This window comes from Emys orbicularis, chromosome 3 (assembly GCF_028017835.1).
Source record: "Emys orbicularis isolate rEmyOrb1 chromosome 3, rEmyOrb1.hap1, whole genome shotgun sequence".
NCBI classification, from domain to species: Eukaryota; Metazoa; Chordata; order Testudines; family Emydidae; genus Emys; species Emys orbicularis.
In genome coordinates this window covers 215104306-215248484 of record NC_088685.1, presented here as the reverse complement: position 1 = coordinate 215248484, position 144179 = coordinate 215104306, and the positions used below count along the sequence as shown (strand labels likewise).

Below are 144179 nucleotides of genomic sequence, written 5' to 3'. Positions count from 1 at the left end.
AAACCTTATGTTTGGTACCAGAGTGAAAATGTATCAAACCCGTGTACTAATTGTATTACTCTAGGGTCTGGAAGCAGGTGCATTGCATGAAACAGATGTTAGATGACTGGAGGCTGCTGAGATAAGAGATCTTCAGAAGGTGTGAAGTGGGATGATTTTAAGACAAATGAGGAAGTTAGAAAGAGAGTAGGAAGTGAAATCAGGGCACGTGACTGGCTACAATCAAAAAGATTACAATGGTGAGGACACTGCAGAAGACAAGCAGATGATAGGATGCCAAAGAAAATAATGGAAACACAACCAAGGTCAGTCCAACCTACAGACCAACCAGCTAGGTGATGGGACATCATATGCAGACACATGACCAGGCTGGGCTTAATGGAGGAACAAGTCAAATGAATGGGAATGCTGTACTGCTCCCCGTGTCTGCAAAGATGCTCTGGGATGAAAAGGGACTGGCTTTGTTCCGTGTCTGTTCAGCACCTAGTACCAAAGGGTCCTGATCTGTGACATGGGCTCCCAGGAACTATTGCAATAATCAAAAATAGGAAGAATAATTCTCTTTATGTTACTTTTGAAGAGTTCTTGTTGGCAGTAGGGCTGCCCCACTTCAGAGAACGAAATTTTGTTAATCAAGGTATGTAACCAAATGAAATGCCTCCTTTAGGGCCTCTATCACTGACATTGCTGTTAGGGTAGATTTACATTTGCAGCAAGAGAGCACATTTATCATCTGTGCATTTGTACACTCTGCAGAGATAAGCCTGTCATCGATGAGTAGGAGGGTTTTTGGTTAATGAGCACAACTGCTGCCTCTAGAGCTTGAGTATGACAGGAAAGTGGGTGTCAAGTACTAGCAGGGAATTTATTGAATTCTCAAGAGATCACAGTGAGTTTTATTTAAACTTCTCTGAGAGTGTCTTGGTTTTCTAGCAGATGTAGGGGCTGGCCAAGGTTCCTGGCCCCCAACATGTGTCTACTGAAAGCTTCATCTGAATTATAAATCCGTATATATCATTTACATATTTGCTTAAGTAGAAGTTAAGCATATTACCAATGAAGCTATGTGAAACACTTTTGTGATCAATGAATGTCCTTACAATCCAGGACTCTTTTCCATTAGCCTCTCATTCCAGCTAAATCAACAGAGATAGAATGTAAGCGGTTTGGGGCAGTGACTGTCTCTCTGTTGTGTGTTTGTACAGCACCTAGCACAATGGGGCAAAGGCCTCTAAACACGACCGCAACCCAAACAATAATAACAATAGTAAGAATCCCAGCATAGTCCAATCATAAGTTATACCCCCATGGACACACATCTTTGTCTGCAAAATGTGCACAGTTTGTTGCTAATTCTTTCGGTGCAAGTTAGTGGCAAGCCCCTTTCTCACACATGCTTTTCCTTAAAGGGATGGTGTTAGAAGTTTGTCATTAAGCTGTATACAACATTTTATCTTGAAAGTTCAAAATCTTTCTTCTGCACCACTGCATGACCGCTCTACTATATTGCAAAGAAGTCATACTAGCCAAGATTGCACTGCTAAAACCACACACCACGACAACTGCCTACCCATAAGACATGTTATTTGATGACACAGTTTAGAATTTGTCCTGTGACCTTGCCCTTTGCAATATGACATGTGATGCTGCAGAGGTTTTATCTAGAGATGATCCATATCTGCCCTCTGCTCACCACGATTTAGCTGTGAATGTCCAGCAATGCTTATGGGTTTTTCCAAGGGGAAGCTTTGAGACTTCTTGGAGTTGCAAATGGAGTTGCGAATTGTCCCCCTCTTTCCCCTGCACGACAGTGGGACTCCAATTCTGAATGGGGGTCTGTGACACTCTGACACCCCAATATTCACCACTGTCATGTAATTAGGATGTTTTGTACAAAGTATGTCTTGTGAGATATCATTCTAAAAGTCTTGATCTGATAGACATTAATATCTCGTTGGATTGTATGTGTTATCATGGTATGTGAAGTTATGAAGTTTGGCTATGTAGGTATTACTGAAACATGTGAGGTTGAAAGCACCCACAAGCGGCCTTTCAGGTACAACAGTAAACAGGCCAAACAATGTTAATGGCTTATTGAGGAAATGCACACAAGCACAAGGATTACCCCAGGAACTGTGTGCAATAGAAGTCTCTCAGAGATAGCACTACACAATGGGAACTGTTTGACCCAGGTCAGAGCAAAAGAGCTTTCCAGCAAGTGGGAAGAAGATATAAAAGGGGGGAAATGACATCATGGGGGGACCTCACTCTCCCTGCAACAGCACACCTGGAAACACCTGAGGGGCAAAGACTGAACTGTGGGAAGTGATGGTCCCAGGCTAGAAGGATTTTTAGCCTGTGTATGAAAACCTGGGAAAACCAAGACAGCTTGTGCCTTAAGAATCTGCCAGCCTGTTTATCACTCAGGGTGAGAAATTGCTAATTTATATCCTACCTATCTAGTGTGTTAAGCTCAGTTTGCGGTTTTTGTTTATTTACTAAGGTAATCTGCTTTGATCTATCATTTATAGTCACTTAAAATCTATTCTTTGTAGTTAATAAACTTGTTTTTGTTTTCTATACACCAGTTTGTGCAATTCATAACTGGGGGGGCGAAAAGCTGTGCATATCTCCCTCCACATTGAGGGAGGGGGCGATTTTCATGAGCTTATGCTGTACAGTTCTCTGTGCAGCACAAGACAAGACAATTTGGGGTTTACTTTCCAGGGGGGGAGTGCACTTGAGTGCTGAGCAATCCCCGAGCTGAATCTTCCCAGGCAGAGCTGATCTCAGTGTCTGTGTCTTTCTGCAGCTGGGTGTGGCCCTACCTGTGTGTGCTAGAAGAGACTTGAGGGCCTGGCTCAGCAGGACAGGGTGAGGGAGCCCAGGCTGGTGGAACAGGCAGGCTCAGTGAGACCCCAGTACATCGAGTGGCACCCCAGAGGGGGAGCAACCCGTCACAGGGTCTTTGGGCTCAAGATAGATAACAAGTAAGAGCAGTGTCTTCCTGAAGCAGGAAAGGTTTGACAGGACCCAGGCACGGATTTCAGAGGTGTCACAGAGCCAAGTGCTGCCGATCCACCTTTACCCATGGATTGTAGGCTTCATACATAGTAGGGCTGATCAGAAAATGAGCTTTATTTTAACATGCAAAATTTCAATGAAAATGAGAAAAAATAGTGTTTAAACAAAGTTTTCCATGGAAAAGTTTGACTTTTGGGCAAAAAAAAAAAAAATCAAAAACTGCAAAATTTCAGTTAAAACCAAAATATTTCAATGCTGAAATGCTGCTGCAATGCCTCGTGGGAATTCTAGTTTGAAAGCCTCACGTTCTAGTCTCCTTTGTAAACTGGGGTCCCCAGCTGGACTATATCTGCCATTAGGCAACACGGTCTCCTCTTATAGTAGGGAAGGCAGTTGGTTCATGGGACATACAGTCGCTTGGGAGCCTAGCACCGAGAGAAGACTGAGGATGATGAAACTGAACTACAAATCACATGCGGCACTGCAGTGGATATCTGAATAGAAATATTTCAGTTTTTGGACATTTTGTTATTTGATGAAAAAAATCAAAATTTTGCTCTGACACAAACCCAAAAACCAGATTTGTGGAACATTTCTGAGCAGCCCTAATGCATAGTTATAGACTGGGCAAGAGTGCCCCTAAGGGAACTCCAAAAATTCCTCTTAAGGACCTGGAACCATTCCTGACAAGAGATGCAGAGGAAAGTGAGGATACGAGCCACAGTGATGGTGGACAGTCTGACCTAATGGTCAAAGCCCAGACTAGAGTTGGGGTCATGGTCAGGAGTCACGCCAAGGGTCAAACTGGAGTCATGCCAGGTCAAAAGCAGAGTTGGAATAGAAACCACAGCAAGCGTCAAGGAAGAATTTAATCAGAAAAATGTGAATGATAATTGGGAATCATTTAAGAACACCTCACCAGATGCCCAAATAGAAGCTATTTTACCTCTATATTTGGCACTGGTGCGACCACTTCTGGAATCCTGTATCCAGTTCTGATGTCCACAATTCAGGAAGGATGTTGATAAATTGGAGAGGGATCAGAGAAGAGCCACAAGAATGATCAAAGGATTAGAAAACCTGCCTTGTAGTGATAGATTCAAGGAGCTCCATCTATTTAGCTTAACAAAGGGAAAGTTAAGAGGTGACTTGATTACAGTCTGTCAGTACCTACTTGGGGAACAAATATTTAATAAAGCTCTTTAATCGAACAGAGAAAGGTCTAACATGATCCAATGGCTGGAAGTTGAAGCTAGACAAATTCAGACTGGAAATAAGGCACAAATTTAACAGTGAGAATAATTAACCATTGGACTTAATTTGCCAATGGTGATGGTGGATTCTCCATCCCTGACAATTTTGACATCAAGATTGGATGCTTTTTATAAACGCTCTGCTCTGGGCGTTCCTTGGGAGCAGGCCTCTGGCCTGTGTGCTACAGGAGATCAGACTGGATGGTCACAATGGTTCATTCTGGGCTTAGAATCTATGAATCTATGAGTGAGATTCACCATCATGGCTGCCACCTCCCCTGTCTCCTTGGATTCTGGACCTTTTTCATCCTAATCCTGAGAGATGCCCTGGCCAGGCCAGGCCAGGCCAGAGAGAGGGAGCCAGATGACACCGCCACCTCCCCCGGCTCTGGCTAAATCCCGAATACTTCCGGTCAGTCAGAAATCATTTTGTAGTTGGAAAATCCACTGTGGGGGACATTGTCATGCAAGTCTGCGGGGCCATTAATTGCCTCCTGCTACGCAGGACTGTGGCTCTTGGCAATGTGCCGCACATAGCGGATGGATTTGCTGCTATGGGATTCCCGACCTGTCTTGTCTCCCTCTCCTTTTCCTGCTGGGACTCCCGGGCTTTTCTCCTCTCCACTCTTTTCTTCTTCAGGCTGCCCTCAATGTTCATCCTCCAGGCCCTGTGCTGACTGTCCGATGCAACATTGGCTTGCAGGATCTCACTGAACATGTCATCCCAAATCCTCTCTTTCTTCTCCTTATCTGGCTGGGGTGTTCTGTGGGTGTGGAAGGGGAACCCCTCAAAGCCACAACAACAGCAGCTGCAGATAAAACACGCAAAGGTACCATTGTCAGAACAGTCACAACAGAAAGCAAAACTTATTCAGAACTCCCTTCCCTTGCTCCCCTAAAGTGTTAAACAAGACATGCTGATTGACACTTCAGCTCTGGAGTGCTTGTGCATGGCCCCAAGCATGGTAAGCATGACCCAGCAGAAGTGACAGAAATGAGGAGGAAATCGGTTACTTGCATGATACTATGAGTATAGGGCAACAGCACTGAATTCTGGCACCATTTTCCACAGGCGGTGGTGAGCATAGCTGCTATCTCACTCCTGCAGGTAACAAAGGCAGAGAGAGCACAGTTGCTGCTGGCGTCCCAAAGCCACCTGGACCATTAGCCTGCTAAAGCTACTACTGACCGGAGTGGGAAAACGTCCTACCATGGAGGAAGAAATAAGGCAGCCATCCTTAGGCAGACCTTCGGGAGAGGATTGCAGAGTGCCTCCAGGAAAGTTTCATTGAGATCTTTCAGGAGGATTCAAGAGACATCCCTGTGTGCATAAACAACCTGCTCTGCATGGCCCCTCTGCCTAGCTACAGGAGAATGAAAATCAGATGACAACACTACCTCTCTTTGTTGTACGGCTACCTCTTCTCAGATGAGTGAATTAAGGAAAAGTCGATAGCTGTGTCCTGTTAGGTTGGGGAAGCCATCAGTATATCCCTATAATGGGAAATACATTTACGCACTTACCCGAGGTTCCTGCTCCTGCACTAGGCTTGCCTGTGCTTGACAGCCGGGATTGAGTGGACTGTGGTGGAGTCTCAAAACAAGTCCGGACTCACATCATATCATAGAACCCCCCCACCTCCCAGTCACATCCCCCATCTTCCTCCTCCACCTGCTCCTCATCCTCACTGTTCACACCAGGGGCCTGTGACTCGGGCTCCTCACTGGTGTGGGGGGAGCTGGTGGGGTCTCCACCAAGTATGGCATGCAGCTCATGGTAAAAGCAGCAGGTCTGTGGCTCGGCACCGGATCGACTGTTGGCCTCCCTGGACTTCTAATATGCCTGTCACAGCTCCTTGGCTTTCACACGGCACTGCTGCTGGTCCCTGTCGTACCCCTTCTCCTGCACCCCCTGGGCAAGCTGCTTGTAGATGTCGACATCTCTGTGGCTGGCCTGTAGCTGTGCCTGCACAGCCTCTTCTCCCTCCAGGCCCAGGAGATGCAATATCTCCTGTCTGCTCCAGCCGGAGCACATCTGGAGCCAACATGGCCAGCTGGGCAGTTGCACACAACAATGGAGAGCAGCTAGGTTCGCTTGCCAGGCTGGACAATCTGGAAAAGGCATTTCAAACATTTGCAGGACTTTAAAGGTGCCGGAGGGCTTCCAGTCTCTGTGACCCCTGGGCAGTAGAGTTCATAACTCAGACCAGAGCGGTCAGTTCCGGGCATTGTGGGACAGCTGCTGGAGGACTGTTATGGTCCCATTAGGTAATACAGTGTCTGCACTCGCCCTGCATCAACCTCCGTACATCAACCATGGCTCAATGCCGCGTGGGGAGGCGGTGTTACTATGTCGGCATAAAGGGTGGGAGACAAAGTTCAGTGTAGACACATGCACAACTAGGTTGATGCCAGGCGGCTTACGTTGACTTAGCTTTGTAGTGTAGACCAGGCCTAAGTTATCAGCAATTGTATATAACTGTTACGATTATATAAGTAAGGCCAGGTCAGCAGCCCAGGTCATTCTTAACTGAGGCCATCAAAGATACCTCAACCGATGATCGTCCTTCCTGTACAGCTCATTTGCATGCTACAATTCTATTGGTCGTAATGGGTCAGGGGCATAAGAGTTGTCACTGGTAGGCTGCTTGCGCCAACCATCATTCTCCGTAAATGCTCTGTGCCCCTGAGCTGGCTTGGGCACCAGTGTTTGAAAGGCCCCGCACTGGGCTTCCGAGTGCCAGAAAGATAAGCATGTACTTAAGTGCTTTGCTAAATCAGGGCCTAGATGATTTTCAGACTTCACTGTAAGTGACTCACTTTTATTATCTTTTTTTAACTTTTCTAAGCAGCAAATGCAGGTAATCTACACCGGAACTAACAGCCAGCAAAATCACCCTCCAAAGCAAACCCTTTGTGGTAGGAGTCACCTTGTATTACTTCGTGGGTTTGTTACACATATAAAATTCCTTGGCTTAGCGAGACGTGTAAGTTAGTGTTTTGACTTTCTAGCTAGGCAGGCCTTACTGATATGCCATATTAGGCTGCTGGTATGGACAAAAGTGTTTAACATCTGTGTTTTTCTAAGAATGTTTATTTACGTATGTAAGAATTGGATATAATGGCAGACCAAGAAACGGGGAATAGGCCAATGCTGTCCTCAGGTTTCATGCACAAGTCAACATTTGCACAGTAGACCGCAGTGAGGTGTTGAAACGCAAGTAGTTAACTGGTGATAAGAATTCAACATTTGTAGGTTTGTTAAACATTGGACATCTTTCTTTGCATTCCATTTTGTTCTAGTGAAAACTTTCATCTTGATTGTGACTGAGGGGAACAAAAGCTTCAAAGCATACTGATTTATTTCCATTTTTAAGAAAGGCAATAGATAAAATGAATGGATGAGATTACAACTTGATTTTTACAAAGATATTAACCTTTTTTGTTCTTAATAGTGAATACCAATGCAGTACTTCCACACTAGATAGCTTTTCTTCCTATTTACATGACTGTGTTTCACTATTGCCGATAATCTATTCAATGTGCTGCTGAGATTGCTTGCAACAGGGGGTTGCATCATATTTTAAAGTCTGACTCAAAATAAAAAAAAGCTAAAGGCAGTATATTATTTAAGTGGAAATTCATACAGATCAGTTGTAGAAATAAACACTGTGCCGAGCATTGTACATTCTAAAGATTTACTATTCACTAAATCCATGTAATGTATAACGCCAAACAAGTGTGATTAATCACTTAGATATTCTGGGACCTACTTTTCTTTTCAATTGCTCCTTAAACTCACTTCCTTTTTATAGTAGCTCCTTCTGCACTTTTGCTCCAGCCAGGGTGACTGGCTATAGGGGACTGATTCTCCAGTACCCTGTCCCATCTGCAGTCGTTCACGTCCGTGCAAAGTGGGTGTAGCACAATCCCAAATCAGCATGGGAGCATCTGACAGCCACCTTGCAGTGGGGTAAATAACTGCACAAGGTACAGGGCAACGGAGGGTCAGGCCCAGGGTCTCGGAAGGTCTGTCTACGTTGCCAGTGTAAGCCCAGGCTCAGACTCAGGTTCAAGCCCAAACCCACTTTCTGTTTGACTCGGGTCAGTGAGCCCTCTGGACGCATTCCCTAGGACCCGCCCGGGGTGTATGTCCAAGCCTGAGTCCACTGGCACTTGGCTCCAAACTCTATCATTTTGCACTGTGGGCCTAGCTCAGGCTCAGGTCCCCAGACTCGGGTCCTGAGCATCCACCAATGCTATCCCACAATTCCCTGGACCATTGTAGCTTGGCCTTTCTATCCCAAGACTAGCCAATCGACTCCAAGGAAACGGAAGTAACCCTCCTGGTTCCAGAACAGCTGTTTGGCATTTAACCCTTCCATTTTCTTCTGACCACTGAACTGGAAACGAAGTGAACCGTCTCCTTCTTCGTGGTCAAAGCTAATGCAGAAGTCCTTCACCGAGCACTGCAACCCGGACGCAGGACCACGGTCAGATCCTGGCAGATCTGTGTTGAGGCGAGCAAGAAATGACCATGCCTACCAAGAAATAGGGGAGAAGTTGGCAGCCCTGGGGTTTCAACAGACCAGTGACCAGTGCAGGGAGCAGCTCAAGAGGGACTATCAAAAAGCCAGGGATGAGAATGGCATCTCTGGAGCCCTCCATCATTCTGAGCTTTTTACGAGGACTTTGACCAGGTGCTGGGAATTATGCCAACCACTGAGCCCCCCAGTGGTTCGTGACTGCCTGGTCAGCTGGGATGGCAGCCTTTTCATAGGTGCGCCAGCCCTGGAGCACCCACGGAAAAAAATGGTGGGTGCTTAGCACCCACCAGCAGCCCCCATGATCAGCGCATCCCTCTCCCCTCAGTGCCTCCTGCCCACCACGGACCAGCTGTTCCGCGGCATGCAGGAGGCACTGGGGGGGAGGGGAAGGGGGCAGGAGTGAGGGTGGAGCGTGCTCAGGGGATGGGGTGGAATGGGGTGGGAAGAGGCAGGGCAGGAGAGGGGCCTTGGGAAAGGGGTGGAGTGGGGGCGGGCTCTGGGGCGGAGCCTGGGGGAGCACCCCTTCCCAGCACATTAGAAAGTTGGCGCCTCTGGACCTTCTGACCCCAAAATTGAAGATAGCACTGAAGGGGAGCCAGCAGGCGCCAGGTCAGGCTTGTGAAGTGACTCTGGTGCTCGTGCTGGTCCCCGAGGAGACTCTGGCGCCGGAACAGCTAGAACATGTCCTAGTCCATCCTGGGAGGAGCTGTTTGATGACATCCCCCTACCCCCGGGAGGAGTAGCCTGCCAGACAACTGCCAGCAGAAGCAGAAGAAGCAGGCTTAGCCCCATAGCCCGGTAAGTTTCTGCCTCCATGCATGTTGTCATTAATATAGGAATGGGAGGGATTTCCAGCTCCTGTCCCAGTGCGATTATTATGACCAGCTGCCGGCAGTGGCGTGTATCTGCTAATGGTGGAAATCATGCCAATGCCTCGGCGTCTCCCACCCTCATGTGAAATTCAAAAGAGAGACCGGGAAGCGCAAATGACAGTTAATCAAGAAGTTATCATTCATTTTTTTACTAGATACGAACACACTGTTACTTTTAACACCCCACAACATCTTTGTAAGAGCTTGGCATTGCTTTCCCTGACACTACGCTCCACCACACAACAGCCCTGCCAGGGCACACTGAGCCACCTTTAAAGTGGAAACGGTACCAGGGCAGGGCAGGAAATGTAGTGCGGGGGTGATGCATTTATTGTCCAAAATACAGCAGGAAGTTATGTGCAGTCCAGAAATGTGCCAGGGGCGTGGAGGGTGCTTGGCAGTTGTTTGTTACAGCAGTATGCCTGCGGGGTGGAGGGGGATACCAGAGGGGGGTGTTATGTGTGCAGTCCATATGAGCCATACAGTAGTAAGAGTCCATGTTGTCTGGAGGTTGCCCGTGTAGAGTCCATGGATAGGTGTAGTCTATGCAGGCTGGATCGTAAGCCAGGGCTGCATCTGGGTAACTACATGAATGCAGACAGCTTTCAGCAGCTTACAAGCAGGCAGTAATCTGTGTGGAAGCTAGCACAGCATCCTCTTGATTTCCCCCCCAGTCTCAGGTGCTGATAGATACAAACTTTTCCCCTAGTAGGAACTCCAGATGGGTACTCCCCTTTTGGGGCAGGGTGTACTTTCTGGGTCCTCCTCTGTAGGTCACCAGCTCACTGCATTTGTACATCAGCTGCTCAGTCATTATAAGCTTGAAAACCTTGTTAGCATACCTGGCTGGCTTGCCTCCGGTAGCTTGGAATGGAATATCCTGTTGCCATTCAGGAACCTCCAGAATGCTGAATGCCCACAAGGGTTGTGAACCCATAAATAGTAAACCACAACAAGAGGAATCAGTTTCCTCTCCCCTCCTCCTGCCCTCCTCCCTCCCCCGCAGACTAAAATGGTGTGCAATTTTTAAAGATACATCATTAAATGAATTTTGTGAATTTCACCTTACCATCATGTGCAAAGGCTTTATGCACTGCTTAACTCTCTGTGGTGGCCAAGCAACATCTGGGAACTAAAATGTTGGTCTCTGAATACACAGAAGTTCACTTACATAAAGTATCAATTTTGGGGGGGGGGGGGCCTTAAGATTCCAAAGGCACTTCTGCTGCTGATGTAGTGAAGATTTTCTGAATTACTGAGACAAGATTGTACTGTTTCATTTCTCTTTTCGGACCCATCTACATCTGCAGACCAGCCACGGGCCAGCAGGAGTCTGGGGAACCAGGGGTCGCACTGTCACGATGTGGTCGAAAAGGAAGCATGTCCACGATGACCGTATGGTGAACATTCTAGACAGGGCCAGCCAGCAGCCGCAGTACCAGAAGGGGAAGGATGGACATCAAGCTGAAAGGCAGAAGGAGGCTGCAAATCGTGAGGAGATCCTGGCAGTGCAGTTCCTGGAGCAGGAATATCCCTCCAGGGGCAGGCAGAGCGCAGTAGAAGGACCTCTTTGAGAGGCGGCTTGCACCTATGAGAGTGGAGCTCCTGCAGACCAATTGGACAATTCCCTGGTTGGATGCAGCTGCAAAAAGCCAAATATCATTCTGGGGTGTGTTACCAGGAGTGTCATCTGTAAGATGCAGGAGATAACTGTACCACTCAGCACCGGGGAGACTCAGCTGGAGTACTGAGCAGCACACTTTAGGAATGATGTGGACAAATTGGAGAGTCTAGAGAAAAAAGTCTGAGGGGTAGACGGGGGCGATAACAGTCTTAACTATGGTGAAGTGCTGACGGATGGTGATCGGTTGTTCGCATGTGCACTGAAAGGGGGACAAGAAGCAAGGAGCTCAATGCGCAGCAAAGGAGATTTAGGTTGGATATTAGGAAAACTTTCCAACTCTGTTTTGGCTATATCTCCAAGGGAGGCTGTGGAATCCCCATCACTGGAAGTTTTTTAAAAACGTGTTGGACAAACACCTGGCAGGGATGGTCTAGGTTTACATGGTCCAAGGACTGGACTTAATGACTTCTCAAGATCCCTTCCTGCCCTGCATTTCTATGATTCTACTAATTAACATTTTAAAACACCTTTATTTGAATGTCAGTGTTGTATATTATTGTACTTTCCTCAAACATTCTTAAATCCAAAACCAGGAAAACATATATATTCTACATGACTCTCTTTTAAACGCCTATTGATCTAACTGACCTAGAAGTCAGCTATTTCCAGGGACCTTTCATTTTTTCCCACTCCCTATTTTGCATAAGAAGCATCAGTTCCTTTATTCTTACGTTAAATCGTTTGCCTGCTATTGTTGCCTCGTTGACAATACCTGACTTTATCCCTCGGCTCGCTCTCCAAACTTGCTGACCTGAGGGTTGTTTGCTGGAACATAGTGCTACTGTCCCAGGAGACATGAAGAGGAATCTGCAAATTGAACAGAGCTTATGTAGCTGATACCTTGGAGGCTTGTTCTCAGAAATACCCAGCTCTCTTGGGGATCATGAAAACAAAGCAGCATGCAGAATAGGCATCTGTGCGTGAATTTTCTCAGTGTACCTAGAGTCCATTGCTGTCACATTTCCATTGTTCAATGCCCATTTCTCTTTTCAGTTGTCAATATTAGCACCAGAAAGGACTTCTGACTTCATGGGAACCAAGAAGAGAGGGGATGAGTCACCGGTTAAACCCATAAGCACTGTCATGGCAATGCTTTTAGAGGCAGCACAGTGGCTCTGATCTTTAAGGGTTCAATCCTGCAAAGTACCAATCAACCTCAATTTCTGTTGAGAGAATTCAGCCTCATTGCTCTGGAGATGCTCAGTACCTTGTAGGATCAGGGCCAGAGGAAAATGTTTGCTCAACTTGCAGATGAAAGAAATGTAAATCAGGAGTGAATTTACCCTAATGGCTTTGAGTCTCTTGGAAACTGGCTTGTTTTGATACATGCTTTTTAATTTCTAAAATACCTAATCTCATTATTAATGAGTAGAAGGCCAAAATACACTTGTGAAATCTGGGAACATGTCAGAGCCTTTGGAGTCAATATAAAACCAACGTGAGGACAAGGCCGTCTATTGTTTGTTTCGTCTCCCTCTCGTGCTCTCATGTACTCGGCATGTGTACGTGCATCTTTCCTCAAGAAAATTAAGGCAAAAAATAAATAGTTTGAACATAACATGTTCTTTTCATGCTGCCTTCTATGAATTAATTTTTTTAATTTTTTCAGCAACTACTGCTGTTTTTAAATGTTCTTTGGTATGAAATAAATGTAATCTTCAGATTAATTTGATTGGTATTCATAACATTATTTGTTGAAGTAATTTTTAATTCCAGAGGCACTCCATTTTAATAATCACTAGTGTCAAATATTTTAATGAAAAATCATTATGTACCTATTTGTGGTATAATTATCCCTGCAGGGTGTATGCTTCCCTTGGTAATAAAATGAAACTTGGAGAAGAACTAAGATCTTCACACATTTACTTCAAAAAAGAAAAGGATATTAAACAATTGGAGAGGATATGGAGAAGAGCCACAAAAATGATTGAAGGGCTGGAAAAATGCCCTACTGTGAGATTTACGGAGCTCCGTCTAATTAATGTATAAAAGGATCAAGAGGTGACTTGGTTATGGTGTAAAATACCTTCACTGAGAGGAAGTACCAGGTATTGAGGGCTCTCTAATCTAGCAGAGTGTTATGCTCTGATGCACCCTAGAGTAGCAATCCAAAACCACATGGAAAACAAAATAAAACAAAAATGAAGCAAGACATGCAGGTCGGCTGTCAATCCAAACATATAAATAGCCCTGAACCATCATCACACAGAGACAGGCAGAACAAGAACCAATGGCTGGAAGCTGAAGCCAGACAAACTCCAATTTCAAATAAGGCTTAATTTTTTTAGGAGTGAAGGTGATTAGCCACTGGCACAAACTACCCAGGGAAGTGGTGGATTCTCCATCTCTTGAATTCTTCAGATCAAGACTGGCTGCCTTTCTGGAAGATCTGCGTGAGGGTCTGTTTACACTGCAGCTGAGAGCATGCTCCCCAGCGTGGACAGACAGACACGCAGCTAGCTCTGCGCGAGCGAGCACACTAAAACAGCAGTGTGGCCGTGGTGGCGTAGGCGGTGGCTCGTTCTCGCTGCCTGGGTATGTGCCCAGGGGGTCAGGTGGGATTGGACTCTGGTGACTAGCCCGAGCCGCAATGGCCACACTGCTACATTTAGCACACTCACTGAATCAGAGCTAGCATGTGCTGTCTACCCACATTGGGAAACACACTTCCAGCTGCTGGGTGGATGTGCCTTCGTCAAACACACGTTATTAGCTCACTACAGAGGAACTGGATGAAATTCTCTGACCTGTGATATACAGGGGATCAGGCTAGATGAACCTGATGTCCTCTGGCTTTTAAATCTATGGAAAAAATCATGCTGCACAAGGATTTCTCGCCCATGGCTGAAATGCAACCACCTTGTGGGTGGGACAGCTGATTAAGAACCACATGGCAGCATTGCACAGGGATTGCTCAACCAGCCCTGAAACACAGCTGCCTCTGTGTTGCGTTAGTACTCCGTGCTCAAGGCAATTCCCCATTTACTTCAATGGAAGAGTTTCTTGGCCAAGGACATTGGGCCTTATGAGTCAAATTTTGCACTTTGTGGCAGTGGTGTAAATCCAGATTAACGCCAACATATTTACACCAGTGTAACTGGGAGCAGAATTTGGTCCTGGATGACTCCACATTCCAATCAGTCATGAGACAAGAACGTTTGCAGAGCTTGGCACAGTGGGCATGTGCACAGTAGCAGCATCCGCTGGGGCGATAAATGGGCTCCAGCACTGAGGGAGAATCAGTGACGCGGTGGTTCCCAGCCTGCCATGGGGTTATGGGTGTGGTACGGCGGTGTCTAATAATGACACCCAGCCTGTAGCAAAAAACAGCCAGCAGCAATTCTAGGCCCGGGATAGCAGGGATGGGCAAACTGCCAGCCTCCTGCCCCCACTCATGACACTCTCCCTGGGCTGATGCCAGAGGCCTCAGGCTCCTTTTAAACTGCCAGTTTTTCTTCATGCAGAGGGCCTGCCCTTTGCACACACGCAGCACAGCGGATCCAGTGAGGTGTCCCCACCAAATGTGAGTCCCCCTGGGGGACAGAGAAAGGAAACCAGCAGGGAGGGATGGAAGGGAAAATGGGAGAGGAAAAGTGGGGGAACGGGAAGGAAGGAGCAAGACAGAAGGGACACTTAGGTGTAAGGGAGAGCAAGAAGGTGGAAGAAACTGGGGAGGGAAGCGAAGAGGGATGATGTGGGACACACAACAGGAGAGGAGGAGAGGACTGGGTAGCAAAAAGAAAAAAAACAGGATTAAGAACAAAACCAATGAAAAATGTCTATCAAAGCTCAACCGAAATGACACAGGAAATAAGGAAAAGAGAAGAGAGGGAACGACTCTGTAATTCCCAGGGGAAAGGGGCAGGTAAAGAAACGAATCGCCAGACACAGTCTCTTCAGAGGTGCAGGCCTGCGGGTAAGGGATTTCCCCTTCCCTGAAGAATCCTCCTGTGCTGCCTGCTCCCTCCTGGAGGGTAAGTAGCTAGAGGGAAGCAGCAGTCAGTGCTGAGAAGACGGCTGGAAGGACCAGACTGATCACACAGACAGGGCTCTGTACCACCAAGCCATACTGCAAACCTGGGACATCCCAAAGAAAAACAATACCCACGTGGTGGAGGGAGCATTTGGCTTCCCAGTCATAGCCCTGTGAAAAACTAGAGCAGGCTGGTTCAGCAAAGCCCAACCAGAGGTGGACATGCTAAGCAGATACCGTGTACTGCACATACGAGATGGGCCCTTCATTCTGTTTGCAGGGTAACAGCAGAACGGACTGTAATCCCGTATGCTGATGCTCTAGGGGCAACATCGGCAGAGGTGCCGGTGTCATCTTGGGCCCCAGGGCTAGGTGTACAGCTGAAGAGCAGCTCAGCTCAGAAGCTTTCCGAAGGCTCACATTATTCAGCACAAGGGAAGAGAGTTTCAGTACAGCTATGTGTGAGGGAGAAACACTAGTGTTGTGGATGTAAGGGGAACATTTGTGTTTGAGAGCACAGGTATAGCAAATATTGAAGAGAATTAATTAGGTTGTATTACATTATAGCTGTGTTGTTACTAAAATGTGAAGCTGCTCATAAACGCTCAATATTCAGTAATGCACAACTTTTGTGATGAAACATATAGGAACTTCCAGACTGGATCAGACCCAGGTTCCATCTAGTCCACTATCATGTTTCTGATAGTGGCCAGTACCAGATGTTTTTCACGAAGGTGCAAGAAACCCAGGGGTAGGAAGAAGTTGGGTAATCTGCCTCCCATGAAGGTCTCATCCCTTATAAAATATGTTAGCATTAACTATAACTCTGGATAGTCTTTTGATCCATATAAAGTTGCTTTGAATCTTGCTAAATTATTGGCCTCAACAACATCCTGTGACAGTGAGTTCCGCAGTCCAATTACACATTATGTAAAAAAGTAATTTCCTTTGATCAGACACCTTTTAATTTCATTGAATGTCTCCTTGTTCCTGTATTACAACACAGGGAGAACAGAAGCTCCTGATCTGCCTTCTCTAGACCAACCACTATTTTATATACTTTTATCAAGTCCCCTCTTATTTGTTGCCTTTCTCAGATAAAAATTCTTATTGCGTTTTTCTGAACTTATTTAATTCTGCAATATCCTATTTGATATGAGGTGACCAATATTGCACATAATATTCCAGATGAGGGCATACCATTGATTTATATAAGGGCATTATAAAAATGTCCATATTATTCTTCACCCTGTTCCTTATACATCCTAACATCATGTTTTCATTATCAATATTGAATGTAATCTGCTATCATGTTGTTCCTTCATCTAGGTTGGCCAGGTCCTTCTGAACTCCCTCATTGACTCCTTTGGGCTTGACTAACCTAAATAGACTTTGTGTCACATGGAAATTTTGCTGCTTCACTGATCCCCCTCCCAAATTGTTAATAAAAGTACAAATCAACACTGTATATAATACAAAGCCTTGAGACCCCCTCTATTAACCTTTGGTTATGATGAACTTTGGAGATTGATTCCTACTCTTTGTTTCCTGTCTCTTAGCTACCACTAACAGTGAGAGCGATGGTCCTTGGGAGGGAGGAATAACCCAGGGTTGTGAGTTTAATCCTTGAGGGGGCCACCTAGGGATCTGGAGCAAAAATCAGTACTTGGTCCTACTAGTGAAGGCAGGGGGCTGGACTCAATGACCTTTCAGGGTCCCTTCCAGTTCTATGAGATAGGTATAGCTCCATAAATCTGTGGGATTAGGTTGTGGCTTAATTAGTCTATGGCTTTAGCCTAGTCATGTGACCTAGTTTAAGGTACTTCCACACTACATCTTTTTATGGGGCAACAGACAGCTGTACCCGAACTCTCTTAATTTGTACTGTAGATGCCCCTGCAATCTACCCCCAATGTCATGAGCCAGCAGTTCTGATTAAATTATTTATAATAACAAAAGTCATAACTAACACCAGGTTTGTGTGAGACAGGAGTAAATGATGGTCTAACATGAGGCAGAGCTCAGGCAGCCAGGGATGATGAAGAGAGATGTATAGAAGTTAGGGGGGAGGGGTTATACTCTTGCAGCTGAGAACAAGGCTCAGCATCCAACATGTGCTTGGAAGGCTTCCCGGTAGGGCTCAATTGCTCTCGTACCCCCCTTGTAGCCCCACTAAAGTGGCACTAAGTGCAAATGAGCTATGTGATCTCAAGTGTGCAATTGGTTTGATTATAAATCCCTTTCACTCAAGCAAAACTCCTCCTTACTGGAAGTAACTGGTTGATTGCGTAAGGAATGTTGAATATGCCACAGTATACTTGAAAGCTGGGGGGAATGTTCCAGTTTAGCATTTTCTAACAAGGAGCTGATGAATATTAATAAATGAAGCCTCACAGCCCCTAAGTAAAGTGTAACTCTTTATTAACAGGGAAGTAGTATGTATCATCTCTGTTCTGCAAACTGCACTATGGAGACATAATGACTTACTAAAGGTCACACAGGAAGTGTATGGCAGAGCCTAGAATAAAATTTTGGGGTGAAATACTTGGAAGTCAATGAGAATTTTGCCACTGACTTTTATGGGGCAGGATTTCATCCAGTTGTCCTAACCGCCATTCTTGTGGCTTTAACCAAAATACCATCCTTCCCTTCTTTTTCTCCCCTCTTCCCCAAAAATGTATTGTGATCATGAATAGTATAATCATGGGAAAATAGACAAAGCAATTCAAATATTTTTTTCTAAAATGTACACAATCACATGTAGGAGTCAACATCTGTAACTCATACTATGCCTAGCAGATTAATGTTAGCAATAATACTGAACACTTAATACATTTAATTTATTAAGTGATTGACATTTAAAAAGTTGAATGCAATAAATCTAGAGATAATAAGCAAAGAGATTTTAATAATGATTTGAGCTTTCACCACTCTGAATGACTTAGCTTTACAATAAGTAATATATACAGCATCAAAATAAGACATAATATTCTTTTTGATTTTACATGTATTTTTCTCCAGTGAAATGTTTTGATTTACCTTTACCTGCATGCTAATAGTGCATGAAACACGTTTGGCTGGATTATGTTGTAAAGGAAGCTGTGGTCTTCAGTCCTCAACTGCAAAAGTGCACTTCTGAGATGCTTACCACAAAATAACATTATGATTGTACATGCAAATCATATTGTAAATTAAGATTTTCATGGTTAAATAAAAACTGTCAATATGAAAGTTTTTTCAGCTTATTAATATTAGAGCTGTTACATAAAACACTAACTCCAGAATTGTCTCATTAAAGTCCACAGTGTGCACATTATTGTGGGAAACTAACTACAAAAAAGCTGCATAAATATTTTATTGTTTTCAAATATATAATATGCATTTGTTAAGGTTTCTAGAGGGGAAGTTAAGAATCCCTGGGAAGTGAAATAGGGAATTTCTGCAGAAATTGTCAAGGTAGAAGGCAGTGTTAATAGGAGTCCCTGGATTCCTGACCCCAAGGACCTTAAAACTAGTACTGAAATGTATGTTCTGACCACCAACCGTTCTCTCTATTCTCTCTGACTACTTAGAAAGTGAAGCGTTTGAGTGAATTGTGACTTACTCCAAACTTAACTCACAAAGGGATTGTGGTAACGACTGAAAGCTGATAGAAGTCTGTATTCAAGCTTTCGATTTGATCTTCCTTTGCCTTTAAACTGAAATATCTTTGGAGCTTGTTTATAAAAGTGTTTGAAGTTTTTTAATGTATATTTTTAGAACTGCGTTACGCAAAATATTCAAGGAAGGTAAAATTAGGCAGTTTACCATCCTTTCTCCCCGTCCCAGATAAGTTTCCTCAAATAAATATAGATTGCTGAATGTTTTAGTTTAAAATAGTGACGTTATTTAAGAAGAGAATGTCATGGGCAAAGCGAAAACACACGTCTCTCTAGCATCTTGCGCCGGCTTGGGAGCCTCCAGAAGTGTTTGGTTTAGTCAGGCTCCAGATCCGTGGAGCTGGATCGGGTTTTAGAAAAGAGCCGCACCCCGCCCGCAATGGCGGGGCTCACGGGGCTCGGAGCGGAGAACGCTTTGAGGATGAGTTCAGCTGTTTACAGGTCACACCGCTTTTCCCCGGCTGCCATAGCCGGGAGGCACGGGGGCATTTCAGGCTTGCTGCAGCAGGAGCGTGCGGAGGACAGCCCGTAATCATCCGACCCTTTGCTCTTGTCTTGGTTGGCCATGAAGATTCATTGTCGACTGAAGCGCCCGTGAGACTTGTGCAAGGGAACCCTTGCCAGGCAGAGGAGATCGCAGCTCGGTCTTTCGCATCTGATGGGGGCCTGAGATGAGTCAGTCCCATGGGGTCAGCTCCTAGCCCTTGTCGAGAAGCGCCGTGAAGACGAAAGGCAGCTGGAGTGTAGAACTCGAGAGCAGACACCCAGTCAGCAGGAAATCTAGACAGACCAATACCTGGGAGTGGCTGCACCAGCCTGTGCTACGAGGATCACACGCGCTTCTCCTGTCCAGAAGAGAGGTGAGCTCCTCTCTCTCGCAGACGGGTGGCTGCAGAAATACAGGGTCGGACTGTCCGCTGACTCTCTCCTTCGGGCTCACATTTGGCCCCCGTGCCTCTTACGAGCTTGTGTGGGAGGAGGCATAAGAACCATCAGTCCCGCAGAGGTGAGAAAACTTGGTTTCGGAGCCTGACATGTACCCACGTTAGAAGCACGATCGCTACAGGGCAGGGCCGTTTGTTGTGCATGTAGAAAAAACAAACCCTAGTGGATGAACTAGACGCGTTGCGACTCGGGGTTTGGCCAGGGGCGGGAGCTGGGCTTGGCTGCGGTGTCGGGTCGGCGCTCTCCCCAGCGCCTGGAGACGCAGCCAGGCGCTCCGGCGGCGGCTAGCCTTGCCCTGGCTGGAGGGGATTTCAGAGGCATGCGGCGCTGGTCCGCAGGCAGGTGAGTGGAGATGGCTCCGGCGGGCCGGGAGCAGCGCTCGGGGCCGGCGGGCGGAGGAGCCCAGCGGGGTCAGGCTAGTCCGCCGGGTAGGTTGTGTGCAGCCAGCGCCCGGGGAGGGGAGGAGAGGGGACGCGTCCCGTCCAGCTGCACCCTCCAGGGCGAACGGCTGGGAGCTCGCCACGGCGCTCGGCAGTTCGGATTGGCGGGGCCGCTCCAATTGTTCTATGGCAGATTCGGGGAGCGGAGCGGAGCGGAGCGGAGGATCCCTTCCCACGCCCCCTCTCCCGGCCCCGGTGTCTCGCCGCCCCGGGTGCGCAGCAGGTTGTCTGACACCCACTCGGCTTTCATGGCCCGGCTTCGCGCAGTCTGGGTTTTCCCGTGTCAAAGGCACGTCCGCGGAGCTCGCGGTTCCCCGGCGGCTTCGTTCAGCCTTCGCAACGCGACACACCGGCGATGGTTTCCTGCGGGAAACTCCAGCGCCGGCGAGCTCGGGGCAGGATGGAGGGGGGCCGAGGCAGGGGGGCAGGGCACCCCCGCCGGCTGGCAGCCGCCCCGCTCTGCCCCGCACCGGAGCGGAGCTGCACCGCCGCCGAGCTCTGTCCCGCCCGGTGTATTTCCCCGGCCGCCGCCGGTCGTTACGGGAGCGCATTCTCCGCGGGCCCTTTAGCGGCTAGAGGGCGAAGGGATTGTCCCGGCGCAAGGAACCAGAGACCCGCAGGGAGCGAGGGATGCGTGGCCCACTTCGCCGGCCCTCTCCGGGCGCTGCGGCGAGCTTTCTGGGACCACTGCGTCCCTCCTGCCACGCTCGCAGTCTGGACAGTCTGACCTGTTCACATGGACGGGTCGGGATTGTCCACACCGCCAGCCGGCACAGAGCCCTCCGCAGGTACCATCTAATCCCTCCACACGGCGGGGTCTGGCTCTGGCCTGTCCACACGGCTGGCACGGGCCCGTCTACACTGAACGGTGTAACCCGTCCACACAGTGCGCACAGACCCGTCCACACAGACCGGGCTAAACCTCCACACCCTCGGGTCTGGCGTGTTCACACAGACTGGTCTAATCCCTCCACACGGCGGGGTCTGGCCTGTCCACACGGCTGGCACAGACTCCTGCACAGGGACCGGTCTAAGCCGCCCACATGGCCGGGTCTGGGCTGTCCACACAGAGGGCTTCGACCTGTCCACGGGGCCGAGTCTGGCCCCTCGCAGGGGCAGTCCAGCTCCCAGGCCTCCCTGCGCCAGCGGGTCCCGCTGGTCTGTACGGGGCTTACCGCCCAGGAGCCGGGCTGGGCAGGGCTGCTGGCTGTGGGGCGGGCGGGCTCTTGGGGCTCGCCTCGAGGAGCTGTGAGCGATCCCCGCCTCCTGTGGACACGGTCCTCTCCCAGCCGCCGATGGGGGGTGCTGGCCAATGAGGGGCAGGGAGGTCTATGTATCTTGGGGCGCTGGGCAGTTGTGGTGCTGGAGCTGGGGGGGACTCTGCACATAGGGGTTTGTGGGGGTGTCTCTGGGTGGGAGGGCTGCACAGAGGGGCTCGGTGGGGGTCTCTGGGCGGGGGGTGCTGCACTAAGGGTGTCTCTGGGCGCGGGGCTGCACACGGGGTTTGTGGGGGTATCTCTGGGCGAGGGGGCTGGCTGAGGGGCTCGGTGCGGGTGTCTCTGGGCTGGGGGGCTCGGTGCGGGTGTCGCTGGGCGGGGGGGGCGGCGCTGAGGGGCTCGGTGCGGGTGTCGCTGGGCGGGGGGCGGCGCTGAGGGGCTCGGTGCGGGTGTCTCTGAGCGGGGGGCGGCGCTGAGGGGCTCGGTGCGGGTGTCTCTGGGCGGGGGGGGGCGGCGCTGAGGGGCTCGGTGCGGGTGTCGCTGGGCTGGGGGGCGGCGCTGAGGGGCTCGGTGCGGGTGTCGCTGGGCTGGGGGGCGGCGCTGAGGGGCTCGGTGCGGGTGTCGCTGGGCGGGGGGGGCGGCGCTGAGGGGCTCGGTGCGGGTGTCGCTGGGCGGGGGGCGGCGCTGAGGGGCTCGGTGCGGGTGTCTCTGGGCGGGGGGGCGCTGAGGGGCTCGGTGCGGGTGTCTCTGGGCGGGGGGGGGTGGCGCTGAGGGGCTCGGTGCGGGTGTCTCTGGGCGGGGGGCGGCGCGGAGGGGCTCGGTGCGGGTGTCTCTGGGCGGGGGGGCGGCGCTGAGGGGTTCTGTGCTGAGGGGCTCGGTGCGGGTGTCGCTGGGCGGGGCGGGGGGCGGCGCTGAGGGGCTCGGTGCGGGTGTCTCTGGGCGGGGGGGCGGCGCTGAGGGGCTCGGTGCGGGTGTCTCTGGGCTGGGGGGGCGCTGAGGGGCTCGGTGCGGGTGTCGCTGGGCGGGGGGGGCGGTGCTGAGGGGCTCGGTGCGGGTGTCGCTGGGCGGGGGGGGGGCGGCGCTGAGGGGCTCGGTGCGGGTGTCGCTGGGCTGGGGGGCGGCGCTGAGGGGCTCGGTGCGGGTGTCTCTGGGCGGGGGGGGGCGCTGAGGGGCTCGGTGCGGGTGTCGCTGGGCGGGGGGGGCAGCGCTGAGGGGCTCGGTGCGGGTGTTGCTGGGCTGGGGGGCGGCGCTGAGGGGCTCGGTGCGGGTGTCGCTGGGCTGGGGGGCGGCGCTGAGGGGCTCGGTGCGGGTGTCGCTGGGCGGGGGGGGCAGCGCTGAGGGGCTCGGTGCGGGTGTCGCTGGGCGGGGGGGGCGGCGCTGAGGGGCTCGGTGCGGGTGTCTCTGGGCTGGGGGGCGGCGCTGAGGGGCTCGGTGAGGGTGTCTCTGGGCGGGGGGGCGCTGAGGGGCTCGGTGCGGGTGTCGCTGGGCGGGGGGACGGCGCTGAGGGGCTCGGTGCGGGTGTCGCTGGGCGGGGGGACGGCGCTGAGGGGCTCGGTGCGGGTGTCTCTGGGCTGGGGGGCGGCGCTGAGGGGCTCGGTGCGGGTGTCTCTGAGCGGGGGGCGGCGCTGAGGGGCTCGGTGCGGGTGTCGCTGGGCGGGGGGACGGCGCTGAGGGGCTCGGTGCGGGTGTCGCTGGGCAGGGGGACGGCGCTGAGGGGCTCGGTGCGGGTGTCGCTGGGCGGGGGGACGGCGCTGAGGGGCTCGGTGCGGGTGTCTCTGGGCTGGGGGGCGGCGCTGAGGGGCTCGGTGCGGGTGTCGCTGGGCGGGGCGGGGGGACGGCGCTGAGGGGCTCGGTGCGGGTGTCTCTGGGCTGGGCGGCGGTGCTGAGGGGCTCGGTGCGGGTGTCGCTGGGCGGGGCGGGGGGCGGCGCTGAGGGGCTCGGTGCGGGTGTCTCTGGGCGGGGGGGGCGGCGCTGAGGGGCTCGGTGCGGGTGTCTCTGGGCTGGGGGACGGCGCTGACGGGCTCGGTGCTGAGGGGCTCGGTGCGGGTGTCGCTGGGCGGGGGGGGCGGCGCTGAGGGGCTCGGTGCGGGTGTCGCTGGGCGGGGGGGGCGCTGAGGGGCTCGGTGCGGGTGTCTCTGGGCGGGGGGGGCTGAGGGGCTCGGTGCGGGTGTCGCTGGGCGGGGGGGGGCGGCGCTGAGGGGCTCGGTGCGGGTGTCTCTGGGCGGGGGGGGCCGCTGAGGGGCTCGGTGCGGGTGTCTCTGGGCGGGTGGCGCGGCGCTGAGGGGCTCGGTGCGGGTGTCTCTGGGCGGGGGGGGCTGAGGGGCTCGGTGCGGGTGTCGCTGGGCGGGGGGGGCGGCGCTGAGGGGCTCGGTGCGGGTGTCGCTGGGCGGGGGGGGGGCGCTGAGGGGCTCGGTGCGGGTGTCTCTGGGCTGGGGGGCGGCGCTGAGGGGCTCGGTGCGGGTGTCTCTGGGCGGGGGGGGGCTGAGGGGCTCGGTGCGGGTGTCGCTGGGCGGGGGGGGGGGGCGGCGCTGAGGGGCTCGGTGCGGGTGTCTCTGGGCGGGGGGGCTGAGGGGCTCGGTGCGGGTGTCTCTGGGCGGGGGGGGCCGCTGAGGGGCTCGGTGCGGGTGTCTCTGGGCGGGGGGCGGCGCTGAGGGGCTCGGTGCGGGTGTCTCTGGGCTGGGGGGCGGCGCTGAGGGGCTCGGTGCGGGTGTCTCTGGGCGGGGGGGGCCGCTGAGGGGCTCGGTGCGGGTGTCTCTGGGCGGGTGGCGCGGCCCGCCCCGAGGGGAAAAGGCGCGCGGGCAGCAGGGCCAGGCGGGCCCGTGTGCGCCTGGCTGCCGGTTTGTAAACAGTGGCCTCACGCGGGGCGGAGCGGGCCCGCCCCCGCCGCGCCCGGATTGGAGGCATGGCGGCCGCGGGCGCTGCGTGCGGGGCGGGAGCGCCCTCCCCGGCCGGCGGCACGGGCAGTGTGCACTGCGAGCGCAGCCGAGCGGGCGCACGGCCGGGTCCCGCGGGGCAGGGCGCGTGTGGCAGCGGCCGGTTGGCCCCCGGGGGGGCGGTTTTGTTTCTCAGGCGAGGAGGCGGGCGCCGAAAAGGTGAGTGAGGCGGGACGGGGCCTCCGGGGCTGCCCCCGCGGCTCCTTTGTGTGGCCGCGGTCCCCCGCCGGCTCGCTCGCCTGCCTCCCTTTGTTGGGCTGGGCGGGGGACCCTCCTTCCTATGTGCCCCCGCGGGGGCGGGCGGGCCGGGACCCGGCCGCGGGGGGCCGGTCAGAGCCTGGGGGCGGCCCTGGGCTTCTGCTCTGCCCCGCTGTGCTTCGCTTCGGTTCGGGTTCTGCTTCTGCGTCGCTCCCGCCGGTTCCTGCTTGTCGCCACCGGCCGGGATCGCCCCAGCGCGGCAGCAGGAAGTCTGCGGTCCCGGAGCGTTTTTCCTGGGCGAGTTTGCAGTATAATGTACAACTCCCACCCCCCAAAAAAAAATAATAATAAAAAGATGAGTCTGGAGTCTGTTGTTTTAGGAAGTCCGGCGCGGGATTCGCGGAGACATTGTGTACTAAAGGCTGTAGTTGTGGGTTTGGGCTCTGTGTGTGTGTGTATGTGTTAGTGTGGTTGTCTCGGGGTATTTTTCACAAAGCGTTATTGCTTTGTTTGGGTGGGGAAGTTGCAGTGTTTTTCAAGCTGACGTTTTTAGTACTCCCCTCTCCCTTGAAGTTTGTAGTAGGAAGGAGGATTTGTTGAGTTAGCATTAAAAGGGTAAGGAGGGGGGTGAAGGAGAGCCAGTCCTGTGCAATCTACAAACTCTATTGTGACGCACTTACTACAACTGATTGCTGCTGCCAAACCTCCTCCAGACTTGCTGTGATCAGCACATTAGATAGAACAATGGGGCTGGAACAGGGAACATGGCCAGGAGGCTCTGCACAATCACTGCAAATACTCCTCACTCTTGCATTTCAGCACAGTATCCGATCCTTTTATTTAATCACTTGAGGAAATCAGAGCTTATTGCTCTTTTTTTTTTAATTAACTGAATCAAAGCTTCATACAGATTTGGAGCATAATGGCCTGGCTGATAAATTCCACTTTAAAACTAAATTCCTTTTGTTTGGACAAAGGCTTTTCACGGTTTATACTTTTGATGCAGGTATCCTAGGAAGGGTGGAAACAGTGGACAGGAAACTACCCATAGAACTGATAGCACTTGATTGTATTTGGGGTATGGGGAAAGAAGTGAGTAGGTTAAAAGCAAGAAGAATGTACGCTGAAAGGCATATGCAATACCACTAGAATTCTAACAATATAAGTAAGGACATTGAGAATTTATTGGAAAACCTATTAGATATTATTACAGTATTATAATAAAGCCTGGAGAGCTTACTCATAATGTCTTCCTATTTCTTTGCAGGAAAAAAAGACCAAATGGCAAAGCAATCTTCTGATCTAAATTCAGAGTGCAACAGAGAAGGTGGACAGTTTCAGTCAATTGAAAGGCCAAGTCAGCCTCAGCATCTTAGACCTGGGGCCCCTACCTCTATACAAACACAGTATCAAGGTAATCATTCAGGTGAGGGGGACTTCGCCCAGCAGCCCTCAGGGAGCTCTTCGCCCAGCAGCCCTCAGGGACCATTTGCACCACCCAGTAGCCCCAGTCCATTTGCTACCAGATCCCCACTTTTCATCTTTGTAAGAAGATCCTCACTGCTGTCTAGATCCTCCAGTGGGTATTTCTCTTTCGACACAGACAGGAGTCCTGCGCCTATGAGTTGCGACAAGTCCACGCAGACTCCAAGTCCCCCTTGTCAAGCCTTTAATCATTATCTAAGTGCAATGGGTAAGCAAGATCATGGTAAGAAACCTTTTAGCTCATGGTTTATGTTTTTCAATAGGTTCTGAATACCCCTGTGGACATTGTATTGCTTTCAGCATCTCAATGTTAATATTGAGGCAGCCAAATTTTTCAATAAGAACAAAATACTGTATATTATACAGTGACATCAGGCTGAGCTATTAAACAACAAAAGTAAAATTGAAAACTGCCTTATATTTTATGAACTGATTGGGTAAGATTTGAATTCAGTGAACATTTCCTAACGAATTGGAAAGTGGTCCAAGTATCCCTCTTGCCTTTGATTTTCACAGCACATGGAATGTGTTCTGGTAAATTTAAATATTTTGGATTGTTTAAGTCTGATACAAAGTCTATAAGGGGACAGTTCTTTTTATTTGAAATAACTTGTGACCTTACCATGGAGATTTGTCTGTCCAACTAAGGAAGTTGCAATGGAGAGAGGAGATAAAATGTAGAGGCCATATTGCTTCGTATAATAAACATAATCTTGGTAGCAAACACTGGAATATAGCACTAAGATTGGAGAGAAGTTTCCATTACTACAAATTCTTAGCTGTTTCCTGAAGATCCGGTTAATCAGAATACTGGGAGGAAAAGATGTTTACAAACCAGCTCTCTTCAGTTTCTGTTGTCTCTTATTTTCTGGAGTTTTAAAGTTGTCTGTAGATATCCATCTTGGGCTGAAATTTCTGAACTGGCATTTTTTTTACACATGTTATGCAGGGAATCTGTACAGTTTTTAAAAATATATTTTAAGTTTTCTGATTTTTGATTTCAAATAGGTTTATGAAATGTTATTTTGATATACTTTGCAGCTTCATGCTTAGGTAATACTTTAATACACCATCTCTTCCTAAAAACACATGTAAGATGACCACACTATTTGACTAACAGAGTTAGTATACTTGCATAGTAATTATGAAATACTTGTCTAAAATTTAAGATTTTTAGTTGTAATGTACATGGATGAGTCTGGAGGCTTAAAGGGTCTTTGTGTATGCCTGTCTGGAAAGTGCCCATCAGTAGGATGTCTGAACAGGTGTCCCATTTGGCTGAGTCTTCTAAGACACTCTGCAACATTTCCTTGGCAGATAGTGAATTTGATGTTTGCCACAGAAGTCTGTAAAAGGCGGGTGGTAGGGTATGAGACTCTGAGTTATCTATGTTTGGAGTCAGAGTAGCAGCCGTGTTAGTCTGTATCCGCAAAAAGAACAGGAGTACTTGTGGCACCTTAGAGACTAACAAATTTATTAGAGCATAAGCTTTCGTGGGCTACAAAAGTGGGTTGTAGCCCACGAAAGCTTATGCTCTAATAAATTTGTTAGTCTCTAAGGTGCCACAAGTACTCCTGTTCTTTATGTTAGGAGTGGAGAGAAGACTACTAGAGGTGTATTTTCCCAAGTGAGGAACTTTCCGTGCCTTTGTAGGAGTCCAGAGGACCATCTCTCTTCCCCCTCATCTTTCAAAGTTTCTTTCTAGAGTCCACCTTCTGGTTAGGAAAGAGTGGCTAGGACTACTTTCAGAGTGGTAGCTGTTTAATGTACTGTGTATATATACCTGCTACTGTATTTTCCACTCCATTCATCAGATGCAAGTGGGTTTTAGCCCACGAAAGCTTATGCCCAAATAAATTTGTTAGTCTCTAAGGTGCCACAAGGACTCCATGTTGTTAGGACTACTTTGGATCCTGTGGTACTCCTCCTTAATCCATTGTAGGGGTTGTTCTTGACTGCCTGTTACTTATGACAAGGCATGTGGGGGTGAGATTTTTTTCCCCGAAGCCAACTGCAGTGGTCTCCAAAATGGGGTTTGTGCCGCTTCGGCAGTTAGGTGGCTTTTTTTTTTTTTTTGCTTGGGGCGGCAGGGGGTGCGTGCTCAAAAAGGTTTTACTGATAGGAGTGTGCGATCAAAAAAGTTTGGATACCACTGAACTAGAGGACTCAGCTCCTTGCTTCCCATCAAAATTAATGGAGGTTTTGTAACTAAGTGTCTTGGACAGCTTTGAAAATCTTACCTGTAATGTGTGTTTTGTTTTTTTTTTTTAAATGTGTCTTAAGGACCAGTTTGAGATTATGAAACAATTCTTGTGACTTTAGGTAACGTTTGAATCCACATCTCCAGAGGTGAAAAAAAGACAATTGTAGTAAGCAACTTGCAACATCTGTCCCACTTTCCTTATATTACAGATGAAGGTAGAGAGGTTAAAGTAAGCTACAAAGAGTCAGTTTTCTAAGGAACCAATACTAAAGTCTGTATGCCCAAATCTCAGTAGAAATGGGGAACATCTAGTCCTGGGAATGGTTTAATTATTCATATTGATAATGCTTTTTGGTGAATAACAAACTCTAACTTAAGCTTTCCATGATTAAAACATTTTGGTAGTTGTGGTTACAGCTGCAAAGTACTTACTATACTATTCCCTTAGGAAAGATTTTCTGGCATTATTGCAGTAATTGCAGCTTAATGCAAGTTTCACAATCTTACTGAGAGAGCATACGTGGTATCACTAGACAAAAGGAACTAGTTTAAACATTGCTTATAGCACATGTAAAGCTATAGTTTAGCAGTGAACAACATTCTTTATGTTCAAGAAAGAAACTCAAGTCCTGTCTGTAATTTCAGAGAAGTAAATTTTTTTCAACCCATGTAAAATGTGCTTTGAAAACTTTGTAAATGATGATTGTGCTGAAATTTTCTCATACTATTGTTACAATGGGCACCATCCTAAACATTAAATTGTCAGAAACCGAGTAGAAACTGCTGAGGGAATTTAAATAGGAACCCTGGACATTTTCAAACACCACTAGAATAGAAATGTGAAGTCGTAAAGACATTTTATTCTACCCCAGGGACTGTGCTTTCCAAGGAAGGACTTACTGGTTGGTTTTACAGTTTGTATTGAGACTTGTTGTAGAGAGAAGAGATCATAATCTCTGAAATGTGGCCATGAGGGCTTGAACCTGCAGTCCTTGTAAAGACAAAAATCCCACTGGACTCAATAGGAATTTTACTCTTATGGGAACTGTAGAATTGAGCCCTTAACATTTGGAATGCCTGACTTTTATGAAACTTTGAAAATGAGATGAACTTAATACAGTGGCATCTAGGTGAAAGTGGGGTGGATTGATTTAAATCAAAGCAATTTCAATCTGATAGTGAAATCATGATTTAAATCAAGTAGAAAGCCTCACTTTAATTCATCAATTTAATCAACTTTTCCATTTGTACTTCAGTTATCTTCAAAAGAAAGATGCACTTTCATTGGTTGATACAGCCATTAAAACATGTTGATTTACAACTGAATAGAGCCTTTACACTAGATTTGGTACATCATTTTGTTTCCTAGGAGCTTACGCTATAACTATATATATTTATTTATTTAAGCAATTACTTAGCTTAATATTTTCAGATTCTTATTAATTGTAAATTTTTAGTATGTAGGAAAATGGTGAATGATATATTGCTTATTTACTACTACATTGTGTCATATTTATAAAGCTTGACTTCAAAAATTGGAAGTGTTTCACATGATTTTTTTAATATAGAAAAGCAGCCTTTAACTCAGTTTTTGGTAGAGGCTCATGTTCAGTATATTTTGTATTTAATTTTTAAAGAGATTATAGTAAGTTTAGGCCTTGACACATTTTGTATTAAGTTCAGATTTAATTTTAAACAGGTTTACATTTAAAAAGAAAAACTCAATATAATTTAAATAACAAAATTTAAAAAAAAAAACTGTTTTTTTTAATTCATCCCCCAAATCATTGTTTTTTATTCACCCAGGGGGGAAATAGTTTCATAGATTCCAAGGCCAGAAGGGACCGTTGCGATTATCTATCCTGTATAATACAGGACATTGAACTTCCCCAAAATAATTCTTGGAGCAAATCTTTTAGAAACCTATCCAGTCTTGATTAAAAAAAAATCAGTTGTGGAGAATCCACCATGACCCTTGCTAAGTTGTTCTAATGGTTAATTACTCAATGTTAAAAATCGAACACCTTATTTCTAGTCTAAATTTGTGTAACTTGAACTTCCAGCCCACTATTAAATATTTTTGTTCCCTATGTAGATACTTATAGACTGTGATTAAGTCACCTCTTAACCTTCTCTTTGTTAAGCTAAATAGATTGAGCTCCTTGAGTCTATAGCCTATATGGCACATTTTCTAATTCTTTAATCATTCTGATGGCTCTTCTCAGAACCCTCTCCAAATTATCAACATCCTTCTTGAATTGAATTAAATATATTCTTGACTATCAGGCCAGTGGCCAGAATCAGGTATACTTTATAAATGTAAAATTTTATAAACTGTTTCTTTTATAAAGTAACTTCATATTTCTGTAATATTTATAAAATGGATTTTATGACAGGAAATGAAATACAGGTTAAGGGTCCAATGAATGGCCATAACAATATGGGTCACCCCTTGGGTGGTTTGTGATATGTATATGTTCACAAGCAAAAAAAAATTAAGGTTGAAAGTGAGTTTCAGTGGAGTCCAGCTAGCGCCTGAAAATAGTACTTCTTTTTTTTATAGCACTTACGCTCCTTTTAAAAACAAACTCAAGCCCCACCAATGTTCGAATGACTGAGCAGTAAAAGGAACCAGGCAGCTAATCCTTCATTGCTCACCATTGCTGAATACCTACCTAACTTTAGCTTTGCTCTGTTGCCTTGGCAATATGCTGTTGGATGTATGTTGTTGGTTTTATATATTGTATGTATCAAGGGTTTTGAACGGGGTACCCAGGGTCCTTTAGGGTACACTAAATTGTAAAAATGTTTGTGTGAATTCTCTTTTTGGCATTATAAAATGTCCTGATTGTATAGTGCGGGTTTATGTAAGTGTTCGTAGACTTTGTAAGGCACCAGTCCTGCAAAGACATAAGCACGTGTTTTTAATGTTGAACACACAAATAGTCGCATTGAAGTCGATGGGATTACTCACGCTGAGTAAAATGAAGCATGTACATAACTCTTGGAGAACTGTGACCTAAAATTATATTTTTCACTGCAGTATACAGCACCAACATTATTGTCCTTAAGTGAGTTATGATGTATGTGTTGGTGTCAGCGGCATGTTGGGAATTGATCCCTGGAATAGGAAAGAGAAGGTTATAATTCCTAGCAATTTATTTGGAAGTTTCTGTATATTTTTCAGGGGCACTTCTAAGGGTAGATGTGCCTTTTTCCTGTATATTTCAATGTGGGGTTTATGTTATTAAAGCTGTTTGTCATGTAATTCTTCACCAAGATAAAAGTACTTAGAACAACAACAGAAATCACACTAGAACATGCTACTCCTCAGCAAGGCCAATAAAACAAATTAGGAATTTTTAGGCCAACCCAGTTTGGAGATGAGTTGAAGGAAAGTAAGCTTTTCCTGCCATTGGCTTACTTCAAATATTTTTAAGGGTGAGGTTCTGTGGTGTCTCTTAGAGCCATGATGCGGAACTTGCAACTCTGGCAGAGTGTGAGGCTGAGGTGGGTTTAAGGTCAACTTTACACTTCCTAGACTCTGGGCTGCTGCAGAGGCTGGAATGACTTTCAGGGGGACAGATCTGAGAGTTGCTCTAATTTTCAGTGTACCCACCACAAGCTACTAACATTCTCCTCCACAGCGTGTGCCACCTGAAAATCCCCACAGTTGGTGCAGGCTCTTCTCCCACCCCTAATATGCCCCCTCCTGTCCCCAACACCCCTCCTATGCCAGAGCTTGCTGGCGGTTCTCAGAAAGTAATTTATCGCTATCTTCCTCAGTTTATGCACCTGGGAAATTCTCCACCAGCCAGTTCCGGAGCGCCTGCAGAGCCCCTTTACCTGGTGAACAGGGACCAGAGCGGGAGTGAGGTTCACATCCCATAGTTTCAAATTTTTTTCTGTTGATTTCTTCCCCTCTCCCTCCACAATGTTCTTATGGGTATCTAAGAGAGCATCATATAAGTGAGAGTGACACAAAGTGAATGGTTATGCTAGATACCTACACTTCCCAGGTGGTTTTAGGCACTTCATTTTAAGCCCAGTGTGTCAATAATTTTATAAGGAAGAGACGTGTCTGACGGTAATAGATACCGTCTCACACTTTTTTCTGTTCATATCTTTGTTGGGGGGTAATAAACTTACAAGCAAGGGTGTGATGTACAAAGCAAACTAATTCAGAAGATAACTGTGATATTATTGCTTTACGTTTTCTTCATTGTTGGACATTCTGTGTATTGGCAAACACAGTACGATTCTAATACAGACTGACAGAGTTCCAGTGATAGACTGGGTCTGCTCCACCAGTTACAGCCAGAACAGGCTCAACATTTTGAGAGTCCAACATCTAGCCAACTGCCCAAGCAATGAAACAAAATTTTGTGCACAGTCGAAAATTGCAGTTAAATCTAATAGTAGCAAGGTCAGGCCCCTTACGTTGTGTTAAAAAGATTTTTTATTTTTTTTCACATCTGCCAAGAGTGCAGTTTGGTATAACACATGCTTGTATTCTGGCTGAAGTTTATTAATACAGCAGTCATCCCTGTTTGCTGCCATGTTACTCTATTGTTATGATTACCCTACCATACTTCCAAACATTTCTTCAATCTAAAACGTTCCACACCTTGATTTGCTGTGAATGGTGGAAAGAGATTAGACAGCCTGTTATCCCAAATGGACAGACCTTCAAGTTCTTTAACAGGTGGTCTCAGTATGGCTTTATCCATTTTTAGTGACTCATGTACAACTGAGATTATGGGGAGGAATCGAGATCTAAAGAGTATGTGTGTAATGGAGAAGCTTGGCAAGGAATGCAAAGGGGACCTCAAACTCCCCACCCCTCACAGGGAAGAAATTATTATGAGGGATATGTTTGCAACCTTAAATTTAAGATGATTAGCATTGCTATTATGTCCTGTGTGAAGGGGAATATGAACCCTTAAAATTGTAAGACAAAGACCAAGACATTATTTTTCATTTAAAACTTTCAAAAGTATTCCTGAAACGAGAGATCTATAGTGGTCTTTAGGAAGCAAAAGCCTCTGAGGGAAAACAGTTGTGAGGTTACAAGCTGTAACCAAGTCATGGCATAAAGACAGTTAATAAGGGTTTTATGCAAAAAGGTTGTGTATTCCAGAGAGTGAATAATGAAGATACAGCCATGACTTTATCTAGCTGTGTCAGGACAATGAAATAATTCTGTGAAGATGATAAAAGGTTGGAGTGGGTGGGGAAAGGAATACTTGGATTATATAACTTAATAAAGTGTTTAGGTAATGGGGGAACAGGAGGGAAATCAGGTTTTATTTGGACTTCATAGATATGAAATTAAATCTTTTTTTGTAAATGACAAATTCAGATGAAAGGTGTCACCAGCTGTTCAGTTCATTTCCTCTGAAGCATCTGGCATTGGCCACTGTTGGCAGACAGGCTATTGGGCTAGATGGACCATTGGTCTGACCCAGTATGGCCGTTCTTATGTTCACTGTTTTGGGGCTATATTCTCTATGGTTCCATGCACTTCCTCTGAAGAAATGGCACTCCTTAAGGATACTACAGTCTTGACATGCTATCAGAGACCAGACTACTCTCAACAGGGATGTGGTACAGGTAATCCTGTCTGTCTGTACTTTAAATCTTAGAGCCAGCTTTTGCTGTCTGACTTTTTATATCCTGTTAAAGCATATAGAATCCTAGAATATCAGGGTTGGAAGGAACCTCAGAAGGTCATCTAGTCCAACCCGCTGCTCAAAGCAGGACCAATCCCCAGACAGATTTTTTCCCCCAGATCCCTAAATGGCCCCCTCAAGGGTTGAACTCTCAACCCTGGGTTTAGCAGGCCAATGCTCGAACCACTGAGCTCTATCCCTCCCCCATGCTTAAGCTACTTTTTTTCCCTCTTACTGTGAATGCATTTTTCTTTTCTGTAATATAAACTGGACTGGGTTTTGACTAAGATTTGGGAAAGGTTCCATGCTGGCGATCTTGAAGGAAGTGGAACTTTTGAGGTTGAAGAAAAGTAACTATGTACAGGGTCAAGAGCATGGAGAAGGCTGTGGTCTGATTCCAGAATAAGGAAAGAGAAGGGCTAGTGGGTTCCATGTGGGAACACACAGGATAAAATGACCTGAGAGTACAAGACATTACATAAAGTTGTTTTTGTGCTCACATGTGAGTATTTTAAACCAGTTTTCAGGTCATATTAGTCCATATTAGGGACTAATCATTCTGCTTATATTTTAAATGAAAAAGTATCTTGTTTTTGAAAAACAAGTGACTGTGTAAGCAAGGGAATCTTTGATTAGTTACAGGGTTTCTAGTGTGTTCTCTAAAACCGTATGGATTATATAAATGTGAGCAGGGCTTTGGAGCGGAGCCCGGAGCTGGAGTGCGGAGCAGCTCCAGAGCAGTGGAGCTGCTGGTTTTTGCCTGGAGCTGGAGAGGAGCCGGAGCGCAGCTCCAAAGCCCTGAATGTGAGTGTTGTGAATATTGTATTTGAAATTAGTTTCTCCTATGTTATTTCAAATTTGGTATGTTTTCCTCCCAACCAGAAGAGGCTAGAGAAGAGGTCTGGAATTTTGATAACTCCTGAATGAAACTGTTCTGCTTGCTCTCTCTAGCAGAGGACGCAGCAACCTGTATCTGAAAATAAGAAAAACAGATACTGTAACACTTGTATAACCTCTAGATTTCGTTGTTTGTTGGGGGGGAGGGGGTTAGGGAGTTTTGTATAATGCAGCCAACATGACGGAGAACTGAAGTTGTGATAGAAAACTTAAAAGCAAAAAAAGGCCAGTGTATCATGAAACAAACATCTGCTCCTCCCCTAATTAAATCAAAGGGTTCACAGTTGTGAAAAGTATTTATGTATGGGAGGATTGAGAGATTATCTGGGTATTTGTCTCATCCTTAATGCTTCTGTACAGTGTGTGTACTAAATCATTACAAAACAGCATAGCTACAGCATGTTATGATTCACGGCATGTTTTCCAGTAGAGAGAGAGTCGCAGAGGTGCAGTCCAGTTAGCCTAAATAGTCAGGTTTATGGTTTGTGGGGCTGGAGGAGGAATGCGCTGTGCTCCTGGCCTCCAGCTATTCACAGTTCTACCTCTTCTCCATCCTCTGAATTCCCTACCTTCCCTAGGCCATCACACATGGCCTAGCTCGCTGCACCTCACTTAGTATTTCACCTACCACATGCTCCCGTAGCTCGCCCTCCATGTTTCTTTAAATACCCTTGTTTTCTCCCTGAACTTTTTGTAAAGCTGTGGCTACTCTCCTCTGCACCATCCACTCCACCCCATCATGGATTTTTGGATACTCTCCTCCCTAGCTCCTGCCCATATTTCTCTCTTCTACCACCTCTTCCTGTCTTTTCCCAGCCTCCCCCCATTTACTCACCCCTTTGCATTTGTCAGGCAGCTTCCTCTTTGCTGCTTGGGTACCAGCAAGGGGAGCATTACGAGCACTTCAGAGCAGGTCTACCTGCTCTTAGTTCTGTGGCTCCCAGCGGCCAGGAATGGAGCATGCTTTGTTGCTTTGTGAGGATGGCACTTGGGCTGTCCATTTGGCATGTAGGAGCTGTGAGGGGTTGGAGCATGCTCAGTGCAGGTGGAATCTTTGGAGAATTTAGCTGCCAACTAACAAGTCTCTACTGGGCATGTGCGCATGAGATTTTTCAGAGGTTTATAACTTTGGCCAAATTTGAATTGTATTTCATGGGGATAGCCCAAGGAATATCCCTGACACCAGGGCAGCCTCTTCCCCCATACCAAATTTAAATTCCCTCCTACAGAGTGTGAAAGTGCTAGAGCTTCTCAGCAAAACAGTTGTAAGAATTATTTTAACATGAGCAAAACAACATATATTTCCCTAAGCTCATTCTTGGAAACAGCAGAGCCATTTAGCTGAAACTTTATTTTAAAAAAAAAAAAAAATCATCAGCCTGAGCAGATGCAGCGTGAAATACTTCAGCCTGAGCAGTTAAAGATTGGCAAAACTATAAGCAACTGAAAACCGGTCCCATAATGGAAAGTGTGAGGCAACCTTACCTAATGGCACTGTTACCTGTGCTGACAATAATATATTATGGACGTGCTGTTTACAGATCCATGATTGTTCCCTCTATAGTTTTGCTGCACAGAACCTAATGTTTCATAGGAATGAGTTATTGCTGTAAAACTTTTTCTGTCTGTAGATATATTTAGATTTTTCAGAAGTATAGGATAAAACTTCCTGCCTGGCAAGCCATTCAAAATGCCCTACTTAAAATTAGAAAAATGTATTCACCGCAAACTTCAACGTGGAATACTCTGTAAACTCAAAATTCAGGCATACAGTAGGTTGCTTTTCGCATTTAAAATTCATATAATAAATATAAATTAACAGTCTTTGGCTGATTAGATTGGATTTCCTCCAGCTTCAAAGCAATTAAATGTTAAATTATTAAGCAGTTAGTACTTTAAATTTGAAGTGCGGAGTGCTTAACTGAGTTCCAGAACTGTAGGAGCTGTGGGGTAGATTTGTGTATCTGTCCACTTATATGGTCTCCATTACCGTAGTGTCGGAGCACCTCCCAACTACTTAAAATTTGCAGGGCTTTGGAGCTGTGCTCCGTCTCCGCTCCAGCTCCAGGCAAAAACCTGCAGCTCCACTACTCCGGAGTTGCTCCGCACTCCAGCTCCGGGCTCCACTCCAAAGCCCTGAAAATTAGGAACAAGATTTTCTTCCTTCCCAGCTGTAGGAGCAGAAGCTTGATTAGTTTTATAGGGTGTCTGTGAGAGTGGGTATGTTTGGGTGTCTGAAGAACTTACTGAGGGAAAGCAAGTTAGAAGTGAATTTTCTCATATATGGTCAGTTCACTTGTCATGACCTGGAGTGGGCTATTGGGCTGACTGGCTATTCAGGACCATAGAGGCAGCCAGTTGGCCATAATCCTTGGTGCCAGAAGAAACTCCCCATATGCAAGTCTGGTGACTGATTCACAGCTCCACCAAGCTGCTCTGTTTCCATAGTAGCAGCCTCTTGAGCTCCATATTCTTCAGCAGATCCTTGGACCCCTCCTCACCCTTAATCTCTTCTTGGAGGGTCTCTCCAAAAACTCAGCACCAGTCCTTAGAACTGAGCCTGCAGTACTCTCCTGTGAGTTCCAGAAGTAGAATTGTCATGGGCTATTCTGTAGTATAGCTTAAAATTTGACAGCTCTTAAAGCGTGTCAGATTTTCATGTAATTCATGGCATTTGCTTTAATATCATCTGTACATATAGAGCCACAGTGATCATCCTTTCTCTTTAAAGGGCAATTGTTTCATTATGCGCTATTTTTTTAAACCTAGAAAATAGCACCCAGTACCCTGTGAAATGTTGCAGGCATGAATTATTAAATATGTAATACTTCGATCAGCACCTTCTTGTTGCAGTAGTTGTTTATCACATTTCCTCCCAGTGAACTCTTTCCAAAGTGGATAGTGTCACATGCCATCCCTTTGAGAGAACAGCTTGTGTTTTTGCTCATTCGTCTAGCTTCAATTCGGTGTATCCTGTGGTTTAATGCATTCCCAAAGACGAGAGAGAGAGAAATCCAAGAGATACCTAGGCATTCCAATAGGGCATCCTTGGCTGTCTCAGGTTCATAGCCAAAGACCTAGCAAGGTCTTTCTCATTTTGGAGACATTCCTGTTTGTGTAACTCTAGTCTCTCATTGGGAGATAGAACCATGGACCTGCCCTTTGAGATGAGGGTTTCAGAGTTGCAGACAGTAATGGTTAACTCATCTTATACCTTCTTTTTCCCCCTTCTGAAGACAAGGTGCTTTTTGGCAACATCCCAGTTTTTTTGACCAGTATTAATTTGGCCTTGCATCTCAAACGGCTCCCTACTCTGTTTCTTTGTCTATAGCTATCCTGGGGAACTCAAGTTATATGCCTTGTATGTGAAAAGAGCTCTTAGGTACTAGTTAGGCTAAAGTAGACCATTTTGCTGACTGTTTATTTAGCAGAGTTCTTCAGCTCGCAAGGACCTAATTGTTAACTACCCTTCTACAGTGGAGACTTCAGGAATCAGATAATGGGGTTACTTATCCCCCAGCCACACTGACGCTTCCGACTCCCTACTACTTTGGAGCCCAGTTGCATATTGGGCTTCTGAAGATAAGGATCTGAAGGATAGTTAGACGCAGGGTGACTTATTTATCCCTTCAGCCAGTGAAATGTATGTCTCTGAGCACACTTAGGTGAGCCTGAACTGCCAACCGTTGCTTCAAATTTTTTTCCAATGCTGCATGGCTAAGAACGCAACTCCAACGCTGCTGTTGTGTGGAGGGAATGCGTTTGGGAAGCAGGACTTACTTAGGATAGGTAACTCCTTATTAGCAGATTAAAAAGTTAGATTCTGCTTTCATTAGCCACAGGCCAGGCTAACTCTGAATTCACTGCATACGCACAAGTGGGGGGAGGACTGATGGGAGGATGGGAAGTGTTTTATATAGCTGTTTTTGAATGTCTTTAATGGGGACGTGGTTCCTGTTTTTGTTTTGTGTATTTGTACATGCACCTCGCTGTTCAGATTGACTCATTTATTAAATTTGAAATAAATACACTTTGGTTAAAAAGTAAGGGCACACATCTTTACAGGTTCAACAGAACTTCCTAGTCTATACATTGCATGTCTAACACAGGCTAGTTTCATATTGATATTCGTGTTTGCACACACAGCTACAAGACCAAAAACAAACAACAACAAAAGATAAGAGCAGGAACAAGACTGCAGATATGTTTTTTAAATATTCATGTATCTGGCTGAGAGTTTTCAAAGGGTTAAGTTAGCAAGTTAATGGAAGTACTTTTTTTTAGCTTTGTTGCCTGGGATCTGATAAATGTGAATGGACAATATACTCTGAGAGCTTAAGCATTAAGGCACTGGCTGTGTTTCATAAGATTTATTATTTGTAGTGTTACGTTCTACCAGTTGTTTTTAAACACTGTCCTAAATTAAGGTGACTGCTTGGGATTGTAATGCACATGTTGCATCAGGCAAAGGGAATCTTAATAGATTTTCCAAAATGTTAATGGCAAAACTTTTCTCTCCTTTCCTCGGTAACTTTCATTTAATTTCCCAGACGCTAGAGCAGTGGTGTCAAACCTCTTCAGCCTGAGGGCCAAACACATTATTTTAGAAAGGTCAAGGAGCCACAGTCAATACTTTGTGGCATGTTTTCTTCCCTGTTCTGCTCCGACTGCACTATTCGTGCCCCCACAAGTTCCCCTGCTGGGATTATCTCCATATGTGGGAAGTCTCCAGTGACAGTGACTGTAAAGCTGGTATAGTCAGTTCCTGCATTTCCCTTGGTTGGAGCACGATACACTCTAGCTACCTGTACATAGCTGGTGGACATCCCTTAGTAGACCATTGAGTTGGCATGACTTAAAGCAGCCCTACTTTGGGCTGGAACAGAGAATTGGGAACCGGTAACTGGCTATTGGTTCTTAGTTTCTCCTCTTCTGGGCTGCCCTGGGTGGTTGTGTGGGGTAAGGGAGCCATCCTTTGCTAGGTGCACTCCCTTGGGCTGGGGCTCAGGCAGAGGCAGCCGAGCTGTTAGCAGAATTCTCACAGCCAGAGCTACTTTCTCCTTCCCCTTGTGATGTAGTAGCCAGCCAGCAGGTGAGCTGTTGAGTAGCTGTGGCAAAGAAGGGAAACCAGCTGCTCAGCGTGCTCCTGGTCTAGTGGTGGGAGGCATTTGGGGTGGTACCCCTAACTGCATCTCCATAGTGTTTTAAATCAGCTCTCACTCAAACTTAAAAATGGAATGACTCAAGGGACACGTTTCCAATTATAGTCAAATGTTATAGTTTCTTTGTAACACAGTCCCCCTCCAAGAGCACAGCTGTCCCAGATCCATAAGATCTGGGCTGTGCCTGGGAACCAGTCCCTTAGGAGTGATCCCTTTATTGTGCGGGACCCCAAGGAACCACACAATTCCGCAATGGCAGGCCCATAGCCTCCCTGACCCCAAAACTGGGCGTTTGGGCACAAGCTGTCCCTGTTTCTCTCCCTGCAGCCTGTCCAGCCGATCCAGACTCCTGCATGAGACTTTTTCTGCCCCTTCAGGGCACAATGCTCACAGTAAGTGTTTGCAGCAACATTGCAGCCTTCTCAAAACAAGGTAATAATTTATTAGTCACCTGGCGTACAGAACCTGACCGTGCCGAGGCTAGCGTAGAGAAGCAAAGGCTAAGCCAGAGGTCAGACTGGCTATGAGCCATGCTGCTGTAGCAACCGTCTTTGATTCCTGTCTGTCTCCCTTTCTTTGTTTTAGTCCCATGTGAGAGCTCCCCTGTTCCTCTGAGAGCTCCATTCTTAACACAGCCACATCACCTGACACCTTTCCCTTTTGTTCTCCAGCTCAGGACTTGCTCTGCTTCTCTGCAGAGAGGTGGAGGGAAATCTTTCTCTTGGCTGTTGTTTGCTAAGTGTGAATGTCTTGGTCTTTGGGGTTTCCATTGTCTCTTCCGGATCCTCCATTCAGATATGTCAACTTTATTCAGCTTGGTTGGAAATGAGTTATTAACAGTCTGCTATGTGAGTCAAACACCTCATCTCTTCCTGATACACACCAGGTATGTCTATACGCTGCTATAGTGTGTTAAGTGTAGATGCTACCCGTGCCGACAGGGGGTTCTCCCATCAGTGTAGGTAATCCACCTCCCTGAGAGGCGATTGCTAGGTCAGTGGAAGAATTTTTCTGTCAACCTAGCACCATCTACACTGGGGTTTAGGTCAGTGTAGCTACGTCTCTCAGGGGTGTTGATTTTTCAAGCTATATGGATGTAATTTCCTTGTGGAGAGCAGCCCTCAGTACATAGTAATGCAAAGCCCCGAGGGAAATAAAGGCATGCATAGGAATCCTAAAAATACAAACATTCCCACATTCATCACAACAACTTAGAGCTGTGAGGGCCACATGTTGGACATCACTGGACGAGTGGCCTGTATTAATGGGGGTGAAGAAGGGGCTGATAGAAGAAAACCCTACTATGTGGTTTCTTTACTCAGCTAAGGTTCCTTCTTAACCACCTCTCAGCGCTTATTTAAAAATTGCAAAAATAAATGTCTATAAAATGTTAGTTTGCTACCTAATAGTTTTCTCCTGAGTTGAAAATAGCCTGTATCTGTTGCAGTGAAACTGAGTGTTATGTAAAAACAAAACAAAAAGACTAAGATTGAGGAAGAAGAGCCTGAAAATGGCATGTGTCGATTGCGGGGAGAACGCAAGGTAAACTGTAAACAGATATGACGTGGTGCAGTTAATATTGTTTCATCTGTGCTTTCTAACCGAAGCTGATGCCTTATGGAAAACTGAGAAATACTATATATTTTTTTGTCTCCTTTTGCATAAGTACACTTGGTAATAAACAAGATTTCTGTTTCTCTAACTGGTGTGCTCCTGCTGCTTATTCCTCACCTGAAGTCCTAGGCATTTTCTGGTCTGATCCTTTCTCATCACAGCAATGACCTTTCATGTCCGGAATCACTTACATGCAGAATAAGCAGGCGCATGAGAGTTCTTAAATGATTGTCTTGTTTGCATTTGTGTGCATGAAGTTTGATCGGTTGTTTTTTTAAAAACGGACACTAAAAAAGATCAGACATAGAAGTGTGAACAGTGTTCCTCCAAGTGTCTCCATAAGTTATCTGTTGGAAAACAAGAATTGTTATCCAAATCCTGGGCCAGTGCTTACATGGCAGTAAGGGACCCAATAGCTTTGCAGCTATGGGCCTTAGGGCTTGTCTAAGCACGGAAGCGATACCAGCATGAGATAGTGTGAATTAAAATGATGTTGTTACACCAGTTAATTCCCCTGCGGACACTGTTATTCCAGTATGGTGATGCCTGCCTTTGAGGGGTTTTTTTTGTTGTTGCTTTGGAAGCGGTTTCCTCTAAGTCAAAAAAGCCGCTCTTATCCTGGAGTCAGAGTGCCCATACGATTGCATTATATTAGTATAACTGGAAAAATCTCCTGTGTAGATGAGCACTTAGAGTAGAAGTGCTCAATACCAGCTTCAGAAAGTTGCACAGCTAAACATTTTGCAGAAAATAGAATATCTTGTATGTGTTGGTGGGTGATCAGATGAATGTCCAATTTCTGAATATTGTAAGTAGGGACAATACTTTCATGAGTCTGGGTTTTTGTTTTTTTGTGTTTTTGATGCTGGGATGCTAGTTTCTTGGGGAATAGGTTACTTTTTTCTCCCCTCCCCCCCCCCCCCCCCCACCAATGGATGCACTCTGTGATTTAGAGTACTGAAGTGTGTCATGATATGACTAGTACTGCTCCTGTGTGATGATGGTGAAAGTTATTCGGTGGCTAGCAAGTGTTAAATTAATGTTGAGAGTTTATCTCTGCCTGCTTGCGTGGCTAATTATGACTTGACACTTCTGATTTAGTGATTTGGCAGCACCACAGAAAGTCCTTTCTGAAAACCTCAGATTGATTTCACTCTCAGCCACCTAACCATGATACTAATTTCTTGAATTGCTGAGCTTTTATCATTTGAAGCCTATATAAAGGCTCTTAACACATCCTTTAGGGGAGAACGTTGGAACAGAGGGATGTATATTCTTTCTCCCATTAACTTTTTACTATTCCATTAATGCCCCCTTTTTAAAGTGGTTCTAGAACTAAAATGGTATTTTTGGTTTTTCTTTCCCTAACCTCCACCCCCTTTCTCCCACTCCACTTTCTTTTAATGTGGTTGTTATGTAGTTGGTTAAAAACTTAGTTACATGAGGGTATCTGAACTACATGTTTTAACACTGGGCTGAAAAGTTGATTTTTCTTTAGCATTGAGAAACTACATTGGTTTAGTTGTAACTTCTTCTGGGGAAGACAACTGCCTAGGCCAGTTGGGCTCATGTAAGTTGGTTTTTATTCTCCTTCACATCCTCCTTTCAGTTGTTTTCCCAGTTCCAGAATGTTCCCATCAAATATCATGAGGACTTTGCTAAATGAAATTCAGCAGCTAACAAAATGAATAAAATTGTGCCTGATAAAACCTTCACAAGGAGGGTTGATTGGTACTAGTCTGTCACTACTAGAACATGAAAACAAAATATATATCTGAGCAAGCAAATACTAGTTTGGCTCAAAAATAATTTTTCCAGCAAGACCGGAGCCAGACACTTACTTAGATGATTGTTCCCCCTCCCCCATTTTATTACTGCCTTACTAATCCTTTGAATATTTTGAGATTGGAAGCTGTGTATATTCCCTTGTGATTCCTTTTAGTTTTTTTAGCCAAGTTTGTGAAATATTCGGTTAAAAAAGTGTTGTCATGCTTGTTTAGAGTCTGAGCGTATATTTCCAGTTAATATATCCTATGTCACTGTGATGCTCTAACCAAGGCACCGAGAGCACTCTCTGCCTCAGCGCGGGAGAGCTGTGCTGGAGGTTAGACTGTGTCAGGTCCCTGCCACACCAGCAATCTCCAGTTCCAGAGTTCCCCAGAGACTTCTCTGTGCAGCATCCACTGCCTCTCACTGGACACTTTCTGAAATTAAGTTTGCTGCCTGCAAAGAGGCGCAGTGTATGCACTAGCCTGGCTCCCTGAGGCTACACACTCTACATTAAAACACAGCACTGAGATGATTTATAGTAAAACCAAGAGTATGTTTATTAATAAAGAACATAGATTTAAGTGATACTAAGCAGAGATAACAGAAAATCATTAAAAGCAAAACAAAACATGCTTTCTAAAACTTAATTCTAGCAAGTTGTCTTTGCCTAAAATAGCTTCTCACTTACATCAAGCTACCAGCATCTCCAGCCCTCTAGGAGGAAAGAGGATCCAATGTTTACAGACTCAAAGGTTGCTGTTCCCTTTGTCCCCTACATGATGGATAACCAGAATGTCTTTTTGCTCCCCTTATATTTCCCAGAGACCGTTGTCTTTGCCTCAGGAGCCAAGAAAACCACCTGGGGGTTCATACTGCCTGGCGAGCTTACCAAGCTGTTTCCTCCACTGCTTGATTGCTTGGGTTACCTCATATGTAAATGTACTTTCATTGTGTATGGCTTACAAAGCTTGCCCCAGATAAGTAAATTCACAGTCCTTTGTCTAAGGCAGGCTTCTCTAGCCTCTGCCTCCCAAACATATTTTAAGAACATATTTCCAGCACACAACTCTTTATACACATCCCGTACTGCATCACTCAGTGATGTTCATGACCAGTGTCTCACCAGTTTTTGTACTATCTTACTCAGTGCACTTTTATAGTACAATAATATTGTATACAATCAGTTAATTCAGTTGCTTATTCTTTGGGGTTCAGATCACCTGTTCTCTGTCCTGGGGTGTCTGGACCCAGATTGTGACAATCAGCATAGATCTGTTTTCCAACATGGCATGGACCAAATTCTGTTAAAAGCTGATCATTTCTCTCACTAATGTGTTTCAGAATTGCAGTTTTATGTTCACTTTGAATTCTGTTTCTTAAAATGAGTAACAAAGCTGTCAACTATATATATATATTTTTTAAAATGTAAAAGTTATGTACACTTTTAGCAGCCAATGCTCCTCTTCCACCCCCCCCCCCCCATTGGATCTAATTTTTCTGTTAAAATGCTTGATAAAAGGAAGAAGTTAAAATTCTGTAACTAAGAGGAATAGTTCTTTAGTTTGTGCAATAATAATATATTCCCAGATATAAATAAATATCCCTCCCCAAACCCCTACAATGTACTTTAACTTCTAGGTTGACAAAAATGAGATTTTTCTTTTATTGGACATTTCAGTACTATTTGACCAAGAAACCTAAAAGCCTAAAACTGTTGTCTTGATGGAATAAAAGAGAAAGTTGTAGAGGTGTCCTGCAACAGGCAGAGAAACTAATTAAATGTGGTTCTACTCAGCAAAGTGACTGGGGAAAATGGCACCATAATCAGTAGATCGGGGTCGGCAACCTTTCAGAAGTGTACCGAGTCTTCATTTATTCACTCTAATTTAAGGTTTCGCGTGCCAGTCATACATTTTAACGTTTTTTAGAAGGTCTCTTTCTATAAGTCTATAATATATAACTAAACTGTTGTATGTAAAGTAAATAAGGCTTTTAAAATGTTTAAGAAGCTTCATTTAAAATTAAATTAAAATGCAGAGCCCCCCGGACCGGTGGCCAGGACCCGGGCAGTGTGAGTGCCACTGAAAATCAGCTCGCGTGCCACCTTCAGCACACGTGCCATAGGTTGCCTACCCCTGCAGTAGATGGTCACTCTGTGTGTATTGAGTTCCTTGTGATCACTTTAGTGATGCTATGTTTTTGCTGCTCCAAACTACCGATAGGCTTGTAGAAACAACACAGCTATGGGAGAGTGAGTTGGTTTTTGTTTTGTCTCACACAACACCCACAGAACCGCTAACAAACTGCAGAGCCAATTCTGCCCCCGATACACCTTGATTCTGTTCCCAGAAAACAGGGCTGCACAGGTGTATCAGGAAACAAAATTGGGCCTGTGCTATCTTTTACTAGTATCTAATGGCTGAGCCAGAAAGATCCCAACTTGATTTTGAGATTCCATTTCAATTTGCAGGACTCATCAAAAAATGTTTGTTTTTCCTTGTAAGCAAAGTACATTTGGATTGGGAATCTTTAAAATACTAAAAATTATAATCCCATGATGCTGTTTTCACAGCATCCCTGTGTCAGATTTGAACCACATTTTTAGAATTTAGGAGGAGAGTGCTCTTTGAGCATTTGAAGATTTTTCTTCATTGCTTACACATTTGGGCGGTTCAGAATAATAGGGATTTTTTTATATTATATTTTGAGTTTTAAAACAGGCTGCTGCCAACCATGTTTTTGGGAAACCAGTTTCTCTTTTAAAACAGTGCCATTGTCATATGGTGTAATGCATGATTTACAGGACGGGAGAGCCTCTGATTATCGCTCACAACTAGGGTACCTCTCTCCCAAACTGGCAGCTGCACTTCCGAGAGGGTAGAGCTCTGCAGGCATGGGATATCTAGGCAGGCGGCTCAGGTCCTTCTGGTGTCTTGGAAGCCATCTGTCAGAAGGCCCTGAAATTTCAAATGAAGGAAGTTTGTGGTGCATTCAGGCCCCAGTCAACTCCTGTTTTTTATTCTTCCCCTTCCACGCACATGGAGAGACTGCTTGCCTGCCTCCTGATGTAAAGGCCAGCTCCATCCACATACATTTGGCAGCTATTTTAGCCTGTCATGAACTGATTCAAAGGAGACCAGTGCGCAGTGATATGGGAGGTGAGGCTCTCAAAATAAGCCAATTAGAGGCTTAGAAGATCCTTGTTGTCAGGTTGAGGCAGTGTTTGACATTTGAAACCTCATGTTAAACAGCCCCCAGTGTTAGGGGAGAATGAGGTCACCCTGACAAAGCTGATGAAAGTTTCTTTTGAGCCATTCAGTTCCTGTGAGCTTAATTATCTTGCATGGAAGGTTGCTTTCTTTCTGGGAGTCCTTTCAGCTCACAGCAGGAATGAGCTTCAGCTTGTCGTGACCGATCCAGTTTACACCAGGTTTAAGGTGGTGTTGTGGAATCATTGAACAGTCCTCCCCACAGTGGTCTGAGAGTTCCACTCCATTGAGTTTGTCCTCCTGCCAACGTTTGTCATGCCTTCTGTTCCCCTCCCCATGAGGCCCTTCGCCATGTGCTCAGTGTCAAAAGGTCTGTGGGGCTCAGAGTTTCATTTGGGGCAGACTAAAGCCCTTAGGAAGTCCACTCAACTTCTTGCTGTTTTTCACACCAATCAGTGTGGGCAGTGCTGTTATAGTGTCTGACTTCTTGTTATAGCTTGGCCGGCCAGAAGCTAGAAGACTATAAGAACGTAAAAATGGCCATACTGGGTCAGATCAATGGCCTGTGTAGCTTAATAGCCTGTTTTCTGACCGTGTTCAGTGCCAGATGTTTCAGAGGGAACGAACAGAACATGCCAGTTATCCAGTGAGCCATCCCCTGTCGTCCAGTCCCAGCTTCTGGCAATCAGAAGTTTAAGGAGCCTCAGAACATCGGGTTGATCCCTGATCATCTTGGCTAATAGCCATTGATGGACCTATCATCCATGAACTTACCTGATTCTTTGTTGAACCCAGTTATACTTTTGGCCTTCACAATATCCCCTGGCAGTGAATTCCACAGGTTAACTGCACTTCTTTAAGAAGTGCTTCTTTGTTTGTTTTAAACCCTGCTACTTGTTTCATTGGGTGACCCCTGGTTCTTGTAGGAAGGGTTAAATAAACTTCCTTAGTCACATTCTCTAAACCATTCATGATTTTATAGACTTTTATCATTTTCCCCCCTTAATCGTCTCTTTTCCAAGCTTATCAGTCCCAGCCTTTTTACTCTCCTTGGATGGTAGCTGTTCCTTAACCCCAATCATTTGTATTGACCTTCTCTGTACTTTTCTCATTTCTAATGTCTCTTTTTTGAGATGGGGTGACCAGAAGTGCATGCAGTATTCAAGGTGTGGGGGTACCATGGATTTATACCAGTGATATTCAAACTTCAGTGGTTCAGAAGCCAAATTTGTGATCAGCATTATCCAAAAGAGCCACAGCCGTGTGAATTCATTGTTTTATTTACTATAGTACTATATAGTCCTATTTAAACAGTCTGAGGGGAAATATTTAGTGTGTATTTTTTTCTCACAGCAAAATGACTGACAAAGTATTTTATCAACTACAATTGGTTAATAACATAGTAAAAGCCTCCTGATTAGTTAATAACTTAGATGGGTTAATAATTAAATCACACAGTGTTTTAATATTGTGCTGCAAAGAGCTGCAGGAGACACATTAAAGAGCATCTTGTGGCTTGCGAGCCTCAGTCTCAGTATCACTATATATACAGTGGTATTATGATCTCTTCCGTCTTAGTCCCTATCCCTTTCCTAATGATTCCTCACGTTCTGTTAGCGTCTTTGACTGCCGCTGCACACAGAGCAGATGTTTTCAGAGAACTATCCGTAATGACTCCAAGAACTTTCTTGAGTGGTAACAGCTAATAAAGACCCCAATCATTTGTATGCATAGTTGGAATTATGCATTACTCTGCCTTTATCAACATTGAATTTCATCTGCCATTTTGTTGCCCAGTCACCCAGTTTTGTGAGATCCCTTTGTAACTCTTATTTTGTGAGCTTTACCTTCTGTTCAACAAAAGGAACTGGCTGAAATGTTTAGAGGGCAGTAGTTTTACCTTTGTGGGTGGCATGCAAAGGTTAATATGAGTCTTACCACTGCCCTCAGATCAAAATTATAAGAGCTACGGCAGATCCACCTGTGTCAAACTAGAAAGCTAAGACCAAAGAGTGAGAACTCTGATTGCCTGGTATCTTCAGAGAAGCAGAATTGCAGGTAAATAATTTTCTCTTGCTGTCTTATGCAGCTTCCAGTGATTGTATTCTTAGGTGTTTCATTGTTAAACTGTATTCACAAAAATTTAGTCCACAAACTTTTGACAGAATAAGTTTAATAGATTTTTTTTCCCTATTGTACTTTAATTTCAACAGGTGACTTTTGGAAATGTCAAAGTACTCTTTATTTTTGTTCTAATGCAGCTTCCAGGTGGGAGTCTCCCTCAATACGTGAAGACATGCAGCCGGAAATATGGATTGCACAGGAACTGCGGCGTATTGGAGATGAGTTTAATGCTTCCTATTGCCCAAGAAGGGTAACTTTATTTTATTTTTTAATTTTCTGTTTCCTTACATGCAAACTTTGAAAGGGAAAGGTTTATAATAATTTCTGGAAATATGTCTTGTTGCAAATGTTTCATGTTCCCAAATGTACAGAGATGTGCATAACATAAATGTTGGTGTATATGTGGGTAATACTTACCTTACGGAAGCACTAGTCATGACTCCATAGTGAAGGTTATTTTGAATTTTTCACTTAAAACTGGGATTCAGCCTCTTCTCTGTGATATATACAGTGTATCCATCTTCCCCTAATTTAAAGTACCCAGAGCCATCAAAATGCTTTCAAACATGTTTAAGTGCTTTGCTGGATCAAGACCATAATCTGCGAGTACAAATGTTGTGTGTGGGAGGGGGAGGGGGACGTTTAGTTTTTTCAGGTAGACCTGCAGATTTAGTTTGAGTTAAAACTCATTAAAACTGGGCCTTTTAAGACACTTGCTCCGGTGACTCTTGCTTTTCTTTTACTTATTTATCTAAAACACCACTGCTCCCACCCCCCCCAAACTATGCACATACCCGCAGGCTGAGAATCTCTCAGACAGAGGCTCCAAGGTCGCCCCAAACGCTGCTCCTCATTCCCCAGGCACATTCTTGCTGCTCCTCTGCTGTTATGAGGGGTGGGCAGCCATATGTGGGATGCCTGTGGGGCAGACAGCTAGGGTGTGGGGACATGGGCGGTGAGTGGAGATGTAGGAACTGGGGTGGAAAGTTCTGGGTCAGTCGGTTACCTCAGTGCTGAGGTGGCAGTCCTTGGACTTTCGCCACTGCTCCCTTGGCACTCCAGCACAGCCCTGCTCTGACCTAGGCACCCTCTACAGACATGTGCTTCCCTGCACACAACTCTGCTCCTCTCCTGCAGTGTGTTTGAAACTTTTCTTATCTTATTTTTCAGTCTTAAAATATACTGGTACCATTTTTAAAATAGCACATACAATTGTAATGCTGTAAAATTCTGTCTCTATGACTGAGGCAAAGTGGATAGAATTGAAATTACAAATCAGTCCTAAAACTAAGCTAACAATTGGTTTTTAGAAGGAATTAAGTCAGTGATCGACTTGGCTTTACAATATTAATTCTACACTGCTTGCATGTTTATACGTGCAATTTCTAGCCATTAACTTGTCCTTTCACTTTTTTGAGAGGAGAACTACACTAAGCACAAGTGTCACTAGGTCATAGTTATAAAGTTTAAGGCCAGCAGGGACCACCAGATCATTAATCTGACCTGTATATCACAGATCACTAACACCGCCCAGTTACCCCCGTGCTAAACCCAACAAACATAATTAGACCAAAGTGTTACAGCCCTCAGCAGACTAACCTGCTGTGTGCCACAGGCCGAGACCCGCGGAGACAGGTGCACCGGTACCCAAGGTCCCTATCGATTAAGTGAGAGATGAGATGTTAACTGCTTGGATTTTTAACTGACTTCCATGAATGGTAAGTCAGTGACACAAGATTATTCCTTTTTTTTTTTTTTTTTTTTTTTTTTTTTAAAGAGAATCCATACTTTTATTTTGGGGGCTTTCAACTGTCTCAATCTCAGTGCAACCTGTTCTTCTCTCAGGCTGCTTCTTGACCCCCTGGGCCCTGTTCACTGTTCTACTCTTCTGTGTCATCTAGTTCTCTGTACACCCTTATTTCTCTCCCGATGTTGCTAGTACTTGGTGTGAGGTACTGAGTTAAGCAGCATATACCACAGCTGCATTAACATAGTCTGAAGAAAAATCTTTTCCTAAGTACACCTCTACCCTGATATAACGCTGTCCTCGGGAGCCAAAAAACCTTACCGCGTTATAGGTGAAACCGCGTTATATCGAACTTGCTTTGATCCACCAGAGCGCGCAGCCCCGCCCACCCCAGAGCACTGCTTTACCGCGTTATATCAGTGTTATATCGGGGTAGAGGTGTACTTTAATTTGTTTTTTGTTTTTTTTAGTTAATGGAACAAGCTGATGGAAAAGACTTGCTTGCTTGCTTGTTACCTGGATTATCCTATCCCTGTTGGGGGTGGGAGATTCCCTTTCCCCAAGTCAATTTTACATGCTATAGCAGCATAGAAGAGCTAATGGAGTCCTAGATCCACCCACTGGAGAATTCTGCCTGACCCAACGGATGTTACATGTGATATTCTGTGATGTGTTGTCTGGTTCTCTCATTTTTCTTTTTCTTTGAGGTTTATGCGCTGGTGGAATGTGTTTTGAAGTCATTACTGTTGACTTCTTTTCACTATAGGTTTTCTACATCTCATTGGATATAGTGCTACATTATATAATCTCTCCTTTGATTATGGTTAGAATCAGATCTTGAACAACAGCATTCACAGGATGCATTCATGCTATATTGTTTGTCATCCTATCTTCTGGCCTTTTTTTGATAACCAGGAGATATATTACAGCTATATGCATTTATTTAAGCAATTGTATAGTTTAACATATATTTATTGAGGTTAATTTTTACATTTATGTTCAAAAATTTACTAGATTTTTACGCATAATTTGTGTTAAATTGCAGTTGAATGGAAATTGGAATTAAATTAAAACTGCGCAGAACCCTGCATTCTAAAATTGCTAAAGTAGTTACAACTAATAAAAATGTGCTGCATATGTAAGGTGGGGGGAGTAAGTTAATCAAAACATAGTTTAATCAGCTAGTTTCAAATGCAAAACAAGTAGTATCTGTGGAGAGTGAATGGAACTGATAGTTTCTGGTTACTGTGTCCTTCGAGGTTTCAGAACTAGTAGATCTTATCCTCTCGCACCTTGGTTTTTATTCAGAGATTTGAAGAGGAAAATAAGCTTTCCTGCTTTTTCAACTCCCAGTTGGTTTCTCAACTTTGAACTAGTCATTGAACTGAACTAGGAGAGTAGAATGAAATGATGAAAATAGTCTCTGACAAAAGTTGATTCAGCACTAACAAACGCTGGTTTAGCACTTTAAACGAACTCTGCTTAGCCAGTGGTTTCTACCAGTTCACTTTATATTAAAAAAAAATAAAAATTGGTGGCAAATATGTAGTGCTTGAATGTTGTTCCAATTTATTGTTAATTATTTTAAAAGATATAGGTTGTCATAATTGCAAATTTAATTTGAAATAGGTTTTCAAACAAAGAAAAAATATACTAAAATTTTGATTTAAAAAATGGGTTTTTTATTTAAATTTTTTTTATCCACCCTGGTTGAATCTCTTTGTGTAATAAGTTGAACATGGTAACAGTTTGACAAGTCACCTGACACCAAAGATAAAACACTTATTAATCCATAGGGCTTCTAGAGGGTAATGGATAGTGTTATTGCTCTGTGTAAAGATAGTATAATTATCCTGTGGTATTTCAACTAGACCCATTCTCAATCATGTGCTAACTGCATTTTGAAGAAACAGCAGTACATTGTTTGGGTTATTGCAAAAGTTTTTCTCCTAGAGGGGCTTGTGTTCAAATGTGTGTGAAGTCACAAGATTTTAATAGACTTGAGCACATTTTAATACCCATTGGCAGTCTGTTCAAGAGAAAATCAGAATTGAAATAAAAAGGTTGTGGCAGGTACTGAAGATTTATATAATTAATTTATATAATGTTCATTTTCAGTCCCATTTTTTTTATACATCCTAACAATCGGTTTGTTCTTTTGACTGTTGCTGTACCATGGGCACGTGTCTTTTCTTAAGCTGACCACAGTAATGCTCTGGCCTCTTTCCTGAATGGTTAGTTTAAATTGGTTAGTTAAATTCTAAATAAACAGTTAGTACTTGTAGTTCAAATTATTCCTTCAGTTGGTTAACGCTGAAATTAATCTGCTGCTGTTTTCCTCATTCACCTGCAAGTGGTAACGGAGATGGCTGTGATCACTCTGCTTTTAGAGATTGAGATGTTTGGTCGTTATATCACAAATTTTAAGATGTGCTTTTATCCAAGGTTTGAAAAAATTACCAATTCTGAGGTAAAAGGAGTGAAAAATCAATAAAGCATTCCCTCCCCAAATCTATGAAATGGCAGTATTCAAGATGTGAGTGTACCATGGATTTATAGAAAGGCAATATAATATTTTCTGTCTTATTAGCTATCCCTTTCTTAAGGACTCCCAACATTCTGTTCGCTTTTTTGACTGCCGCTGCACATTGAGTGGATGTTTTCAGAGAACTATCCACGATGACTCCAACATCTTTCTTGAGTGGTAACCGCTAACTTAGACCCCATCATTTTATATGTATAGTTGAGATTGTTTTCCAATGTGCATCACTTTGCATTTATCAACATTGAATTTCATCAGCCATTTTGTTGCCCAGTCACCCAGTTTTGAGAAGTCCTTTTGTAACTCTTCGCAGTCTTCCTGGGACTTAACAATCTTGACTAGTTTTGTATCATCTGCAAATTTTGCCACCTCACTGTTTACCCCTTTTTCCAGATCGTCTATGAATATGTTGAATAGGACCGGTCCCAGTACAGACCCCTGGGGGACACCACTAGTTACCTCTCTCCATTCTTAAAACTGACCATTTATTCCAAGAGCAAGTAGTAAATTTCCTGCCTTTTCTTTTCTTTTATGTGGGAGCCTTTACTACAGAGAATAAAATAGGTGTTACCAGTCATCTGCAGGGTACTCAGTGGAGTTCTTTCTTCCCCGTTGATTAGTAGATTTGTACCTTCTCCTTCCATCAGGATGAAAGGACAGCCATGACCAGGGCTTTTTGCAGCACTTGCTGGAGATCCAAACAATCCAGCTCATTCCAAAATACCAGCTACATTTTTAGGAATTTACTCCTTTCTATTGTATACAGGCTCTCCGTGGTCAGTAGGGGCACAATTAGTGTTAGATCGCAAGCGGCTCAATTCTTCTGTCATCTACGTTCACTCAAAACAGAAAGCACTTGGTCCATCACAGCTGCTGTTTGACCTTAGGAGACTTCCTCAGTGCTCATCAAGGATTCCTGCAATTTGCAACAGATCCTCAGCATCTTCTGTGTTCCATTTTTCTCTTTGGCCTAACACTAGCACTGAGAGGTTGTTCAGAGATCATGATGGTGGTGCCTGCAGCTATCCATTACGACATCTCCCCATTCTTTACCTGGATAATTGGCAGCTTGGGGCTTTTAATGAGTGAGTTAGCTTTGTTAGCAGTTCTAGCAGTAGTGTTTCCTCTGTCTCAACAAGACAGACTTGATAAACCAAAACAAAAGCGGGCTCATCTGGGGGCTCCTTTGGATATCGTCATCAGGCTCAGGGAGATGCAGATCCAGTTAATGGAAGTCATGACCTGGCTCTCAGAACTGTTGCCAAAGGCCAGAAGGTTCTCCTGTGAACTTCCCTAACTCAGTTCTCCTCCACTCAGCAGAGCTTCATGTGTCTGTTCTTCTCAGAAGTCCTCTTGGTGGTGGCAGCTCTCCAGGGAATTTATTGAAAGGTATGCCCTTGCAAGAGTCACATCCTCACCACCGACGTCAGTCTCAAGCTGGGGAGCAGCTCTCCTATCCAGAAACGCCCAGGAAATGTGGCCCAGACAGGACCACATCAAGGTCCTTGACTTCTGAGCAGCGAGCCTAGCCTTGTTCCAGTTCAAGGACATGGTATCTGACTGACTCTGCTGTGGTAACCTCTGATCTGTAACTAAAGGGGAGAACTTCAGCCAGAGAGGAGAGGGTTCTCTTAGAAGGGGTGGAGAAGGATGTCAGAACTTAGCAGCCATGCAGCTAGCAGGCTGTACAGGAGATGTACAGGTAGACTGGTGAGTCGCTAAGGCATTCGTTATAGTGCGCAGTCCCTGAACAGGACAGCCATCCTCACGTTGCTCAATCTGGGGGAGGATTGAAGTGCATCTCCTTTGCCTGTCAACAGAATCCCAAGCCGAAAAGTCTCAGCATGCAGAGAAGGCATGTTTCAGCAATCTGTGATCCTAGGGCTCATGTTGCTGGATTCTGCCCCTTAGGGTATCTCTACACTGCAGTTAAACACTTGTAGCTGGCCTTTCTCAGCTAACTCGGGCTTGGGCTGCCGGACTGTCTACACTGCAGTTTTATAGCCCAAGCCCAGTCTGCTGACACGGGCCAGCCATGGGTAGAGACCCTTAGTGACCAGAATTTTCAGGTTAGCAGAACTGATTTGGTAAAGTCTGCATAGGTTGTCCCTCCTTGGCATCTCAATGCTGTATTTTTCACTAGGAACCTCTGGCCTCTGCATTTTCATTTTGGTTCTCAGCACAAGTGGTTTTTCTAGGGGCTCTTACCTGTGCGTGGAGAGCAGGTGAGCTGGCAGCCCTCTCCTGCCACTACCTCTCTGGTTTCCACAGCGATAAAGTATCTGATGGGTTCTCAGTTTTTGATTCCCCATTATTAATCAGTCTCCTTTCCTTCAGTCCTTAGCTGGCATCAGATAAGGAAAGGGTTTGATGTTCCCCTAGTGATTTAAGCTATACCTACATAGAATCAAGGAGTTTGGGGTCACAGAAAAAGGCAGTATGTCACCATCCTAGGTGGATTTCCATATGTATTAAGGAATCATGTGCAGAGGAGTCTCCCATGCCTCGTAGGCATTAGAGCTCACTCCTTGTATCGAGAACACCACCTGAGCACAGAGTAAATCTGCCTCATAGAGAATGATCTTTTGGTAATGCATACAAATCTTCATACGCCATTCTTGTGTGGATGTCAGAACTTCCTCACATCCAACTTTCAAGCACAGGGTCTTGAGTGCTGTCGTGCAGGGATCCTCTGTCTATGCCTCCGGTTAGCTTGGTCTTGGCATTGGGTATTGCTAGATGGTGTCTAGTTTTTAGAGTGCTAGAGGCTTCCAGTCATAAAGGACAATCTGATCTTACCTGTAAGCAGCCTGAAATCCTATTTTCTGCATTGTTCTCATTTTAGATTATGATTAGGAGATTGCTCCCTGCAAGGGAAGTTGACTGTTTAGCAAAGGTGGGTTGCTAACTGAAGAGATACAGAGATCTGCTATAGCAACGGAGGAGGAGCAACCTAGAAGCCAAAGTGGTGTAGCCCTTTCTAGAAGGAAAATTTATAGGCAAGGCCAAAATTCCCATTTTAACAACCCTCACCAGTGAACAGGAGTTTTCAGAGCATAGAAGAGACTAGAGTCTAGTTATATTCACTCTGCAGCTGTTGATTCTCATGCACTTTTTTGTTTTCAAGGCCTAGATACTACTTCTGTCTTAAGATACTACTTTTAAAACTTATGTTTTGTTTTCCTCCTTGTCAGTTCCTTACAGTTGCCAACTTTAATGCTTTATACAAGTTAAAGGAAATTTAAGACACTAGTTGTAAACTTTTGTGTGATGTGTGGGTGTATGCAGTGTTGTATTCATGCTGGTCCTCAGATTTTAGAGACGAGGTGGGTGAGGTAATTGAACCAGCTTTTGTTGATGAAAGAGACAAGCTTGCAAACTACACAGAGCTCTTCAGGTTTGTGTGAGTGTAGTTACTAGTAATTTTTCTTGGTCCATTTTAAAATGGAGATGAGTAAAATTGGTTCATGTTTTCATTTCTATAATTCTTTATTTAAAGTGTGGTCTGTATGAGCCTTGGAGATGGCGTGTGGTGCACTCTGCATAAACTTTAGTGCTGCGTCTCATCAAATTGGGGGCTTTCAGAGCACATGAATAATGTGTTTGCTCATAGTTCCCTAAACTTATTGGCGCTGACATCAGTGGACTATCTCCTCCTAAATATTGCCACAGTTGTTGTTTTGCATGTTGCAGCCTTTTTTGTTACTGTAGGAAGAAATGTAATTGTTTTTCAGTGGTTGAGTCATTAAGCCCTTTGTTTTCTTTAAGGAGGAGTATCTGGGAAATTACAACTTAAACATGAGGCTTGTGCATAAAGTGCTCAACTCAGTCTCCATTGCCAGTTGAAAGCCAGCATAGAATGTTTTATAGATTTAAAAGTTTTATATATATGTTCTAATACCATAGCAAATGGGTCTGATATTGACAATAACCATTGAACAGGGCTGATTGCAATATTGGCTCTCAAATAAAAAAAAATCTGTGTGCTTTTTTTGTTGCTGGGGGAACGACAAAACTCCATCACCAGACATGGCAATACCACAGATTTCGACTGCAGTTTAATTTGTCATTGAATTGTTTTGGAGGGATGATCGAATGTTTTTATTTTGTATAAAATTGAGGGATATTAAACATCCGTAATGATGCAAAAAGTATGAAGTTATGTAGTGAGGTTAGAAAGGGAACTGAGTGAACGATCAGTGCAAAAATAGCACTCAGAAGTGTAAATGGTCAGACAGGTGAGTGCAGCAATGCACAGTGGCTCAGCACTTTATTCCTTGTATTTTCTGTTAGGCAAAATGCTGTTCACATTGACTGTACGTGTATAGTCCCTTTTGTCCACTGACTGTGATTGCCATCTGTCAGTATGCTGCAGAGTGGAGAAGCAAAGTGCAGGACCCCCCCTCCCTCCCCCCCCCAACCTGTTGGGTGATGGATGGGTGGGTGAGATCACTGTCTTGCTTTGCTTGGTTGGGGAAGGGCAGTAAAAGTGAATGTGCCCCCTTCTGTGAGGAGAGAGTTGGGGGGAGGAAGAGAAGCGAGGCGTTCCCCTTCTAAGTAGATAGGCATGTCGGGGAGAGTTATCCCCGGCTGGAGCTTCAAATGTACCATGTAATCCATTTGTTTCCTCCTTACCCTCTGTCCATAGCTTCATTTCAAGCTATTCTTTTATACTTCGTAGCTGGCGGGGTGGGGGGACCACCAGAGAACCGCTAGCCAAGATCATATGGAAGACTGAACCCTGCTGGGAAACCATGAACTTCTCTGGGTGAGGTCAAGTGGGATGTGTTTGGTATTTTGCTCCTAGCTAATAGGTTTAGTCCTCTGGTGAATGTTCAGAGTCCTAGTCCATGTTTCGTTGAGTTTGATGTGCTGCAGTGAAAGGCAAGCAGTTTGTGTTCTCATTGGAACTGGCTCTCCCCAAACCTCATCCCCCCACCCCTGTCAGAGAACAGTCTGGATGTGCTGACCTTCAGGGCATGTCTACACTCACCATTTAAAGCGCAAAAAGTCCCTTTCTTGCACAAAAACCGTGGGAGCGTCTACACTTGGCCAATGACTTTTTGCAGTGAAATTCAGAAGTTTCACCGCAAACAGGAAACCACCTCCACAAGAGCCATACAGCTCTTAACGCTGATCCTTTTGTGGTGATGTGCAAGTGAAGACACATTCTTCCTGTTTTACAGAGCTTTTAGCCTCCGCAAGATATCCCATAGTGCCTAGGTGACCACTCTGGCCAGCAGCTCTGCTGCTCTGACGCCAGGTAAACAGAGGTCCACCCCTCCTCTGTAAACCCCAGGGAACTTTGAAACTCCCCTTCCGGGTTTCTTGGCAAGTGCTCACTTATCTGGCCAGGTGACAATGGCTGCTCCCGGGAGCAAACGATCCCCTGCTTGGAGCAATGCTGAGCTACTGGAGCTGATCGGTGTTTGGGGACAGGAGGCTGGGCAGGGACCCAGCATGCCCCGTGATCACTCCCCTCCCCCTTCCCTCAAGACCTATCCTCAAAATGGAGAGAGCTGCACTGTGGGATAGCTGCCTTCAGTGCTCAGCAATGGAAGTGCTGCAGATGTGATCACAATCTGACTCCTGTGGAAGTGAGTGAGTACACAAACCATCACTTTTATTTTACCAGTTCCCTATACCGGTGAAACTGACAGCGCAAACATTCCTGCAAGTGTAGACATAGCCTCAGTATGCTATGGGAAGCTTCTCTGTGTACTGGGGCCTGAATGGACTGAGGTGGGGAGCGGGGGTAGGGAGTTCTGTCCTGGGTTTTGTGGGGGGCTGTTGGTGAGGTTCTGTTAGTTTCACTGAAAGGAGGTAATTGTGTGTGTGTGTGTGTGTGTGTGTGTGTGTGATTGCTGTCAGGTACCCTGCTAAAGAGGCACCTGTTATCCTGCTGGAAATTAAAATAACAGTTTGTAGTGCTTGGGGCCACACTGTGTTCAGCACTGTACAAACACAGAACAAAAAGCTGATCCCTACCCCAAGGGGCTAAAAATACGAAGGGGCCTTGTGTGGTATGTTTTTCTTGAGAGTACTGATTCCAGGAGAGAGAGAGAGAGAACGCATGTGGTTCTCAGCCAGGGGTACGCATACCCCTGAGGTTTGTCATACGGCTTCCAGGGGGGAAATCAACTCATCTAAAGATTTGCCTAGTTTACAACACGCAACATAAAAAGCATTAGCTAAGTCAATACAAACTAAAATTTCATACAGACGATGCTTTGTTTATACTGCTCGATAGACTGGACACTGAAATGTAAGTATGATATTTATATTCCAATTGATTTATTTGAGAAGGTCAGCAATTTTTCAGTAATAATGTGCAGTGACACTTGTATTTTTATGTCTGATTTTATAAGCAAATAGATCTTAAGTGAGTTGTACCTTGGGGGTAGGGAAGATAAATCAGGTTCCTGAAAGAGAGAGAGTAATCTGGAAAGGTTGAGAGCCACTGGTATAAGGCAACTGGGAGTTGTACCGAGGGCTGCCCCTAGGAGGGTGTAGGGCCCAGGCCCTGCCCCCACTCCACCCCACCTCTTCCTGCCCCTGACCTCTCAGACCGCCCTGGACCCCGCATCCCAAGTTGAAAATTTGTATTTTAAAACCATTCCTACCTGTAACTACAGGTAATGCCTTATAGTATTAAAAGTGAAAGAATTCTAGAAATCTAATTGCCATTTGAGCTGTTCCTTGTTTGCACTTCAGTCCGCTTGAAGGGTGAAACTACTCTGGTCAGTTTCACTTTCTGCTTTGCAAGCACAATGCTGCTGCCTTCTCATCTCCAGCCTTGGAGAAGAATTTTCTTATTTCTTTTAAACTTAAAATATCAAAACTAAATTTTGGCCCTACTTTTAGAGGTTCCTTAAATCAGTAGTGACCAAACACTTGGACAATGAATGGGTAAAGAGCTGTACATCTCCACAGTGTTGGTGCTTGAAGATAACCTCCCTTATTTGAGTGATTGGAATTGGGATGCTGGCTGCTGAGACCAGCTCTACCGGTACTGGCAAACCCTGCTAGTGTAGATGCAGCTGATACAGGCAAAACAATACTTTTTGCTGGTATAGTTTATAATGGGTTGGTGGGCAAAATAAAGCTTTGCTAGCGAAAGCACTTTTATGATAACTGCGTCTACCCCAGGGCTTTGCCAGCACAGAAATGTTATGCACCAAAAAAAACAATCCCCATCCTAACTGACACTGTTCTATAGGCAAAAGTATCTAGTGTAGACCGGACCTTAGTCAGTGGAATCCTGTAGTAAATCCCTGCCTGTGAAATGCTCTGGCTGACAGGAGGTGCTCTTTCTGGCTTGTTTGTCGTCTCCCATGTACTCAGACCTGTATTATAAATCTGCATGTCTCTCCTTTTGTCTTAAACCCTGGTTTTTCTGTCTGCCTAATCTGCTGCTGAACTGCGTGAAGTTGCTCAGCTAGAGGCTCAGTGCAGCATTTCTTCTGACCGTGTAGTCTGTTGGACATCTATCACAAAGTGGAGGAGAATAGACCTGGCGGGCAGGCAGGCTGCAGGCCTGCAAATCCTGCTGTTCAGTCCGTTGCAATGGGCATTCTTGTCTGGCTGCATTTGGCCACCAGAGTTCTGAAGGTGCTAATCTTGTGGCACGGGGATAAGTAGATGGACTAGAGAGTCCGACTCTATTATTTCAGTGTCAGCGGGGCAAGGGGGGAAATCTCCTCTTGCACTCTAGGTTGGAAACTATGTAAATGTAATGACTATTCATTATGTCATACGACTAGATAGAGCCACGAGAAAAACATCTCATCTTTGTGTCAAGGGCATAATTTCTGCTATTCTCCAGGGCATGTGCAGACATGAATTTCCTGCACTAAATATAAAGTGTATCTTCTCATTTTACAAGAGTACAGCACAGAGAGAGAAAGGTATTGAAGCTTATGTTTCTGTTCAGAATAAGTCTTCACTTTTTTAGGTGGTTGTGCCTGGCTATTAAGATTGTTTTGGCTCTACATGACCGTTTTAGAACAAATAACTCCTCTCCTGAAGTAAATTGTCTGTCTCTTCACTGCTGTTGCCCTGCTCTTGTTTTTGTGAATGATGCAGTTGTTCTGCCTTAGGTAGCGTATGCAAGGAGACCAGCAGTCTACACTAAAATTCACATTATTACTACAGCTGAGATCTGGCGAATACACTTGTGTGTGTCGCGCACTCTTTTCTATCATGGCTTGCGATCGAAGCAATTCAGAATTCCATGGAAAGAGGATAGTATTAAACCCTAGTTGCTTCAAAAGAAATAGTTATGACTCATCTCATCTTTGTTAGGTCCTGTACTGCTCACGATGTAAAGACATAAGGGTTCCCACAAGGTGAGTCACATGAGCTCAGGGTGCCAGGTGGAAAGTCAGTGACAGTACAAAGCAGATGCGAGCATCCAGTGTAGAATAGAATCAGAATAGAGCATAGCTATGCCAAGTCTGTGCATTTATTACCAATCCCTTAACCATGTCCTGGACTGGACTTTTTAAAAGTAGTCTTATGCCCCTCCCCCTGCCCTTTCTTACTGTATTTAGCCTGATTATTTTAACCTTAGAAATAGGCTAATAGTTTAGGACAGTGATGTCAACAGATTCTGTAAAAGATCAACCCAACAGACTCAAGCGCTAAGGGTAGCCCAACAGAAGGGTATAAAAGGTAATGGGGCCCTCAGGATTAAATACCATTCCCCAGCCAGCGTTCTGTCCTCCTGTCCATATCTCCTTGGGGCCCAGCCATGCTGTCCACTCCCATGCCTCCACTTGCAACCTGCTGCTTCCTTGTGTGTCTCTCAGCTTTTCATTCCCAGCTCTCAGGCTGTCTGGTCTTGCCACTGCTTCCAGCCTGCTGTTCCTGCTCTTGCACAAGTTGGGGCTTCCCACCCAAGTCTGATTGCTTCTGAGATCAGGATTGTACCTCCTTTTTCCTGGTCTCTAGGGATTTTGGAGCTCTGCACTAGCTGATGTTGGACTGGATAACACAGTGGCCTCTGCTGGTTAGTTCCATTTCCACCATCTCATCTGGGGTGGGAGGAAGTATCCAGTGATGAGCCAGCAGGGTCACTTCAGTATGACCTGATCATTGCTGTTAATATGACTCGACCCAGTAGGAGGGAAACCCCTCCCAATGCCTCCTCTTGGCTACAGGCCTGTGCTTAAATTTCTGACTATCCATTTTCCTGATGTTTTTCTTTCTATATCCTTAACTTTTCTCCCTCAGCCCCTCCCCCCAATAGTTGGCTATCTGCCACCCTAAACGTTCTGTTGAATGAGCTCATGAACAGAGGTTGGGAATCCTGCAATGATGTCAGCTTCAGCGTGATGTTCTGTTTGCCAGCATGTTACTTTGCTTAGCCTAGGAGAGCAAAATATTGTGATTTGACCAGCTGCAAATGACTGCATGTTAAAGAAAAGAACAAGGAATGAAAGGCGTTGGCATAATAACTTTTAAAAAAATGACAGGTCACTTCCCTCGTTAGGAATCCTCTTAGAGCAGCCACTGTTTCTGTGCCTAGGTATTGCTGCTCATGTGGTCTGTAAGGTCATACATTGCTTGTAGCCCATCTGAGAGAGTGCCAGAGCTTAGCAGTCTCTGTGAATACAGTTACCAATGGTGGATGTGGAGATGGAAACTGAGCAGAATGCATAGCTAAGCGTAACAACGGGCACTCACAACAGGGCTTTGAAGGAGCAGCTTGCTATCAAGGTCTGTGTTTGTTTCCTACACACCCGCTTCCCTGGATTGAACTCCTGTGGATTGTTTTCATTTGGGTATTTTGGCATAAGTGGAATGAAATTTCAGACTCTTGCCTGGATAATTCTTTCATGTCAGTTAGATTAAGGTGGGGAAGTGAATCCTTGGAAAACTGCATTTTCTAAGGGTTAATATTATTCTGGTTAGTTATGCTGATAGTCTATACGCATGTAAGTGGGATTGAACCCTTTCACTGCTGGGTTACTGCCTCTGACCTCACCCCATCCATCACAGTCCCTCTGCTACCAGTCTCTTCTCCATCATTCTTATTCTCTTGAACATGCCAATCCCCTATGGTTCCCTTCCTTCTCCAGCCCCTGCCACCTTCTTTGGGATTAAGATGTAGAAACACCACCACCACCCCTTCCTTTGCATCCAACTAACTTTTAAGTCTGTGGAACTCCCTCCCCCAATGTCATTTCAAGTTAAAACTGCATTAGGTGATCTCCCGCACCCTGATAAAGGTTTTCGGTAAAATGTCTGCATTTTGGCCATTCCTATTTGGGTTTAATGTTAGAAACCTTACCCTATAGCAATATTAGCCAACTGAGAGAGCCATTGGAGTGAGTTCTCTCCTAAAACAGCTCACTGGTTCGCTGGTAGTGGCTTCTGTAGTTATCTGTCCAAGGTAAACTGGTTAAAGAGAAGAGGGTCACCTGTTTCTCCTCTCTGTGGGATGTGCTCATAGCTAGCAGGTGTTTCTTCTTTGCTTACACACGTTTCCCTTGACTGAATTATAACTTTCTTTATTCACAATATTTTCATCTTACTCAGCCTTATTACTTGATACACTTTAATTATTCTGCAGTCCACTACAATTTACTTGTATTCCGGGGGGTGTCTCTTGTTTCTGCTGTTGGTGTTGGAACTTATTTTCTAACATTGGGGTTGGCAGAAGAGGCCAACGGTACAGTTATCCCTGGTGACCGCGAAGACCGCACGTGCCACTAAGGCCGTTGTGGTCCCAGCACAGATCGCGGTGCCAGTGGCTCCGACGCCGAAAGGCCCGTCGAGCCCCGGGATAGGCGCGTCGAGTGAGGAGGAAGGGCTGGAGGAACTGTTGGAACAGCCCTCCACCCCGGACACATTTGAGGCAGCAAAGGACCTCATTGAATTGTCCGCTGAAGGCACCCTCCGCGCTAAGGACATTCCGCCGAGACTGCCATCCAAAGGCAAGCCGGCGATGATGCGCCCATCACGGTCGCCATCTCGGCACTGTTCGCGGCGCCGATCCCGGTCGAGCTCCGCCTCGGTGGACTCCCGGCTTCCCTCCGCGCAGCGGGCCGCACAACCATCGGGCCCCAACAGGCGCGAGGCACCGGCCCAGCAGCCCTGCTCGAGCAGACACCGGGACGTTTCGGTTGCGCGATCCCGGAGACCGTCCTCCCGCAGCCGTTCCCGGTCCCGGGGCCACCGGTACCGATCCAGGTCCAGATCGGCACGGCGCTACTCCCGGTCCCGGTCACGAAGGCACCGCTCTCCGACCCCGGACCGGCACCGCCCCACGGCACCGCCGTGGCCCTCTAGATCACCGTCCATAGTTTCGGAGGTGGACTCGGGCCATTCCAGCAAATATGCCCACAGAGCGCAGGCCAGTAGGGAGCACGAAGCCTCTTGGCAACCACAGTGGGGCCACCCAGGGCAATGGCCATTCTGGACTCCTTGGGCCTACCACCAACAAGGCCCCCCGTCCAGGACCTCGAGATCGGGCCCCTCAGGACACCGGTCCCGCTCCCCACGGTGGCGCCCACCCTCCCGCAAAGAGGCCACGGTCTCCAGGCCGCCAGAAAGGGAAAGGGCTGACTCGGCACCGAGCCCGGCACTGTCCCAGGCCCACGTCAGGGAACGCACTCCGGAGGAGCACCCTGCTGATGAGGAGTTGCAGGAGGAAGAGGACGCACAAAAGGCCATGACCACCTCCTCCTCACCAGACGAAGCCGTGGCGGGCACAACAGTGTCCGGTCCTCCCCCGATTGACCATCGGGCACACCAGGACCTGCTCCGCCGAGTAGCCCTCAATTTGGGGTTGCAGGCAGAGGAAACTGTCGAGCAGGAAGACCCTATGGTCGACATTCTAAGCCCGGAGGGCCCCTCCAGGATCGCGCTCCCGCTCATAAAAACGGTCCAATCTAATTATAAGACTGTATGGCAAACACCAGCCTCCACGGCGCCTACTGCAAAGGGCGTAGAGAGGAAATACTTCGCCCCATCCAAGGGGTTTGATTTCCTATTCTCCCATCCAACCCCATGTTCGCTGGTCGTCTCCGCGGTCAACGAACGGGAGCGACATGGCCAACAGGCCCCGGCCCCCAAGGCCAAGGAGGCAAAACGCTTGGACTTATTTGGGAGAAAGGTCTACTCGTCCGGAGGCCTCCAGCTGCGGATCGCGAACCAACAAGCGATCCTGAACAGGCACAATTTCAACTCCTGGGCATCGGTGTCCAAGTTCAAGGAAGCCTTGCCTCAGGGCTCGCAACCCGAGTTTGCGGCCATAGTAGATGAAGGGAAGGCGGTAGCCAAAACCTCCTTACAGGCCTCACTTGACTCCGCTGACGCAGCCGCTAGGACAGTCACGTCAGGAGTGGTAATGAGACGCTCGGCATGGCTGCAGGCTTCCGGCCTTCCCCCAGAGGTGCAAAACACCCTCCAAGACCTTCCGTTCGAGGGTTCAGGCTTGTTTTCGGACCAAACGGACGCCAGACTACATAGCCTCAATGACTCTCGAGCTACCCTCAAGTTGTTGGGGATGCACACCCCAGTGACGCAGAGGAAGCCCTTCAAGCCCCAACCTCCGCAGAGGCAGTACCACCCTCGTCCTAGACAGGAACCGTACCGCAGGAGGGGCAGGGATAACAGGCGTAGACGCAACAACACGCCTAACCAAGGCCAAAATCAGGGCCAAAACAAACCGCAGCCGGGAAACAAACAAGGGTTTTGAAGCTGCGATCGAGGACAGTGTACCAACCTCTATTCCGGATCCCCCCCTGTGTTTCAGGGACCGCCTGTCCCACTTTTACCGTGCTTGGTCACGTATCACATCGGACCGCTGGGTCCTACGCACGGTAGAGGCAGGCTACACCCTTCAGTTCTCCTCGCCCCCTTCCTCCCACCCACCACCCCCGTCCCTCTTCAGGGACCCCTCTCACGAGCAACTCCTCTTGCAGGAGGTGCAGACCCTCCTCACAGTAGGAGCGGTGGAAGAGGTTCCTCCGGACCTCAAGGGGAAAGGGTTCTATTCAAGATACTTCCTCATTCCCAAAGCGAAAGGGGGCCTCCGTCCTATTCTGGACCTACGCAAGCTAAACAAATACTTGCTCAAACCACGTTTCCGTATGGTCTCCCTTGGTACCATCATTCCATCCCTGGATCCGGGGGATTGGTACGCTGCCCTCGATATGAAAGATGCCTACTTTCACATCGCCATCCGCCCGGCCCACCGGCGGTTCCTACGCTTCACTATCAACCAGCGCCATTTCCAATTTACAGTTTTGCCCTTCGGCCTGGCAACAGCCCCGCGCGTATTCACGAAATGCATGTCCGTGGTAGCAGCTTTTCTTCGAAAAAGAAGGATGCGCGTCTACCCATACTTGGACGACTGGCTCCTAGCGGGCCGGTCGGAGGCCGAGGTTCGCTCCCATGTGGCATTGACGCTACAGGTGTTCCACGAACTCGGTCTACTGGTCAATGTACCCAAGTCATCACTGGTCCCCACACAGAGGCTGGACTTCATAGGGGCAGTCCTGGACTCAGTGGCGGCACGGGCGAGTCTTCCCGTATCGAGGTTCCTGGCCATTCAGAAGGCCGTGAGCTCCATCCAGCAATTCCCCACAACCACGGCCAGATGTTGCTTACAACTCTTGGGGCACATGGCGGCCTGCACCCACGTAGTCGGACACGCCCGCCTCAGACTCAGGCCGCTGCAGTTGTGGCTGGCCCAAGCATATCGCCCCAACAGAGACCCCTTAGACCTGGTCGTGACGATCCCGGCTCGGGTGTCGAACGCCCTCCGTTGGTGGCTCGATCGGCAGCAGGTTTGCGCGGGGGTCCCTTTCGCCGCCCCGCAGCCCGTTCTGACGTTAGTAACACGCGTCGGACCTGGGTTGGGGGGCGCACCTGGGGGACCTGCGCACTCAGGGCTTGTGGTCCAGGGAAGAAAAGTTGCTTCATATCAACCTGAAGGAGCTAAGGGCGGTTCGGTTCGCCTCGCCTGCCAGACCTTTCACGCTACCATAAGAGGCCACAGCGCGTCGGTTCTGACGGACAACACTACCGCCATGTTCTACATAAACAAGCAGGGCGGGTCCCGGTCCTCTCCCCTCTGTCACGAGGCACTCCGCCTCTGGGACTTCTGCATAGCCCATTCAGTCCACCTACTAGCGACATATCTCCCGGGGGTCCAAAACGGGTTAGCGGACCGCCTCAGCCGGTCCTATCTCATGCACGAGAGGATGTTGAGGCAGGACGTCCTGCGTTCAATCTTCCGGAGGTGGGGATTTCCCCAGGTGGATCTCTTCGCCACCGAGGACAACAGCCAATGCCCCCAGTTTTGTTCATTCCAGAACCGCAGTCCGGGCTCATTGGCAGATGCCTTCGCAATCCCGTGGGGCGGGAGCCTGAGGTATGCCTTCCCCCCCATTCCCGCTCATCCACAGGGTCCTCCTCAAAACCCGCAGGGACAAGGCGACAGTCATCCTTATCGCCCCGGCGTGGCCACGTCAGCACTGGTTCACGTCCCTGTTGGAACTGTCCGTCACCACTCCGATAACCCTCCCCCTCCATCACGACCTCATCACGCAAGACCGAGGTCACCTACTCCACCCGAACCTACCGTCGCTATATCTCGCGGCGTGGTTTCTCTCTGGCTAAACGATATGGAGCACGGGTGCTCTCAAGAGGTCCAGCAAGTTCTCCTTGGTAGTAGAAAGCCCTCCACAAGAGCGACCTACCTTGCCAAATGGAAACGGTTCTCCCACTGGTGTGAGCCTCACCACATCCAGCCTCTGCAGGCCTCAATCCCATCAATTCTAGACTACTTGCTACACCTCAAGCATCAAGGGCTCGCCCCCGCCTCAATTACGGTGCATCTGGCTGCCATATCGGCGTTCCACCCTGGGGAGTTGGGGGTTTCGGTGTTCTCCAACCCCACAGTAGTCCGATTCCTCAAGGGGTTGGAGAGGGTGTTTCCCTACTCGCGCCCACCGGTCCCTGCGTGGAACCTCAACCTGGTCCTCACTAAGCTCATGGGGCCGCCCTTTGAACCCCTAGCCTCTTGCTCCCTCCTGCACCTCTCATGGAAGGTAGCGTTTCTCGTGGCCATCACATCGGCTAGGAGGGTATCGGAATTGAGAGCCCTCACTTCGGAGCCTCCTTACACAGTTTTTTATAAGGATAAGGTGCAACTGAGGCCGCACCCTAAATTCCTTCCAAAAGTGGTCACGCATTTTGATATGGGGCAGGACATTTGTTTACCGGTGTTCTTCCCCAAGCCCCATACGGACCCAAGCCACCGCAGCCTGCATACCCTTGATGTCCGTCGGGCCTTGGCGTTTTATCTAGACCGCACCAGGCCATTCCGCAAATCGACTCAGCTGTTTATTGCCGTTGCGGAGCGAATGAGAGGCCAACCTATTTCGACGCAACGCTTGTCGGCATGGATTGTGCTTTGCATACGCACGTGCTACGAGCTCGCCAACGTACCAGCCCCGGAGATCAGGGCTCACTCAACTAGGGCCCAAGCGTCCTCGACGGCCTTCTTGGCACAGGTTCCGCTCCAGGAAATCTGCAAAGCAGCCACCTGGTCGTCGGTGCATACGTTCACAGCCCACTACGCGATCCATCATCAGACCAGAGAGGATGCGGTTGTCGGCAGGGCTGTGCTTCAATCAGTTATTCCTTGATTCCTACCCTCCTCCAATGGTAAGCTTGTGAGTCACCTAATGTGTAATGGACGTGAACAATCACTCGAAGAAGAAAAAACGGTTACTTACCTTCTGTAACTGTTGTTCTTCGAGATGTGTTGTTCACGTCCATTACACTTCCCACCCTCCTTCCCCTCTGTCGGAGTCACCGGCAAGAAGGAACCGAGGGAGGGTCGGGCCGGTAGGGATATATATACGCTAGAGCGGGGCGCCGCTCTGGCGGGAGGGGAGACCCTGCAGGCCCGACGGGAGCCGCTGAGGGAAAAGTTTCCGACGTTCGTGCACGCAGCGTGCGCACACCTAATGTGTAATGGACGTGAACAACACATCTCGAAGAACAACAGTTACAGAAGGTAAGTAACCGTTTTTTCCTCTGGCAGGGAGTGTTGGGTGATCCCTACATCTAAAAGTTTTCTGCCACCACTAACCAAATGAACCTGAATGCATCACCTCGGCCTGTCTACAGAGAGGCCTAAGGTCTCTCCCATAGCTGAGACTCCATCGTTGCAGTACAAATGATCCCTGTGGCTTTATGTAATCTTGTCCTTACGGGTGGCCTGAAGAGAAGGAAATAAAATAGGTTTGTGCCTTTTTAAAATTTTATTTCATGACATCTTTACACATTACAGACTTATTTTAGAAAACGTTTTGTTTTGCCTTTGAAATACTACAAAAATTGGGTTTTTGTCTTGCTCATGTCTTGAGGACGCAGAAATGTAGATTGAAAGCTTCTTCAGCCCTTACTTTGAGACATGGTATTGGGGGTGGGGGGAGCTAGATAGTTAGATTCAACTTTTGTTTAAGTTTGATATCTGTTTCACTCAAATAAAGAACAAAACTGGACAGTTTGAACAAAACTAATTTCCTCTCTGAGTTAAGCAGGTTTCACCAACAGCCTTCTTTATAAATCATGAGGAGGAGGAAGAACACAGATCTAAGAGTTTTTCCTTTACAGATAAACTTCAAACGTATCCTCCGTTAATAACGGACAAACACAAGCCCTGTTTGGCATTTGCCAGTTCTGGTTAACGGTCCAGATATTCAACTTCCTGTTCCATAGGGGTCAATTCACTAGGCTGTACTCTAGGAAACTTACTCTTTCTTTTGAGCAGATGTTAAAAAGCTCACTTGTATTTATTGCCCCAATTGAAAATAAAACCTTAAGTTTATTTCAGTAAACTTATGACAAGTCAATATTGAAACTGGAGCAAAATCAATTCTGTGTGTAAAAGATAAAAAACGCATGCTGTGGTTCAGTGTCTCTGCAGGCATTGCATACAGAAAACTGATTTCCTCCCAGCTTGTTACGGTGATACAGAGAGGAAATGCCCTGGCCTTATCGCAATTCCATTATGGCAAGCAACTTCTCAAGAGCCAGGGTAGCAGCTTGGAGAAAACTGCACCAGCTGCTGTGGAGTTTCTTCTCTGTATGGGGAGATGCTGACTGCCTTGTGTGACTAATTACCATTAACCTGTCTCAAACCAGTGCTGATGTAACTGGCCGGAGGCTTCCAGCCAAACAATTACTTACCCTGCCTGTCAGGCAGAGAGAGGGGGAAGTGTTCATTTTAAAAGGCAGTGCCTGTCATTTCACAGCATTTTTGGCTTCATGTGCAGATATTATTATTAAGGAAATCACTAGCACAGTTTTCAGTTCCTAACAATGAAGCAATTAATCTGATTTTATTGAGAGAGTTGGTTTGTGTTTTATTTTTATATATGTTTAGTCATCCTGGAACAATGTCTTCCAAATTGTGGTCATATGTAATAGAAGCGAAAAACAAATCGGGCTGTGTGTGTGTGTGTTTGTATTCGTGTTCCATGCCAGCTATTTCATTCCTGTCCCATCAGCTGCTTACTTGCCTGATTTGCCACATGTAAAACTTGCCAATAGTTCAATGTAGTCAAAACCTAACACAGTAGAACCTCAGAATTACAAACTGGCCAGTCAACCATGCAGCTCGTTTGAACCAGAAGTACGCAATCAGGCGCAGCAGCAGAGACACACAAAAATCAGCACAGTCCTGTGTTAAACATAAACTACTAAAACATCAAGGGAAAGGGGTGTGTGTTTTTTTAAAGATTTGACAAGAAAACTGTTTCTGTGCTTGTTTCGTTTAAATTAAGATGGTGAAAAGCAACATTTTTCTTCTGCACAGTTAAGTTTCAAAGCTGTATTAAGTCAATGTAAACTTTTGAAAGAACAACCATAATGTTTTGTTCAGAGTTACAAACATTTCAGAGTTACAAACAACCTCCGTTCCTGTTCGTAACTCTCAGGTTCTACTGTATAACAAACATGCAGTTTTTTATCCCCCCCCCCCCCCATTTTACATTTTCCCCTTTCAGCTGAAAAGAGCAAAGTTGTTTTCAGATGTCTCTTCACATGTTATATAGACCAAACAGTGTTTACACAGGTGGAGTCATTTGAGAACAATTGGAGGTTCATTAGTTCTGGCACATTGCCCTTAGCTTTATTTAGCTTCTTAGCATGAATTACACCAAATCACTGGTTTTCTTAAATAAATTACAGCTACCAGATTTTACCCGTTGGGAATCTGAAACATTTTTCAGAGTCAACAATTTGGACTATGGCACAATTATACTCTGAGAATACCTTGTTGGTTTTTCCCAATTGTTTTGTTTTCATCTGTACCAAATTGCATAAATTACATGCTATTGTTTTATATATAGCCAATCTTAGAATCAACTCAGTGTATTAAACATGTACCAAGTTTAAATATAATGATCGTTGCTATGGTTCTAAAATCAGTGGTCCACAAACTTTTTATGTTGCGTTCCCCTTACCCTTAATGAAATCTGTCAGCGCCCCAGCAGGAACAGGGCCGTGAGCGAGGTTGGGGGCCGAGAGCCATTGTTGGAGCAGGGCTGTGTGGCTCTCCCTCCGGGGGCTGCCCCAGGCCCTGCTGCACCCCACCCTTTCCTCTGTGCCCCCCCGTTTGGGGACCACTGTTCTAAATGAATGTATGCATTCTTACTGTGTTTCTGAAATAGTGAGGAGGAGTCCCTTTCATCTGGTGTCGGTACAGCAGGTGCAAAGTTAATGTTCCACTATATCCCACTTAACAAAATGGAAGTTATATCTGACCACAGTTTTAAAACAAAAATACCCAATTATCTTGTTAACTCCTCAATGTTCTCTTTGAGTTCTCTATTAAACCATGATTAACTCGCTTTTGAAATCCCTACAATGGTTTGAGAAGAATTTATTGAATTACCAAAGGAAACAATGACCTAGCTTGCTCCTCTTTTAAAAAAAAAAAAAAAAAAAAAATTCTCTTTGCTGTTGGTATTATCCAGCATCATTCTGTTAATTTCAAAATGTTCTTTCACAGCATTTCCCAAACTTTTTTGGCCACGGAACACTTTTTAGCCTGTTACGGAACACTTATAATATATTATTTTGTAGTCGTTTGGTTTTCAAATAAAAAAATTGCGTTATTTATGCTCAAATTTATTTTATTTTATTTTATAAAACAAAGCAAAAATACAAATTTAAAATAACGAACAATTTCTAACTGGAAAGCGCGTATAAAGTAGTACAAAAATCAAGTGCAAGAGTCAAAATTAAAAACAGTGTTCTACTTAAAAAAACCTGTTTTTATATATACACAAACACCTAACAAATTAGATTTTTACTAGGAAAATCTATTTTTATAAACAGAAATACACATTTGGATGTAATGGGATTGGTGTTTCTGCATTTTTCTATCACAAATTCGCTTAATATTAGGAATAATGCTGGAAAGTTGAATCCTCATGTCAGGCACAGCATCAAGTCTATTCCTATGTTTGGGTTTTGTTGCAATATAATATGGAAATCCCGCGCCATGGTATTCAATACGAGATCTATCAATAACCGGAATAAGAGTTTTATGTTAAATTATAGTCATTCAAAAAGAGTTGTAAACTATGCTTCAAATATGCCAAATTTAAAATTAAAAAAAATGTAAAGACCCTTTTCTTAATTAGGATTCTTTCACGGACCACCTATTCACATTGTGCAGCACACCAGTGTTCCGCGGAACACAGTTTGGGAAATGCTGTTCTATCACAATCGGTTAGTGTGTAAGCTGGTCATAGGTACTTCTGGAAAGGAGACTTCAGGAATGAAAAAATAAACGTCTTTTCTGTTGCAGGGTTTCTTGGATAATCCAGCAGTAAACCACCAAATTGTTTTGCGCCTGTTACGTTATATCATCCGCCTCATTTGGAGACTGCAGTAATGGATACGTACAGACATTCTGAGATTGTCCAGTTATCACCAGAATCCAGAAAAACAAGCAGCAGGAGTATCCTTTCCATACCTTGTATATGCAATTAACAAATCCTCCTCTTCCTAAAGGACATCCGAGACATTGGGAGGAGCAGTAGGACTCCGTGTTTGTGAAAAATATGCACATAGACTGTCTCATTTTGTCTGCTATCAGAAGACAGAGGGTTTTTAAATGGGAATTCACTGTGAACACGTCACGATGGATTTTGGAAATGGATATATAAAAGCTTTGTGAAGCAGGACTTTATGTGAGAGTGGTGTTTACGCTGGTTTTTCTTGAACTTTTAAAAGACTGATTTGGAAAGAAAATGATCAAACATTATTGAATGATTTTCATACTCCATTTTCTGGAAACCTGTAGACTAATCTCTGATATATTCTGCAATGGAGTTAACTGAGCCAGCTAACTTGCAGAGCTGCCTTAGTTTGTTATAAAATAACTGTGTACAGATGTTATTCTCCCCCCCCCCCCCCCCCAGCAAGGAGGGGTCAGATTCATGCTTTCCCTCCATTCCTAGCCCCTTTCATGCAAAAAGGGGCAAACTCATGAATTGAAGCTAGTTGAAGAATGGTAGAAGGATTTGCATCAGAACTTCAGTTACCCTGCAAATCTCTACTGCCACCCTAAATTCAACTGTATGTGTGTCACACAAACAGCATACTTCCTGCTGACTGATTTTAAACTGCAGCGAAGTGCAACTGGCGCGCTCCCCCTGAAACTTCCACCTCTTCCACCCTACCAGCAGGAATCTCAAAGTTGACCTGAAATTTGCGCTTAACTGTGAAAGTATTGTGCTTCAAAAACCATACCAAGTTGCCTTTCTAAAAGTTCTTTATATCTAATGAGTCTGGATACATTTGTGTATTATATAACATAGAATGTTGAAGGTTGGGGATAATAGAACAATAAAATATTTGTGGGGTAAAAGAGTTCCTGAAACACTGCAATTTTGCCTAAAGTTGGAGGGTTGCATAACTTCAGAAACTATTTTAAACTTCACTTAATATTTTACTGTGACTGTTGATAAACCCAATTGGTATTGCTGGTTTTTTAATGTGTTGGATTTTTGCTAGAGCTGGTTTTGTACTTAAGATCTATTCTGAGAGATGCACAGTTGAACATGTGGACTGCTGACTGAGTTACATCCGTCTTGAGGGCAACAGTACAATATTTGAATTGATTGTGGTGGTTCAAAAAATCCCACAAGTGAATAAATTAAATATCCATGGGAAGCAAAAATTAGGCCATTTTGAAAGTTCCAGCAAAACGTCCATATAATCTTTTAAAATAATACAGTGAGTGCCCTTAAAATTGTATTCCTACATCAGACATTCTGTGACTTGTTTAAAGATTAACCAAAACCAGAACTAAGTTAAATCAAGGTTCCTATACTGGAGTGACTCGCTAACTAAGTTTCAGGAGGCATCCAGCACAGAAAAAGTTTTAACTTACCTTTTCTTCAATTAGATCTTCCTTCTACAGAACTCCCTTTACTGCTTCTTAGTTCACTGAAGTTATTCCAGAAGGCATCATTCTGTGAAACCACAAATACCATGGATTGCATGACTTGTAAACTTCTGGTATTTAGAACATAACAGAATGATGCATTCTGTAACAACTTCAGTGACCCAAGAAGTGCTAAGAGGACTTCACAGAAAGAAAAACTTTATTTTTAATTTTTAAGTGTGTATATTGAATGCCTCCCTGAGCCTGTTGCGTGGGCACTGTAACCACAGATCTAGGTTTAAACTGAATTTTAATATTGGTTTTATAGTTCACCTTTACACCATGGGAAACTGCATGACAGGTGCTTTGGGGAGCGCACAGTTCCTTCAGATGGTGCAATGTATTAATGCAGAATTTACCCAAATCTGGCTTCAGAATTGTCTTCAGAATCTGGCTTCCTTTTGTATGTGATGCAGAGAGCTTGCATGATTCAATTTGTTTCTGTTTGCTACAATCTACTTCAAAATGCCGCATTTTATTTCTGGTTTCACCAGCACCATAGAAAAATATGATAGCTTTTCTTCCAAAACGTTGCAATATGTTGATCAGCGTATACTGAGTGCCATTGTATTTTTTTTGTTAGTTTTGACAAGTAAATCTGTATAACATGTACTCTCTGCACTGACCCCTGGTGCCTCTGGGGCAGGTGGAAGGGTTCCTCTAAACATGGCTCTGTTCCCCAGTTGCATTAATCCACCCCCGCGAGCAGTGAATCTGGAGGACATGTTGGCTCTGTAGGCTAAACCTTTGTCCTAGGAGTTGGCCTCAATTATCAAAGCAGTGGGTGGTTTTTGTTTTTTTGTAGAGCAATATTGGTGACTTACATTGTATCTGGAGTTTCCAGCAGTAATTCAGTAGTGCTGATGGCAGATAATCACTTCCATAACGGCATGGTTTTGGATCATACCAAAGCAGTAGGCGTAAAGGGGAATTCAGAACATCCTACATGTAGTGAATTGAGCGGGTATAAATGTATGGTCAGTAAAGAGTTCTCACTGCTACCGGATGCTAGAAGTGAGAATAAGACTGGAGGGGCCTATGAGACAATGACTTTTGTTCCATTTTGAACATTCCTCACATGTCAGAGTCACACAGCCATTAAATAGCTTAGACAAAAATCAGATTTTCCAACACTAGACGTTGCAGTCCTCTTTTGAACAGAATTGGACCCTAGCCACGTCTTGGAACGACGTTACAGTTGATCAGGTGGTTTCAGGTATGAGTCTTGAAACCCCCTCCTGAGGCCACATTGTCCACTAGTTGTCATGACAGAGTAGAGCTAGTTCTGACATTTGGAATTGAGCTATGCACCTTTCCGAACACACCAAAGACATTTCTGTTTACAGCACCCCCCACCACCACACACACACACACACACACACACGCTTCTACAATTGGCGCAGGCGTGCGCGCACACACACGCTTCTACAAGTGGAGCACTTTATTTCAGTTCTTTTAAATATAGTGCCCTTGGGAGAGTTGGCATCAGTACAACATATCTTCTCCCTCTCCATCCCACCTCTTAATAAGGCTCTGCTGGCCCAGTGCCTGGAGACTTGGGTGCTTTCTTTGTACATTTACCTCTGGCATGGTAGTGCAACAGGTTTGCCACCACACCATGGCTTCAGACTAGCTTACTATAAGCGTAATAAATGATTTAAAAAACAATTCTGTGAATTATATGAACATTAAAGAACAAGATATTGGCACCATGTGACTTGGACTTCTCTGCACTCTTGTTTATCAGGAAGTTTCCTGCAGATGTTTTTACAGTATGTATTTTAAAAAAATAACTAAAACTAATCCCATTGTTTTTGACAATTTAAAACTGGTTTTGTGCCTTGGCAACCTCTCTGCCCAGGTTAGATTTGTGGGTGGTTATTGAGTTTGTTTCTTAAATCTCAACATAACATTAAAAACAGTTATACTTTTGCTACATTGTTAGTGGATGAATTTCTTTTAATTCCATATAATCCATACTCTACCCTGCCAAAACTACTTCATGAAGAATTTTCTTTGGTTGTGGAGAAACCAGATTCAAATTTTTCCTACAAAACTTGTATGATACGGTATTATGCTTTTTCTCCTTCGATAATTGTAAATATTTGAGTATTTATTAGATTAGGGCATCATATTATTCTTATAATCTGAGCCAAATGTCTGTGTGCAATGTTTTGTTTCTTTTCTTACTATGTCATGTAAAGTTTTGTACAGCTTATAAAGTAAATTACTGTTTTTCTAAGTCTTTTTTAGAATTGAACTTGGTAAATACTGTAGATTCTTTTTTCTGTGTAATTAATGCACTCTACTGTTCCATAATGCTGTAACTTGTAGAAATGTTGTATATTTATTTTCTGCTTATTTAAGTTCCTGTAAAGTTTTTAATGAATTTTTACTGGTATATATGGAATTAGTGATTGATCAGTTTAGAGCACTGTCTTCTAATTCAGTGCAATCAATAACGTTTAGTTACTGAGTAAAATGTTCAAAAGTGCCTAAGTGACTTAGGAGCCTAAGTCCCATTTTCAAAAGAGGCTGTAAAGTACCTAAGTCAAAGTCTCACAAAGTGCAGGGGACTTGGGTTTCTGTGTACCTAAAGTCTCTCTTGAAAATTGTATCCACAATTTAATCCCCCATTTCGGCCACTTTTAACTTTCTGGACTCAATGATTCAGCACTGTATATAGAGGCAGAGATTTGAAGTAAAATATGATATGGAGATGCAAACTCAGCCAAACACCAAAGCCACATCCAGAATCTCTTTGTAGCTCAAAGCATTACTTTGTTACAAATAACTTTATCGGTCTAAGCAAAACATTATCATCCCAAGGGGTCAAGGGCAGTTTATTCAAACATATTATTAAACTGAAGTGCAGTAGTCTCAGTTAATCACTTTTTCACGATCTAGACAATGTGCCAATCCCCCACCTTCTCATTCTCCACTGCCTTCAGATTTCACCCTCCCTGTGCTCCTCCTGAGTCTGGCTGCCTCACTTCATTGCTTCAGCCAGTTGCCAGAATTAAAAATTATGCTGTAGATTTCAGTTCGATAACTTGATAGTGCTTCCCGGTAACTCAATAATAACCCTATTTGGGGATATTAAACACCTTATCCTCAGTTTACATAGTGCAGGACATGGCTGTTACCTCTTAAACAAGAAGCCCCTGCAAGTTATTTAAAGAACTACTTTCTACTTTGATTTTTAGAGTAAACTTTTGCATCCTGGTTTCAAGACCACTCATTACTGTAGCAAAACTCCTTATCAGGTACAAACATAGCACTGATCATGTACTGATTAATCACTAACTTGTTTCATAGGACCCAGCATATGTAGCATTTTTATTGCAGTTTCCCTGGCTTACTTGTGGTTTGCACTGATGAATTTTTGACAGGGTAATTGCCACTTTACTTGTGCAATACGGCTGTACATAGCTACAGATCTTTTTTAAGATGCAATCTTTTATGTTTATTATATAAAATTCATTAAACTTTCATCTATTTGTGATGAGTATTATTTTGCTCAAATTCAAAATTTTATGCTCTTCTGAGATAAGATGTATGGAATTGTAGATGGGGCTTTAATTCTCTGTCTCTGATACTTGCACATACATGGACCTGTGCAAGTACCACTCACTTTCCCAGGCATTTTAACCTTGCTTAATTTAAGCATTTTCCATCTCCTTATTCGGGATGGAGTTTGGAAGAGCACACTTTTTTTCATATCACATTTCAACCATACACTTGGAATGTCTTTGTTAAATGTTTCCATGGTGCGCTGAATTCCCACACTCTTCTCTGTACACAGACTGCTACCGTCCCTGTGACGAGAACCTCACCTGAGGAACGAGTGACGCTGCCTCTCTCAAAGGCAAGTGTGGGTTTGCATTCAGCCGTTGCTCTTCCACCCGCGCACAGGGAGTATCAAACACCCTCGTTATGTCACGTGGACTGGCCTGGAATTAAATAGCTGGTTGGGGGGATAGTTCAGTGGGGTTTGGAGCAGGCCCCTAATGAGCTTGGGGAGGGACTAGAGTGCGTCAATAACATTTGTACATGACACTCATTTTACAGGAGTTGTGAATGCCACAGAGGACAAAATTAATACAAATGGGCTCTTGTGATGAGCAAGATGGGCAGAAAAGGCGACTAAGATTCAACTGGGAAATCTGCAAGCCCATACATTGGGGGAACATAATCACATGCAGCCTAGGTAGGCATGGCCTGTATGGCAAATATAGACACAGCCCAAATCCCTGCTGAGAACTGATTCTCCTGACCAAGCCAAAGCCTGAATTTAGCTCCAGGAGTAATTCTAGATCCTATCTGCTGGATGAAGGTGTGGGTCCGAGCATCTTGCAGAGAGGCAGGACGAGAGTCTCACATTTTTTATACTGCAAGTGACCATGACTTGGATTTTATATAACAAAGGAAGAGTCGGTGATTGGTTTTCAGCAGTGGATTGTAGGGAGGAATAGGAATGTCAGAGGTGCCCTGAGGGGTTTTAGGTATGAAAGTGCAAAGCCAAAAGTGGGAGAAGGAAACTGTGGTTAGGTAGGAGCCTTTGCAGGGACGGGCATCAGGGTGATGCGAGTCCTGAGCCATACGGGCGAGGGAAGATCTTGAAAGGATGATGCTGAGCGTGGCCTTGCTGGGGAATGTGACGTGGTCAGTGGCAGGATGGAGGTAGGTAACATGCAGAGGCAGGAAGGGAGCAAGCCCGGATGCAGAGAAGATGCCGGCACGGCAAAGAGTTCCAGCAATAGGATCGGGGGCAGATGTGGAATATGGTGCACCGGAAGAACAGGATTTGGCACCAGCCAGCACGTGGGGTGACAGGAAGAAGTCAGATCCGGAAGAAAGGGCTGGGGTGGATTGTGAATGAAAAATGAGAATTTAGTAGGGGGTCATTCAGGATGGGAGGACAGAGCAGCAAGCATAGGCTGAGGGCAGGAGTGAGCTGGCAGGTTTGGAAGTCATTTGCACAGAGGCAGTCAGCCAGAGATAATGTGTAAAGGAGGTACGGGGTGGGGGCCTCAGCAGAGCCTGTGCAAAGGGGGGGCGGGAGGGAGAATCAGCTGAACGAGGAGAGCAAAAAAACCATGTAAAGGGAACTTTGATCTGACCTAAGTTGGTTTTGTGAGGGGCTCTGAGTAGATGGAGACTGGGTTTCGGCTAGCGGTGCCCTGCCAGTGGGTGGGTCCGAACCCCGAGCACTAGCTCAGTGATTTTTGGACTGCCGTACTCAAGCCCCACCTAGGCAGCTTTCGGGCACGGGAAGCTCCACTGTCCACATGCCAATGGTACATGAGGAACAGCTGGAGCCCCAGGGGACCACACAACAGATTTCCTGGCCAAAAGCCGATTCACTGTTGGGCCAGGCGGAGGCTGCGATGCCGGAGACACTTTGCAAAGCCCGAAGGGACAAGGACTGCCCTTCTCTGCAGTCAGCATGGAGGCCAGACGGAGGTGGAGAACATGGAGGCCAGACGTCAGGGTTCTACCAACCTAGGGAAGGCCAAGCTCTTGCTGTATCTGAAGGGAGGTTACTGGCCAGGGTCCTGTGAAGTCAAGCTAGAAAGGAGACAAAAGGGAATAGCAGGAGCGGCAGTAGCTAGCTCAGTCTCCCCGGCCAGGTAATGTTCCCTGGAAACTCAGGCCACAGCTGGCAGGGGGTTTATGAGCTGAATGGCCTATGCAGCACCTCAGCGTGGGTCCAAGGAGGGATATTCCACACCGATTTTGCCAAAATTGGTTGTAATGGCTATATGGTGGTGGGAAAGCAACGTGTCCTAAGCTCTTACTGCTGAGCCACGCCTCCTGTGTGCAGAAACACAGCTCTAGCACTAACCCCAGAAGCTGCAAGACCTGGTACAAAGAGCAGAGTTTGCCCTTGTACTCCAGAGTACTACACAAAGCTGAAAACGTATCCCCGGGGAGCAGTGCAGGCCCTGGAGGCAGATTGCTTTCTGGCCCTGAGCAGCGTCCGCCACCTGCTAAGAGCCCTAGTTATTTCAAGGTTTGCTCCTCACAAACCTGGCCTTTAGATATAATCTATGTGGGGTGAACCGGCCCCTGCTTGGACATCAGACCTGACTCCCTTGTCCTGCGAGGCCTCGTGGAAGCCCTGGGGATCAGCAAGGGGCAGGGGGAAGGCATAGGGAAGCGAGTCGGGCCTGTTGCTGGAAAATGCAACCAGTGTCCAGCCAGGGACATCTCTCATTCTGGGGCAGAATGTTGAAAGCTGGTTCTGGCAGGAGGCCGAGAGAGCCACGCAGGTCCTGTTCCCAGACTCAGGTGCTTGAGTGGCTGTCGGTCCTGTTCAGGGCCTGCTCCCTGGGGCTGATGGTTTGGTGACTCACCCGTCCCCCTGTACGTTAAGGGCTGTTACATTCTGCCATCCTCCACCCCTCTGAAGCGAACACTCTGTTCTGGCTAAAGTTCTCCCCTATGGTTCCAGATCCATAGTCACCGCAGGACGGTCAGAGGCCCTGCTCAGACGTCAAGGACGTTGCTGTGGTCCTGTCTGGGCTACGGTTCTTGGGTGTTGCTGAATAGGAGAGCTGCTCCCCAGCGTGAGACTGATGCGATGGCTGTGCAGAGTGACTCTTTCATAGATTCATAGATTCTAGGACTAGAAGGGACCTCGAGAGGTCATCGAGTCCAGTCCCCTGCCCGCATGGCAGGACCAAATACTGTCTAGACCATCCCTGATAGACATTTATCTAACCTACTCTTAAATATCTCAAGAGCATACCTTGCAATGAATTCCCTGGAGAGCTGTCACCACCAGCAGCAGGACTGCTGAGAAGTACAAAGGTGAAACGTGTGTGTGCGTGAGAGAGAGAAATGAGGCAGGAGGACTCATTACAAAATGACTGGAGCCCCTCCTGGCCCCTGGCAACAGTTGTGTCAGGGCGGTCATGGCTTCTGCTAGCTGGACCAGCTGATGGGGCTGTATCTCTTGGGGCTGCTTCAGGAGCTTGATGGCCTTTTCCAGCGTTTTCTGTGCTGGGACGACTGCCTTGCTAGCAGAGTCCCGGAGAACGCCCAGACACCTCATTCACTGAGCTGGACCAAGCCTGGGTTGGTTGATGACAAAGCTTCAGTAAGATACAAAATACCTAGAGCGGCTCACGAGGCCCTAGGCTGGCAGTCATCCCGGTAAGGATAAAAGTGACACAATCACCCCCATCTCCCCTTAGTTAAAAGTCCAGTGTTAAGTGGGTAGGAGGCGAAACTGATCAACTGTCTAATGCAGCAGTGCTCACTTGGAGGAGCAGAAGGGAGTTCTTTGCTATCACGTCTCAAGAGAAGTAACATTAGAAATGTGAGCAATGGGCTGAAGATCATAGAGGAGGCCATTGGTAGCATGTGAGAAATAACAGGGGCTCAAGCCCCAGGACTCAGGGAAACAGCACCATTGCTGTTACAAGGTGTTGCTAACAGGTGCAGGCTTCCACAGCGGGGACTAGACCCAGGGGAGTTAAACATCTACATGCCTCAGAGGATCTGGGCCTTCGTGTTTAAATATCTAGGAACAATGAATGTCAGCCACACCTCCAGGGTGTGTGGGGGGGACACATTAGCCTGGGAAGCAGGGACTCAGAACAGGACTTTGGGGTCGTGGTGGAGAATCAGCTGAACGTGCGCTCCCACTGCAACGCTGTGGCCAAACAGGGTAATGGGATCCTGGGAGGCAAAAACAGGGGACTCTTGAGTAGGAGGTGAGAGGTGATTTTACCTCGGTGTTTGGCACGGATGCAACCGCTGCTGCAATACTGTGCCAGTTCTGGTGTCCGCAATTTAAGAGGGATATTGATACATGGGAGAGGCACCACAAGGATGATTGAAGGATTAGAAAACCTGCCTTATCGTGACCATTCAACTCATCAAAGAGAGGGTTAAGGGGTGACTTGACCGGTCTCTCAGTATCTACACAAGGATAATAGATGGCTCTTCAGTCTAGCAGATAAAGGTACAAGATCCCAAGGCTGGAAGTGGAAGCTAGACAAATTCAACCTGGAAACAAAGCACACGTTTTTAACCCCTGGGTAACTTCTTCCACTGGTGGCGGTGAATTCTCAATCACTGGCAATTTTAAAACCAAACTGGGAGTTTTTTCTAAAAGATCAATTAGGTTGAAGCACAGTTCTTGGTACTAAAGCAGAAATAAATCCAGGGACGTTCTATGACTTGTGTTATGTGGTCAGGCTGGGTTATTACAATGGTCTCTTCTGGACTAAAAATCTATTAATCTGTGAAATCCCCCCGGCGGCTGAGCCAGATTAATGCAGGGGTAGCTTCGTCGTTGGAGACAACTGTGCTAACTGAGGGCATGGCAAAAAGAAACACCACGCGAGACTCAGGAGCTGACCTGAGCGTGTCCGGTGCTGGCTATTAAGCTGTGGAATGCTACGTCTCAGCTCAGAACGCTCTGCTGTGTGACCTCCTGCAGTGTCCAGCGTGAAACACACTCTCTTGCCAACGCCAGCCCACAATAAAGGAACCACAAGGCTTACATAAAAGGAAGAGCAGAGACCAGTGCTGTTAGTCACAGATCTGGTGAGGTGCTCCCTGGAGTGCTGGGAGGGGAAGCCGAGCCTCTGGAGTCTGAGCAGCATCCAGCCCCTGTCCCCATCTTGGGGTGCAGACCTGCAATCAGAGGCTCCCTCCTAAGAGCGGATCCTGCTGCTCAGACCCTGGGCCTGGTGCTGGCCGTTCAGACTGCCCTGTCCTCACACACACCCTCCCCTGGAACTCCACCTCAGGGTGGGAGCCTTCTGGGTGACCAGAGGAACGCAGCAGTTGGGTAGCATTTAAATAAAGAGACACTTTGCCCAGAATCTAACCCTCCCCTCAACGAGGCTGGATAAAACTGCTTTCCCCCTAGAATTCAGTCACTTTTTCACATAACTTTTGTATGGTCGAAGCACCATCATTAACATTAAGCCTCCCCTGTTGTCCCTTCTCTGGTGTACGTCTGCTGCAGTCCCATCAGTCAGCAATGGTGCATCCACAATATAGATCTATAGGCTTTCCTAGGCACGGTAATTTCACGATACATTTGTCACAGTTTCAGGGTAACTGCACCCCTATTTCCCCTCCGTGGTCCCCTGAGGGCACCCACTTAATGTTTCTGGCTCCCAGCCTTCACCTCACTTGGGCAGGGACCCACATCTCTCTCCCTTCTGACCCGGGGTTTTCACGCTGCACAGCATTGTCTTCCACTGTGCTATGCCCAGCAAGCCAGTCTGCCTAAAGGCCATTGCCTGCGTGTTGCTTCTGCGCCGAGGGCAATGGTCTGTGTATTGCCAGAAGTTACCACCCAGCTCTTTCTAAGCAAGCACACTTATTCTTCAGGGGAAAGCATTACAGAGAAAACAAAAACTAGTCAGAGTTCCTGTACACTTGCTAAAAGCTCACCTTACCTTATGGCGCCCTCGTTGGTCAAAGTCTTTCCAACCCTTCCACAAGGGCTGCCCCCACCCCGGACAGACAGTCCTGTCCATTTGCCGGATCAGACGGCTCTGTGTCAATTCAAGTTCATACCAAAAGCTCTTTCTTCTCCTAGGCTCAGGGAAACCCAGCTTGAAGCAGGATCTGCAATCCAGGCCAGGAGGTGGTGCCTCACTAGCATTGTTTGCTCTCAGTGACTCGCCTTAAATCACTCCCCCTCCCCCCATGTTTAGTTCCTGGAGGAGTGTGGTAATTCTCCCCTATGAAGTTGCAAGAATCCCTGTCCCATAGTGATACATAAACTTAGTACAATATAGTCCCCAATGCTATTGCATGCGGTTGCAGGATCTGTCACAATTTCATAGTATCACTGACAGGGCCCCATCTTGTCCCCTTATTTCACCAACAGTAGCTCAGTACCTGGCTACTACAGCAACCGGTTCTCTCGACGTACCCCAGAGAGAGAAAATACATTTGACTGAATTAACATTCTATGATGGCAGCACGGTGCTTGTCTACCTACCTGTCAAAGTTAGCTGGGCCCCACCACCAGAGAATTTGAACACCTCACCGTCATGAATATTTTTATCCTCGCAATGTCCATGTGAGGCAGGGCAGTGCTGGTATCCTCACTTCACACATGGGGAGCAGAGGCACCAAGAAACTAAGTGACTTGCCCAGGGTCACACGGAAAGTCTGTGGCAGAGCAGGGAGTTGAACCCAGGTGACATCTACACTTAAAACTAGCTGTGCTGCTGTAGTGCTTCGGGGTAGCTGCTTGCTACAGCGACGGGAGGGGTGCTCTTGTCACCGTAGGGAATCCACCTCCTGAGAGGCGTAACTAGGTAAATGGAAGAATTCTTCCATCAACCTAGTGTTGTCTACAGTGGGGGTGAGGCCGGCTTACCTCTGTCCCCCGGCGGGTGGATTTTTCACACCCCTGAGCAACATAGCTAAGTCAGTTGAAAGTTCAGACTTGGCTCGGCTAGAGCCTGAACCTCGGGACCATCTTCCTCTCTCCACTATCCCCAGGCTGCCCCCAAGAATGATGCCGAGATGTTTTCCCCACCTTGTGGGAATGGCTATTCTCAAAACGGCTACCAAACTGTACTGTTGTACCCACAGTAGAATTTAACTGACAAGGGGGGAAAAGCCATTTTATCCCATTCTGCTTGAGATTCAAGCTCCGGTTACAAGCTGCTTCAGGCATGTGCCATCGGTTTAGTTCTGGTCAGAGCGGCTTTGAAGTTCCTTGACTGTTAAAATGTGTCTATTAAATGGAGCTAATTGACAAGATGTTTTCCAGCACTTCCTAGAGCATTCGAAAACAAAAACTGCCCCTCCTAGCAGGGAGAATCCAACAGCCAACTCAAATCCAGCAGCCGTAGGCTCCTTTCTTATAAATGTGAAATAAAATCCAGCGGTTCCTCGTATTCATAACACGCAATTACCTCGTCTGTCCCCCCAGCTCCCAAGTGCACTTGCCGGGCAAGTCAACCAACGCTCAAGCTGCAGGCCACAGACTCTGCAGTTGGGAGTCCATAAAAACGAAGTGCCCATGTTACGCTACCGGGTGGAAGTGCTGCAGCCTGGGGAAGACATTAACCTTCCAGTTTATTTTATTATTGCCCTGTCCAAAACCATCCTGAGCCGCTGCCTTTCCTGACCACACCAACAGGAACGGCCCTGGCCAAAGGGAGCGCCGCTCTAACCTGAATGCCGAGCGCTAAGGAACGGGCCGTGGGCGTGCTGGCGGAACCGAGGCGTGTGCCAGGCCTGGGGTGCACAGTGAAATGTACCGCGAGCTGTACGCGGGGCCATCCTTTCGGGGAGTGAGCACCGTTCATCGCTGGCTGGGGTCTGTACAGCACCCGCACCGGTGTAGTTCCTTTAGTCACCCCGGTGCTGTTTCCTGAACCGACACTTCACTTCTAAAGGCAGGTCGTCCCACTGCAGAAGCCGCCCAGGTGTGTGCTATGGTGCTGAGAGGGAACAGCCCCCGGGGGCAGGTGAGGGTGGGTGTCATCACCCAGCTCTGGGGCTCTCTCAGCCCACCCCCAGAGGGCTCAGCTCCAGGAGACCCCATTGCAAGCACCGGTGTCAGTGCATGTTCACGCTCCCCCCCCCCCAACCCCTTCTCCCTGCTTGCAGCGCTAGTGACAACGTTGATCGGGGATCTGAACTGCGCGGCTGCATTGGTACGACCACCCGGGACCAGGACAGAGGAGTTACAGTGCTGGCGAAGTCACGCTGCCTCCCTACACACCTCGCCTTCTCCTTCTAGCCGCTGGCTGATGGCTCCCTGCTCAGAGATCCCACCAGGCTTCCCTCCAGCCTCCTGTGTGGGCCCTCTCTTCCAGCCGGCTCCTTTCGTACCTATATGACCTCTCCAGCCTTTGCCTCTCTGTCCCAGTGAGCGTTGCCAGCTCTGCCCACTGCTCCTCCAATGCCTCATCCCGGGAGTGCCACCCAACGTGCTGCAACTTGTCTGCCGCTGTCTTCCCTGGTGCTGCCCTTGCTGTCTCCATCCCGCATTTCTTCATCCCCTTGACCCACCCTCTCGCCAGCGCCCGTGTCAATGGTGGATCCTCCCCCATCTCCGAAGAGTTGCTGTTCCCCTCGACCCAAATCCATCTCCATTCTCCCAACTACTGCAGCTGCCTGGCACTAACCTCGCCCCTTTCAATTGGTTCAAAATGCTCCCACCAAAAATACCTACCTTGTTTCCGGCTCTGAGCACATCCAGTCTGTGCTCCCGCCCCCAGCTCCTCCTTGCCTTTGAATCCTTTACAACCCTTCTGCCTGCCCATGTGTTTCTGTAATAGTCATTCACTGGAGTCTTCCCCTTCCCCCATCTCCAGAGCTTCCCTCCCCGCTGTCGCTCTTTGCTATGTAGCTATCTTCTCTAAAGGGAAACTCCAGCCTAAGATCAAAAAGATTCTACTCCACCGTGGGAGGGACTTGGACCTCCTCTGCAAGTGAGGTTTCCGACGTGTCTGACCTGAGCCTCCCTTTACATTTGGTTGCCAATAGAAGGGCCGATTCTTCTCTGACCTCAGGGACTTTCCTTTGCCTGCCTCAATGAGCATAAGATTCTGTTTGCTTATACAGACCATCAACAGAGTATAAAGAAGACAGCCATTTATGAGCATAAGAATGGCCACACTGGGTCAGACCAAGGGTCCATCTAGCCCAGTGTCCTGTCTTCCGACAGGGGGCAATGCCAGGTGCCCCAGACAGAATGAACAGAACAGGGCAATTATCCAGTGATCCATCCCCTGTCGTCCAGTCCCAGCATCTGTCAGTTAGAGGCTTAGGCCACCCAGAGCATGGGGCTGAATCCCTGGCCATCTTGGCGAATAGCCATTGATGGATTTATCCTCCAGGAACTTAACCTAGTTCTTTTTTTAACCCAGTTACAGTTTTGGCCCTGACATTGAGTGCCCAGGTTGACTGTGCGTTGTGTGAAGAAATACTTCTTTATATTGGTTTTAAACCTGCTGCCTGTTAATTTCATTGGGCGATCCCTGGTTCTTGTGTTATGTGAAGGGGTAAATAACTCTTCCTTATTCGCTTTCTCTACCCCAGTCATGATTTTATAGCCCTCTATCCTATCCCCCCCTTAGTCATCTCTTTTCCAAGCTGAACAGTCCCAGTTATCTTAATCTGTCCTCATATGGCAGCTGTTCCATCCCTAATCATTTTTGTTGTCCTTCTCTGACCCTTTTCCATTTCTAACATATATTTTCTGAGATGGGGGTGAGCAGATCTGCACACAGTATTCAAGGTGTGAGCGTACCATGGATTTAGACAGTGATGATATGATATTTTCTGTCTTATCGATCCCTTTCCTAATGGTTCCTAACATTGTTGGCTTTTTTGACTCCTGCTGCACGTTGATTGGATGTTTTCAGAGAACTACCCACAATGACTCCAAGGTCTCTTTTTTGAGCAGTAACAGCTCATTTAGACCCCCCCCATTGTGTCTGTATAGTTGGGATTACATTTTCCAATGTGTATTACTTTGCATCTATCAACACTGGGTAACAAAATGACAGCTGCAAGTCAATCACCCAGTTTAGTGAGATCCCTTTGTAACTCTGCGCCGTCAGCTTTGGATTTAACTCTCTTGAATAATATTGTATCTGCAAATTTTGCCACCTCACTGTTTACCCCTTTTCCCAGCTCATTTATGTTGAATAGGACTGGGCCCAGTACAGACCCCTCGGGGACACCACTATTTCCCTCTCTCCATTCTGAAAACTGGCCATTTATTCCTACCCTTTGTTTCCTGTCTTTTAACCACTTACTGTTCCATGAGAGGAACCTTCCCTCTTGTTTTAAGGAAAAAATGCTGCTTCCCTTCTGGAATTTCCCCTTTCTCTGTTTGCAAAGTTTGAGGGTGAATCACATCTTTCCCTTTCGGTGCTGCTGACCCTCTGCCTCATGTTACCGCCAGCGCTATATTTTCTGTCAAATGCCAATTTCTGTACAAGAATTGGTCTGATGCTCACCCTGGCCTACAGAACTCTCTTGTAAAGTCCACACCACTTTTTCAATAACTCTGTTCCTTATTTTCTTGATATTAAAATACTGGTATAGATCGGGTAAAATTTTCAAAAGTGCCTGAGTGTCTTAGGAGCCTCAGTGTCATTACAGTGATTTAGCTTCCTAAGGGCAGGTTGTCAGTGGTATTTAGGCACCTAGAGCTGTGGATAGACACCTAGTGGGAGCAACAGAAGCACCTAAGCAGAGTGGGTGTTTAATCCAGTGGGACCCAGGTGCCTCTCCTGCTTAGGTTCTTTTGAAAACTCCACTAGGTGCCTAAATACCTTTGAAAATCTGCCCCTAAGTGCCTAAGCCACTTTAGAAAATAGAACTTAGGTGCTTTTGAAAATGTTACTCCAAAACAATACTATCCCGGTAAAGTTTTATACAATGGTTCTGTGGTACATACTTGAAATAGCCTCCAATTAGTAACAAGGATGCTGATGATTTAATAATTAAATCTTCTTAAAATGACTAACATTCACCTGATCTGTTGGCCAGAATGCTTGTGTAGGATGCTGTATCTCTGAGACAGTAAAATGTTAATGACCAGCTATTTTCTCAACACCAGCGTGATGGGACCTATCGAGATTGGACTGTCCCAGGCTCCCAGCTTCGCCCTGACTCTGCCCCCACTGAAATCAATGGCAGTTTTACAATCGATTTTGCGGGGAGCACAAACAGGCCAGTGCGTAGCGTGTCTGGAAATCCCATCGCTAGAGTTCAATGCAAAGCACCCTGGAGTGTCTTTCTATTGACTTCAGTGGGCACTGAATGGAGCATTGTACAATGTGTGTGTGGCTCAAATCTCTCTCTCTCGGACACAGCCTCAGTTTAGTCATGTTGTTATTTCCCTGGGCAGGACCAAACGCCTGAGATGCGGTGAAGTAAAGCAGCCTGGCATCTGCATTGAAAATGTTTTCTGTGCGAACTGGTTCAAAATGCACTCCAGTTCCAAGGCTATTCACTTTGCCTCCGTGTTTGGCCTCTACCTGTTGAAAATGAGTGAGTGAGCCTGGGTTCAAATGACCAAATCAGTGGGCTGTGTTTGATATGTAACATTTTCAATGTGTAAAAGGACTTGCCCACTCCTTGGAAACACACACCTTACAGGAAGGGCCTGGCAGCCCCACAAACATGGGCACAGCCCTTTGCCGGGTGGACAGTACTGCTGTGACACTAGGCAGTTATGGAAAGAAGTACTTTGCTAATATTTCCCACCCTGCCCCCCGTGTTTTCTCCTGTTTCCCCAGAGTTTACTGCCCAGTTCCCTAGATCTAGAGCACAGGGAATGGGCCACCGTCCCTGAAGACAGCCTGGCTCAATTTCCACTGCAAAAAATGGAAGACCGCCATCATTTGTATGGGCCATCTTACTTCCACTTGCAAAAGCTGTAACAAAAGGGCAGCCATCTTAAGTAAGGGCAGCCTGTGGCTTCAATTCCTTTAGAAACATTAGGAGACAGTGGACGTCTTTATTAGCGGCCATCTCATTTCCACAGGAAATGGCTAATGAGGGATAGTCTCTCTGAGGTAAATGGGATGACCTCTCACTGTGACACATCAGCTAATCTTATGATACAACACATTCATTTGAAATGTCTTCCTCAAACATTCCAGTCTGTGTTTTCTTCATACACGAAAGAAAGAGGAAACTCAAACACTAAAATCCCCGCGACTTTGTGAAAAACAGTTACTGTCAGACAATACTGCCAACTCCAAACTCAGTGTAAAGTCACCTAACTACATACACATCATCTTCTCACACGTCCACAACCACAGAAACCTACAAACAGCTCCCCTCCATTCCTCTCGCAAATCAACTCTACTTCAGCACAGGCACTGAAGTCCCAGACAGACAACCTCAACTCCTCCCTTGCAGAATGCCGTAAAAAATGTACGCTGCTTGGGTACGAAACAAGACAGAGGGATCTACATAACCGAAATCGATTCACACTGCTAGCGACGTGCAGCCAATGACGCCTCAATGCTGGAAAAAGCTGCAAACAACAAGCTATTGTCGTTCAACAAACACACACATTAGTCATAGCTGGTTACGGGTTGGAAGGGGAAGTAACAGCACACTCAACATCATAAACAATAGGAATTAAAATTAACCCCCCAAGAACACTGGTGTCCCTGGCCCACTTCGAGAGGCAGAACTACAATCCAGATATCTCCGGCTGCTTCTGACCTGGTGAGTGTCTGTTTATATCCAATATTATAAATGCCCAGAACTGTTTTGTAGATCTCCACCCTCCCCTGTCTTCTCTCAACAAGGCTATGTTGCCAACCCCCGGGCTACCCCCGTGCTCACATGAGAAAGGTTAAGCCAGAAGTAGACTGATGTGTGAAGTGAACTGGTGCATAATTTCAAATGAATTTGTGAACATTTTCTTACCAGTTTCTTACCACGGACCCGACCGTGATGGCGTAAGAAGAAAAGTAAGAGAGTTTCCCTACAGCCATATTTAGCATCAATAGAAAAATGACCCGAGCTCCAAAGTTAGGAGCCACCTGAGGCTGCTCTCTTTAAAGGGACTGGAAGACTGCAGGGCAGAGAACAATAGCCGTGCACCCCCACAATACCCGAATGGAGTGTCTAGGTTCTGGTGAGTCAGAGACACCGAGGACTCATTTTAGGACCACAAAGGCACTGAGAATTGCCGGGCTCTGAATGGCTTGGAATTAGTATTGTAATTAACGGAGTGAACTGAAAGTGTTAACCAGATCAGGCGAAACCCATTGTGCTTGGTATATATAAAAATGAAAAGACAAATATCTTACTTCCCTTGGCAAAACCCACAAAACAAACCAAGCACACATTACGGCCCAGACCTGAAACTACCAGGGTGACCTCATCAATTCTGCAGTGACTTGACAGTTCTGCTCACTTGACTCCTACCCAGCAGATAGCAACTAGAAAGAGTTAACAGCACCAGGCCAACTTTCTTCCTCCGCAGCAAGCCTGCCCTGGTCCCCAACCCACTCGTTCATTTCTGCTAGGAATGCTTTATGTGAGGGAATTGCTAGGGATTATGACTCGGTACATCAACAACGGGTGAATCTAAGCGTATGTGGCTTTCTTAATTTGAATGTTATATCTTCTCACAGTTAATGCTTTTCCAGAGTCACTTATGGTCCCCAATTGAGGGGTGAGGTAGCAGTAGATGTATTGGAAAAAATAAGAAGCTAAAAACAAATAAATCTACAGGTAAATTAGTAATCAAAACAGTTTCCATTGAACATCTGAGAGTGGGATTAGACTGCTAGAAACTCTGTTCAAACTGAAGAGGAAAAACCCCTCCACGTGCTACCATGGAGTTTCCAGATGTGGACAGGCTGATAAATGGTTTGCTCTTCTGAGCAGCTGCGTTTTGGTGGAGAAAACAGGGCGATAGAATTTCACTAGCCCTCCTTGGGCTTTGCTGAATCAGCACCTCCCAGCTCTGGCAGCATTCCTCCCTCGAGAAGCCTGAAGCAGCCGCACTGCTCCATTATTATCACTTCCATAACCAGGCCAGCCGCGATTATAAAAATGTGTGTGCACGCGTTTATTGGAGCAGCAAACAGCTCAGCTGTTTGGGGTTAAACCGAGGCTTCTGTAAAGAATGACTCCCTCCGAAACGGGACAAAACCATGGCCCAGTTCTGTCCTTTTGTCCTGGAAGAACACCTTCCAGTTCTGAGCACCGATTCCAGCTCCGCTTTGCAGGCTCTGCACGCCATCTGAGGCAGTCATTCGGCATATTACAGAGCACGTGACTGGGTCTGTATCCACACCCAGAGCCAAGTTAAACTACATAGAGAGGGTCTGTCAGATACTGTACTTTATTAGCTGCTATGTTGTCTCACAGTAACATGTACCTGATCTTAAAAAAATCTCCCGATGGCTTGGCTGTGAAATGGGGGAGCCCTGCCTGTCTCATGCCCTGCTCCTGAAGCCACTTGCTCAGAGACTTCACTGTAAGGATGCAGGGAAATGAGATGAATCATGAGAGTCAAATTAAGCAGGCATGTGCAGGATCAGAGCCTTTGGGAATGTCTGCCCCACAATGTAATCCCAATGTCAGTGGGACTTGAGCCCACAACCCGGGCTTGTGCGTCCACACTGAAGAGTGACCCTAGTTTAGAATTTCTGGATCCGGTTTGTCAAAGGGTGTTTTGAGTCCAAGGCCGGCAGTACTGCCTAGTGGCGATACTCCAGGCTATGTCGTCCAATGGCGAGAGTCAGTGGCCACGTTGCCTAGCGGTTACAGTCCACGGTAACGTCACCCAATATGAAGCCGGCTGCCATCCCAACACCAAAACACCAGTAATAAGCCAACACCCAAACCAGTAATGACATAAATTGCATAACACAAACGCCGAACAGTGCAAAACAGTGAAGCCAGTGCAAACAAATAAACTGCCTACCTTTGCATGGCCCCGAGCCCCCTTTCTCCTCCTCCTTTCTACCACCTATGTGGAGCTGCTGAAGGTGCGTGGAGGGCTGCGAGGGGGTGAGGACTGCCAGGAGTACATTTACCCTGTCCAAGCTGCACGGGCCACCAGACCATGGTATTGTCCAATGCATTCCTGGCCCGCAAGACATGGCACCCTGGAGGGCACTCAGAACGGGGGGCAGAAGCCTTGTGGCCATTACTGCAAGCAGCCCCTCAAACAGGTCTTTTTGCTGCAGTCCTGCTCCAGGGGCAGACTCTCCTCCCAGGCGGCAGCTCTGCCGCCTTTCCACGTGCTGAGACTCCTTTCCCCTTTGGTACTGCACCTGCTGGTTGGCCGTCTCCAGGATGTCACCCTAAGTTCGTCACAGAAACGCTTCCTCTTTGACCAGTCCATGACGATTGGAAATCCCAGGCTCCTGCTGGAGTGTGGAAGGGCCTGAAAGCAGACATGAACCAGTGCATTATTGTCTTAGTACTTCACAAAGGGTTCAGTGCATGGTCAGAGAAAAGGGCCTGTGGAATCTCAAGGCCAAAAAATGATACTTTGTTAAGCTCAGCCCTAGTATAGTCTTAGGTTAGAGGAACACTTCGGTTCCCAGCAGCTCCGTGGACACAACTGACTGATACAGAGTGAAAAGAACGCACTCCCAATGGGAAGCTGAAATTTACAAATGCAATCTGCTTACAAATGGCAGACCATTTAAAGGCGTGTAGGTGTGGGGAGGGGGCGTGCCGGTCTTTGCTGCCTAAGGTTTATCGGTCCTTTCCGGCAGCGCACGTTCTGGAGGACACAACAATCCTGGAGACTGCTGAATGGCAAACGGACATTCTAGTCCAAGCTACTGTTGGCAGGCCGGGCGTGTATGCCACAGAGGTTTCCAAGCTGATAAACACATCTACAAGTGGAGTGGGCTGGTGTCCTATACAGGAGGGCTCAGAAAATACACCCTTCCCAGAGACGTGACTACCTCTCCGGAGTTCCTACCGCGGAAAAAGTTGGCAGCTATCAGCACCCGGGATTGGGTCAAAATGCATGGGGGAAATCAGCAGGATGCTGCGTGAGCATCCACACGGATAATGGTCTCCCTACAGTTTACGATACAACCTGCTTTGACGACATCTACCCATGGTCTACATGCAAACACACGGCAATACGGCCTCTCAAAGAACTGCACAGCAGCCCCCCTCACCCCCAACACATTTCTGGACTACATACAATCCCTTTGCCATATTCTGGATATTGATTTATCTCCCAAGGCACTGCATTTTCTTCTCCCACACCATCCATTTTACTCTTTACAGGTGGCTCGTAACACTGCAGCATGGCCGATTTCTCCACAGCGGCATGCGAAAAGGGAAGGCAACATACGGTTCTTACTTTTAACGCCCCCCCCCCCCCCCCGCACATCTTTGTGAGAGTGTGTGAGTAACTACGAAAATATGAATGTTAAATGCTTGTTTAACTGTTGCTCGCGCTTCCCAGTCTCCATGTGGAATTCTATGTGGCAGTGGTGGCGGCCAAGGCATTGGCCTGTGTTCCACCAGCAGCAGATACCCGCTGCTACCTGTGGCTTGTAATAAAAATTGCTTTGGGTCATAAATCAGAAATTCCTCCCAGTCGTATATTAACAACAACAAACATGGAGGCCTGAAGTCGAGCATCTTGCTCGCCTCACACCACACATTTACCAGCATCTGGCTGGGGTCCCAGGACCAGGGGGCAGTGCGCTCGGTGAAGGACTTCTTCTTGTCGCTGGTCCTAACTCATGCAGGCGACGGTCGCTCCGTTTGCAACTCAGCGGTCAGAACACAGTGGAAGAATTAGACACCAAGCAGCTATATTTTAACCAGGAGGTTGCTTCCATTTCTGGGGGTCAGTGGGCTAGTCTTGGGATAGAAAGAACAGGAACACTCGTCGATGGGTTTGTGGCACGCTCTCAGGATACGAGTCTGGGGAAGCCAGGCCTGAGCTGCGTCCACACTGAAAAATGGTGCACTTTGGACCCAAGTTCCATTGGGACTCAGGCACGGACCCACTCCCTTTGCCATGTCCAGCGGGCTTACTGACCCAAGTCAGATAGATCTGCGTGTAGACAGAATCGGGGCTTGAGCCTGAGCCAATCACTGAGATTTCTCAATCCGGATTGGCTGTTTTTCTAAAAGCTCTGCTCTAGGAATTATTGTGGGGCCGGTCTCTGGCCTGGGCTATGCAAGAAGCCAGACTAGACGACCACAATGGGCCCTTCTGGCCTTGGAATCGATGGAAAAAATAGGCAAACCAAGTCGTCTCCTCCCTCCTGATCTGCTTGGAGGACCACAGCACTGTTCTGGGAGCGCCTCCCTCCACTGTGACCGGAAAGGCTCGGGGTGTTAAATCCTTAGCAAAGAGAATTTCACACCAAGAGACGAGTCGTGTTTCACAATACAGCCCGGGCTGTCTTGCTCTGAGGCTCTGCAATCATTTCAGGTCTTGGTGAGGTCAGGCCAGCCGGCCAGCAGGGGTTTCTGGAGCAACGTCGGGCAGGGTGGGGGGAGCCCGTGACATTTAGAAACAGGGAGAGCGGGGCCGAGACCGCACAGCTGCCTACAGAAGTGCGGCGGAGCCTGCGGCTGTCCAGACAGCTGCTCTCCAAAGAACAGGCCCTGTCGACATGCTGCTGAGAGGCTCCCCTCGTTCAGTTCTCCGCAAAGCGCTAACCGATTTCCAGTGCTTTGTCACTCAAGTTGGGGCCCCGATAATTGAGGCCACTTTTGTACGTTTTGGCCTGTGAATGAAAAAGCTGTTCGTTGCCGTCTCAAAATCTCCATCACCAAGTGCAGCTAGTGAAATAGGAACTCGGGGGAAATATCAGTAACAATCGAATTACTATCGCGAAGGCTGCCTTGTCCCATAAGGCATCTCTGCCATGGAGGCGTAGGGAAGTCTGGTATCAGCTGTTTGGAGCAGCAGCGGTGCCAGCCCCAAGCACTCAGTCAGCCTGAGTCAGGCTTCGGAAATCATGAGGCTGGCTTAACAATCATGAGATTTTAAAAAGAAACATTTCTTTGCCCGCCGGTTTTGAGTCTTTCGGGTGCACGTTTTCCAGGACGGCCAGAGAGGTCATTATTTTTTAAATGAAAGCTGAGATTCTCACATATTCACGTGAGTCCAGAGGTTGGGGATCGAAGAGAAACACCAACCGTTGTGAGGCTCACGATGCAACTGAGAGACGTGGCCAAGAAACACGTCTCCCCTTGTGGCTGTAGAGTATCCAACCATTGGCGCCGACTCCATGGGTGCTCCATGGCTGGCGCACCCACGGGAAAAAATGGTGGGTGCTGAGTACCCACCAGCAGCCCCCCAATCAGCTCCTCCCCTCCCCCCAGCGCCTCCCACCCGCCGGCGGCCCCCCCAATCAGTGCCTCTCCCTTCCTCCTAGCACCTCCCGCCCGCTGCAATCAGCTGATCCGTGGCATGCAGGAGGCGCTGGGGCGAGCAGGGGCGAGATGCGCTCAGGGAAGGTGGCGGAACGGGGCAGGAAGAGGCAGGGGTAGAGCGGAGCGGGGGTTGAGCACCCCCCCCCCCCCCGGCACATTGGAAAGTCGGCCCCTTTGTATCTAACACAATGGGGCCCCAATCCTGATCGGGGCTTCTGGGCATAACCACAATGGCACAGCGAAAGAACAGAATAACTAGTAGGGGAATTAATTATACTGTACCTCTCTCTTCTGCTGCCAGTCAGTATCTCCCACGACCAATTCACATCGGCAGTATCTCCCCCTCGGACTTCCAAACTCGGGAGTCAGGCCCTGCACAGAATGAGATTAGCTTTAAAATGAGGAGGAGATTTAAAATAGAAAACGTTCGGGCTTCTATTTATTTGCCTTCTGATTTTTAAATCTTTGGGGGGGGGTCACATTTTCCAGCTTTTCTCCCCAACCATAAGGGCTGGAAGCTTTTTTAAAGACTAGGAAAGTTGAGATTCAGATGCAATCCTCTGATTCCAGGAGCTGGGGGCTTGAAAAAACACACCAAACATTGTGACTCTCATGCTAAAATCACAAGAGTTGGCGACACGGTGTTGACTTGACCTTTGAGATCTTTGGCTTTTGTCAGTTAAAGGCCGGGCTCATTCCATGACTCTGAATGGCAACAGGGCAGCATGGTTAGTGATTACAGCACCTATCGCCAAGGTCACCTGCTGCAGAGCAAAATAGACATTTAGGGCCGGATTCTGCCCATCCAGACTCCAGCTGGGGAGCGAAGTTGAGTGGGACTAGTTGTGGCGCGAGGGAGGTACTGTTCAACACGGGTAAGGGCCCTTCCTGAGAAGACACTGAGCAACATCTTCGGATCATAGGAAGACCTCAAGAGCTCATCTCGTTTCCAGCGCTGCGGCAGGACCAAGTAAACCCAGACCAGCCCTGCCAGGGGTTTGTTCAGCCCATTCTTAAAACCCTCCAGTGACGGGGATGCCACAGCCTCCCTTGGAAGCCTGTTCCAGAGCTTCACTCCCCTGAGAGTTAGAAAGTTTCTCCTAATAGCTAACCTAAGTCTCCTGTGCTGCAGATTAAGCAGACCTTTGTTAGATGTAAACTCTGTCAGCTGATGTAACCCTTCTCCTACCTTCTACTATTGCAAATGTGTTACGTACAGGACACGGGCAAGCAACTAAACAGGGCAGTCCATGGAGAATCATTTCAGCTACGCCCTCCCCTGCTCCACTGTCTGTTTTTAATATCAGTGGCATTTTCCAAAGGAAAATCATGTGAATGCCAGAGGAGTGTGAGCTCTCTGAAAGGACGGCACTGTTGCCTGCTGCCATTTGATTACAAAACTGTTCATGTGAAATATTTAAATGAGGATTAAAACCAAAAAACCAAAACAAACCCTCCTCTGACTGTGGATGTCCCTAACCCAGCACCGAGTGTTGAGATGTGACCTACTCGTGGGGTCCCCAGAGGATGGCACCCAGGTGAGACCACACCGGTGTACATTTCCAGCATCCTGCATGAGTTGCATGAAAGGAAAAAGGGGAAATTATTTCCTATATCCTTGGTTCTTAATTAACCCCTTAGGCACATGTCAATGTTGTCAACCCCATACATTCACTGGGCCCTCAAAAGCATGAGTTTGGCTTTAAACCCTGAGAGTTAAAAAAAAAAAAAAACATTTGGGGGTATTTTTTTCTTTGCCTTCTGGATCTGAGCTTTTAAGGTGCCCCTGGGCCACGTGTTCAGGCTTTTCTCCATAACCAGTGGCTAGGCTCGTCCTCTCTTTTAAATGAAAGCCTAGATCCTCACATCATCACCTGGCTCCAGAAGCTGGGGCTTTAACAAAAATATCAAATATTGCAAAAACGAAGGATCAGATACTGAGAACTGTTGAGCAACAACACATCCCTGACATCAGTAAGCTCCTTCAAGTGCAGGGGAAGCACAGCTCCCACAGGCAAAAGCCAATTCAGGGCGATCAACACAAGATTAGCAAAAAAAGCACACCTTGGAGACAGGCACCAAGGAAAAACAGTCACAACAAAGGAACTCTTCAGATTCTGAGCAGCGGCAGGATGGTGGGTGGGCAGAAAGCCTGCAAGATGATGGATGAAGCCCTGTCCCCAGGCGAGGCAATGGGGATTTTGCTGTTGATTTCAATGGGGCCAGGATTTCACCTTTTATCTCCAGAGAAGCCGAATTCCAGGGTAAGTAATTTCCTCTTCACTAAGGATTCCCGCTCTACAGGACTCTCCTTCTTGAACAGCAAGAATCTCAAAGGAGGTCTCTTGAAAGAAGAATGGGAGGGAAACGGCATCGAGTAGCTATGCCAAGGCCAGTGAAAACAGTGTGAACAGGGAGAAAGTCCTGTTTCATAGAGCACAACGGGTCAGTCAGCAGCCAGACATGGCCTGGGGCTCGCTCTCCGATTGCTAAAATGGGCCAGTTGAAAATCAGGGCATCCCACAACGAAGCCAAACTTCTGCTGCGGCGAGGGAACATGGAACAAAGTTCTGGAGAGTCCCAAACCAGCCTGTCCCGGAGACAGAGCCCAACAACAGCTCTTTGCAAACGTGGGGAGACCAGTCAGAGCGTGCAGATGCTGTGCAGATGTGGGTAATGGAAGCTCCCCTCAGGCGGGCAGTGGTAGCAGCCTTGCTTCAAATCCGGCAGCTGTCGAAAACTAAAACGATTTCATCTTTCCGTCACCAAAAGCTGTGAAAAAAGGCAGGACAATGTTGGCAAAAATGAATTATTTTTGTTTTTGTCAAAAATTTTCACAGGAAAAAAAAAATCCCTGTGTTTCCCAGCCAGCTCCGACACAGGGCCTGAGCATGCGGCTACCCAGTGCCAGGCTGTCGGCGTCCTGCTGCTGTTCCCAGGCACGTCCAGTCCCAGGGCTGCTCTCTCAACCATGGAAAGGACAGACGGTCCAGCGGATAGGACCCCTTCACCACACGCGTCCTCTGAGCCCTTGGGCCCATCACTCCCAGTCTCCCAGCGCCTCAGTTCCCCGTCGGGACAATGGGGAGGTGCTTGGTACCATGGCAACAGGGACAGGAGAAGTACAAGAGATAGCTGGCACCTGCCTTCTTCTTGTCCTTCATTGTCCTTCTCTCTTCCAGCTCCCCTGGCCTTCGCTCGCCCCATCTCAGTCCCTGCAACCTCCACTCCAGGTCTTGCTCCGCTGTGATTTTAACCTGCCTCAGACCCTCCCTGGCTCCTGGACATACAGGGAGGTTTGGAACCCACCTCTCGCATTCCCCCTCCCCAGACAGCCGAGTCCCACACGCTGCCCGGCGGGAGGCAGGCGGCCCGACGCCTGTCTCTGGAGCGAGGCGGTGGAGACAGCCAGTCACCACACCCAGGAAACGCCCATAAGGGAGCAACGCACAGCACGGGCACATGGGTTGCCGTGACATATCCCGCTTCCACAGCCTCTACTGGCATCGTCGCCTCGGCTCTTTGGATGAGGTATGTCAGGGACATGAGGCCGGCCTGCTCGCCCGCCCCCACTGGAAGCCCCCCTCAGGGGAGACGTGGCTGATTGGCTGAGCAGGGCCCTATAAGCCAGGACTCCTGGGTTCTGTTCCTGGCTCTGCTGTGGACTTGCTATGAGACTTCGGGCTTGGAAGCTACTAACAGTGCCCCACCGTGCCTCCATGTGCAAACGGCTCCAAGCTCCCGTGAGGGGAGGTGGTGCCAGAACACGACAGACCCTCGCTAATGTGTCTCCCTCTGCTGTGCTTCCCCTGACCCGGCAGCCAGGGGGGCCAGGGCTGCTGTCTCTCATTGGGCCCATGGGGGATGTTAGACCCTCACGTGGTGCCGCCTCCATGACATACGCCAGGCTGGCCCACCCATCATCCCTACGCCTCAGACGGGAGGTATCTGGAAGCCCATTCCCAACTGGCCCTCAGGCCCTGGCTGTGACGTGTGTCCCCATGTTGCTTGCTTCCCGAGGGCCCACGAGCTGGTCTCGGGGACACGTCCGAGGGTCAGCGCGGATGCAGACGCAGCCGTCAGACCCAGCGTTCGCGGGAAGAGCCGAGCTGCTGTTCTGACAGGCTCAACCTGGACCCTTTGTCAGCTGGGCTCCTGTGTGCCCAAGGCAAGACGGGACTTGGGGCAGCTTATCACCAACGGCCCTGGCTGGCCTCTGCCACCCTGCGGAGTGGTGATGCCGAGCAGCCCACCAGGGAAGCTGTGGGCCCCCAGCCTGTGCAGAGGGGCCACAACCGTCACCAAGCTATTTGTGGCAACATTGGCAAGGGGAGGGGAGGGGAGGCTGGGGAAAGGGAACGGACAGGATGCTAACGCCTACGAGCAGCACAAGTTCCCTCTCTCTTATGGAGAGAACCCCAAGGGGAAGATGGGGAAGGGGGGAGACTCTTCACACACCAGCCCTGCAAAACAAATGAGATCTTTCTACCACACTCCTCTCCCCAGGCCCATACCCCAGGGCCCAACGATTGAGGCCCGAAGGAATTATAGCTGAGCACCTAACAGTAAATAGCTCCTCCGACCCCAGGAGTACGGCGGACGCAGGGGAGGTGTCTCTGAGTCACAGCAATTCCCAGGGCTAGGCTGGGGGCAGGCCGCTCTCACGCCGCTTCTTGCTCAGCGCTGGCCGTAACGGCATAGAATAGCCCCCCAGTCATGCAAAGCAGGCGGCTAGAAATGCAGCTGACAGTAACAAAAGAGCGACGGGGCCATGCCTGGGTCAGAGCAATGGCTGAGCTGTCTAAAGGCAGGTGGAGTGAATGGGATAAACCGATTCAACGTCACTGGTGTCCCTTTTATATTAACAACACGTGTCCTTCCTGTAACGCAGAAGGTACACTGCCTGTGCTGTGCCAGCGTCCCTGGTATTGTGTCGGTCACGCTCTTGTTTAATACTTATGCCAGGAGATAATTGGGACGCTCAACATTTCTGTGTCTTTAGTCATATGTTAATAATGACCAGCCAGTTTGAGAATGGCAGGAATTTGTTGCAAACATGCAAGAGAATGAGGTTGCCTTATTCATTTCACCACAGAAACCTAGAAGCCAAACGGTGTCCTTATCTGCAGCTGGGACTATAGGAAGCAAACAAACAAAAAAAATAGACAAAAAAAAAATCTGGGTTTTGTTTTCCTCAAAAACAAAGGGGGAAAAACCCCTCCTCTTCCTGCTTCTTAACTCCCACGGGTGCCCGGATAAACAGCCGTGAGCTGATGACCTGTGTCACATTTCTGCCTGCCCATTGTGTCTGCCGCTGAGTGCCTGAGTTACCATTGTGTTGCATTTCCCTCCCTGCAGGTTCGCTGCCTTCTGGCAAAACCCTCCCAAATCACTTGAGAAGAGTGAAAACAACCCGGCCTTTCAAAACAACAGACGGCCAATATTACTGTTTGAAAAGACGCGAGGGATCCTCCTGTTGTCAGTCAGGGACCACTATAGCACAGGGACAAGTCAGTCCTGGCACAATGGGCGCACGTCTTGCCCACTTCCTTCCTGGTACAGTACAAACGCCCCCCCAGGAAAAGAGCAGCAGAAACAAGGAGGAAAAATTAATGTTCATTTTTCAAAGACACTTATGATTTCTTCAGTAATTTTAGCCTCCACTCACGCAGCAACGCCTCCAGACAGGTCAGACGTAGTGGGGAAGTCTGTACTAGCCGAGCTTGACGGCAATAGCGGACTCATACGCCGCTATATGTGCTCTAACCACTAGAGGGGGACAAAGATTCAAATGGCGTTAGCATGGGTGACACATGCACTGGGACTATAATGAAGACGTTAGTCTGGTCTCTCACCACAGTTGGCTGGGCCGTGCGAGGAAGGCTGTAATACGACATGCAGCTTGTATTTTACAGGGGATAAACCAAAAGCAGGTAACGACTAGGAATGTGTAGGGATGGGGCTGTAAGTATATTCCTCTGTCGGCAGGGCCGTGTCAGCCAATGAGCCCATGTGGCCTGAGCCCAGAATGCAGGGCCGTGGGGCGGCTGTGTGGTGAGGACTGGGGAACAGCCGCGTCAGTGAGCAGAGCAGGGGGTGCAGCCGACTGGGTTGAGGTGCATTCCCTGCTGCAGCGATGCTGGCTGGCCTCAGGGGCGGGCTGCTGGGCTGGCTCAGTACCACTAACTGAACCGACAGGACTACAGCTCCCAGACCCTGTGGTCTACACTGCAATAAAACCCCACAGCACTGAGTCTCAGGGCCCAAATATCTGCACTGCGGTGTTACAGCCTGAGCCCCATGAGCTGGTGAAATCCTGGCCCCACTGACGTCAATGGGGAAAGGATCAGAGAGGTAGACGTGTTCGTCTGTATCCACAACAACAACGAGAGTCTTTAAGGTGCCACTGGACTCAACAGATTTATTTGGGCATAAGCTTTCATGGGTAAAAAGCCCCATTTCTTCAGATGCATGGAGTGAAAATTACAGATACAGACATAAATGGGGAAAGGATTTCACACACAGTATTTTACAGCCTCTGGCCGGATCCGAAGTTCATTCTAGTTGATGGGAAATTTCCACTGACTGGTACGGGTGTTGGATAGAGCCCAGTGAGCGCTCATCTTGAGCTGCCTTGTCTGGCTGGGCGCGAACGGTTTTTCTTTTAAGGCTGGTTCCCCAGCAGAGTGAGGTGGAGCAGGATCTGTGCTGTACATGGAGAGAGAGTTAGGCATCCCTTCATGGGCGGGGGAGCCAGCTGCCTGGATAGTCTGCTGTGGCAAACGAGGATTATTAGCAGCGAGATAATTTATACATTTCTTTGCTCTTCTCCCCACAGTCTTAGCTAGTGTTCTGGAGTAACGTTCCCGTGAGGTCGGAGGGGTCGTTGTGTTATTCTGCACTAAGCTAACAAACAGAAAGCCAGCACAGAAACACGGGATTTGTGAAAAATGGATCCTAGGACTGTTAAATCGTTGGGGGTCACTGCTTTGTTTGGAATGTGAAGGATTTACCGCTACAAATATTTCCATTGCAGCTTTTCTGATACTTTCACTTTCCTGATCAGCTTTAATCCCAATAATCTATTCTCCTCTCATAAATTCATTGTGATCAGCTTGTCTGACCTCCTGCATAACCCAGCCACAGAAACTCAGCCAGTGATTCCTGCAGCCGGTCCCTAAATTCTGGTTTATCATGGCGTAGTGGGGCCTCGTCTCCATACTAGGCCCTGTGTTGTTTAATATGATTATTAATGATCTGGAAAGTGGGAGGGGGCGGCAGGGGGAGGGAATGAGCAGTAAGGTAGCAAATTTTGCAGATGATACGAAGTTATTTAGAGCCGGAGGGAAGGTTTTCACTGCAATGGGAGACGGGCCCGGCGATCTTTCTCCAGAGGGTGAAGGAGAGCGGCTGCTGAGGGTTGTTCCAAGCTGAGGGACTTTCCTAAAGATATTTACCAAAATGTTTTCTCTTGGCTGTGAGCTACAGTTTCCTCTCTGCAGCAGCTGAATTTGACCCCTGGCTCTGAACCCCAGACTTCAAGATAATTCTCCAGGCAAGGGATTCAGAACGAATTGGGGGGAAGTTTTCTAGGTGCCTTTGTGAGACAGGCTCTATTAAACATGGCCGGAACATTACAACATAACCTGACGGCTCGGCACCATCGCAAGCAAGAGGCTGAGGCAATCCTGCAAACACCACGACTGCCCTGGAAAAGCTCTGGCATTTGATCGCCTTATGAGCGTCCTTGTAGAAAAGATTCAGTACTTGTCTATACAGCGAAATTGACTGGCTTTGTGTCAGTAACAGTCACTTTCATCCAGACTCAAGTGCCCACTGGGGTGTTATTCCAGAACAGGTGGAGGGGGACAATTATTCTGCTATAGTTATGCCGGTCAATTTCCCCACACGGACAAAGCTGTAGGAGAAAAATGGTCACCAAGCATGTATGTGGGACAGGGACTTTACACAGAGTTCATACACCACAGTGAGAGCAACATCATGAAGACAAGATTTCTAGAGGAGTCACGGAAAAATATATTCTCAGAACTCGCTCAGTGCTGGCATTGTGAGCTTGTTCTGAACAGAAGAGGTCTTGTCACAATTGAAATAAGCATCCAAACAGGTGAGGGCGAGCTGGAGAGGTACAGAAAAATGACCTGCTTCAAACCTGACCCACAAATAACTACCCACAACACTTCACTTCTCAGTAAAAATGGATTATGCTGGGGCTAGAGCATGAGAATGGAACGGGATGGAAAAGGGGTACAGAACTCTCTCCTAAAATCCAGCCATTTTAATTACATCCATCTAGCCAGGCCCAGCTGAAGATTTGCTGAGCTCACCCCCAGCAGCTAGTTGTGGGCTCTCTCCCACGGAGCAAGGAGACGGGCACTCAGTGATGTTTCCAAACATGCTCTTTCTGAGTAAGAATTTCCCTTTTCTGTTGCAGAACTCAGCATGGGCTCAGGGTTGTGGGGGCTGGAACATTTTCCATCTAGACTTTATTGGGACAGAAAATTGGAATTTTCAACTAAAGAAAAATGTTAATGGAAAATGTTCCTTGAAAATTTTCAGCAGTTCACTGGAAACCAGAAAACCCAGAAGCCAAATCCCCCCCCCCCCCCAGTTTTCTGAAGTTTTTGGCCTTCTTAAAATTTTCCACTGAAAATGTCAATGAAAACCCAACTGTTTTTGTTTGTTTTCAGCAACATTTCCCACTAAAAGAACATGCACCACCCCCTCTTCCAGCCCCCTGCAATCAGCATAAATCCTGTCCAATGGGAATCTGGGAACAGCGATCAGCAGCGCTCGGTACCCTGAAGAGCCAGCGAATAGAATTGCCCCTCACTCAACGCCTGCCTTGAGTGAGCCAGGCTGGCCCAGGAATGTGCCCAGGTGTCTGCTTGCACGGATTAACGGGGCAGTGAAAGGGGAGGAGAAGAAAACATGTCTCCATCCCATTGTATTGATCCTTCCCCACAGCCCCGTCTCTGAGTGGCATGCAAAGGCTGTGCAGAAAACCAGACAGCCCATGGAGACTCAGCTCCAATGCCAACAGAGCAATGGCTCGGTGTGCGCCTTGGGGGCACTGACGCACGCAATGGGCAATGACACTGGCCAAAGTTAGTAGGCAAGGCTGATAACATGAGGCCCAACAGAGTTTCCCGCTCAGCCTGTTGCATGGCCCTGACAGTCCTTGTCTCTGGGAAGGCTGGCTGGTTGTGGCTTATCCTTATACTTGCCCTCTGCCTTTCTATCGCTGCCTCTCAATCTCCACTGCTCCGACCTTTCATTATACTTCCCGAATAGGCAACTTTGCTGCTATTGGGCCTAATCTCACTCCCACTGACGCCAGGCTTTTCATTGGACCAGGCCCCTAAAGAGCATTTTTATCACAGGTGGAGCCTTCATTCTCAATTTCCTCTATTGTTTCAGGCCTGCCTCGGACTGAAATCTGGTGCTCGGAGCTGCAGGGTGGTGTACAAGCCTGTTCTTCAGTGCACTGCCACCCTTGGCAACCCAATTCCCTCCCTGCAACAGAACCGGTGCTTTGCTATGGAGGAAGTTTTCCATGCAATGGCTGCGTGTGCAGCGGCTGCTAGCGCTGGCCTGCAGGACGAGGAGGAGCAGAAAAGCAGAGGGAAATGCGTCCAGTTTGTTTGTAAAATGCAGTTTTGAACAGATTACTTTTGCAAAATTAATCTCTCTAGGGTTTTGTTTTGTTTTTTTTTTAAATCTGCCACTAGTGAAAGCAGCAACAGAAACAATTCAACAGCAGCAAAGGGACCCACAGGAAAACAAAACACAGGCGCCAAGCTTTTCTCAAAGAGTTTTAAAAAAATGGAAACATGGCTCAAAATAAACATCGGAATTAAGAAAAATAAACAAGGAACTGGAATTCCTAACAGCGTAAGTGAGAGGCTAGGGCCAGGGCTGCCCAGGGAGCCTCTAGGGTGCAGCTTAGGCCAGCAAAGTTGCTTATTTCATCTGGGCTCCCTCAATCCCGGTATAACGACGTCTACACTGAGGGCTTTGTCCGCGCCGCTCTGCCAGCAGACTCCGTCGTGTGGACATGGCCGAGCGCTGCAGCGAGGTCACGGCTGGTGAGACGGGTACATTTCTGATCCCCTTCTTGTAAACGCATCAGAAGGAAACCCACATGCTGAACGGACGCCCGGAACGGAGCTGTGTCCCCTTCAGCAAAGAGGAGGCCGCGGGGGGCTCTCATTAAGGGGCTCAGACAAGATGCTGCAGAGGCAGTGGAGTTTATGCAGCTGGAAGCATCAGGGGAGCAGAGCACAGAGGTTATTTCAGTGCATGGCATACGGCCAGCATTGCTCTGGGCCAAAGCAGAGGCACTGTACCTGGACTGGGCTCCTGTGGGGGGTCCACAAGTGGGGGTGGGTGCAGCTGTGGTTTGGGTGAGGCAGCACCATGCCCCTCACACAACACAGAGACTCCGCAGCAGCCTTGGCTACCGTCGCCTGCAGCTGCAGGATGTGGAGGCGAGGAGCAGGACTCGCTCGCAGAGCAGCTGCTCCCTGTTCCCCCCAGGCCTGGCCCAGCTCCGGGATACAGGTGAGTATCAGTGTGCCGTCTACCCCGGCGCCACCGAGCCAGGGGACAGTGCCAGCGGAACGACTCCCACCGCCTTCCCTGGGAGCTGCATCAGGCCCCATGCTGAGCGGTCATCTCATGCTGCCGCCTGAAACATCAGAAAAGCCGGCGGGGGGGTGGGGGAGGGGGGCGAGCTACATGGAAACCCCCCCCCCCACATTAACTCAGGTTTAGAACACAGCAAAAGAACACCGTGCTCCCATAAGCACTTCCAAGACTCAAAGGTGATTTTAGTAAGATGGTAATTGTTCTGCTGTTATCTTGATACGTTGCCCAGAAAGTCAGAGCGGTGAAGCAATTTACATCTAATTAACGACTGAAGTTCAGGGAGAGTTTCACCCAGCAGTCTCCCGACCAGGCACTTGTACAGAACGTGCTGACATGTATTCCCAGCGAAGCACAGCAAATCCCTAATCACTTGGCCCATCCAGTCTGACCCTCTGGATTGGGTTAGACGTCCCTGTATTAATCCCACTAGATTTATCAACTATAGTCTTGACTCTCTCCAGTGACTATGCATCAACTCCTTCCCTTAGGAAGTCTGCTCCAAAGCGTCCCGTTCTTACTGTGGATGTTTTTGCTAATATCTAGAATGAATTGTTCCCGTTTTAAGCCATCACTCTTTGTGTTACTATTCTTACACCCCCCAGAGTAAATTCCTTCCACCTTTGATGTTACTTCCTTGAAGGGACGCGTGTACTGTTGTGGCAATTCTTCAAAACAGACTCCAACATGAAACTGCAGAACTGGAATTAATTTGCAAACTGGACACCATCAAATTAGGCCTGAATAAAGACTGGGAGTGGATAGGTCACTACAAAAAATAATTTCTCCCTGCTGTTACTCACACCTTCTTGTCAACTGTTTGAAATGAGCCACTCTCTTTACCACTACAAAAGTGATTTTTCCTCCCTTGGTATTCTACTGTTAATTGAATTGTCTCGTTAGACTGACCCCTGCACTTGGTAAGGCAACTCCCATCTTTTCATGTCCTATGTATATATACACACCTGCTACTGTATTTTCCACATCATGCATCTGATGAGGTTCAACAAGGAGAAGTGCAGAGTCCTGCACTTAGGACGGAAGAATCCCATGCACAGCTACAGACTAGGGACCAAATAGCTAGGTAGCAGTTCTGCAGTAAAGGACCTAGGGGTCACAGTGGACGAGAAGCTGGATATGAGTCAACAGTGTGCTCTTGTTGCCAAGAAGGCTAACGGCATTTTGGGCTGTATAAGTAGGGGCATTGCCAGCAGATCGAGGGACGTGATCGTTCCCCTTTATTCGACATTGGTGAGGCCTCATCTGGAGTACTGTGTCCAGTTTTGGGCCCTACACTACAAGAAGGATGTGGAAAAATTGGAAAGAGTCCAGCGGAGGGCAACAAAAATGATTAGGGGTCTGGAGCGCATGACTTATGAGGAGAGGCTGAGGGAACTGGGATTGTTTAGTCTCCAGAAGAGAAGAATGAGGGGGGATTTGATAGCAGCCTTCAACTACCTGAAGGGGGGTTCCAAAGAGGATGGAACTCGGCTGTTCTCAATGGTGGCAGATGACAGAACAAGGAGCAATGGTCTCAAGTTGCAGTGGGGGAGGTCTAGGTTGGATATTAGGAAACACTATTTCACTAGGAGGGTGGTGAAGCACTGGAATGCGTTACCTAGGGAGGTGGTGGAGTCTCCTTCCTTGGAGGTTTTTAAGGCCCGGCTTGACAAAGCCCTGGCTGGGATGATTTAGTTGGGAATTGGTCCTGCTTTGAGCAGGGGGTTGGACTAGATGACCTCCTGAGGTCCCTTCCAACCCTGATATTCTATGATTCTATGATAGGTGGGTTATATCCCACGAAAGCTTACGCCCAAATAAATGTGTTAGTCTCGAAGGTGCCACTTGTTTTTGCTGATACAGACTAACACAGCTACCCCTCTGAAACCAGGCACTGTTACGTCTCCCCTGTGATCTCCATTAGTCTAGACTGGAGGACAGAGCCTAATTTTAGTGGAGATCCATTCCTGGGCCTGGGCAGGGGCCAGTCTCGCCCACAGTGCAACTTAAAGTAGTCTTAGAGCTGCTCCAAAGTGCACCAGCTGCAAAAGCTCTCGAAGGGCCATTCTCACAGCCAGAGATTGCTGGAGTACAGAGGCTCGCTGGTCAAGACACCATTTCTATACGGGACCTCAGGACTCCTTAGGGTGCGGAAATGTCACATTCCAGGTGCTTTGCACTGTGCAAAGTCTGGCCTTTGGAGAAATCCCCGTTACAGCGGTCAGGTGGGAGAACTGAAGGGCAGATGGACTCATCAATGGTACCTCAAGCCAGTGCTGTCCCTCCCGCCACTCTGGTGGGCACTACACTGGTCCTATGCCACTCCCTTCCTGGCTACTAGCAGGAAAGATATGGCTGGGCAAAAGAGGCCATGATGGGGGTGTCCCTGTGCCTGCCTCATCCCCACCAGTCAGAACAGCCCTGTAGGGCTCTAGGAAGTTGAATGTAAGTCTGATCTATCCTCGGGCTGCTCTAAATGTAGGTCTCACAATATAAGTGTAAATGGGGAATCATCATCGAACGGGTGTGTTTCCAGTGGGGTCCCGCAGGGATCGGCTCTTGGCCTGGTGCCATTTAACATTTTTATCAATAAGAGAAGAAAACATAAAATCCTCACTGATCCATTGTCCAGACGATTCGGGGAGAGGTAAATAACGATGCAGACGGGTCAGTGACACAGAGCGCTCTGGATCACTTGTGAAGCTGGGGGCAAGCAAGCAATGTGTGCTTTAATACAAATACATGTAAATGCATGCACCTACGAACAAAGGACTTAGGCCGACACGATAGGGGAAGCTGTGACTCTGGAGAGATTTGGGGGTCGTGGTGGATAATCAGCTGAACATGAGCTCCCAATACAATGCTGCACCCAAAGGGGCTCCTGCAATCCTGGGATGTGTAAACAGGGGAATTGCGAGTAGGAGCAGAGAGGTTATTTTATCTCTGTGTTTGGTACTGATGCAACCACTGGTGGAATCCTGTGTTCAGTTCTGGCGCCCACAATCCAAGAAGGATGTTGAAAAATTGGAGAGGGGTCAGAGAAGAGCCACGAGAATGATTAAAGGATTAGAAAACCTGCCTTAGACCTGGTCTACACTAGAACCGACGTGGGTAGAACGGCATCTCTCAGGGGTGTGAAAAATCCACAGCCCAGGGAGATATAGCTCTACCAGTGTAACCCGCTGTGTAGGTCGACAGAAGAATTCTTCCATTGATCTAGCTACCTCCTCTCAGGGAGGTGGATTACCTACCCAGACGGGAGGACCCCTCCTGTCTACGCTGAAGTGCTACAGCTGTGCCGCTCTGGTGTTTTAAGTACAGACATACCCTTATGGTGATAAAAGGGAGGTGCTCAATCTAACCTAGTCAGCTTAACAAAGATGTTTAAGGGGTGACTTGATCACAACCTATAGGTATCTACCTGAGGAACAAATATTTAATAATGGGCTCTTCAGTGTAGCAGAGAAAGGTCTAACACCATCCAATGGCTGGAAGTTGAAACTAGGCAAACTCAGCCTGGAAATAAGATGTGCATTTTAACAGTGAGCGTAATAAGCCATTGGAAGAGTTTATCAAGGGGCATGGTGGATTGTCCATCACTGGCAATTTTAAAATTGCAATTGGATGTTTTTCTCAAAGCTCTTCTCTAGGAATTATTGGGGGCAGTTCTCTGGTCTGTGCTATACAGGGGGGCAGCTGGATGATCACAGTGTCCCTTCGAGCCTTGGACACTGCATTTATGCTAGGAACTGGCTTGGGCCTCAGCTGGGCCCAGGGGAGCATAAAAAGGGCTTTAAAATCACCTTTGCTGGCTAGCCTTCCACTAAAGCAATGAGCATAGTTCAGCTGGACCACAGCATGTCTCGGTGCTGGTGGTACAGAGAAAGGCATGGAATTGCCCTTTGGCCTTCAGCATGGACCTTGGATACTATACAGACTCACTGGGTAAGAGTCTGGCCTGTGTCATGCGGGAGGCTGGACTGGATGATCACAACGGGCCCTCTTGGCCTTGAAATCGATCAGTCTGTGAAGGATTTCACAGGGTGCGGCCACATCCTGTTAAAATGGGACAGGCCCTGGGGAAAGCACATTGCTAACAGAACCTCCGTAACTAACTAGCAAACAGCCCTAGAAGCAGGGGCGGCTCTAGGCACCAGCAAAGCAAGCAGGTGCTTGGGGCAGCCCATTTGCAGGGGCGGCAGGGATCCAGCATGGGAGCTGAGAGCCAACAGGGGGCCCTGGGAGCTGTAGTTCCTTGGTTAGCTCCCTGCCTATAGAGCCAGCCCTGGAGCAGGGAAAGAACTACATTTCCCAGCATTCCCTTGGCCACTACCAACAGCAAAGAGGGGGAGGGAGGGAGGAAGCTGAGACCTCATGCTGCAGCCTGCTGTCAATGGAGAGCTGCACTGGGAAGGGTAGGGATACCATATTTTAACATTCAAAAAATAGGACACTCCACAGGGAGGGAGGGTAGCCCCACCCTGCTCCCATCCACTCCCTCCGACTGCCCCCCACAGAAAACCCAACCCATCCAACCCCCCTGCTCCCTGATCACCCCCTCCTGGGACCCCTGCCCAACTACCCCCCAGGACCCCACCCCCTATCTAAGCCCCACTGATCCTTGTCCCCTGATTGCCCCCTCCTGGGACCCCACCCCCTATCTAAGCCTCCCTTCTCCTTGTCCCCAACTGCCCCCTCCTGAGACCCCCCCCAACTTGCCCCCTAGGATCCCACCCCCTACCTGTCCCCTGACAAACCCCTGGGACTCCCATGCCTATCCAACTGCTGCCTGTCCCCTGACTGCCCCCCCCCGAACCCCTGACCCATCTAACCCCCGACCCATCTAACCTCCCCTTCTCCCTGCCCCTAACTGCCCCCCCAAACCTCCGCCCCATCCAACCCCCCCTGCTCCCTGTCCCTTGACTGCCCCAATGGAACCCCCTACCCCTTCTCCAACCCCCCAGCCCCCTTACCGTGCCACTCAGACCAGCGTGTCTGGCTTCGCGCAGCGCCAGACACGCTGCTGCATACATGCTGCCGTGCTCCCCTGCGGAGCCACAGGGCCCCCTCCCCGCCCCCCAGCACCTGCCTTCCAGATTTGAACACCTCAAAATTCAGGAGTGCTCAAGCTCAGTTTGGGCAGCTGTTACTTCATTTCTCCCAAATCAAATATACTGATCCACTGTGGGATATGCTTTGTGCAAAAGGTCTCTTGTAAGGTATCATTACAAAGCTCATAATCTACTGAGTGTGATCAGCCTATTTGTAGAAATGTACCACTCTTGTATCTAAAACTAGAAATATAAAATGTAACTCTGAGGGCCTATTGTAATTGCTGTAGAAAAAGTAGCATAAAATAGAGCAAGAAATGCTTCCCAGTGGTTATTAGGACTGGAATTGCTATTTTCAACAGCCATTGCCGTTTGTTTGTTTGTTTGTTTGTTTGTTTAAAAGGAAGACAGTGATATTGCATTGGCAAATTCCCCATAGAAAGAAAGAGTGGAACAAAAGAATAATAAAGGCACCTCAACTTTTCCTCATTTATGTAGGACAGTCTTATAATATGCATCCAGATATCCTCCAATCACACAAGCTGAAAATTGTTCCACTTTACTGCAGTTCTGTAACCATATGGGAACCAATCCTGTCTGTGTTCTGTGCACATCCAAAATTCCTGCTGAATGACCCACCCTGGGAGCGAGTTACCAGTGACCCAGGGCTGCGGTGGAAGGAGGGTGTGGGGGGGGAGCCCAGGACTGGGGTGGCAGGTGTGTGTGGGGGGCAATGGTGGGGGGGTAGGGAGGAGCCCAGGGCTGGGGCGGCAGGGGGGTGCGGAGAGCCCAGGGCTGGGGCAGCAGGGGGGTGCAGTGAGGAGCCCAGGGCTGGGACAGGGGGCAGCCAAAATTTTTTTTGCTTGGGGCGGCAAAAAACCTAGAGCCAGCCCTGCCTAGAAGATGAATGAGTCCATCCCTGGGATTTCCTCCTATCCCTCGGTTGGTGACGTCTCTCATAGGAGCCATTTTTCTGCTGCTTCAGTTGCCTGTGTTCCTCATTTTCATCTTGGCAGGTTAAGCATGTTCCTGTCTGTTGCGTGCCCTGCACTCAGAGCCATTCCCAGTGCTTTGCAGCCGGCTGTATTTCACAGAAAGTATCAACCAACCGCGCAAATGGCTTGTCGTCGTAGTCTCACTCCTACCCACCCACTTACTGCCTTTGCTTTTATTTCACCACGAATAATACATGACAGACAGCTGATAATATCAATTGTGGTTTGGAACAATATTCTCTGGCAATCACTAAAATATGACTTTGAAAATATAATGGGTTGATAAGGGGCCATTGTAAATATTTGTTAAGTTAAGCAAAAGTGCAGACTGGGAACAGATGAGATGGCACAATTGGATGATTAAAAGAACAATAGTGCCATGATGAAGTTCTCACCGAAAGGTGTCCAATTACGTTTAGTGTATTTATGTATTTTAAAGGACTCCCTCTGCTGGACTGATAGAAAGAAAACAAATGGACCAACTTGTGAGTTAACGCTGGAGCTCTGGCCCCATCACAAACTCTTGCAGGAATTAGCGCATGTGCGGTGATTTGTGCATAGCGTGTTGAACAGAAAATCAGCCATTTGGATTCGTTTCCATTGCCGTCAGTCTCACCCAAACACTCAGGTCGGCTTATTGGGTGTAAGGCGAGACCTGTCAAACAGGGCCCTTGTTTAAAACTGGTACATTTTTAGCTTTTGGTCAAATGTTTCAAATGTGCCTAAATGACTTAGGCTCCTAAGACCCATTTTCAAAGTGACATAGGTACTTGGGATCCTAAATCTCATTGAAAGTCAATGGGACGCTAGTTATGTAGGCACCTATGTGCCTCTTGAGGCTTCTAAATACCATTAAATATTCCCCCGCCCCACGCCCCCGAGACGCCTGGCTCACTTTTGAAAATGGGACATAGGTGCTTTTGGAAATGTTACTCTGGGCCTTATTCTTATGGGCCATGGCCACAGCTGCGCCATAGTGCAGGCTGAGTAATTGCTGTGTGCGTAACACGAGCTGAATACCTGCCATGTGTGAGTTTAATTTTACAAAATAAAATCAATTGAAAGAAAGGAGGGGGCGTCACGTTCCGGGGTGCACTCCAGACCCGTGAGGGGTTGTGTCACCGCCTGCCCTGTAACCCTGGTAGCCTCACCATGCTTTTGCTGCTGTAGCTCCCAACCTGGGCCACTCCCAACCAGTCTACCAGCCTGCAGGTCACACCCTGAGTGTCCGTGTGTAGCTACAGCCCTGGTCCAGCAGCTCTGACCCCAGCAGCCTGCCAACACCACACCAGCCACACTCTGGCTTCCATCAGCCTTGGTTACTACTTGCAGGGTGATCCCAACACACTGCCAGTCCTGCGCTCTCCTGGGCAGTTCAGATATTAAAGGTCCATTGCCCCTCTAAAGGGTCAATACCAACAGTGTGCTGCTCTAACTGGAGTTACCACACCGTTCAGTTTAAACACAGCACTGGATTGGTTCAGATTACAAATAAAACAAGTTTATTAACAAAACCAGATAGGATTTTAAGTGAATTCAACTATGAGAGAGAACATTAGAAATGGCTACAAGCAACTAAAGGTGAAAATACACATTTAAAAATCTAAAACTTAATCTAGGAAGTTTGGGTTCCAGGCTCTGTTTAAGCTGGCCTTTTTCACCCCCGGTCTGCTAGCAAGATGGCGGCTGACCTCTCCCCGCTCAGGACCTCTGCCAGGGGCACAAATGTACTGGTGCCTTTGTCTAGTTAGATATGAGAGAGACAGAGAGAGACAGACAGCATGAGCTTGGGGTTCTCCGCCCCTTTCAGTGAACCCTTGCGGTGGATTCTTCAGCAGGTTTTCCCTCAGATCAAAGGCCATTCAAACAGTAAAGGAGGTGACATGGGGTCTGGTGGTGAAGGATGCTCCATGCTCCTTCTTCCCATGTGGGTTTTTTTAAATGCAGATTTGCTTGGTCTCCTGCTGTCTTAGGACCCTGTTTACTACTTATATGGAAATTGAGGTAAACACACATGCCTTTGTTTTGTTTAGAACAGGCCTGTTTGACAGCCTGTGCCCTAGGCTGGGCTGTGTGGTTTTGAACATGTGCGAGCAACATCCTACAGGGGGATTTCCTAACTTGACACAGATGTTGCTGCAGACATGTCACCATGATGTGATTGACCGGCGAGTGATTAGTTTTCAAATGACACCTCACCAGGCATAGCTCGTACAAAGATTATTACAATGGTGTGTAGGGTGTGAAAACAGGGGTGCTATCGGTCACACCTGCCCCCTTACAAACCCGCTGGAGGGTTAGCCACTGGCTAACCCAGAGGCAGCAGGTCAGAGCCCTCTTTCCTGAACAGGGCATCTGCCACCATGTCTTCTTTCCCCTTTATATGAATAGTTCCCATGTCATATTTTTGGAGTATGTCGCAGTAGTTTGGATTTGCAGCCTTTAGTTTGGTGTGACCAGACTACAGGAGAAGGATCAGTAATTACCTGAACTTTCTGTTAGAAAGATAGGGCCAGAACGGCTTGACTGCCCATACAATGGCATCACATTTTTTTCTGTAGGACACTAGAATTCTGTTCAGTGGGTGTCAGTTTCTTGCTTAAGAAAACAATGGGGGTGTTTCTTGTTCTTTCCCCCGACTGCATTAGAACAGCCCCTGAACCGATGTCTAGTGCATCTGTACACAGCTCAAAGTCTGGACTGGCAAGAACAGGTTTTCAGTTTTTAAGGGAGTAGGTGAGATTTGACCACCCCTGCCCAGGATCCCAAATAAGGAACTCTGGCTGCTCCAATTTTATCTTTAGAGGCTTTTATAGTTAGATCAGCCTCTGAGATTTGACAACACAACGTCCACGTGTTTCTTGTAATCAGACCAAGAATTGCTGAGCACATCTCTATCATCATCGGCCCTTGCGAAGTCCTGTAATCCATGTAACACTTGGCTGACCAGCCTCTGAAAAGTGGTTCTTGCATTAATTAATCCAAATGGCAACATGCTGAATGTATAAAGTCCCATATCAGCAATAAAAGCAGATTTTTATGTGCATCATCATAATCTAAAGGAATTTGCCAGCACTCCTTAACTAACTCAAAAGAGCCGAGCTATTTAGCTTTGCCTAAAATATCCGGCATATCATCTAGGCTTGGGATGGAGGTTGTGGAATCTCCATCATTGGAGATTTTTAAGAACAAACACCAGTCAGGGATGGTCCTGCCATGAGTGCAGGGGACTGGAGTAGGTGAGGTCCCTTCCAGTCCTACGATTCCATGATAAGCATCTGGCACAATGACAGCACTGCGTTTCCTATAATCAACACAAAACCTTACAGTGTTGTCTTTCTTAGGGACCAAAACCACAGGTGACGCCCAAGAGCGGTCAGACTGTTGAATCACTCCCAGGTCCAGCATGCGTTGTATTTCTGTACAAATTTGCTCTTGTGCCTCGACAGAGGTGGCCGTGATCCAACAGTAATGAGCTTACCAGTCAGCAAGTGAGCTTCCTTGGCTTGCAGCACCAATAACGCCTCCGTCTTCCCAGCTGGTGTTAATGCACTGCAGATATCAATGCTTTCCAGAGACGGAGTCGGTCTGGCATTCAGCCATCAGATCAATGAGGTGGTGTGCCTCAGTTTCCCCTACTACACAGCAGATCATGTTTACCATGGCTGCCCTGCTGTGATAGGCTTTCAGGCTATTTACGTACACCAGCTGTAGGACATCATTACTATAGGGCCTCTGAACATGATATGCATCTTCCTTCACCTCTTCTATCACCTCAAAAGGTCCTTCCCAAGAATTCTACATTTTGGATGTTTTCACAGGGTTTAAGACGAACATCAAGGCCCCCATTCCAAAAGTGTGTTTTCAAGTATGCCAGTCCCCAAAGTTAGTCTGAACCATTGCCATCATGTCCTTTAACTCTCGCCTGAACCTCTGCACATATTCACTTACTGGCTCTCCCTCTGCCCCAGCATTCCCTTCCCAGGAGTCTCTGAGGTCCAGGGTCCTCCTCACTTTCCTTCCATAGAGAAGATCAAATGGGGCATCAACTGTTGGGGCACTTCTCCACAAACAAAGAGCACACAGGGTAACACGACAACTTCCATAATTCACTGAATAGCCGAGACATGAAATCTGACCCATGGTCAGATCAAATCTCTTTAGGGAAACCCTCTCTGCTAAAAATTGTGAGAAGGGATTTTGCCACAGAATCAGCCTTTATGTTAGTTACAGCAACTGCTTCGGGATTTCTAGTGGCAAATCCACCACCCCCAAGTCATATTTCTTCCCCCTGAGGGTAGGGTGTGGCATAGGGCCTACAATGTCCATTGCTACCCTATAAAATGCCTCTTGTATCACAGGCAAGGCATGTAGGGGCCTTTCTGGGGTGCTGCTGGTCTTTTCCTTTTTTGACACAATTCACAAGACCTGCAATAGTTCTTCACTCCATTCTGCATCCCTGGCCAGCAGAAATTTTTATTTAACCTCCTGCAGGTTTTCTGTGCCCACAAGCAACCAGCAAAAGGACAATCATGTGCTAGCAACATTCATTTCCCATGGCGCTGGTCAGGCACAAGCAGCGGCTTGTCGGGCTTTCCAGGGTTTCTGTTGTACAGGGAAGCTTCTATCTCCCTTCTTCAGCTGGCAGCTGACGACTGGGACAGCGTCGTCAGGAGCAGGGGTTAGTTCCTTTTATTACAGGTTACAACATTCACAGCCTTAGCATGGGCAAAATATCGCTCCCCACCAGCATTTCCAGGGGGATACTCTTTAGCACCCTCACTGTCAAGTCACCCTCTAAGCCTTCCCGTTCCAAAGGAATCTTAGCCAAAGGCATGAGGAATTTATGTTTCCCCAGCGCCAGAAGTTCTACTTCCTGGCCAGGCAGCATGTCAGCCTTTTGGGTCACGCTTCCCCTGAGCAGCCCAATCTGGGCCCCAGAGTCTCTCCACCCCAGGCATTCTTGGCCATTCACCTTGGTGGCTTTAATAAATTCCATGTCTACCCCCACAGGGCCAGACCTCACCAAATTCATCCCAGGAGCTGCAGGTACCTCTTGGGGTCCTGTGTTAAGGACAGCTGCATTAGCCTGCTCTGGATGGGTTGTGGGGTTAATTTCTCTTAGTTTAGGGTAACGATTCCTCATGTGCTCAGTGGAGTTACACTGGAAGCACCTTCTTGGACCATTTTCCTGCCCAGGGTGTCTGCGACGGGAATTTCTAGGACGGGAATGATTCTGGGGAGGTGAGTGCCTGCCCTCCCAGCCACCCCCCTCCTTCCCAGGGCTGAAATAGGGTCCCCCTTGACACCAGACTTGTGCCTCTCTGTGTGTGTCTGGCGCTCACTAGACACTGGGGCTTTACAACGGAAGCGCCCAGGATGGCGACTTCCTGTGTCGAATTTAAAGATTTATTCCATTTTCCATCTCTGACCTCCCTCGGACCAGGTGCGTCGGAAACGTTCTTGAGCGAACAGATCAAACCGCTGGTCATAGTCCTCAGCCCCCTTCCCTTTGCCCATAGGGTCACACATTTTATAGGCACACATTCTATGGCTCAGACCAGCACTTCTGCCAAGAGTTCTAGATTTCAACATGGACACCTTCGCGGTAATCTGAAACCTTGCAAGGCAGCTTTTTAAATCCAGCACATAGCAAAGCTTGTTCAATTGGCATGTCATTGAATACATTGAAAGCTTTATACGAGCGTTTTGCAATCATTATGGGGACTTCCTTGTCTTTATGTCCTTCATGAGGTATGCTTCAGTACAGTCTGTTCTCTTGTATGCAGGGCACAACGTATCCCAGCTGGCTGTTCCTTGGACGGAGGGAGCACCGGGGGACGGTGGAATCTGCCTTGCCTGTCCATTATGCACTGGGCAGAAAGCCTTTCCTTTTCAGTGCCTTGGGCTTCCACCTCTTTCAGCTCTGTGGCCTGCCAGTGTGTTGCTTCTTGCTGCTGCCTTTCAGCCTCCCTCTGCTTGGCTCCTCTCTATTGGTATTCATGTTCTTTGTCTTTCCGCTCGTTCTCCAGCCCGGCCAGCTCTCCCTTCTGCTGTGCTGACTCTCGGGTTTATGTTTTACTTTTGTTCCATTTCCCTTACCCAACACAAACAGAAAATAATAAAACTATATCCTTTCTTCGAGCTGTTCCCAGCCTTCGCACCTGAGAATCGCTTGACACGGTTCCACCCAGTGCTGAAAATGTAAATCTCCGTTAAAATAACAAGCTTTGTATTAATCCTGCGTTGACTATGCCATGGTCACGTTGCGGGGCGCAACCCAAAACAGGGAAGGGTTGGGTCACCCCCTGCCCTGTCACCCTGCAGACCCCACAAAGCTTTGCTGCTCTAGCTCCCAACCTGGGCCACTCACAACCAGCCTGCAGGTCACAGCCTGAGTTTCTGCGTATAGCTGCAGTCCTGATCCAGCAGCTCTGACCCCAGCAGCCTGTCAGCAACACACCAGCTTCCACCAACCTCGGTTACTACACGCTGGGTGAGCCCAACACACTCCCAGTTCCAGATTTCCCCCCAAACCTGCGTTCTGCGCTGTCCAGCCCCCTCCTCGGCAGTGCAGATATTAGAGATCCGTTGCCCCTCTAAAGAGTCAATAGCCAACAGTGTGCTGCTCTAAGTGGAGTTACCACACCGTTCAGTTTAAACACGGCACTAGATTGGTTCAGATTACAAATAAAGTTTATTAACAAAGCAGGTAGGATTTTAAGGGAATTCAACTATGAGAGACAAAGTTAGAAATAGTTACAAGCAACTAAAAGTGAAAACATCTAAAAGTCTAAACTTAATCTAGGAAGTTTGGGTTCCAGGCTCTGTTTAAGCTGGACTTTCTCACCCCCCCGTCTGCCAGCAGGATGGCGGCTGACGTCTCCCTGCTCAGGACCTCTGCCAGGGGCCCAAAAATGCTGTTGCCTTTGTCTATTTAGGTGAAAGAGAGAGAGACAGCACCAGCTTGGGGTTCTCCACCCCTTTCAGTGAACCCTTGAGGTGGATTCTTCTGAGTGCTACCCTCCAACGTAAAGGGTAGTCGAGAAGTGAGGAAGGCGACATTGAGTCTGGGGGTAAGGGAGGCTCCATGCTCTGCCCCCCCGCTCCCCATTTGTGTTTGCTGACATGCACATTGTCCTGTTTGCTGCTGTTTTCTACTTATATGTAAACTGAGGTAAACACGCATGGCTCTGTTTGGGACAGGCCTGTTTAATGGCCTTTGCCCTAGACCGGACTGTGCGGCTTTGCACACATGCTAACACCCTCCTACAGGCGGATTTCTTAACTTTCCATATCATGTTGCTACGGACATGTCACCATGATGTGACTGACCGGCGAGTGATTCGTTTTCAAATGACCTCACCTGGCATGTTCTGTACAAAGATTATTACAGTGGTGTGAAAACAGGGGTGCTTTCAGTCACAGCAGGATCATTATTTTAGCTTCTTTTTACTCTCTTTGTAGTTTTAAAAATTAATGCGTGACGGTGGGATCCCAATCTATGAATGACCTTTGGCATTTCCGCTGATTCTGTGCGCCCTGGTCAGTTTTCTCAGCACAGCTCAGTAGTGCCCACAGTTCACTATTCACTGCGTGGCCATTAGTCTTTCATTTCATTCTGACACATGGACCCCAAGTATTTTTTAAAAATCATTAATGGCAAATATGTAAACTCTGTAGAATTGTCAACATTTTACATACAATTCAACAGTTGTTACAGGAATTCTTTTGGTACCAAGCTAAAGTGGGAAATAAAAGTTAATCACCGATAATGTTGTATAAAAGGAATCACTGATTTCATCTGCTTGAATACACACCCTTCAATAAAGTGTTCAGAATAGGTCACCGCCATACTAGTCTAGCCAGTTTGTTCTCTTTTAAGCCCAGCTACTAGATAAATGCTGGTCATGAATGTTAAGTTCATGAATAGATATCATTCAAGGAAGTTAGCTGGGCTCACAGCAATTCCATACAACTGCTACATGCTGTCTAGACAGCAGTCAGGAGTCTGTCTCTGTTTACTTTCACCACCTGTGTTTTCCAAAACAAACTTGCATGCTTTGCCTCTGTTTTCCTTCCCCCACAAAATACAGTCTTATCTCTCTGCACCATCTTCCACACCGTCTACAACACAGGACGCTGAGCGATGAAGCAATGATTTAGAATCAAAGTCCTGTCCTAGGCAGTATTTTCTGCTTCCTTGTTCTAATGAGTCAAGTTTAGGGGTGAGGAAATTCATCATCCTAAGTGAAACGGGTGCTGGTCAGAATTCAGGCAACCCCCCCATTTGAACAAACGCAACGCTAATTACAGTTTGTAATTTTCAATTTCCAATTGGAGCATTGCAGAACAGTGAATGTAGAGCCACTTGTGAGGAAAGGAGCTAGTGCTAATGAGCCATTTAATTATCAAGCCCTGCCGAGTATTAATCATTCAACGCTTCCCTCAGCAAAGAGAGAACCGCTCACGGAATGGCCTGGCCTGGAACGCTTCACCACTCTCAGAGATGGAGGAGGATTCTTTTCACATTTTTAAAACGCTGACATTTAAAGTATATATTACAGTCTAGGTGAAGCTGGCAGCGCCGCCTTTCCTTCAAGTTGCCCGACCCATCCCATTATAAACCCCTGGGGTTAGTTGCTTATCACTTTGCCAAACTTTAACTGTTTGAGCTGAAATATTCCCCGCTGGGTGTCTGCCCAGGCTGAGCTTTGTGGAAGTGTGAGCTAAAACAGTTCACCATTGCGGAGAAGGAGGTTGAGAGGCAATGCGTTGTTTTGCCCATAAAAAAAATTTTTTCTTACAGCTGTTGCATTAAGAATTTCCAGGGTCTCCTGGCTTTGGAGCAGGGACTTGAAATTTGGCCAGGGGATTGCCCTGATGTGCCTTTTGCCGTCCCTAAGGAAGAAAATGCCCAAATGTATCTGAATTATAACCCTCTGAAAAATCTCAGTTGGCACATGCTCAGTAGAGACATGTTAGAGTTTAGCAGTGACTTCTGCACTGATTCCGTCTTCACTGAGCATGCTCCAGCCCCCCACGTGACCCAACTGGGCACGCGCCATCCCCACAGAGTGACTAAGCATACACCAGAAAGTAGGGGCTGAGCAGGATGGCCCCTGTAATTGCTAATGTGGTGCTGGGCACCAGAACGGAGCGCAGAATGCCGAGGAATGAGTTATGGCGTTGATGTGGGCAGGGCTGGCTGGGGTGTTTTGGCAGCAGAGTGGAAAGCGTTTTCGGCACCCAGTCCCCCACCCCCAGTGCAAAAGTCATGAGCGAGAAAAAGCCTTCAAGCAAAACGGTCACCCAAAAAACAAACAAATGGGGACTTTGCACCACTGAACGTTGGCGCCCACGGCACCGGCCCTGATCGCCCGCCACTAAGGCCAGCTCTGGGTGGGAGGAGCTGGAGGCATAGATAGGAAGAGAGGGGCATGGGTCGATATGAGAAGGAAAGAGAGGCTGGAGGACACATGGGAAGAAGGGTCTAGGACGACTGAACCCACTCACTCCAGAACCCTGCAGTTCTGAGTTTCTACATTTCTCTTTGGTCGATAAACCACCGTGAAACCCAATGGCAAAATGTGTCTCTCATCCTCCTCTAACAGCTGACCCACATACTGCTACCAGTCACTCCTTAGCTCACGTGGGAGACAGCCGTGCTGTGGCTCTGAGGACACATCTACAGCTGGAGATAGGGGTGTGACTCCCGGCTTGCACAGACACACTTGTGCAAACTCTCATCCAATGACCATGCTAACAAATAGTAGTGCATGGACAGCATTGAGCAGCGGCAAAAGCTGCTTGTGCCGAGTACAAACCCACCTGGACCCCATGGGTCTGTACTCAGGGCTGCTAGCCCATGCTGCTGCTGGGACACACATCCCGAGCTCCACCTGTAGATGTAGCCTGAAGGTCTGCGCCCTGCTGAGAACCCAAGTTGGTGGTTAATGTCGTTCTTCTACATGATGGAGTTTCTGTTTGTTTTTTTTGTTTTTTTTTTAAATAATAGGAAATTACATTACAAAACCTTCATTAAAAGAACATTAAGGTTGCAAAGGCAAGGACTCTAAGGTTAAGAAACACTGAATTAAGGTTGTCTGTGCATCTTCCGCCTACCAGGCTGACATCCTGACGTCTCCTCTCTCATTGCCTAATTAATTGGAATTTGACTAAACCCTGCTAACCAGCCTGTCTGTTTTCCCTGAAGCTGTCTTGCTGTAAAAGGACCTGCAGGTTTCAATGTCTGAGTTGCACCATATCAGACAGATTCCATGGCAGATTCCAGCCTCCTGCGTGCAGCATTTTGAGCTCCGAGGCGATACTTTCTTTTCGTTTGTAAAAGAGGAAGGGACTGAAGTTTTGCGATGACTTGCTAGCACCAAACGGGACTCTCATCTCAGCTGACAAAAGGGAAACTTTTGGTTTCTCTCTGAGACCTTTTAGTTGTGCATAATGTGGGGAAAAATACCTACCTGGGGAACAAATCTCTTCAGTCTAGCAGCGAAAGGTCTAACACCATTGCATGGCTGGAGGTTGAGACTAGACGAATTCAGACCAGACATAAGACGTACATATGCCCTTGTTCTAAAAGAATTATTTCAGGGCAGTTCTATGGCCTGAGTTATGCAGGAGGTCAGAGTAGCTGATTAGAGGTAGGCTGTTGGCACCTGCTGGGGGTTGTGGGTTCAAATCCCCAGGAGCACTTGGCCAGTTACATTCAGACTAGTTGATCACAAGGGTCACTTCAAGCCTTGGAATCTACGTACTGATGAACCAGCCATCCCAGGAGGGTTAACGGGCCCATGTGCCAAAGGGGAATGAGCCCTCTGCTTTGACTGTCTTGCAGGCACTGAACGTCGGCAGAGCTGGCATTTTAGTGTTTCTCAACACACCAGCACAGAGTGGCTCAGACCCGGATAACAGAAATGCCACCAGGGACAGGAATCCCCTAGCCGCTGCTTCTCACCTGCCATCCTCACAATCTTCATAGGCCGGAACAGAACCAAGCAGAAATTCATGTGGCTGCAGGAGGATTTCCCCTGTCAGTGACAGGAGGCTAAACTGGGAGCTGAACTGGATGGGATCTGAGTGGGATGGGCTCTCACCTCTGCTGGGCAAAGCTCCCCCTCATACTTTGCTCAGTGCTACACAAGAGGATCCGTCTCATGGTGGCTGAACACGAGAGTTTGGGGCAGGTTCTGCTTTGGTTTCTACTGGTCAAGTCCATTGTGTTCTGTTGAGCAACTCCATTGTGTTCTGTTGAGCAACTCCATCGTGTTCTGTTGAGACACTCCATCGTGTTCTGTTGAGACACTCTGGATTTCCATCAGTAGAACGAAGATCTGGCTCTTGAGCAACCTTGGTCACAACCTGATGCTATAAAACCAGGAACTGAGGCCTGGTCTACACTACGACTTTAATTCGGATTTAGCTGCTTTAAATCGAATTAACGCTGGACCCGTCCACACAACGAAGCCATTTAATTCGAATTAAAGAGCCCTTTAATTCGATTTCTGTACTCGTCCTCGACGAGCGGAGTAGCGTCAAAATCGGTATTGTCAATCCGAATTAAGGTTAGTGTGGCCGCAATTCGATGTTATTGGCCTCCAGGAGCTATCCCACAGTGCACCATTGTGACCGCTCTGGACAGCAATCTGAACTCGGATGCGCTGGCCAGGTGGACAGGAAAAGCCCCGGGAACATTTGAATTTCATTTCCTGTTTGCACAGCGTGGAGAGCACAGGTGACCACAGAGAGCTCATCAGCACAGGTAACCATGCAGGCTGATAATCGAAAAAGAGCACCAGCATGGACCGTACAGGAGGTACTGGATTTGATCGCTATATGGGGAGAGGATTCAGTGCTAGCAGAACTTCGTTCGAAAAGACGAAATGCCAAAACTTTTGAAAAAATTTCCAAGGGCATGATGGAGAGAGGCCACAATAGGGACTCAGATCAGTGCCGCGTGAAAGTCAAGGAGCTCAGACAAGCCTATCAAAAAGCAAAGGAGGCAAACGATCGCTCCGGGTCAGAGCCGCGGACATGCCGCTTCTACGCTGAGCTAAATGCATTTCTAGGGGGGGGCCGCCACCACTACCCCACCTCTGACTGTGGATTCCGAGATGGGGATAATCTCATCAGGTACACCTGATGATTCCGCGGAAGGGGAAGAGGAGGAGGAGGAGGACGAGCTGGCAGAGAGCACCCAGCTCTCCGTTCTCCCCAACAGCCAGGATCTGTTTCTCACCCTGACTGAAGTACCCTCCCAAGCCTCCCAAGCCAGTACCCAAGACCATGACCCCATGGAAGGGACCTCAGGTGAGTTTACCTTTTAAAATATAAAACATGGTTTAAAAGCAAGCATTTTTAATGATTAATTTGCCCTGAGCACTTGGGATGCATTCGCAGCCAGTACAGCTACTGGAAAAGTCTGTTAACATGTCTGGGGATGGAGCGGAAATCCTCCAGGGACATCTCCATGAAGCTCTCCTGGAGGTACTCCAAAAGCCTTGCCACAAGGTTTCTGGGCAGTGCAGCCTTATTCCGTCCTCCATGGTAGGACACTTGACCACGCCATGCTAGTAGCAAGTAATCTGGTATCATTGCATGACAAAGCCTGGCAGCGTATGGTCCCGGTGTTTGCTGGCATTCAAGCAACATCCGTTCTTTATCTTGCTGTGTAATCCTCAGGACAGTGATATCGCTTAGGGTAACCTGGTTGAAATACGGGAATTTAATTAAGGGGACAGAGGTGGCCATTCCTACTGGGCTGTTTGCCTGTGGCTGAAAAGAAATCCTTCCCTGCATTTAGCCAAGTGCAAAGCGGGGGGGGGGGGGGGGGAGGATTGGCCCAGAGCTTTTCGCGTTTTGCTAGCAGGGATCTTCCCTGATACCAGCCACGCGGTGGGGGGAGGGATAAAGCACTCATCCCAGAGAATTCATGGCGGGTTGGGGGGGGGGGTGTTAGTTTGGTTCCTGCAGGGATCTTCCCTGATACCAGCCACGCGGTGGGGGGAGGGATAAAGCGATCATCCCAGAGAATTGGATGGGGGGCGGGGTTTAGTTTGTTTTCTGCTGCTGAAGGTTAACAGGAAAACTGCAGCACAACGGGCTTTGCTTGGTATGTGGGAAAGCAGGGCGCAGAAGCCTAAAGACAGTGGCTTACCATGACAGCATGCAAGCTGAATTCTGTTGCCCGGACCTGCGTCTGTGATCTCTAGCAGCAAAGCCACAGGCACTCAATATTAAGAGGCAAAATGCGACCTTGCACAGAAATCACATGTGCTATGTAATGTGAATAGTATTTGTCACCGTGAAAGAGTATAAGCATTGTTCTGAAAAATGTATCTTTTAAAAAAATTCTCTCCTTTTTTCACTCCCTCCAGCAGCTGCAAATGTTTCAAGCCTCCCTCCCCCTTCCCGAAGGCTATCCCAGATAAGGCGTCGGAAAAAGAAGACGCGAGACGAGATGTTTGCAGAAATCATGCAATCCACCAGGAGTGAAAGAGCTCATCTGAATGAGTGGAAGGACACGGTTTGCAAGTATAGGAAAGAAGCCAGTGAACGTGAGGACAGGAGGGACCAACGTGAGGACAGGAGGGACCAACGTGAGGAGAGGAGAGACGCTCGAGATGAGAGGTCAGGAAGATCAGAGGAGGCAGGATGCAACGCTGGGGCTGCTGCGTGAGCAAACAGACATGCTCCGGCGTCTGGTGGAGCTTCAGGAACGGCTGCTGGAGAACAGAGTGCCGCTACAGCCCCTGTATAACCCCCCTCCCCCCTCCCCATGTTCCATAGCCTCCTCACCCAGACGTGTAAGAACACGGGGGGGGAGGCTCCGTACACCCTCCCATTCCACCCCAGTGGACAGCCCAAGCAAAAGGCTGCCATTTTTTTAACCTTTTTTTAGTGGGCTTTTCCTTCCTGCTGATCCTCCTCCCAAACCCCACTCAGGTTCTCTCCCTCTTTTTATAATCAATTAATAAAGAATAAATGATTTTTAAACAATAGTGACTTTATTTCCTTTAAAAGCAAGCTGGGGGAAGGGGGTGGGTGGGTTCCTTACAGAGAATGAGTCAATAAAGGGGGCGGGTTTTCATGAAGGATAAACAAACAGAAATTTCACACTGTAGCCTGGCCAGTCATGAAACTGGTTTTCAAAGCTTCCCTAATGCGCAGCGCTTCCTGGTGTGCTCTTCTAATCGCCCTGGTGTCTGGCTGCGCGTAATCAGCAGCCAGGCGATTTGCCTCAGCCTCCCACCCTGCCATAAAGGTCTCCCCCTTGCTCTCACAGAGATTGTGGAGCACACAGCAAGCAGTAATAACAATGGGGATATTGGTTTGGCTGAGGTTTGAGCGAGTCAGTAAGGATCGCCAGCGACCTTTTAAACGGCCAAATGCACATTCTACCACCATTCTGCACTTGCTTAGCCTGTAGTTGAACAACTCCTGACTCCTGTCCAGGCTGCCTGTGTATGGCTTCATGAGCCATGGCATTAAGGGGTAGGCTGGGTCCCCAAGAATAACAATTGGCATTTCAACATCCCCAACGGTTATTTTCTGGTCCGGAAAGTAAGTCCCTTGCTGCAGCCGTTTAAACAGATTGGTGTTCCTGAAGACGCGAGTGTCATGAACCCTTCCCGGCCAGCCCACATGGATGTTGGTGAAACGTCCCTTGTGATCCACAAGTGCTTGCAGCACCATTGAAAAGTACCCCTTGCGGTTTATGTAGTGGGTACCCTGGTGCTCCGGTGCCAAGATAGGAATATGGGTTCCATCTATCGCCCCACCACAGTTAGGGAATCCCATTGCAGCAAAGCCATCCACTATGACCTGCACATTTCCCAGAGTCACTACCTTTCGTAGCAGCACCTCCGTGATTGCTTTGGCTACTTGCATCACAGCAGCCCCCACAGTAGATTTGCCCACTCCAAATTGATTACCGACTGACCGGTAGCTGTCTGGCGTTGCAAGCTTCCACAGGGCTATCGCCACTCGCTTCTCAACCGTGAGGGCTGCTCTCATCTTGGTATTCTGGCGCTTCAGGGCAGGGGAAAGCAAGTCACAAAGTTCCATGAAAGTGCCCTTACGCATGCGAAAGTTTCTCAGCCACTGGGAATCGTCCCACACCTGCAACACTATGCGGTCCCACCAATCTGTGCTTGTTTCCCGGGCCCAGAATCGGCGTTCCAAGCCTATAACCTGGCCCATTAACATCATAATCTCCAAAGCACCGGGGCCCGCGGTCTGAGAGAATTCACGGTCCATGTCCATGTCCTCATCACGCTTGTCGCTGCGCTGCAATCGCCGCCTCCTCCTCCTCGCCTCTTTTTTCTGGTCCTGGGTAAGCATAAACTCCACGAGAACGCGCGAGGTGTTTACAATGTTCATGACTGCGTTCTGGAGCTGAGCGGGATCCATGCTTGCTGCGGTATGGAGTCTGCAGAGTTCACTCAGGAAAAAAGGCGCGAAATGGTTGTCTGCCGTTGCTTTCAGGGAGGGAGGGGGAGGCTGTACCCAGAACCACCTGCGACAATGTTTTTTGCCCCATCATGCACTGGGGTCTCAACCCAGAATTCCAAGGGGGGTGGAGACTGCGGGAACTATGGGATAGCTATGGGAAAGCTACCCACAATGCAACGCTCTGGAAATCGATGCTAGTACGGTAGCTTGGACGCACACCACCGAATTAATGTGCCTAGTGTGGCCGAATACATTCGAATTTATAAAATCGGTTTCCTAAATTCGAATTATATAAATTCGGATTAATCCCGTAGTGTAGACATACCCTGAGGGTATGTCTACACTGCAATAAGAGACCCACAGCACAGTCACAGCTGGCCTAGGTCAGCTGACTTGGGCTCTCAGGGGTACAAAGTTGCAGTGTAGACGTTTGGGTTCAGGCAGGAGCCTGGGATCTGGGACCTGCCCCCCGTTGCAGGGTCTTAGAGACGGAGTTCAAACGTTTACACTACAATTTTATAGCCCCGCAGCCCGAGCCTTGCAAGCTCAAGTCAGTTGACCCAGGCCAGCCACGGGTCTTTTACTGCAGTGATTTTCCAAGCTCCAAGTGTGACCCAGATAAGTTTGCTACCAAATTTGAATTATGTAACAGTTTCCCCTATTGCAAGAGGCACAAAACCAGTTGGTTATTTCCCGATGTATATGTTTGTATTATTATTTTATAACTGCAGTGTTTAGAACTAAGAGACGGTCCCTCCCTCCAGACGTTTAGTTGTGGACCTGGCCCCTAGAACTGTAGGGATAACAGCTGTGTAACTGTGGAGAACTGGGAAAGAGACCACTTTGTAAAAGAATGTGTCTGGACAGTGAAAAACGTCATGGTGATATACAGAAAACTGGGCCCTGCAATAAGCAATAACGGTGAATGGTCTGAGGCTACAGTGCTGTGGGGGTGGTCAGAAACTGACCACAAGATCTATCTATCACTAATTTCATATTATATATATATATAAAGAGAGATCACCGTGGTTGGTTGGTTGGATGGATGGACGGACGGACACTCATTGTAACCATGTGGGTCCTAGACAGACAACTATACACAAGAAACTCACGGATCACCACACTACCTTCACAGATCCAGTAACCACCCCAAACACACCAAGAAATCGGTTATCTACAGCCTGGCCCACAGATACCACAGAACATGGTCCGCGGAGAAATCCCAGATACACACTTTAAACACACACAAAACCACCTTCACCAAACAAAGACAATCCGCCACAGAAGCAGAGCGCATCATGGAGTGGGCCACCCAAATACCCAAAGAGAACCTGCTTCAATACAGAAATAACCCCCCTCCCGACCCCCGACCCCCCAGTTGTCACCTACCACCCCAAACTGGAACCCATACACACTCCCTCCCCTCCCCTGCACCTCATCTGCAGAGCCCAATCCAAACGAGGAGGATGGTGGCGTCTCCCTTTGCAACCTCCAGGCCAGTGGCAGCGCGCCCACCGGGGACGTGGCCAATCCCGGATCCGGCTGCTGTGATGGCGACTAATTCTTTATACAGGCAAGATTGAGAGCCCCCGGTCCCCCACAGCACAGCTCTGGGGGCAGGTTACTCCCCTGGGGTCCGAGCCTGGCTGCCAATCAAATCCTGGTCTCCCACATCCCAGCTGAGTGCACCAACCACTGGGATAAAGGTGACCAAAGGAACCACCACTGCATGAAAGGGCTCCGCTGCCGGACTCCAAGAGCGGGTGAATCCTGAGCAGACATAGGCGCCTAAATCCAGGTCAGAGGGAGGTGCCCAAGTCCCTTGGAGGGTGGGAGTTTGGCCACACCTCTCACCTCCTCATTTCCAAGTGGCTAGCTTAGGCAGCGCCTTCCTCAGCTTGTTGGCTTCTGCGGATCCCATACGTAGGTGCCTAACTCGGGGTTGTGGTGTCCCTTCGGCATCGGGGAGCCTGAAGGCAGGAATTGCCCCACCAGCCTATGCCCCCTTGTGGCTCCAGCCTACAGGGCCCTGATCCACGACTGGCCCACTGATGTCAATGGGCAGGGGGATCAGGCCTGTGCTTCAGCAGCACTTGCAAAAATGGCTGGGTGTTTTTCTTCCAGCGTCCCATAAAAAGTACTCTAAGGAAAATACAACGAGGTGGGCGTGATAAGGGGCACCAGACTGTATTGCCAGTCGGTTAGCAAAGCAAAATGCAATGAATTAGCTCACAGGACAAAGAGCTGATTCTGCATATCACATACTTACAGAGAGCGGTTCAAAATGAACGAGTGCTCACTGCTACCTACTTATGTTAGTTCTCTGGTTTCCCCCCTCACCTGATCTTTGAAGCCCTTGGATTGCATTAAACTAGGAACAATAGGAGTAATGCTGTCCTGGGTAATATAGAGTATTCAAGATCAAGTTGCCATACAGTTATGTCTGGCTGAAAGCAGCAGGGACAAAATTTCCATAGCACTGATGTCCAGATTGTTGAAAGTGTGTTTATCTTTCCCTGAAAGGCAGCTATAAATTTCAGTGTCTGCTGAACGTACCTGGGTGTAATCCAGTAATAAACCCTTGTACAGCTGTTCGGTAGCTGTAGAGCGCAGACATTTTAGCTGGCTAAGGATTTCTAACTCTCTTCACTTATGCCATGTCTAATTTTTCACTGTATCCCCGGGCAATGTTCAAGCCAAACATTAAAAAAAAAAAAAAAAGTATGAAAAAAAAGAAAATGACAGTTCTCCTTCACACCATAGAGACGCTACATTTGCACGATCCTGCCACGGTCATATTTTCTCTGAGTTAGTCCATAAGTGCAGCAAGAGGAACCCTGCTTTCTAATATCTTCTGCAAAGCCCAGCACACTTTTCTGGTGCTCTATAAATAAAAATCCTAAAAACCTGAAGTCATAATTCTGTTGGTTTCTTGGAAGAAAAACCAAAGTGGGGAGGGAGGGGGGAGCGGAGGAGAGAGAAAGGAGACAAATCTGAGCCACTCCCGACTCTCACAATCTTACTGCTCGCTCGCTGTCTCTCTCCACAAGTGGAAGAAATCTGTGCCTTTAAAAAAAAGAACTAATTTAGTGTTTGCAAAACCCTTTGGCAGATGTAAATGGTGGCAGTTTTTACAGCTAACAATCAGCTTAAAAAACAGAAAGGTCCCCAGATCATGTTCTGTTCAATTAAACAATCAGGAAAGGAATAAAACAAGCAAAAGATTTTCAGTGAAGTTCCCTGTCTGTGGTGGAAAGTGCTTGTCTGTAACGTGATGCAGCAGTTACTATAGCGATTATCTGTCTTTAGTGAATTGTCCACAAGTTGAACTTGCATCTGACAAGTCAAATTTGTCAGTTTTGAAAGCAAGTCAACTTCAGCTTTATTTTTGGAGCAGGATTCCTTTGCCATGGTGAGAAGCGGCCCCACCCTGAAGCACTGGTTATGCCCTCTTCTTCGAGCTGCACTCTGAGCAGACAAAGGAAATATGTACAGCTGTGTTGTGAGCCGTCAGCAGAAAACTCCATGCACCTCAGACCCAAACTCGTAAACACATACTCACCCAAGCAATCCCACCAAGCCCAGCGGGGCTACCGGTGTATGCAAAGGTAGTCACCTGTATGCATGCTGAACCTGCCCCTCAATGGCCTCAAGTTCTAATTCCATCATAGTACAGGTGATGGCCTCTGCATAAGCTTGTCTCTCTCACCGACAGAAGTTGGTCCAGTAAAAGATATCTACCTCACCCACCAGGTCTCTCTCATATGCTGGGACCAACATGACTACACCACCACTACGTACAGAAAGCTTCCAGTGCAGCTATCATAATAGTCTACAGGTTACCAGTGTGTCATTGTCCTATAATGGATATTTCAACAGTTGGGTTCGATATTTTCTGGTCTTGGAAGAGACAACGCCCTTATGAGGACTGGTCAGGGAGGAGGCCGCAAATTTAGTTTTGGGTGCTTAAAAAAAGGGTTAAAATACATTAATTGAAACACTGTCATGACTTTTTAACGGTTCTGCTTGCCTTTAGCTATCCCTTGCAGTGTTTGCACCACTGACACACTGCGCTACTGAATTAGGCCCTGGTATTGCCAGCTGATAGGGACAAGTGGGGGGCTGCCTGCCTGAATCGCTTTGCATTACTGGGGCGTAACCGCCTGAAAGTCAGACTATCAACCCCAGTGAAAATGAAGAGCGCTAGGTGGGAAACAGTTTTCCCCTTACACACATGTTTTTGAGATATCAAAATGGTTTCCTGTCCCAAATTGGGAGAAAGTCAAAATCTCAACAATTTTTGCAAATTGATTGTCCATAAATAAATAAATAAATAAATAAATAGATAGATAAATTCAGATCTGGTCCAGCCAATGTTTTGTTTCCATAATTTCAGAATGTTTCATTTTGATTTTGCCCTTCTGTGTTTAACTTTTGTTTTGTTTTTGGATAACATAACTAAAATTGAGACCCAAACAGTTGGTTCAAACTGGAAAACAAAACTTCTTGTTCTGAAAGTGTCCAAATCGGACTTTTTGAAAATTTCAAAAAAAAAAAAATTCTCCAAACCATTTTTGAATCGATAGATTTGTCACACCTGATGCTGTTTCAAGAATAGTTTCCATTCTGACAAATTGTTTTTTTGGAAATGCCAAACAAGCAAAACAAACAGCAAACAAAAACCCAAACCAAAAAACCCACCAAGCTGATGTGTCCGAAAGGTCCCAATCAGATCTAAGAGTGTCCAGTCGATTCTTCTTGACCAAGCTGAATGAAATCCACAATCTAAACAAACTACACATTTGAAAAATTCATTCGGTTTGTCTAAGCCATGCTGTTGTAGGAACCATGAGTTCAGACTTCACCTGATTCTGCCTCTTTAAGAGTCCAGTGTTTCCCCTCTCCCTTGCTCAGCAGAGTTATGCATATGCATGTTCTTTCTGTCCGGGAGCGAATTCTCTTTCATGGCCAGTCTTATCTAATTCATTGCTGATGTCATTAGCAAAACAGCCATTTAATAACTGCAACCACATCAAGTAAACAAACCGCCGGAGGCAGCAATAGAACCACTCAACAAGAGGGGACAACATGCTGGGCTGTCTACGCTAGTGAATGCAACCAGTCTGCACCGAGAGACGGGAAAATGCACGGCTTCTGCTTCTTATAATCATTTACTACGGCAGTGCCTGAGGGCAAGCCAGGAGTGGGGCCCCAGCGTGCTAGGGGCTGCACAAACACAGAGACGCAGACAGTCCCTGCCTGAAGAACTGACAACCCAAATAGACCAGACAGACACAGAGTGGGGGAAGGGCTACCCCACACCTGCAGAGTCAACAATGGGACAGCAGCAAACCTGCAGGTTAGTTCCATGATTTTTTTATATATATATTTTAGGGTGGGTTATAAGAAGCGGCTTCTTCTAAATTCCACAAGGGGACCACCTGACCTGAGCCAATGGCAGGACCTGGGCCTCTGGCCCCAATCTTGCAGCACTGAAGTCAACGGGATGTGTCACATGCTTAAAGAGAACTGATGTATGTAAGTGCGTTGTTGGTTTGTGGGTTAGTATGGCCACCAACTCTCTCACCTCACATCAGGTGTTAACTCAATCAGAAACTCATTGCCTTTGTAATAGACAGAATCATTAATGGGTTTTATCCTACAACCTGTCAGGTACAATCCACTTTCTACAAATGGGGAACTGAGTCACAGGGTAGAGGAAGGTCACAAAGGGAGACTAAGCCAGGAACTGAGGTGAGATCTCGACTGCCACTGCAGTGCCATATCGATTAGACCATCCTTCTTCCACCTTCCAGCTCAGCATAACCATGAATCTGCAGATGCTAAGCACATGCTTAGCTTTGACTTTGTTCCATGACAGGAGAGGTCCCGACGACTGGAGAAGGCTACTGTAGTGCCCACCTTTAAAAAGCGGAGGAGCCAGGGAACTATAGCCTGACTTCAGTAGCTGGGGAGCTACTAGAGCAATGTATAAAACATTCAATTTGCGAATACCTGGAGGATGGAGGGCTGATCACCAGCAGCCAGCCTAGATTTACCAAGAACAAATCATGCCAAGCCACCTTGATTTCCTTCTTTGACAACGTAACTGGTTTGGTGAATGGGGGAATGCAGTGGACATAATATACCTGGACTTCAGCAAGGCTTTTCACACAGTCCCACATGACATTCTGATAAGCCAGCTGGAGAAATGCAAGCTCGACAGAAGTACCATTAAGTGGATACATAATGGGTTAAACAACCACAAACAAAGAGTAATTATTAATGGAATGGTGTCAGATTGGAGGGAGCTCTCAAGTGGCGTGCCACAGGGATCTGTTCGGGGTCCAGTGTTGTTTAACATATTTTTTAATGACCTGGCTGTAGGAACAGAGAGCATACTGATCAAGTCTGCAGATGAGACAAAGAGGTGGGGGGGGGGGGGAGGAGCGGGGGTGGCCAACACTTCGGAGGATAGAGCTAAACTTCAGAGAGACCTTGATAAACTGGAGAACTGGGCTATAGACAACAATGAAATTCAGCAAAGATAAATGTAAGGTGCTACACTCAGGGAAGAAAAACCATCTGCACAGATACAGGATGGGGGATAACTGGCTTGGCAGTAGCACTGCTGAGAAGGATCTGGGAGTTGTGGTGGATCACAACCTCAACATGAGTCAGCAACTCGATGCTGCTGCTGCTGCTGCAAAAAAAGCGAATGCAATGTCAGGTTGCATTAACAGAGGCACAGCATGCAAGTCACGGGAGGTGATAGGACCACCCTACTCGGCGCTGGCTAGGCCTCAGCTGGAGAACTGTGTGCAGTTTTGGTCACCAATGTATAGAAAGGACGTAGAGAAACTGGAAAGGATCCAGAGGCGAGCGACAAAGATGATCAAAGGGACGGAATGCAGCCGTATGAGCAAAGGCTGAAGGCACTGGGTATGTTTAGTTTGGAAAAGAGGAGATTAAGGGGGGACATGATCATGGTCTTCAAATACTTGAAAGGCTGCCATAGAAAATATGGAGAAAAGCTCTTCTCTCTTGCCACAGAGGGCAGGACAAGAGGCAATGGGTTCAAACAGATTTAGATTAAATCTCAGGAAACACTAACTGTACGAACAGACGCCTAGGGAGGTTGTGGCAGCTTCTTCCCTGGAGGTTTTCAAAAGGAGGCTGGAGCCATCTGTCTTGGAAGGTTTAGACACAACAAATCCTGCATCTTGGCAGGGGCTAGACTAGATGACCCTGGCGGTCCCTTCTAACCCTATGATTCTGTGACTCCAATGGGATGACGCCCATGCTGGGTGCTAAGCAGGGGCTGGGGCTCAAGGTATAGAGCGAAGTACACACCCAGCCATCAGCAGGCTCAAGGCCCAGGAGGGTGCTGGCTGGAAGCCCTGAACCCCCTGAGATGTTCAGGGATCTGGTGAAACCATGTGATGTGGGGCTCTGCTTTTATAAAACAAAACCTGCAAAGCTGTGGACACATCAAACACAAAAACGGAAAAGCATCAGTGTAAAGGGAAAGAAAAAGTCCCTCTTTAAAATTAATTTCCTAATTAACTTCTATTCCAGTTTAGAGTACTCCGAGTTTAGAAGCCAATTAGGACGGACAAGTCTGTGTTTGATTTTGGAACCTGGCAGTTGTACCTTTCAGATGACAGACAGCAGCTGAGTTTTATAAGGGAGCGATTTCCTTTACAGCTCCTAGCTACCGGCCGCCTTTCTGATCTTTTGTCTCTGGGGAAAGTGATCAGATGCATGAAAATTAGGTAACAGGGAGATAATTTTTTTTATTATTATTATTATTTTTTTTTTAAGAAAAGCATGATGCTGAACATTTATATAGCACTTTCCCCCTTCCACACACCAGGCAGATATTAATCAAACATCAGCTTGTCAACGTGCCTGCCCATAAATCCTCGGATTACCAGACTGCAATACATTATCTAAGAAACCAAACTCATTAATGGCCGGGCTAAGGAATTCATAACATGGTGTAAGATAAGCTCGCTCCCAGTGGAGCTAACGGGAGGACTCCAGAGGCAAACTGAACGTGAAATCTGCTGAGTAGCACAAAGAGCAGGGCTGGTTGGAGAGCCAAATATTCTTCCACTCGTCTCCCTCGTTGGTGAAAGCAGCACATGTGGCGCTGTCAGCACCGGACCCAGCTCCAGCTGCCCCAACCAAGGCAGGAGAAGGGAGCAGAGAAGAACCCTTGCCAAGGCCGCTGCTACCAGCCCATGGAGAGGGAGGAAATGTTCTCCTTCCTCTTAAGCCATGTGCCCCAGGCTCTGTGCAGAGTGAAGGGGATGCCCCCTGCTCCCAGCACCCTCCCCACCCATGGCTTTTATTTATAGGAACCCTCCAGCCCCCAGATTAATAAAACTCTGCTCCAGCCCATGACTACACAGCGCCTGCCCCACTCCGGCCCGCACCTCCCAGCCCATGCTGCAGGAGCTGGAGGGGGAGAGGCACTCACATGGCCCGGCACCCATCCAGAAGAAACGCAGGGCTCACGTTAGTTGCATGCTGGGTTTTGAGCTTCCAGGGGCCATTTTCCATAGTTTCTCCACAAGCACAAGAGCTAGAGATGTACCTTCTTTTTCCTCCTCCTTCTTCAAATGAAAGCGGAGATGCTCATGAGTAGGGCCCTACCAAATTCACAACCGTGAAAAATACGCCACGGACCGTAAAATCTGGTCTCTCCCTGTGAAATCTGGTCTTGTGTGTGCTTTTACCCTAGACTATACAGATTTCATGGGGGAGCGCCCAGCGTTTCTCAAACAGGGGTCCCAACCCAAAAGGGGGTTGCGGTATTGCCACCCTTACCTCTGCACCGCCTTCAGAGATAAATAAATAAATGGAGATATCCTATCTCCTAGAGCTGGAAGGGACCTTGAAAGGTCATCGAGTCCAGCCCCCTGCCTTCACTAGCAGGACCAAGTACTGATTTTGCCCCAGATCCCTAAGTGGCCCCCTCAAGGATTGAACTCACCACCCTGGGTTTAGCAGGCCAATGCTCAAACCACTGAGCGATCCCTCCCCCCTTTGGGGTGGTCGGAGAGCAGCAGCTGCAGGCCAGGTACCCAGCTCTGAAGTCAGCGCCCCGTCAGAAGCAGCACAGAAGTAACGGTGGCAATCCCATCCCCTCCCCTCCTTACTTCTGCGCTCCTGCTGGGGGCAGCTCTGCCTTCACAGCTGGGCTCCCGGCCAGCAGCCGCCGCTCTCCAGCTGCCCAGCTCTGAAGGCAGCGCCACCGCCAGCAGCAGCGCAGAAGTAAGGGAGGCAGTACCATCACACCCCTACAATAACCTTGTAACCCCCCCGCCACACACCCCCCCCCCTTTTGGGTGAGGACCTCTAGAGTTACAACACCATGAATAGGAAATGTGTTCTTGGTGCCATGACCTGGGAGTCTGCAGTGAAGCATTTGGATCCAGCCCCTCTCCCCAGCAGCCCCAGCTCTGCTGGACACCGCAGGCTCCTGAGACGCTGCTGCTCCTTCCCTACTCAACGGCACCCACGCTGGCTGCCTGCTACCGCACAGATGAGGGAGGAGAATTGCTCTGACTGCTCCCTGGTGTCCCCACTGGGCTGTGGGAGCTGCATGAGAACAGTGCGACTGCCTCTGCCTGACGTTGGGGGAGCACCCCTAGCAAAGGATGGCTACCGTCCCCCACACCGCCACCCCCGGGCAGCCCAGGAAAAGGGGCCAAGAAAAGCTGAGAACCAACAGCCACTTAAACAGCAAGGAGTCTGGTGGCACCTTAAAGACTAACAGATTTATTTGGGCATAAGCTTTTGTAGGTAAAAAACCTCTGAAGTAGTGAGGTTTTTTACCCATGAAAGCTTATGCCCAAATAAATCTGTTAGTCTTTAAGGTGCCACCGGACTCCTTGTTGTTTTTGTGGATACAGACTAACATGGCTACCCCCGATACTTAACAGCCACTTACAGCTCCCTGATTCTCTGTCCCAGCCCCGGCTAGAACAGCCTAGGGGCTGCTCTAATTTGCACCAGCCGGCAAGAGTCTCCATGAGCATAGCTAGAGTGCAGTGCACTCCAGTCCCTGTTCCTGATACTCCGGTGGGAAGGGAGGCGACTCCCACACAATGGGGAAGCCCCCGCAAAGCAATTACAGGTGGTTTCTGCTCCCTTTGTACCACTCCAGCAGGGCAACGGGAGTAGGAAAGGGCAGAGAACCCGCCGCCAGGGGCTGATTGGTGCCCCTGAGCTTTGGGAAATAATCAGAGCAGGATGAAAAACCACAGCCGATTTTCACAAAAACGTGCCCCATTTTGAAGGTGGCTTTGTTTCACAGTGTTCGACAGATCCAGGTTCGGTTTTATTGAAAATGCTTTTTATATATATTTACTTTTCCCCATTTTTTTTTTTAAATCAAAATCATCATCAATAGAGCTCTCAAAATTTGTTTGCCAACCACTCCAATAACACTTTCGCTAATAATTTTGCAGAAATAAAATGAAAAAAAAGCACTCACATTTTTAGTCAATGAAAAGTTAACAATTTTTTGCCCAAAGTATCATTTTAGAAAAAAAGACCATTTTTCAATACAAACTAGCGTTGACCAGCTCTAGCCGCTTGGCTCTCAGGCTGGCAAAGCACGGGATACCACAGCATCGGAGTCTCAAATCGCAGCTGGTACCATTTACTCGCTGTTGGGTCTGGGTCCACTAGGAGTATTAGACACTCACGCACAGACTCAGCATTCTCGTTAAAAATTACACAGTGCTAGTGTGGTGTTTTTTTTAACAGTGTCTCCTACAAATTATACCCTCAAATACTTTGTAGAAAGAATAGAGCTGCAGAGGTACCCAACAGCAGAGGGAGGGAGCAGCAAAGCGTACATAAGGGAGAATAAAGATCTTTTCAGATTCAAATTTGAAAAGCCACAGAGAATCCATGAAGCGAGTGAGGCAAAGAGGGTCCAAGGAGCAAGGATGACTTTGCGGCTAAGACGCTGGACTGGGCCCCAGGAGAGCGCGTTCAATTTGTGGTTTTGCCCCTGACTCTCTTTGTGACTCCAGGCAAGTCAGTTTCACTCTGTGCCCCTCCTCATGTGTAAAAGGGGGGTAAAAATACCCCCATCTCTCTCCTGTCTCTGTGGATTGGGAGCTCTTTGGTGCAGGGACTGTCTCAGTCTGTGATGGCACAATGCCCAGAACAATGGGGCCCCGATCTTGGCTGAACCCTAGAGGTGCTTCCAGAATACAAACAAGTGGATGGAGCTGGGTGACATCTGAAAACGTGTAAGGAAACTGAACCATAAAATGTGAGCGCCGAGTCCCCTGAGAGAAGTCAGGAAAGACCAGTTGTTTTTAGCACTGACTGTTCTTATTAATCAGGGTGTAAATGGCAGAAGGATCATTGTTGGGGGAAATCCAGAAAATCTGGTCAGAACCTCCAACAGCGGGGAGCTCAGGGAAACGCCTGGGGCATGGGTGTGAAGGAACGGGGGGATGAGGACAGTCCAACAAGCAGTAGGGTCCTGGTTTATACTGTTGTAATGCTGCAGGGACAGGTCTTGGGGGAAAGGCTGCATTCATTGTGCTGTTCAAAATTTCTCAGTTGGAACTGTCTGTCCTCCATCCTCAATTCCCTCTCGATGCAGAAATTGATAGGTCATAGTATCTAAGGCCAGAAAGGACCACCGTAGTCATCTAGTCTGACTTCCTGAATAATACAGGCCATACGGGCTTCCCCAAAATAATTTCAGTGTCAACTAGAGCAGATCATTTAGAAACACATCCAATCTTGATTTAAAAGTTGTCAGTGATGGAGAACCTACCATGACCCTCATTAGTAATGGTTAAAAATGTGTGCCTCATCTCCAGTCTGAGTTTGTCTAGCTTCAACTTCCAGCCATTGGATCTTGTTAGACCTTTGTCTGCTAGACTGAAGAGCTCTAACAAATATTAGTTCCCCAGGTAGGTATTTATAGACTGATCAACCTTCTCTTTGTTTAACTAAAGAGATTGAGCTCCTTGAGTCTATCACTCTAAGTCATGTTTTTCAATCCTTTAATCTTTCTCGTGGCTCTTCTTCGAACCTTCTCCAGTTTATCAACACCCTTCTGGAACTGTGGACACCAGAACTGGAAAGAGCCCTGCCTCTTCCTGACTGAGCATGCCTTGTCTTTCAGAAGCGACCCCTGAACTGATATATTCAGTCCAAATCTCTCGTCACGTCTCTGGGCATGCCCAGCAATAGGTCACCCTGATTTTCCTTTTTCTGGACCTCTAGTTGGGCTCAGCAACAGGAAACCTGGAAATCTAGGGAGGGGGAAGGCTCAGGGCTCCCCGGCTCACTACAGCAGAGCTGGGAGCGTGGAAGTTCTGGGATGTTGCTCCCGTGACAGCTCTGGGCCACGGACCCCAGTGCCGCAGCCTCCCAGGACAGCTGCAAGTGCAGCAGTGAAACTGACAAGAATATCAATTTCATTCAGCAGCTGCCAGTCCTGGGGAGCAAAGATCCCTTCAAAAACACCATGCGTCAGTGTTTCCCAGAATAGCTGGTTTGCGAGAACTTTCAGCTTTTTGAAATTTCTTGCCAATTGAAAATCAGAAGGTTTGGCCAGTTCTAACCTTGAGCACCCCCTAAAGACTCTCAAACCTGAAAAAAAAGAATCTATTTTACTTTTATTTTTTTTTAATCTCATGATTTTTAAGCCAAATCTCTTGATTATTGAGGCCTGCATCATGATTTTTGCACACTTGAGATTGGCTGGGTCATTCAACTCGGAGGGGAAGCAGTACAAAAGGATAGATAAAATGGACAAACGTCTCAATTTTGACTGCTTCTCTGAACTGAATCCAAACTGAAACTTTTTAGGTTCAAACCATTACTAGTTGAAAATAATCTTAATCCAAACTGAAGCAAAGACATATCCAGGAGAAGAGAATGCAGAGACATTTCTCTCTCTCATTACTCTAAGAGATATATGATAAACACATCATGGAGTAAGCAACAGAGGTAAGCATAAGAACCTCACTTCTTCAGCATCTGAAGAAGTGAGGTTCTTACCCACGAAAGCTTATGCTCCCAATACTTCTGTTAGTCTTAAAGGTGCCACAGGACCCTCTGTTGCTTTTTACAGATTCAGACTAACACGGCTACCCCTCTGATACATCATGGAGTGTACCGAATATATAGATGCTTTAAATTATTCTCTTTGAACTAGTATGGTTTTTTTTTAAATCCAATAAAAAGAACGTAAAGGATAATAAATAAAATAAAAATAATAATATAAAAAGTAGGTAGCGCACACGGCTGTGTCTGCTTTAGACTCCCGTAGCTAATAGAATTTATTACATCTGTGCTTCAGCTTCCTGGGGTTCTTAGGGAAGGTTATAGTTTTGTTTGACTGAAGAGAAGAGTAAATAGTTATATAAAATGGCCGAATGTGGTGTGACATGTCCCTTATTAGCCCCTCCTTTCACGAAGTTGGGGGGTGAAATGGTGGCTGCTCTGAAGTCAATGGAAACATTTTGCCTTTGACTTCAGTAGAGCCAAGATTTCCTCTTGGGTCATTGCGAAGAATGCTTAAATGTCGTCCATTTTCCGGATTTCTGCCTGCAATGCTCTGTCCGTCTGTTGACTCCCCGGTGTTCTCCTTGTGCAGCTTTATGGCACCGCATGAAAAGTTCCCTTTGGACTGGAAAGGAACCCAACAGCACCTTTTCTCTAGGGCAGACAAGGACAGCTCTCCACTCCCTTCAAAATCTGCAGAAATCCTACCGAAAAGGTACCTGTGTTATATGTTAAATCCTGCCTTGGGAAGCTGGAATTGCTCTTCATTTAAAGGAAGACAAAATAAGCATGGTAAGTACCTGTTGTAACTACAATTGATGAGGTGGAGTGGAGGGACCCTGCAGCTTTTCTGTTTCACCAGCAGAAATGCGATGATAAAAGCTCACCCAAAAAGGGCCCAGCCGGAATTCTTTGTGATCAGATGCACCCAGGGCAGGGACGGTGCTCAGCGATTCACTGATCTATTCAATTTGTTCTCCATACTCTTACCAGGAGGTTTCATAAGTACCGAGCAACGAAAGCAGGTTAATGCAGAGGGACTCCCCCTACTCACATGTTTCCACCCACTTCAGAAATTCTAGCTACAATCCCCTCCCCCAGCCAGGAAGAGTTTAGCACGGTTTTTGGATGACTGACAGAGGAGTCATGTTGCAAGTGTCTGAATACAGTGCAGGCTGCAAGCACAAAACCAAGACACCCCAAGCATCCTTCCCAGCCACTCCACATCACCCCAAAGGGATGCAAAAGGAAGCCCAGAGAGAAGGTGCAACTGTGAAAAGTCAGGAGCAGGCAACGCCACATACAGAAAACGTTACATTTCTCTGCTGCGTCCTCTCAAAGACTCTCATGTTCTTTGTTAGTCACAGTCCTGGATGAACACGGCCGACAGCAACATCCAGCAAAGAGACCGCTCTCTGTGAGCAATGGGATTGTAATCACGTCCCCTGAGAAAGAGATTCCCCCTGTACAGGCTGTCTGCCATTAACGTGCTTCTTCACTCGCAACTGCAAAACACACTCCGGGGCTGCTGACTTTAGAGATCTCGGTCAGTATAAATCCCCTGGTTTAACACAGAGTTACCTCTGACCCCACAACGCCTCTGCAAATGTTAGACATACGGGCGTTTGGAAGGATGGGTTTAGTAGCTAGCTGTATCCTACATGCCTTTTCTGTCTTTCAGATGGAAACGACCTGGAGAGCCAAGCAGCATGGATTTGAAAATGAAGATCCCGCGTGTTTCTGTGCATGGACTTTCTTTTACGCCCCATCCCCGCCAAGGGCCCAGCTGGGGTTAGGAGTGAAATTTGACCAGATTCAGAATGGTTTTATTCCAGCTGGCTCTGTCCTCTAGAGTCCATGTAGGCCGGAGCCAGGCGGGGGAGTTAGTGGCCTCTTTGCAGGTTTGTTCCTTGGAAAATTGATATCCGGCCCTTTGTGTGATGCTCTAGCATCTAGTTTAGGCAGGGTGGGGGCGCGTCAAGGGTGCCGTGGTGGGACGGGCGCGAGGGAGCTGGGCTCCACTCTCGTGGCATAAACTCAGGCATGGCTGCAGAGCAGCTTGGACACATGGAGAGTTGGGGCCTTAGTCTGGGGCTACGGGCTTGATCCTTCAGGAGGGAACGAATGGGAGTTTTTCCATTGCCTTGGATGGAAGCAGGCTTGGCGACTACCTGGATTTTGAAGTGCAATAGTTTTTTGTGAAGCTGCATCCTTCCCCTGGTTTTCGTGAACAGGGAAACATTTAGCTCATCACATTACAGCCCTTCTTGTATCTTTCCCCAGTCCTAGGTTACAATCCCACACATGCACACAAACAATGTGGTAAAAATAGTGACTAAAAAGTAGATAAAGGGTGGCAAATTCTAACCTGGTAAAAGGAAATACTGTTTCACACTATACGTAATTAGACTGTGGAA

The 144179-nt window shown here is 47.4% G+C and overlaps 1 protein-coding gene across 1 annotated transcript; it reads left to right on the top strand.

The window, feature by feature from the left end:
• Positions 1-25990: 25990 nt before the first annotated feature.
• BCL2L11 (BCL2 like 11) lies at positions 25991-73103 on the top strand. The gene is made up of 3 exons (XM_065401839.1): positions 25991-26453; positions 49019-49131; positions 73017-73103. The coding sequence occupies exons 1-3, from the start codon at positions 25991-25993 to the stop codon at positions 73101-73103; spliced, it is 663 nt and encodes a 220-aa protein (XP_065257911.1).
• Positions 73104-144179: the final 71076 nt, after the last annotated feature.

Bases quoted from the DNA above. Each gene is read 5' to 3' on its own strand.
- BCL2L11 (XM_065401839.1), top strand. From the start codon at position 25,991: ATGTCTTCCTATTTCTTTGCAGGAAAAAAAGACCAAATGGCAAAGCAA. The intron at 26,454-49,018 runs GTAAGAAACCTT...GTTCTAATGCAG, and splicing joins AATGGGTAAGCAAGATCATG to CTTCCAGGTGGGAGTCTCCC. The intron at 49,132-73,016 runs GTAACTTTATTT...TTTCTGTTGCAG, and splicing joins CTTCCTATTGCCCAAGAAGG to GGTTTCTTGGATAATCCAGC.